Source organism: Loxodonta africana, chromosome 3 (assembly GCF_030014295.1).
Source record: "Loxodonta africana isolate mLoxAfr1 chromosome 3, mLoxAfr1.hap2, whole genome shotgun sequence".
Classification (NCBI taxonomy): Eukaryota; Metazoa; Chordata; class Mammalia; order Proboscidea; family Elephantidae; genus Loxodonta; species Loxodonta africana.
The window spans coordinates 194,695,456-194,800,272 of NC_087344.1; the positions used below are offsets into that span (position 1 = coordinate 194,695,456).

The 104,817-nt window shown below is 44.0% G+C and overlaps 2 protein-coding genes and 1 long non-coding RNA gene across 3 annotated transcripts; 2 read left to right on the top strand and 1 right to left on the bottom strand.

The window, feature by feature from the left end:
• Nucleotides 1-10,169: 10,169 nt before the first annotated feature.
• On the bottom strand, nt 10,170-42,033 carry LOC135230818 (uncharacterized). Its single transcript, XR_010321569.1, has 3 exons — nt 41,949-42,033; nt 17,293-17,370; nt 10,170-14,026 (listed from the first exon to the last, which is right to left on the bottom strand). It is a non-coding gene; the product is annotated as an uncharacterized LOC135230818 (long non-coding RNA).
• On the top strand, nt 41,715-43,566 carry DUSP23 (dual specificity phosphatase 23). The gene is made up of 2 exons (XM_003415176.4): nt 41,715-42,045; nt 43,166-43,566. Exons 1-2 carry the CDS (start codon nt 41,779-41,781, stop codon nt 43,349-43,351), a joined length of 453 nt encoding a protein of 150 aa, XP_003415224.1. The 5' UTR covers nt 41,715-41,778; the 3' UTR covers nt 43,352-43,566.
• Nucleotides 43,567-53,298: 9,732 nt separating this feature from the next.
• Nucleotides 53,299-95,174, top strand: FCRL6 (Fc receptor like 6). The gene is given in 11 exon segments (XM_064280008.1): nt 53,299-53,381; nt 74,195-74,463; nt 85,932-86,081; nt 87,352-87,582; nt 87,585-87,731; nt 87,887-88,035; nt 88,037-88,301; nt 88,500-88,644; nt 89,469-89,527; nt 94,182-94,364; nt 95,034-95,174. Coding segments are annotated over 11 exon segments (1,761 nt in total). The 3' UTR covers nt 95,114-95,174.
• The last annotated feature ends 9,643 nt before the right edge of the window (nt 95,175-104,817 follow it).

Consider the following 104,817-nt stretch of genomic DNA (forward strand, 5'->3'; position numbering starts at 1 on the left):
TCCCAGCCAAAGCCAGAACAATTTGAGCAACAAAATAAAGTAGTATTGGATTATAACCCAGAGTATAAAATCAATATCCATGAGTGCATATTAATATAAATAAATGGCTGAATGAATAAATGGGTAGAAGAGAAAAATGACAACTCTACCATGCAAAAGAATTCCAAATAATTTATGTACATACTCTGCCCTCAGTGTGGGGGAGTATAACTCCCTACTCCTTATGTGTGAGTAACTTTATAGCACAGGAACATGACAAACGTTACCTCAGCCAGACAATCAAGAGCAACATCAACAGTGGTAAGTCGTGTTACTAGTAAGTATCTTTCATATGATGTGAAGAAAATTACACTTTACCTCTGTGGTCCTGCTCCCAAAAACCAACAACCCAGTGTAATTATAAGAAAAACATCAGACAAATTCCAATAGAGAGGCATCCTACAGTACCTGACCAGTACACCTCAAAACTGTCAAAGACATCAAAAACAAGAAAAGTTTGAGACACTGTCACAGCCAAAACGTGTCTAAGGAAACATGACAACTAAATGTAACATGGTATACTGAATGGGATCCTGGAAAAAAAAAAAGGGGGAGGCGGGAAGAACATTAGATAAAAACTAAGGAGATATAAATAAATATAATAAGGAAATATAGAGGAGAGATACGATTGCTGATGTCAGATGGACCTTGGCCCAATGCACAGAAAACAAGAAAGATGTTGACCTGTATTTTATCAACTACACAAAGGCCTTTGACTGTGTGGATCATTGCAAGTTATGGGTAATAGTACAAAGAATGGGAATTCCAGAACACTTAATTGTGCTCATGAACCTGCACATGGATCAAGATGCAGTTTGATCAAGATGCAGGGGATACTGCATGGCTTAAAATCAAAAAAGGTGTGCAGCAGGGTTGTATCCTTTCACTTTATTTATTCCATCTGTAGGCTGAACAAATAATCTGAGAATGTGGACTACATGAAGAAGAACGTGGCATCAGGATTGGAGGTAGGCTCATTAACAAGCTGTAATAGGCAAATGACACAACCTTGCTTGCCGAAAGTGAAGACAACTTGAGGAACTTGCTGATGAAGGTCAAAGACGACAGCCTTCAGTACAGATTATACCCGAACATTAAAAAAACAAAAATTCTCACAATTGGACCAATAAACAACAGGACAATAAACAGCAAAAAAAAATTGAAGTTGTCAAGGATTTCATTCTGCTTGGATCAACAATCAATGCCCATGGAACCAGCAGTCAAGAAATCAAACAATGTATTGCATTGGGAAAATCTGCTGCAAAAGACCTCTTTACAGTGTCAAAAAGCAAAGATGTAACTTTGATGATTAAGATGCCCCTGACTCAAGCCATGGTCTTTTCAATCGCCTCATATGCATGCAAAAGCTGGACAATGAAAAGGGAAGATCAAAGGAGAATTGACACATTCGAATTGTGGTGTTGGTGAACTGCCAGAAGAATGAATAAATACATCTTGGAGGAAGTACAGCTAGAGTGTTTCTTAGAAGCAAAGATGGTGAGACTTCTTCTTGCTTACTTTGGACACATCATCAGGAAAGATCCAAACCCATGCCACCGAGTCAATTGGAACTCACAGCGACCCTATAGGACAGAATAGAACTGCCCCGTATGGTTTCCAAAACTAAATCTTTTTGGAAGTAGGCTGCCACATCTTTCTCCTGCAGAGTAAATGGTGGGTTCGAAACTCTGATCTTGTGGTTAGCAGCTTAATGTTTTAACTACTATGCCACCAGGGCTCCTTCAGGAAAGACCAATTTCTTGAAAAGCATATCATGTTTGGTAAAGTAGAGGGTCAGCAAAAATGAGGGAAACCCTCCATGAGATGGATTGTCACAGTGGCTGCAAAAATGGGCTCAAACATACCAAAAATTGTGAATATGGCACAGGACCAGGCAATGTTTCATTCTGTTATACATAATATCACCATGACCAGAGCCGATTAACAGCAACTAACAACAACAACAACATGGATGTTAGTTAATAATAATATATCAATACTGGTTTATTAATTATAATAAATGTATCACACTAATGTAAGGTATTCATAATAGGGGAAACAATAAGGAAAATCTCCATATTATCATCTCAATTTTTCTGTAAATCTGTTCCTAAAAAAATTAAAGCTATTATAAAATAACTGATAACAACAACAACAAAAAAAGAATCTTAACAATCAGAATCTCTATCACTATTCTCTTATCATTATTAAACTAGGACAATTTCTACCAGGAGTTTGAGCCTTTCCAACACACAGATCAGTCGCCACATTCTTTTTTCTTTTTTCTTTTTTTTTGCCCTTCCCAATTCTGAACCAGAGAAAAAAGGGTAAGACCAATTTTTAAAAACACAGGGGAGAGCAATGTCGCTGAGTGGTGTCTGGTGGGGGTTGGGTCTGCCCATCAGCTGAACGACCCCATGAGAATCAGCAGCAGCAAACACAGAAGCTTGGTGAGTGACAAGGAAGCTGAAACAGGGATCTCTACTTAAGTAAATGGTAATCAAGACCCTAGTAAGTTCAGAAAGAGCTGGAGGACTCTTCCTAGCAACAGACCATGGTGTCCCATACCTTCATAATTTGGAGTACAAATGACTGAAAGAAAAAAAAAAAAAAGAAATGCTTCCTTACATATACCCACTCTATTTTCCTCCTTGAGACTTAAGTAAAAACTCCTTTAAACCCATTGCTGTCGAGTCAATTCTGACTCACAGTGACCACATAGGGCAGAGCAGAACTGCCCCACAGGGTTTCCAAGTTGCAGCTGGTAGATTCAAACTGCCAACCTTTGGGTTAGCAGCCAATCTCTTAACCACTGCGCCACTAGGGCTCCAAAAACTGGTATCCAGAATACCTGATGAGGAAAAAAAAAAGCCACCTTCTAGTTGATTCCAACTCATGGCAACCTCATGTGTTTCAGAGCATAACTGTGCTCCACAGGATTTTCAATGGCTATGAATTTTCAGAAGTAGACTGCTAGAGCTTTCTTCCAAGGACCCTCTGGATGGATTCAAACCTCCAACCTTTCAGTTAGTAGCTGAGAGCTTAGATGTTTTGTGCCATCCAGGGACTCCTACCTGGTGAAAAGTGACCAACTCTTCCTAAAGAGGTACTTTGTGCTCCTGGAGATTGGCACTTCGTGTAATTTCTGCAAAAGGATCGCTTGGGTGGGTAGAGTTGGCAGTTTGGAACAGCACTGAAACTGAGAGGGATGCTTGTAATTAGCAGGTGAGTGCAAGGGATCTGCAGTAAGGTCTGAAGGGGCTGAAGTAATTTGAACCTTATGAACTCTTGAAATGAACCAACTAGACTTCTCTTCCAGGGAAAAGCTCTACAATGAGGCAGTGAGGCTGGAGTAGAATCCAAATTGAGCAAGACAGGGACAGGAGTAAAGGAAAAAGAAGGTCCAAATAAACATAGTGGAGGGATTCAGAGGTGGCGTATCTCAAAAAGTACAAAGCCATACTTTATATAATTTGGTGAAAATAACTGAAAAAAGAACTCTAAAGCTATGAAGCTACAAAAGCTACCCTGACTCACACAATCTCTCCTTAAAGTCTTAAATTTACAAAGAGCAACAGATAAATATTTTGGTTGAATCCCAAAGTTAATAAAAGAAAAATTAATAATAAGGAGCAGAATAATATCCCTATAGACAATGAAATACAATAGAAAGACAAATCTACAAATAGATGACAATTCGAACCTAATATTTAAAAATAAAAGAAATTACAAAATGATAAAATATATAAAAGAACATAAATCAGAATTAGAAAAACTCAGAAACTGAGGTGACTTAATAAGTAATTAAAAAATAAAAAAGAAAATATTGCACAAATGAAGGTTAAAATAGAAGAAACACAGGAATGAATAAACACCAAATAATTCCTTAAGATAAACTGGAGGTGAAAAGTAAGAAGTTTTTAAAAATCAAAAACAAGCAGATAAAAATGATTTGAGAGAAAGTGCTAGACATAGACAATAGATAAGGATGGTCCAATGTATCTATGGTAGAAGTCCCTAGAGAATACAATCAAACTAGTGGACGAGAAAAGATACAAAAACTATAATTCAAAAAAAAAATTACTGAAATAAAAAGTATGGAAACTACATATTAAAATAATACACTGTGAACTTGGGGAAATCAATCCAGGACAACTAACACTGAGACATTTTCTACTAAAGTACTTTATTTTAAAAGTACTTTTAAAATACTTTTTAGTATCTAACCAAAAAGCCCAAGTCACTTATTAGAAAAAGAGTATCAGATTGGCATCAGACTTTTATACAGCAATATTTTAAGAAAGAGAATACCCAGACCAAACCCAGTGCCGCCAAGTCAATTCCGACTCATAGCAACCTTATAACACACGGTAGAACTTCCCATAGAGTTTCCAAGGAGCGCCTGGTGGATTAGAACTGCTGACCCTTTGGTTAGCAGCCTTGGCACTTAACCACTACACCACCAGAGTTTCTGAGAAAGAATAGAGTAGCATATTTACGATATTATAATAGTCAGGGAAAGAACATGTGAACCAAGAATTTTATATCTAGCTAAACCAACTCTCAAGTATAAAGGTCACAGGCATATTGTTATAAATATACAAAAACTCATGGAATGTTGTTTCCATGATCCCTCCGGAGAACCTACTAAAAAATCAGCTTAATACAACCAAAATAACTGGACAGTTACCGACATAAGGACTTACAACGAGCAATATATACATATATATACACACACACATATATACACATATGTATTTTCGATCACATCATATGCATGTGAAAGCTGGACAATGAAGAAGGAAGGCCGAAGAAGAATTGATGCCTTTGAATTGAGGTGTTGGTGAAGAATATTGAATATACCATGGACTGCCAAAAGAATGAACAAATCTGTCATAGGAGAAGTACAACCAGTATGCTCCTTAGAAGCAAGGATGGCGAGACTGCATCTTACATACTTTGGACATGTTGTGAGGAGGGATCAGTCCCTGGAGAAGGACATCATGCTTGGCAGAGTACAGGGTCAGCAGAAAAGAGGAAGACCCTCAATGAGGTGGACTGACACAGTGGCTGCAACAATGAGCTCAAACATAACAACAATTGTAAGGATGGCTCAGGACCAGGCAGTGTTTCGTTCTGTTGTGCATAGGGTAGCTATGAGTCGGAACCGACTCAACAGCACCTAACAACAACAAATATATATATATTTACCTGAGGAACTAAGACTAAATGATGGTTTTGGGGAAGAAGTATAGTATGTAATGGCAATATGCTCTGGCAATAGGGAGAAAATAGTATATTTATCATGGGTTGAATTGTGTCCCCCCAAAGTATGTGTCAACTTGGCTAGGCCATGATTCCCAGTATTGTGTGACTGTCCACCATTTTGTTATGTGATGTGATTTTCCTATGTGTTGTAAATCCTACCTCTATGATGTTAATGAGGTGGAATTAGTGGCAGTTATTAAAAAAAAAAAAGTTTTTTTATGTTAATGAGGCAGGACTCAATCTACAAGATTAGGTTGTGTCTTAAATCAATCTCTTTTGAGATATAAAAAAATGAGCAGAGAGATATGGGGGCCTCATACCACCAAGAAAGTGGTACCAGGAGCAGAGTGCATCCTTTGAACCCAGGATCCCTGCACTAAGAAGCTCCTAGACCAGGTGAAGATTGATGAAAGGACCATCCTCCAGACCTGACAGAGAGAGAAAGCCTTCCCCTCAAGCTGGCACCCTGAATTCGGACTTCTAGCTTACCAGATTGTGAGAGAATAAACTCCTGTTTGTTAAGGCCATCCACTTGTGGCATTTCTGGTATAGTAGGACTAGATGACTAAGACAATATTGAAGAGTAAGAGTCTTGGTGGCACAGTGGTTAAAGCACTGGGCTGCTAACCAAAAAGTTAGCAGTTCAAACCCACCAGCCGCTCTGCAGGAGAAAGATGAGGCAGTCTGCTCCCATAAAAATTACAGCCTTGGATCGTCTGGGGTCTTAAATGCTAGCAAGTGGCTATCTAAGATGCATCAATTGGTCTCAACCCACCCGGGGCAAAGGAGAATGAAGAACACCAAAGACACAAGATAATTTTGAGCCCAAGAGACATAAATCAGAGACTCATCAGCCTGAGGCCAGAAGAACTAGATGGTGCCCAGCTACAACTGATGACTGCCTTGACAGGGAACACAACAGAGAATCCCTGAGGGAGCAGGAGAACAGTGGGACACAGACCTCAAATTCTCGTAAAAAGACCAGACTTAATGGTCTGACTGAGACTAGAAGGACCCCGGAGGTCATGGTCCCCAGACCTTCTGTTAGCCCAAGACAGGAACCATTCCCAGGGCCAACTCTACAGACAGGGATTGGACTGGACTATAAGTTAGAAAATGATACTGGTAAGGAGTGAGCTTCTTGGATCAAGTAGACACATGAGACTATTTGGGTAGCTACTGTCTGGAGGGGAGATGAGAGGGGAGATGAGAAGGCAGAGGGAGACAGAAGATGGCTGAATGGACACGGAAATAGAGGGTGGAGAGAAGGAGTGTGCTGTCTCATTAGGGGCAGAACAACTAGGAGTATATAGCATGGTATTTATAAATTTTTATATGAAAGACTGCCTTGATTTGTAAACTTTCACTTACAGCACAATAAAAATTAAAAAAAAAAAAAAAGATTACAGCCTTGGAAACCCCATGGGGCAGTTCTATTCTGTCCTATAGGGTCACTATGAGTCAGAATCGACTTGACAGCAACAGGTTTTGATCTTTACATATGAAGAGTAGAAAAATCTCACTTATAGTTATCAACTGGGAGTTTTTTAAAAACGATTACTTCAAATCAAATGCTGAGAGAAAGGGAGATGTGGAGAAGAAGTGGTTACTAGCTAATTATAATTTTACTCATAGTAGAAAGCAAAAAACATAGCCAAAAATAGGGGGGCAGAGACTGTTATCTAAGGGTATTTGTATAAAACTGACCATGCTAACAAAAATACAAACTTTTGTAAATACCAAAAGACATATATGTGTGACCACTTATATTACAAATATATATATTTACATAAAAGCAAAGGCAGGATAACCTTTTTAATGGCGAGCACACGGATAAAAGGTGGACATCTTTCAAAATACCTTATTTTGTAGATTTGACTTTGGAGCCAGGAAAATATTTCACATAGTCATATAACAAAATTAAATTTACAAACTAAATTAAAAAATAAAATAGAACAAACCTAAATTGTATCAAGTTGGTGGTATAAGCACAAGGGGAGAGACTATTTCAAGTGACTTTAAACAGAATAGTGTAACTGCATAACTTGACTAGAAGATACCTTAAGGGCAAAAAGAGCTGTAAAAAAACCTAAACTTTTTAAATTCATCACACTGTTGATTAAAAAAAAAACAAACCCATTGCCATCTAGTCGATGCCAACTCACAGCGACCTTATAGGACAGACTAGAACTACCCTATAGGGTTTCCAAGGAGCAGCTGGTGGATTCGATGGTAGTATTATATTCAGTGTGTATTATGGGATAAAGTAAATAAGTCATTATGTGATATCCTAATGCTATTATTCCCAGTGTTATTGAGAACTGGATTATCTGGATGTAAGATCACAGGGTTAGGAAAGTCTAGGTCTAGAAACAAGGACCGACCCAGTAGAAATGAGCACTGCTACAACACTTTCTAATTAAAGGAACAGGGCACTTTTGAGAAATGACTAGTTCCAAGTCTGGGAAATGAAATGTACAAGATGATCCTGGAGCATTTCATCATACTAGTTAGCAAGGAAGCTATCAAATACTACTAGGGGTCATGTCAAAAGGACTCAGAACCCAACTTGAGTGAACACCACTGGCCAAAGGTAGGATACTCTGAGTTTCAATAAGGATAATAACTGTAAGAGATAAAAAACACATTAAAAATATTTAAAGCTATAAGCTAAGAATAATAGTAGAAATAATACCAGTCGCTGTTGAAAAATATAAGGAAACTAGTCATTATTTTTAAAATAGATAAAAATAAGGGAAAGAATCAAGCATACATCGTTGCCTTTTTATACCACCTGTACCCTACAGTAACCTAATATTTGATGAGGGGAAATTGCTCTTCATTGATATTTCAGCTAATAAGCAAAGAAGGAATGATGGTATTAGAATACAGTAACGTTTTGCAAATCTTGATCAATTAATTAATTTAGATAATGAACTTCAATGGCTGCTAACTTCATAATAAGGAGAAATTCAGATATTATGTGCCTCCTGATGGAAGAACACAGCACCACCTTAGAAGTAAGTGTTGAAAAAATAATTGAATCTAATCAAGCCTTTAGCTCCAACAATAATTTACAGAAAATACAGCCTACATAGGAACTCGTTAAATGGTATCATGGGGATCCAATCTACAAAATGACCTGGTTTTTTTTAAAAACAAACAATTTGCAATAAAAAAAAAAAAAGGACAAATGGAGAGATTATAGATTCAAAGAGACTTACCTATGCCATGGAGCCGATTCCAACCCACAGCAACCCTATAGGACAGAATAGAACTGCCCCATAAGGTTCACAAAGCTATTAATCTTTATAAAGCAGACTGCCACATCTTTCTCCCTCGGAGTAGCTGGTGGGTTTGAGCCACCGACCTTTCGGTTAGCCAAGAGTGCTTAAAGACTACACCACCAAGGCTCCTTAAAAGAGACTTAGGACACATATCCCACTGCTGTCAAGTCGATTCCGACTCATAGCGACCCTATAGGACAGAGTAGAACTGTCCGATAGTTTCCAAGGACACAAATAAGCCAATCAAATGCGAGAACCTTATTTGGAGACTTATTTAAACAAGCAAATTTCTCTGTAGATCTAACTCACTATTTTAAATTATTATATTGCTGTTGTTGTTAGGTGCCATCGAGTCAGTTCCGAATCATAGCAACCCTATGTACCACAGAAGGAAACACCACCTGGTCCTGCACCATGCTCACAATCATTATGTTTGAGCCCATTGTGGCAGCCACTGTGTCAATCCATCCCATTGAGGGTCTTCCTCTTTTCTGCTAACCCTGTATTTTACCAAGTGTGATGTCCTTGTCCCGGAACCAATCCCTCCTGACAACATGTCCGAAGTATGTAAGATTCAGTCTCGTCATCCTTGCTTCTAAGGAGCATCCTGGTTGTACTTCTTCCAAGACAGATTTGTTCCTTCTCTTGGCAGTCCATGGTAATATTCAATATTCTTTGCCAACACCACAATTCAAAGGCATCGATTCTTCTTCAGTCTTCCTTATTCATTGTCCAGCCTTCGCAAGCATATGATGCGATTGAAAATACCATGGCTTGAGTCAGGCACACCTTAGTCTCAAGGTGACATCTTTGCTTTTCAACTACTATATAATTATCATATAGTAGGCTATTATATAGCTCTGCTGTAGTTAGTTGCTATCAAGTCAGCCCTGATTCATGGTAATGTATGTATACATAAGTTAGTTAGATCTATTTGTTTTGATATGGAAAAATCTACAGAAACTTTCATATAATGTGATTCTCTTGCTATAAATGAATTAAAAAGAATACACATATACACAGTATGTTGTTAGGTGCCGTCAAGTCAGTTCCAACTCATAGCCACCACATGGGCCAGAGCAGAACTGCCCATAGGATTTCCAAGGAGCAGCTGGTGGATTTGAGCTGTTGACTTTTGGTTAGCAGCTGAGCTCTTTACCACTAGCCTCCAGGCTCCAATATGTGGTATAAAAAACCAAAAACCCAACCCGTTGCTGTGGAGTTGATTCCAACTCATAGCAACCCTATAGGACAGAGGAGAACTGCCTCATAGAGTTTCCAAGAAGCATCTGGTGGATTTGAACTGCTGACCCTTTGGTTACCAGCCATAGCACTTAACTATATGTCACCAGGGTTTCCAATATAGTATATGAATAATCATTTTTCCAGATGTTTAAATAAGAAAATTAACAATGATAAACTTTGGGGAGTAAGTGAAGATAGTGTTGTGTTGGCAAATTAGTTCTCTGAGGGAAAAAAAAAAAAAAAAACCCTGGTTTGTAGCACTTGCTGATTTCCATGGTGTAAATTCTCCTACCAGGTCTAATTTCAGGCTACTGACACTTTAGCAATAAAAAAAAATTTTTTTTTTTTTTTTTTTTTTTTTAGCAATAGGCTAGCAAAATTCCCAAATATCTAGCAATCCATTATTGTGAGCCAGTATGGGCTAGCTCCAACTCACCACTGGGTGAAAACATACACTCTATTTGACAATTTAACACACTAGCTCAATTTATTTAAACTCTATTTTTAATAAATTTTATGTAAAAATAGAAGAAAACAGCTAAACACCATCACTAAATTTTTCATTTCCAGTTCTTGGTTACACATAGCCTTGGAAATAAGCCCAGGCCCACATTCCATGGCCACAAAGGAAATCAGGCAGCAGATACAGAAAACAAAGGAAATGTGCCTTTCCTGTTCTCTTTCTTTCCAGGTTCTTATAAGAACTCATGTTTGTGAACAAAAATAAAAGAAGTATATATGCTACAGAGACTCCAGTGGGCACCTTCTTATTCTCTTTAGTTTATTAAGATGAAAGACACCAGAAGGCAGGACTGTAAACAGGAAGACAAATGAAGAATACTGGGGTATGTGGGCCAGGACATTACGATTTATTTGTCCATTTTTGTGACCCTGATTGTTTTTTAAAACTATCTCAGAGCCATTTTCCCTTAGAGTGGCTACTACTGCCAAACAATAAGTCAGGCAATTCTCAAATCTGCCCTAACCCTCCTACAGTTATTCATCAAAAGACTGACTTCCTCCTGATTACAGAAAGATGCTGTAGAAAAGCACATTTAATTAGAAATCAAAAGATCTGAATTATCATTCTAACACAGATACTGTTTTGCTGTAAAACTTGGATCACTTAACCCCTCTAGGCCTCAGTGTCCTTAATCTATAAAATAAGAACTTCGAGCTTTAAGGTTTCTGAGGCTCTCTTTGGTTTTAAAAATTCTACAATTTTACTATTTCTCATGACCAACCCCTCTTCTTAAATAAGTTCCTTCCTTTCAAGAACTCACACAGATCCTCTGAAGTGTTCTTGGGTCAGAAAGACAGAGTTGGAGAGACAGCCCCTCCATGTGGACAGCAATGTTAGGGCACCAGAGCCTAGGACAAGGGATATGGGAAGAGCAATCCCCAGGAGGCACCGCAAGGATGCTGCTCCCTGAGAGCAACAGGGCCCAGGGCCACAGCTGGGTCTTGGTGAACACTTCACCATGCACCTCATATGTCAGTGCCCACCAGTCCAGGTCATTAGGACCGGAGGCCCCATCACCATGAACAATGTTAACTACTCCTGGTGACAACACAAAATTCCATCACTTTGTATCTCCATTATCTCCCACCGAAGTTTGGTTCAAATTAAAATCCCCACAGAAAGAATCCTACTCCTGTTCTATAATCACCTTTGCCTTTATTTCCAGAAAACGTTCTTTCTACAAGAATATGCACAGAAATCAACAATATCTGAGCCCAGCTCTGAGCCGACATAGATATAAAATAAGAACACAGAATCTTCATGACTCTTGAAGGGATATATGCACACACACACCACATACACCTGTGCAGAAATGGTATACCTAAAGAGGATGATAGCAGAAAAGAACAAAGTCTAGTTTCCAGTGAGATCACAGGAAAAGGCCAATGAAAGCTTTCTCAACTATAGTTTAAAATTTCATAAGCATTAGTTGACTCTTTATGAAGTCTAAAAGCCATTCCCCCTGAGGTTTGAGGAAGTAACAAAACAGTGAAGGAAAGTAATTTTCTCTGAGAGAAAATTCCTAATAATCACAAAGATCTTCATGTCATTTTCAGAGTATAAAATGCCTGTAAGTACATTACCTAATCTGAGTTTCACAACAAGCTATGAGTTATGGGCGTCATGGGAATCAGGAGACCTGTGTGCAGACCTGGACTCCTCCACTCATTACCTTGTGACCATGAGCTACTATTCTCAAGACATGTGTTTACATTTAACAGATGAGTCCCTGAGCGGGGCAAATGGTTAAAGCCCTCAGCTGTGTACTGAAGGATTGGAGGTTCAAGTCCACCCAGAGGTGCCTCTGAAGATGGGCCCTTCTATCTCCTTTTGAAAAATCAGCCACTGAAAACCCTATAGAGCACAGTTCTACTCTGACACACATAGGGTTGAGTCAGTCTATTTCACAGCAATTGGTACTAACAGATGAAGGAACTGAAGCTCAGATGGACTAAATGACTTGTCCTATCAACAGGTGACACACAGCCTGGAACAGACTAGAAAGAACAAAGACCTGAAGCGGTAGCTTCTTTATTACAGCATCAGCATTAACATAAAAATGACGAAAAAATAATATCCAAAGGCTGAGGTGGGCAGGGCAGGCAAAAAAAAGGACTACAGAGACTAAGGAGACAGGAAATCCATCACTGAAAAATTAATGTGGGTTATTTATTAGAGAAATGACTAACTGCATAAATGCCAATCCAAATGGAAGCTATAAAGAGAAAAATGAGGGGGGTGACCATGACTCACATGTGTGACTCCCTCTAAGCCCCAAATCTGCGAGATAACCTCAAGGCTGCCAAAGAGTCAGAGCCAGACATCAAGCATCTCACAAACGGGGTCATTTAGACACATCCCTGGTTCTTTTGAGTACCTCAACTTGTTAAGAAGGGTTAAGGCCTAGAAGCATCCAGGCACCCAAGAGTTCTTTGTTTAAAATAATATCATTTCATTTTTATCCTAAATCTACTGCTTTCAAGTTTTAAGTCATGCCACCTATTCTGAGGGAACAGTAAGGGTGGTTTTTATGCCTAGGTGACCACTTATAGAGATTTCAATCACAGAGCTCTCAACCTTGCTTTTTGCAGCCTGAAGAGTGTTGAGAACCATTTACTTTAACTCTTGGTGTCCCATAGGACCCCTCCCCCTGCTCCATCATGCAAAACACCTTGAGGCATTTCCCAGAAGGATAAGGAGGAACCAGAAGAAGAATTTTACAATGGCATCCCCCAAGGACTTTGGGATGACAGTAGCTGGGATGGAAGATAAAATCGAGGGTGGGAATAAGCCCTGTAGGGGGCACCATTCACATCATATCCTTATATTGGGCAGCACTAGAGTGAGTCCATTTTTCTACTTCCCACTTTCCAGTTGCAATCTCCCTATCTTGAGCTTTGTTTCTCCTAGGGTTTTAGGGGGAAAGAGGCAAGGCAAGGAAAGGATATTAATGTGTAAATTTTTTTCAAATATACCCCTTTAGGAAGTGTGGTGGGTATGACTCAGTTTCACAGTAGAAACTGGTAAAGTTTGCCACTGAGGACTCTACCCCAATCTCTGTGATGCAGAAACAATCACTGTGACATGATTGGGTGCTGACTCTGGGAAGAAAGAATCATTGATTCCAACATCTCTGTGTACCTGCTAACTATAACTTGTGTTGTACCGGTTTAGGCTCTGTCCCTTACATTTATAGAATGTGCTTTATATACCTCAGAGAGTCAAATCCATTCTGCTTTGTACAACTGGATAAGTCGAAGAAAAATGCAGAGACTTACCTTGGCATTAAGAAAAAAAAAATCAAGGACAGCTATTCCGTTTATGTATCATCATGGTCAAATGATAATATGCAGAGTACACTTTGGCTAAGGGGAATAGCAAGCATATACACAGTCAATGTGAGCTCAGCAGAAGGGTGAGGGGTTGCTTCAGTAAGAATTGCCTTCAGCATAGTAACATAGACCCAAATGCAGTGGCTTAAGCAAAACTCAGGGTTCATTTTCACGCATAAAAAAAAAAAGGCCCAGGGGTGGTGGTATGGCTCCACGAAGTCATCGACTCAGATCTCCTCTGATTCATGAACCAACCATTCTTATTAGATGGCTTGTGCCCTCAAAGTCACAAGATGACTGCCAAGATGTGGCAATGACGTCTGTTTTCAAACCTAGGGAGGAAAAAATGGAAAAGCTAAAGGCAAAACATTATGCCCCAGCATTCTATTCCCCTTTCAAAGAACCTTCCCAGAAGCCCCACCCAACAACTTCCGTTTAAATCCCACTGGCCAGAACTTAATCATATAACCAAATGAAAATTGCAAGGGAGGCTGGGAAATGTAGTCTCTTGGCTGCACACAACCTAACCTGAATAAAATCAAGGTTTCTTCTAAGAAAAACAGAAAAATAGATCTTGAGTGGGCAAAGAGCCAGTGCTGTCACAGTGTGATGTAATCTGTGGGAAGCAGGGTGATTTCAGCTGAGCTCTTTGTAAAGTGGACCTGAAATTTTTGAAATGATGAACAGTGTGTGCTGTTGGTGTGTGCTTAGTAGGATAGTGAGAAAAGTACTGAGTCAGGTGTGAGATTCATGATGGGATGAGTGGTGGTCCATGTGGTCTCAGTGGGATGGTGAGGGTTCAGAGAACTAGTTAGTGTCCACGTGGGATCAGTGAGGCCTGCAGAAATGAGCCTTCACTAATACCTTCATACCTACTGCTATGGATTGAATTGTGTCTCCCAAAAATATCTGTCAACTTGGCTGGTCCATGATTCCCACTATGGTGTGACTGTCCACCATTTTGTCATCCGTTGTGATTTTTCCTATGTGTTGTAAATCCTGCCTCTGCAATGTTAATGAGGCAGAATTCAATCTACAAGATTAGATAATGTCTTAAATCAATCTCTTTTGAGATATAAAAGAGAGACGTGAGCAGAGGGACATGGGGACCTCATACCACCAAGAAACAAGAGCCAGGAGAATAGCACATCCTTTGGACCAGGGGTCCCTGTGCTGAGAAGCTCCTCAGCCGGGGCAGATTGATGACAAGGACCTTCCTCCAGAGCTGACAGAGACAGAAAGCCTTCCTCAGGAACTGATATCCTGAATTAGGACTTCTAGCCTACTAAAAAAAAAAAAAAAAATTCCTACTAGACTGTGAGAAAATAAACTTCTGTTTGTTGAAGCCATTCACTTGTGATATTCTGTCATAGCAGGACTAGATAACTAAGATATCTAGTGTCTTGGTTATCTAGTGCTGCTGTAACAGAAATACCACAAGTGGGTGGGTCTAAAAAATGAAAATTATTTTCTCACAGTTTAGGAGGCTAGAAGCCCAAATTCAGCGCACCAGCTCTAGGGGAAGGCTGTCTGTCCCTGTAGGCTCTGGGGAAAGATCTGAGTCTCTTTCAGTTTCTGTTCCTAGGCTCCTTGGTGATCTTCATGTGACATCTATCATCCCATTTGTGAGCCTTATCTCCGGGCCTCAGCTGCTCCTTACATCACTCAGAAGTGATTAGGTTTAGGACACACACTACACTGAAACGGCTTCATTAACATAACAAAAACCCTATTCCCAAAAGGGATTACATCCACAGGTATAGGGGTTAGGAGTATAACACATATTTTGGGAGATACAATGCAATCCCTGACACCTATTTCGCAGCTTTTTTCAAAGCATCAGTCCATAAGAACTACTCAACAGATAAGTGTAAGGTGGGAAATACCGTTGTCCTATATGGAGGCCATGCCTACCCCTCCACCTATACGAAAGGTTTGTGATCAGGTCTGCCTTCACTGGGACAGAAGTTACTTTTATAGGTACAGGTGGCTCCTCTTGTCTATTTGCTATTGTCCTTCCATGGCCACATTTCCTCAGGTTGACAGTCTTCATACATCACAGCCAGCAGGTTTATACACCTCGACCCAAAGCTGGAGCTGCTAACAAATTACCTTGACATGTTGATTGCTTGCCTTATCTCACCCTGGAGGCCTCCACAGTCCTCCTTCACATCGCCACAAGGACTTCCAATTACTGCATTGGTTTATCAGGGACAGCTTTCTTGGTGTTCCCATTCCACTCTCTACGACCTTGGTTATCTGAATGATACATCCTTTGAGTTGTTGCTGCATACCTCTTAGACTTGCCCCTGCTTATCTCTGCCTCTGTCCCTATAGGGTCTGTTTTATTGTCACACAGACTTGGCTTGTGGCCTTTACTGCATCATCTAGCACTAACTGTCACTCAAGCAACTCTAGGAAACCTATAGGTGGCCTCTGTAAGACAGATTTCCAGAAACTGAATGCCAAACCCATTGCTTTATGAGACTTCTTGAGTTGCACAATGGGAGGAAATATTTACTTAGAATTTCAAAGGACAACAGAAATTCTCAATACAAACCGGGAATGTGCTCTGTCCTTTGCCCAGTCAATGCTATGTTGATGACGGGAAATAATAGCTTACGTGTCGTGTGACTGCCCAGCACTGTTCTAAATCCTTCCCGAAATACGCACCCCCAAGCCTACCAGACTCTGGAGTTCATAAAACAACTACAAGTGCAGTGTAAAATGGGATGTTATGGGAATCAACTACTTTAAAAGCCATGCCTAAATTGCTTGATTTGGGCTGGAAGTGTGGTTGACAATATGCTCTTAAGTCAACATGAGCTTCTGAGAGATGACACTGACTCATCGACTTATCTACCATAATCAGCTATAATTCCAGAAATAAACTCAATGTAAAATCCCAAAAATCATGGCCTGAAAGAAGTGATATTTGAGAACCTACCCTATTTTACTTTGCAAATGTATCAATATATTCCCCCCCAAAAATGGCAAGAAATTTATCTTAGCTCGTTTGCCCGAGAAGTTACTCATAGTTGTATACTCAATATAACTGCAAGACAAAGTGCCTCAACTTTTCTGGGATCAGATACTGAGTTTGGTTTTCCCAACCACAGCTCTTGATTTGGGTTAGTTATTTTAGATGTGGAAATTCTCCTTCCTTTTATAATATCCTTTTGAGATAAGTTAGGATTCCACACAGGCAACGTTACTACAAAAATCTAGGCTCTGTGGGGAAAGTGACTTTTGTTTACCTTTGGAATGATGAGGAAGCAGTAGAAAGTGTCACCCATGAACTCTGTATCAAATATCCTACATCACAGGGATATGTCTGGCCTTTTTTGGAAAGGTGGGCTGACCCCAATTTCAAGACACCGCAGAACTCAATATAAATTTGGAACATAACGTTACAATTCTAGAGGCATAGCTAACTTAACAACTGGGAAGAATAACAATTATTGCCCCTTGATTACAAAGTATTTCTTCCATCTTATTACATGTAAAATCAAACTGTAGGACCAGAAGACCATGAGAATTGTGCCATATGCTAAATGAGGATATGAGTGACCCCTCCCTCAACAGCCTTCTTGCTTACCTGGCTGCTCAATAAGATGGAACTCCCTGTGGGGCCAGGACTGGTACTGATGAGGCATCCCAGAGCCAGGGTGGGAAGCTAGACAGCAAAATAAAGCAAGTCTAAGAATTAAAGGTAGGAATTGGGAGTGGGAAAAGCCAATAGGGCTCAGAAGCCAAATGAGCAGTCAGGGATCAGACACATAACAAGAGTCAAAATTAAGCTTGGAGGTTAAAAACTGAGCCAGCATAGGACCATAGTCTCATGGGACAACTCAGTCTGTTGGCATAACATAGTTCATAAAGATAATGTTCTATGTTCTAGTTTGGTGAGTAGTGTGTAGGGTCTTAAAAGCTTGTGAGCAGCTAAGATACAACTATTGGTCTCTACTCATCTGGAGCAAAAAAGAATGAAGGAAAACACAGATTCAAAGAAGAAACTAGTCCACCAGACTAACAGCCCATCCAAACAACAACCTCTTCTAGTACCCAGCTACCACTACCAACAATTCTGACCAGGGACACAATAGAAGGTCTAACAAAATTCAAATTCCTAAAGAAGGACAGACCTACTGGACCAATAAAGACTAGAGGAACCCCCAAGACTACTGCCCTAAGATACCCTTTGAAACTGGCACTGAAGCCACTCCTGGAGGTCACCTTTCAACCAAATAATACATTGGCTTACAAAATAAACAATATCACCTGTGAGGAATGTGCTCCCTCAAGAAATCAACTATATGAAACCAAACAGTCAACATTTATCCGAAAGCAAAGATGAGAAGGCAAGGAGGGGAAGGGAAGCTAGATCAATGGAAATAGAACAAACCCAATGGAAATAATGAGAATGCTGACATACTGTGAAAGTCGTAACCAATGTCACGGAAGAGTTTGTATAAAAATTGTTAAATGGAAACCTAATTTACTGTGTAAACTTTCACCTAAAACACAATAAAATACTAAAAAAAAAAAAAAAGCCAACAGTCAGAAACCAGGTACCCACAGGCAGGCTCCAGATAACAACACAAGTCAAAGATCACAAATTACGTAAAAGTCAAGAGAGTAGATTAAGAGGCACCATCGCAATGGCCTTGACTCTGTAGCACATGCTGTTTCAGGGAAGAAGACTCTTACCTGAGTCCTGTGGGGCCAATCCATGCCTGGTTGTGCAGGCAGAAGAAGGGGATCCATGTCAAATGAGATAGAGACAAATGACAGAGGTATAGATAGAGGTACCGAAGGGCACGTCATAGCATCACTACAGTGTCTGACAAAGGTCAGGGTTTTCAGTCAGTACTTAGTACCTATGCTGCATGAGAATTTCAGGACGCATTGGCCGGGAACACCCATTAGGGGTCAGGGAAAAAATGGAAATTAAGAAATTTTGCTTTGACTCTTTTCCACCTCCTTGTCAGTACCACTTTCTCATCTTCTAGCATCCTTTCCCTGTTGGTTCCTAAGCACCAAGTAATTCCATGCTGCCTGCCTGTGGTCCAAATCCTTCCACTAAGGCATAGTACCCAGATCTATCTCTCCACTCCTCAAAGTCTTCCAAGTTAATATGTATATTAACTTGGAAATTATATATATATAACATAATTATAATATATATGTTTTTACAATTTGGCAGGCATATCACAGATGTTAAGAGAAAGCAAATGTATTAACTGAAGTGTGAATGACTAACACTTTTAGCTCTCCTGAAGGTATTTGAATTTGAAAAGAAAAGCCAATTAATACAAAAGACCCTCTAGAATTCTGCCCCTAGCATTCTAGATGAATAGGAATTAGAAATCCACTGTCCCTCTTCTAAGACTCCCTGGGTGGCACAAACAGTTAACCCAGAGGCACCTCAGAAGGCAGGCCTGGTGACTACTTCCCAAAGCTCACATCCTTGAAAACCTTTTGGAGCACAGTTCCACTCTGAAACACACAGGGTCACCATGAGTGGGAATCAACTCGATGGCAGCTGGTTTGGTTTTTGGTTTGGTGCCTCTTCTGAAAAGATTATTTAAGCATATGACTTGAATTATAGCTTTAAAAAAAAAAAATGCTGGTTTTCTTTTACATTAAAAAAAAAAATTCATTAACCAAAACTTCTAAGGACTCCTTTTAAAGGCAATAATTAACTCAATTTTAATCAGATAGAATTCCAGGAATAAATACAGATTATTTGAATTCTAATGATTTTCAAAAATGGTATTTGACCACATCAAAAATTCAAACATTTCTGTGTTTTCTAAGACAAGAGATAAATTATTCCAGAGACTGCACTGCACAGTGGAAAGAACATGAACTCAGTATCATCCTGGCCACGTTCATCCTTACCCTGGTGTCTTAGGCTCAGTTCTCTAGAGAAGCAAAACCAGTGAAGAGTATATGTATATACCCACCCACCAACCCACTGCCATCGAGTTGATTCCGACTCATAGCTATATACACGTATGTATATATAAACCCAAAAAACCCTGTGCCATCAAGTCGATTCTGACTCATAGCAACCCTATAGGACAGAATAGAACTGCCCCATATGGTTCCCAAGGAATGCCTGGTGGATTCGAACTGCCAACCTTTTGGTTAGCAGCCATAGCTCTTAACCACTATACCACCAGGGTTTCCAATGTGTATGTATATATATATATATATATATATATATATATATATGTATATACACGTGTGTGTGTGTGTGTGTGTGTGTGTGTAGACAGATTTATCTTAAGTAAATGGTTCACTCTGCTGAAGCTGGCAAGTCCCAAAGTCCATGGGCCAGGCATCAGCTGGAGGCTTCTCCTGACTCACATGGCTGCAGCAGCTGACAAACCCAGAATCAGCAGGTCAGATTGCAGGCTGCTGGTCCACAGGGCTGCAGAGTTGGCGAATCCCAATGTCAGCGGGTCAGGCAACAGACTGCTGGTTCAGGTCCCAAGAACTGAAGGTCAGATGATAACAAGCCGGAAATAGGATGCAGGGCAAGCAAGTGAGCTTTGCCAGAACATCCATGTATATCTTGAATGCAGTCCACACCCCCGAGGACGTTTCCCTTTCAAATGATTGGCTGATCACATCAGGGAGGATGACTACATCATTACGTAACCGCCAAATAACAGCATTACATTACCACAAAACTATATCATTACTTAACTGCCAAACCACTGAGAATCTTGGCCCAGCCAAGTTGACACACAAACTTAACCATCACACCTGGTCTCAGTTTTCTCACAGATATAATAATATCTGCCTTGCAAAGTTCTCGTGAAGATTAAAAATAACTTATGCAAAGTATCTAGCACAGTGCCTGGCACACCACAGGTGTTCAATGAATAGCAATTGTTACTATTAGCTAATTTACCTAAGGAAGGCCAATCCTCTTTAATTGTAAACTCACTTCTGTCTAGGCAAAAGGAGAGAGTGTATAGCAGGAAGAATATCCTGGTGTAGTGGTAGAAATCCTGGAATAAGATCCAGAAGACTGGGGAACAATCCAGCTTTATCACCCATCGGCTGTATCATTCCGTGCAAGACACTTCATCTGAAAAATGAGGGAACCAAACTACATAACAACTGTGCTGACTTCCAAATCAGAGGGTATCTGCCACTAGCTGATTGCCTTCCCAGGCAGAGAGAAGGCTGGTCAATGGTTGACACCGTCTGGGGACATCTCCCTAGATGGCCGTATGTTTGCCAAACATACCTCTGCATTCGCCATTCCACCTACAGTTCCCAACCCTGCCTCTCGTCTTTGGACTTTGCACAAGGACACAAATGGCCTTAGACTCATTCATAACTTCAATACACAGTCACCTTGTGATCTAGGATAATCTGCTTGAATTTCCTGCTCCTCAGTTTTCTCCTCTGTAAAAGTAGAAGAGTAATGTTCACCTCGTTGAGTTTTTATGACGATGAGATGAGATACTGTATATGAAAATGATCTATAGACAGTACAGCACCGTGTAAAGTTAGTATAGCAACTATGATTACCAGCGATTTGCACCACTGAAAGCACTCTATGCACCCCAAGAAGTTTATTTCTGAGTCAGGACACTATTCACCTGCGCTCTTGCATCTGTGGGTTTTGTGTGCTCAGAAGAATCAGACAGAATAGCATTGAATTTTGCGGAAATCAGATATTGACTTCGGTTTTCCTAACTGACAAAGGAGGTTTGTTTAAACTTTCACTTATAGGCAAGTGGCAGGAACTTGTCTTAATGGCCCGGAAAAGTTTTTACCCCATTAGCAATTTCCTACCCACGTGATGACGGTTTTCCTATTTCAAGAGGCAACTGCAGAGTTTCAGCAGAGCCACCTATTACGGATGGCGACAAATCAATCCATCGCTGGAAAGAACTGAATGAAGATCTGTCCCTGCAGAACCCCACCCTTAAGCTTTGCTGGACTTACTGTTCCATGGAACACCAGGTTCCTGTGGCCACAGGGAAGCCAGAAAAAATGTAAGGCAGGCTAAGAAGAAGCTGAGCATGCTGTTAGGTTCCTTGAAATCATCCTGGAATGACCCCTGCTTGCAGTGCCATGCAATGTGTGGAATCTCTTCCAGCATGTTCTCCTCCACACCCAAATCTAAAAGTTATTTGTTGATAAAAGGTTTTCAGCACTTACCTTAGAATAGAGTCCCAAGTGCTGGATTTTCGGTGCAGTCAAATATGCAGATGCTCTAATTAGCATTTTTCCCTCTCCCTGAGTCCACCCCATCCACATGTGCAGGTCTCCTGTCCTTGGGCAAGGCTGTTCCCATCAACAGAAGAGTTAGCAATCGCTCACATGATGTAATTGAAGACATATCGCAATTCCCGCCACCCAGAATATCTTCCCCACCAAATGCCACAGCATCTAACATTCCTGGTGTTCAACTCACTGCTAATGGTCTTCTTCCTGAAAATGGCTGGATGAATGGATGGTAAGACACGCTGCACCTGGGCTGAGACTTTGCTACTCACTAGCTCTGCATCCTTCAGTAGGCACTTCACTTCCAAGGCTTTGTTTATTTTCTTCCCATAAAACAAGGTCATTTATAGAGTTATAAAATTCCACAGCTTTCCCAGGCATCACCGCAAATCCTCTAGATGATCTTACAGCTCAGGCGGGTTCAGCAATGCCCGACAATTCTTGCATTCATTCTCTGAAGTGATTTAACAACGCATAAGGTTTTTTTTTTTAAGGTTCCTAGGTGGCATAAATGGTTTGCACCAGCTGCTATCCAAAAGGTTGGTAGATTGAACCCACCCAGCAGTGCCACAAAAGAAACGCCTGGCAATCTGCTTCCCTTAAGATTACAGCCAAGAAAACCCTTTGGAGCACTTCTACTCTGTAACACATGGGGTCGCTATGAGTTGGAATCGACTCAATGGAAATTGACAACAAAAATGCGTACACTGCAATATGTTCTTACAAAGAAATACATAAAAGGAATAATAAGATGAGGCCAGAGGAAAAGTCATTACACCGAAATAAATCTCGAAAGCCCTATTTAATGACAAAGGTGGGGCACAGATTCAGCTTTGAGCTTCCTAGCAACCTATACAAAGAGGCATTAAAATAAAAACATATTGGTTGATCAAGAAAAGTACAGGTCTTCCTGATATTAAGCTCCGAGAGAAATTGATGTAGTAGACTTGGTCCTCAAAACAACCCAACAATAGCTATACTGAGGAGTTTCAAAGAGCTATTTCCTACAGCATCCTTTAATGCAACAGTGCTCCTGTTACCTATTGCTGCATGTTGTTGTTATTGTTGAGTGCCATCCGGTTGGTTCTGACTCATAGCAACCCTACGCACAACAGAATGAAACACTGCCAGGTTGTGATGGTTGAGATTGTGTGTCAGCTTGGCTGGGCCATGATTCTCAGTGTTTATATGTGATCACTCCCATGATGGGATCTGCTGAGCACCCAATCAGTTGAAAGGAAGTTTCCTTGGGAGTGTGGCCTGCATCTGAATATAAGCAGACGTTCTGGCTTTTTGCTTGCTCTGGATCCTGCACTGCTTCCTGTTAGTCTGATCTCCAGTTCTTGGGACTTCAGTTATCAGCTTATCTGCCAATCTTGGGATTCGTGGATATTCACAGCCTGTGAGCAAGAGCCCTGCTTTCCAACCTGCTGATCTTGGGCTCACCAGCCCCAGCGGCTACATGAATCGGGAAAAGCCTCTATCCTTCCTAATCCATGGACTTGGGATATTCTAGCCTCTACAGTCGTGTGAGCCGTTTCTTTGATATATATATGTATATATATGTTTTACTGATTTTGCTTCTCTAGCAAACCCAGCCTGAGACATTGGGCCTGCACCATCCCCACAATTTTTGCTATACTTGAGCCCATTGTTGCAGCCACTATGTCAATCCATCTCGTTGAAGGTCTTCTGTTTTTTTGCTCCTCCAGGGACTGGTCCCTACTGGTAACATGTCCAAAGTATGTAAGAAGCCTCACCATTCTTACCTCTAAGGAGCATTCTGGCTGTACTTCTTCCAAGACAGGCTTGTTCACTCTTCTGGCAGTCCATGATATATTCAATATTCTTTGCCAACACCATAATTCAGAGGCATCAATTATTTTTCACTCATTCATTGTTCAGCTTTCACATGCATATGAGACAACTGAAAATATCATGGTTTTGGTCAGGCACACGTTAGTCCCCGAAGTGACATCTTTGCTTTTCAACACTTAGAAGAGGTCTCTTTTGCAGCAGATTTTCCTAAAGCAAGACATCTATTGATTTCTTGACTGCTGCTTCCACGGGCATTGATTGTGAAGCCAAGTAAAAAAAAAAAAATCCTTGACAACTTCAATATTTTCTATGATGCAGCTTATTGGTCCACTTGTGAGGATTTTTGTTTTATGTTGAGATGTGATCCATATTGAAGGCTGTAGTCTTTGATCTTCATCAATAAGTGCTTCAAGTTCTCTTCATTTTCAGTAAGCAAGCTTATGCCCTCTGCATATCGCTGGTTATTAATGAGTTTTCTCCAGTCCATGCTGCACTACTCTTCATATAGTCCAGCTTCTTGGATTATTTGTTCAACACACAGATTGAGTAAGTATGGTGAAAGGACACAACCCTGACGCGTACCTTTCCTGACTTTAAACCATGCAGTATCCCCTTGTTTTATTCCACTAACGGCCTCTTGGTCTATGTACAGGTCCCATATGAGCACAATTAAGTGTTCCAGAATTCCCATTCTTCTCAATGTTATCCATAATTTGTTATGACCCACATAGTCCAACGCCTTTGCATAGTTAATAAAACACAGGTAAACATCTTTCTGGTATTCTCTGCTTTCAGCCAAAACTCACCTGACATCAACAGTGGTATCCCTTGTTCCACCTCCTCTTCTGAATCCAGCTTGAATTTCTGGCAGTTCCCTGTCAAGGTACTGCTGCAACCATTTTTTACTTATCTTCAGCAAAATTGTGCTTGTGTGTGATATTAATGATATTGTTCGATAATTTCCACATTCTGTTGGATCACCTTTCTTTGGAGTGGGCATTAATATGAATCTGTTCCAGTAGGTTGGCCAGGTAGCTGTCTTCCAAGTTTGTTGGCATAGATGAGCACTGCATCTGTTTGTTGAAACATTTCAATTGGTATTCTGTCAATTCCTGGGGGCTTGTTTTTCATCAATGCCTTCAGTGCAGCTTGGACTTCTTCCTTTAATACCATCAGTTTTCGATCATATGCTACTTCCTGAAATGGTTGGACATCGACCAATTCTTTTTTTATACAGTGGCTCTGCGTGTTCCTATTCCTGTTGCTACAACAAAACAAAACAAAAACCCTGTTGCTGTCTAGTCTACTCTGACTCATAGCGACCCTAGAGGACTGAGTAGAACTGCTCCATAAAGTTTCCAAGGAGTGGCTGATGATTCGAACTGTCAACTTTCTGGTTAGCAGCCAAGCTTTTAACCACTGTGCCACCAGAACTCCACTGCTGCATAGCAACCCCAAAATAGTGGCTTGAAATAATAACAATCATTTATTATTATCTCCCTGGGGGTTGCCTGGCTCCTTTATGGTCTCTTACAGAATTGCAGTCAGATGGTGGCTGTGCCTGGAGTCATCTGAAGCCTAGGCTGGGGGCTAGGACAGCTGGTCCTCTTTAGCTCTCTTATCTCTAGATGGACTCTCCATGTGACTCCAGCATGGTAGCTTTAGGGCAGCTGGAATTCTTATGAGAGGGAGATAATCAGTCAGGCTTTATCACCTTTTATGAGCTAACCTCAGAGGTCACACAGCATCCCTTCTGCCACATTCTATTTGTTAGAAGCAAGTCACTAACACTGGCCTATATTAAAAAGAGAAAAAGAAAAAAACAATCATCGCCATTAAGTTGATTCCAACTCATAACGACTCCATGTGTTACAGATTAGAACTCAGCTCCATTGGGTTTTCTTGGCTGCAACCTTTACAGAAGCAGATCACCAGGCCTTTCTTCCAAGGTGCTGCTGGGTGGATCTGAACTGCCAACCTTTTGGTTAGTAGTTGAGCACAAACTTCTCACACCACCCAGGGACCTAAGAGAAGGGGAATTAGTCTTCATCTTTTGATGGTGGAGTATCTAAAAACATGTGAACATATTTTAAAGCCACCCAAAATGACATGATAGAAATTTGCAATTCAATAAATGCAATTCTTTTGAAAGCCAGAAATGGATAATCTGACTTGATCCAGGAATAAAATCCACACATATGGCCAGTGATAGTTACACTGGGCAGCTCAAATAGAGAACATTTTCATCACTGCAGAAAGTTCTATTGGACAGCACTGCCCTAGAATAATGAAGGAACTGCATATCCCTGGGCTGTCAATCAGGATTGCTAGCCCTTCTAATTAACTTTTGGTAAGTTGTTGGGGAACAGAAAGTTAGCATTTCACAAGAGCATGAACTGCATGAAATTTGTGTTGCTAATAAAAGCATGGTCCATACACCCTAAAAATCAACCAAGTAAAAGCTAGGGGCACTTCCTTTAAAGAAAATGAAAGCTCCTAACCAAGACCCAAATAGCTGGCCATCCTGCCTCCATGTGGCGATTTCAGTGGAGAACCTGCCAGCAAGGCCTTCGTGTTTTCCTCAAGACCAAAAAAACCAGGTGCTATAGAGTCAGTTCTAGCTCATGGTGACCCTCATGTATCAGAGCAGAACTGTGCTCCATAGGATTTTCAACGGCTGACTTTTCAGGAATAGATTGCAAGGCCCTTCCTCTGAGATGCCTCTGGGAGGACTTGAACCTCCAACATTTCGGTTATTAGCCAAGCATGTAAACTGTTAGCACTACCCAGGAACTCCTTTCCTCAGGACGGTTTCCCCAAACCAGTTGGGGGATAAAAGAAAAAAATCTAAGCTACAAAGTTAATTCCTTCACTCTTTCATTCAACCAACATTTTTGGAGCAGGCATGGATGCTATGATTTCTACCTGAAAATTTTTTTCAAAACAGGTTTACCAATCTCCCAGGCCTCAGAACTAAACAAATGTCAATAATGCACCCAAGAAACACCTAGTTTTAAGTAGCATGACTTTCTAATGAAACCACCAGAGAAAACTGGCTGTAAAATGTGCCCTTAAGTGGCGCAGTGGTTAAATGCTCAGCTGCTAAAGGAAAGTTCAGCAGTTCAAAACCACCAGCTCCATGGAAGAAAGATGTGGCAGTCTGCTTCCACGAAGTTCACAGCCTTGAAAACCCAAGGGAGAGTTCTACTCCGTCCTGGAGGGTTGCTGTGAGTTGGGGTCAACTCGACGGCACTGGGTTTGGTTTTCTGCTTTTAAGTAGCTGAAAGAGTTGGCCTGCCACACATAACCATTAGATATAAGCCTATTAAATCGCAAAAGCTAACTGCCAAAAATGGTGCTTTGGGATTTAGAAAAACTGAATCCAAGCTACAGTATTTTCCGGTAATATAGAGAGGTCATTGCTGGTTAGTGACAATAAAATTATATCATCAGCATAGAGAGTACTTATTTTTATACTTTTCATAACAGGCGTACATGAAGCTACAGCATGCACAAATTGCTTCAAATTATTATGAGACAAATTAAAAAGAAGGGTTTGTGGAGGCACGGGCAAAACACAGTCCCATTTTTTAGACTGAAATTATTATCTGACCTCTTTGTAAACCATCCCCGTGAAGTTCCGCTGTGGTTTCAAGCTCAGTTCCACATCAGCGTTAGTTAGCAGATCCTGCATCCCAGCTGTTCTGGTTAGCCCTCCAAGTCCGTCTCCATACTTCCCCGTCCCGCTCTTTGCCCCAGGAGGCTGACCGGCATGCGCTGCACCAACAGGTTCCCTTGCCTTCTGGCTTCTGGGTGAGTTCAGCCAGTGGAAGGAGCCAGCAGGAGATTAGAGAATGGGATGAAAGAAAGGTCAGGGTATCTATCCCCCCAGCTCTCTCCCTGGCAGGCCATCATGGTTTTGCTGCATTCCTTGACCAAAGGCTACGGCTGACATCAGGCAGACTTCTTCATACTGCTACACTCTCAGGTTCCAGTAACCCCTCACTTCTTTTGATCAGTCAGGCCGGTGAGTTGCCACGGCTTCCCGCTACCACTAGCCCAGGGTACTGCACTGTCCTTTGTAGGTTTTCCTCAACCCTGCCTTCACCTTTGTATATATAATTCCTTTATTAATTTTTCTTCAGTTACTCAGTTTGTATGGACTCTTTCCTGATAAGCCCTGGCTGGTACACCAGACCTTTACTACTTTTTATACACAAAGACAAAGGCAAGATCAATAAAATTTGTAAGCCATCTTAATGTTATTCCTGATGAATTTCTCCAACACAAAATAAACAGTGTAACATGGTTAATAATGGAATATTGTACCTAAATCCAACCTGTTCCTCACAGAAATTATTAGTCTACAGAAAAATCCAGAACTATATTATAAAAGACAAAACCAACACACCATTTAAATAAAAAGTCCACCAAAATAGTGGCTCTATGATTTGATAGAGCAAATTTGTCCTTTAAAAGAAGTAGGGGGAGATAAAGTTAATAAGGATAAGCAAATTAGCAAGAATAAGGGCCCCCATTCAGAGAGTAGAACTTAAGCAATTTTGGTGGTAAGAAGTCTTCAGAAGGTGCTTTGTAATGAACGTGAGGAAGTAATACCAGGGCCCCATCAGTGAAGATACTTGTTATCCAAAAGGCTGGTGCAGTTGTTCTTGAGTTAAAGGCCCTGCATCTGCTCTACCCTACACCACAGCTGTGCACTGAATGAATGGGACAGTCAATAGAAACTTCCATTCAAAAAGAAGAGGAACAGGGAGTCACATAGCTGTCACTGGTCCATAGCTATTCTGAAATCCAACGAGGCATATGTACAGGGCCTCATACTCTGGATACAGGGAATGGGTCTTGATTAGGGCTGATTCTACTTCTTGGAAGTGGTTCTCTAAAGCATTAGAGAGTCTAGTAAACACCACTTTAAATTTTTCTTAACCAAGTCTTATTTTGTTGTTGTTGTTAAGTGCTGTCAAGTCAGTTCCAACTCACAGCAACCTTATGTACAACAGAATGAAACACTGCCCAGTCCTGTGCCATCCTCACAATTGTTGCTATGTTTGAGCTCATTGTTGCAGCCACTGTATCAATCCACCTTGTCAAGGGTCTTCCTTTTTTTTCACTGACGCACCACCTTACCAAGCACGATGTCCTTCTCCAGGGACTGGACCCCCCTTGATAACATGTCCAAAGTATATGAGACAAAGTCTTGCCAACCTCACTTCCAAGAGGCACTCTGGCTGTACTTCTTCCAAGACAGACTTGTTGGTTATTCTAGCAGGAAGATCGAAGAAGAATTGATGCCTTTGAATTATGGTGTTGGTGAAGAATATCGAATATACCATGGACTGCTAGAATAACAAAGTTTTATAGCCACACTAATAATTTAATTTTTACTGTAAGGCCATTTCTTGCTTTGAGAATCTTTTGCTAGTTAGAGAGACTGGAAATGTGAAAGAGTTTTATTTCTCAACCCAGCACATCCTGCCTCCTCATATCTGCTTTAAATTGTTTGTAAACTGAGCGGTTCCTTCTTTGGCTTATCTCTCTGCCCCATATCTTATCATATATAACTTGAAAAATGCTAACTGATACCTTCAACATTCCACATGGAAATCTCTTTAAACCAGATCCACAAGTTCTTTAGGTATATTTTCTATCTTCAAAGTTACTGTAGGTGATAGTGTTGCCAGTTGTCCCACTACAATATAATACTGGTTGCCCTTTATCCAGCCTACAGTAGCAGCTTCCACTCAGTTCTTCCAGCTTCCCCTAACATTCTACCTGTTACCCTTACAGCCTCTGCCAGCCACTCAGATTCAAAGCCAATGCCAAAGAGTTTAGGGTTTTGTTATGACAATACACCACTTCCAGGTATCAATTTTTATATCAGTTTTCCATGTTTTTACAACAAACCACCCCAAAACTTACTGGCTTGACAGCAATTTATTATTTCTCAAGATTCTGTGAGTTGGCTGGGTCATTCTTCTGTGGGTCATACCTGGGATCGCTCATGCAGCTGCATTCATCTGGAGGCTATTTGGTGACTGGACTCAACTGGTCTCTCCTACCACATGGTCTTTAATTCTGGACTTCTTCATAGCATGGTGGTCTCAGGGTTCCAGAAGGACAAGCCCCAATGTATTAATCAAACTTCTGCATATTTCACACTTGTTGATGTCCCATTGGCCAAAGCAAGTCACATGACTGAACCCAGTATCAATGTGGTAGAGAAATATATAAGGGCTTATATACTGGGAGATGAGATTCACTGGGGTCATTTCTGTAACAATCTACCACAGCAATAAAATGTAATCTTCATGCTCTTCTCTGTATCCCCACTCAGTTGTGTAGCCCATCTTGCCCATCTAGGTATATCTGGTATATATTTGTTTAATTGAATTGAAGAAGCACAGAGTTATGGAAAAACAAGCACCAGAAAGGCTAAGCATTGACGATCCAAGACTATAAAATAAAGCTAACCATTAAAAATCATTTTTCCTCACTATCTTTCCATGCTCTTGTGAATCAAAAGTATTCCCTGGCTGAGGGTCTTCAGGGTACAATGAATTTCATATAAATGACTCTGACTCATCAACTTTGTTACGGTCATAAGCAATTCTAGAAATAAATTCTATATGAATCTGAAATTTTCCTCATCTTAAATAACTGTTTGAACATCTGAATAATCATACAATGTAGATTACTCAGTATTTGCACAAGAGAAAAAGGACTGAATAGAATTGCTGGCTTTTCAAACCCAGTATTTGGATTTTACTAAGATCAGACATTGGACTTGATTTGTCTTTCCCATCTGAGAATATAGGTATATTTAGTTTTCCACTAAAATAAAGAGAATCAGGAATGTTTTTTAATGTCCCAAAGGCTCTCTCCCCATCAGTCACTTTCTCCAGGAGAGGTTGGAGTTTTTCATCAACGGTGGTAGGGATGAACACACTTTGAAACTGACTTTTGATTAACAATGTCTTGCCTTTAAAGGTTGATAAGCTATAAAACTTTGTGCTAAAAGACACATTCTTTCCTTGCTACCAATAGTGATTCTAAGAATCCAGGCATGTTTGCACTATTTTTCCCCTTGAAGCAGAATATCTCATCAAAGTGTGAAAAGGGGATTCACTAAGAACACAATTTGCATGTGGCAGTTTTCCATGCTGCTGTTTTGTTTGTTTGCTGCTTGTTACATGATTAACCCTCAGCCTGAGTGTCCAGTCCTAGCACTGCAAAAGATGTTCCTCAACATGAGGGAGAACAACTCCCTGTACCAATCTAGGGGACAAATGTGCACCAAGTGGAACAAAGAGGAGTTCTTCAACCCATATTCTGGGACCAGACTCATGCCCCCAGGGGCAGATTTTTTTTTTTTTTATCAGTTTTCCATGTCTGTGCAACAAACCACCCCAAAAATTATTGGCTTAACAATTATTATCTCTCAAGATTCTGTGAGTTGGCTGGGTCATTCTTCTGTGGGTCATATCTGGGACCACTCATGTAGCTGCATTCAGCCGGGGGTCACTTGGTAAGTACAGGCTTACAGTAAACAAGGTACCCACAGGCTTGATTGTGTTTACTTATCTGTAGTGCACAATTTCACATGGGTTTCACCACATCTTTGATGTGAAATTGTGCACTACAGATTAGTAAGTAAGCACACGTAAGCCCATGCGTACCTCGCCTATTGGGTATTCGGTCCCTGCATACGCCCCTAGCTGAGGGCAAGGAGGAATGGATGCCTTTGTTGCTCTGTGTTTGAAACACCTACTACTAGTTGGTCCTGATAAGTATGCAGAGCATTCAATAGTCAAGGAGGGCCCCTGGCATGATGGTAGCAACAATAAAACCATTTGCCCTCAACTCTGACTTATGGCAACCCCATATGTGTCTGAGTACAGCTATGCTCCACAGGATTTTCAATCACTGATTTTTCAGAAGTAAAATCATCAGGCCTTTCTTCTAAGGTGCTTGTGGGTAGACTCAAACCTCCATCCTTTTGGTTAGCAGCTCAACGTGCTAACCATATGCACCGCCCAGGGACTCCTATGATAACAATAAATCCACTGCCGCCGAGTCGATTCCAACTCATATAGACCCAACATGACAGAGTAGAACTGCCCTATAGGGTTTCCAAGGAGTGGCTGGTGGATTTGAACTGCCGACCTTTTGGTTAGCAGCTGAGCTCTTACCACTGTGGCACAATAGCCACCATTTATTTCGCTCTTGCTGTGCGAAGAACTGTTCAAGCACTTTTCTGATGGATTAACTCATTTAATCCTCACAACTCTATGAGGTAGGTGTTATGATTATCTCCACTTTATAGAGGAGGGCACCAGGCTACAGAAAGAGATAAAACAATTTATTCAAGGTCCTACCGCTTAAAAGGCAGAGTCAGGATTTGAACCCAGGGAGTTTGGTTCCAGAGCCCATTGTCTTAACCATCAACTCAACCTCTTCAATGACACAAGTCTCATGCAGAATCTAGAATTCCTTCCTGCATCTATGACTTTGTTACTATACTCTCAAGATTAAGTCAGTGACACTCACACACTTTGATGTTAGTTGACTTATCTAACTGTCTGACGATTTGTAAAAATTGTTAACAGAAAGGCAATTACAGAAGCCTCTGGTCAGTCACCTAAGGCCAGTGACATCTCAATCCTAGTCATCGTCTCCTTGACTGTCTGGGAGCCTATATTTTCCTAAAACTTGGATGGGATTGCTACCCAGGCCATGATCTCTACAGGTGTCTCATGGCTCCCAAATCCCACAGGGTGGGGACTCTTATGTGCCATGCACCTTCCCCAGCCACCACCATTACGTCCTGATCTAACACACCCATTAAACTTGTTGCCCGGCAATTCCGTCTCATAACGACGCTACAGGACAGAATAGACCTGCCCCCATAGAGTTTCCAAGGAGTGCCTGGTGGGTTTGAACTGCTGACCTTTTCGTTAACAGCTGTAGCACTCAACAGCTACACCACCAGGGTGTCCAATCTAACACACAGTCAATCAAAATATGTTTGTTGAGGGCCTACTCTATGCCAGCTCCCGCAGAAAGCATGAAAGATAGACCTGCATACAGGGAGCTTTCAGCCCTGGCAGCCCTGACTCCCAATTTAAGAAACATGATTAATTTGGGGAAATATCAACCTGGAAGTAATTGGAAGGGATGTTTTAGAAACGATTCAGATTAAATCACCTTTATGGTCCCTTCCAACCCCACCCCCATCCTCTTGATTTGTCTCTGAGGCAAGCATTTATTAGTTTGATTTCGACACACACACTCGTACCTGTAATTACTATATAATGTCTGTTTACTTTTTTAAACGAAAATGAATTTAAATTAATCTTGTTTTGCGAATTTCAAGGCACCCCCTGAGATAAATGAAGACACTCCAGGGTGTCATCAAAGCAAGGCTGAGAATCGTTGCTTTAGAAAAGTGGAGAAGTGAGCTCATTAAACCTTCAAGAAGCCAGAGGGGAGGAATGTATATAGACATACAGAAAGAGAAAGCACATTAGAGAGAGCGTTCTATCTGTATGTTACTCACCTACACACACAAGGGTAGTAGCCAAAATGTGGTTATCTCTGGATGAATTGTCTATTATAAACCCAGCATTACTGCCATTTACTTCTAACATTTCTGTACCACCAAGGAGAGGCTCAGAACGACATTTCCCTAAGTTCCCTTCCCCATAGAGTTTGGGTGTCAATGAGAAGCACTTGTGTAAGACTTGGAAGGTAGAAGACAGGAGAGGCCTTTATTCTCCAGAGGTAGGCAAATGCATAGGCAGGTGCGAGTTCCAAAACAACATCCAGATGAACTTCCCAGGACTCATCCACATTCGTGCTGCAAACTGAGAGCATTGGCGGGAATTTTCCAGAAGTTCTAGAAGCTCCAGAGATTTACAGTGGGATGGCTTCCAGGCAAGGTCTTTGAGAGCCACTCACTTAGATATTACAGACTGAGATTTTAGGAGAAGCTTCCCTGACCTTGGCTACCACAGCCTGCCCAACAGGTTTGTTGTTGTTAGGTGCCATCCAGTCAGTTTCGACTCATACTGACCCTGTGTACCACAGAATGAAATGCTGCCCAGTCCTGTGCCATCCTCACAATCATTGTTATGCTTGAGCCCATTGTTGCAACCACTGTATCAATCTGTCTCATTGGGGGTCTTCCTCATATTCCACCCAACAGGCATGTAAGCCTCTAATTCTTTGTATTGCCTCCCTTCATACTTGGAAAACATAGAGCGGCTTCTCTTTTCCTGGTTGAACAGTGACTAATACAATTAGTATTTTTTGTGTATGTATATTTTAATGCTTTTACAATACCAGTTGCTATCAAGTAGATTCAGATTCATGGCAACCCCATGTGTTTGAGAGTAGAGCTGTGCTCCATGGGGTTTTCGCGGCTCTACCTTTCAGAAGCAGATTGCCAGGGCTTTCTTCCAAGGCACCTCTAGACAGGTTCGAACAGCCAACCTTTCAGTTAGTATCTAAGCACTTAACCATTTGTGATACCCAAGGACTCCGTTTTTTCAGTAAACATGTATTATTTGTATAACAAATTAATTAAAGCTTTAAAATGTTTTAAATATATAGTGCAATACATATATCTGGATAGAGATGCTACAGAAGCTCAGAAGAGGAATAGAAAACATGAATTGTAACAGAGGGAGGCATAGCAAAGAAGGCTTCCTAGAGAAAGTGGTTTGTTCCCAAACTGAATCTTGAGGGAGATAAGACATGGTCGCAGGGAAAGGTACCAGTAGGACAAGAGTGTGCAAAGGCACTGAGTGAGCACTGCCTGTCTGAGGACTCGCACTTGGTCAGTGTGATGGCGACACACATCATTGCAGAGAAGTGAGGTGAAGTGAGACGGAAGAGATAAGCAAAAGACTCCATCCAGGACAGCTTTACATACCAGACTAATAAAATTGGAGGTTTTCTCCTGAAGGTGATAAGGAATTATCTGTGTTCTATGGAAGTCAATGTGGCTACACAGCAAGAAAATGTGTCAAGAGTGGAATAGTAGAGACTAGTCCAGAAACCCAGAGAGGTGGTGGGTCATAAGGATGTTCTGGAAGGATGGGATTTGGGTGGGAAGAAGGTCTACTGTGTATAGGGGAGGGGAAAGGAGTCAGGGCGGGGGTCCATGGCTCCTCTCCCTTCCCCCCAAACTGTAGGGAAGCTGGAAGCACTTAAACTGCTGTGGCTAGAGGACCAATAGAATCCCTTCTCAGTATCTCCAAGCTTCGCTTCCTCTTTGTAGACTAAGGCTTAGAGTATGATGACTCAAGCAGTTTCTGCCATGACTGGAAGGTAGTTTAAAGGTGAAAAGAGTGGAGAGATGTTTTAAGAATTCCTCCAGAAAGGATATCTGGGAACTAAGCCCTTCCTTGCAACAAAAACAGGAAAGGCGCAAAGTACATTTAAGTGTATTTTTTTGGACAATCTTCCTGACCTGTAGATAAAGTCAATAAATTGTTCCAAGCAGGGACTGTTAGGTGCTTCTAATCAGCCTTGGGCTTTCATCCAGGCCAGTTAGGCCCCTTTGAGACCCCTCTCTCTGCGGCTTGGCTCCTCTGCCCACAGCCCTGCCCAGCCAAAGCATCTGCAGGTGTCACAGCTCCAGATAGGAGCTCTCCAAGTCACCACCTTGGGGCCAGACCATGTTTGGATGCTACTGATGGCTGTCAAGCAGAACAGAGCTACAGGGCAAGGTGGTCTATGACAGGATTTCCCAGACGTAGGTGTGCATACAAATTATCTGGGGATCCCAAAGGTCTGATGTGAAGCCTGAGATTCTGCATGTCCCACAAGCTCCCAGGTGTAAGGGGAACAGCCAGGAGGGTGGGAAGATGCCTAGAAGGAATCAGATGTTGACTATTCCTCAGCCCGAATGATTCAACATATTTGTTGCATCTACACTGAAAAATAAGGTAAACAATGAAATTTTGTGATCTACAGTTTTGAAGATTGGAAGTCTTAATACAAAGGTAGAAATGGACAAGAAGTAATACATACAGCAGTTTAGAAACCTCAAAGGTATAGTATTAAGGCCAACATACTAAAGATAAGAAAATAAAGTAAGTAAATAAGGGCATCTGTACTAGTTTTCTCCTGCTGTGTAACAAATTACCACAAACTTAGTGGCTTAAAATAATGCCCATTTATGATCTCCCAGTTCTGTAGGTCAAAGGTCAGAAGCCCAGTTATGGGTTACCTGGGTCCTCTGCTCAGGGTCTCACCAAACTGAAATCAAGATACCAGCGGGGCTCCAATTCTCATCTGAAGCTCATTCAGATTGTTGACAGAAGTCACTTCCTTGAGGTTGTAGGACGGACGTCTCCACTTTCTTAGTAGCTCTCGGCTCAGGATGCTCTCAGTTCTTAGAGGTCATTTGCAGTTCCTTGCCACATGGCCCCCCTGTGCAACTCATAACAATACTGTTTACTTTCTCCAGGTCAATAGGAGCACAACTCTGACGTCTTCTGTCTCCAACCTCTAGATCCCCTTTTAAGAGCTCACCTGATTAGATCAGATCCACCCAGAACAATCTCCTTTTTGATTAACTCAGCTGATTAGGGACTTTAATGACAACTGCAAAAATTCTTTTTGCCATGTAACATAACTTAATAATGGGACTGATATCCTCTCATCAAGGTGAAAGGATGATACAGGGCAAAGACCATCTGAAATCATCTTAAATTCTGCTTACCACAGCATCCCTTGACTGCACCTTTGCATTAAAGATATTCCAACACAAAGTATAATTTTTTAATTTACTCTCATCAGGCTCTAAGTCATCCCGTTGTGGCGGTAGCACCAACTACACGTCAATACTTTGCTTGGCTTTTTATATATCCCTAGATTATTTAACTTATCAAATTAACCTGTGGCATAGGTATATTAACCATATTTTGTAGATCAGGAAATTGAATCTTAGAAAACTTTAATAATTTGTTCCAGGTCATATAGCTCAGTGGCCCAAGTCTATCTGCTCTTAACCATTAGACCAGATGTTTGATAGAATGGATGGAGTCCTAGCCTGAACCAACTAAGTGATCTTTAGTTTCTCTACCTAGAAATGCACAGGTAAACCAGAAGCTCTCTGAGGTGCCTCCCAGTTTTGACATGTATGCTGTAAAAATTGCAATACAAGTATTTTTAGTAATTTCTTCCTTTTATATCTACAGTATCTCCAAGCAAAACAAAGGTGACAACAGTGTGAAGGATAAAAGGAAGAGAGTCCACCACAAGAGTTTTCATAGAAAACGTGGCTCTTACCTAATTGAGTGGTCCCTCTTCTCTGATTCTGTTCTCACTGGTGATGGTCACCTGCCTTTGTTGAATAGCTTTTCAAAAGCCAAGACTCACCTCATCTCCAACTTCCATAATCATAGTATCTGGTATAAGGAAGCACCCCCCAACATCCCAACATAAAGTCCCAACGTATTCTTGGAATGTTCTACAGCAAAAACATAATTTTAAGTGTCATAAATGTGAGACAATTGTCAAAAGTACAAGAAACCAACTAGTAAATGGTGAAATTTCAGCCATAGTATGTTCTGGAACAGTACACAAATCACATATTTTTAAACAAGATAAAAAAGAGAAACAAGGAAAAGCTATCAGTGCCACCTGGTGGAAAGACCTATATTAAAATGTCTAAGGTAATCTGGCCGCACCTCAGACCACTTCAGAACATCTATACCCAAGGTTGACATATATCCAATAGATACCACTATAGCTTTACTGTTTGCTTATAGGCAATGGTTCTGGTTGGTAGAGGATCTGTTCTGATTGGTTGCTTCCCATGTCCTGCCCAGTTGTTAAAGAATTTGTATATCATCTCTAAGTATACAAACACCACACAAAACCCCCACATCTACAACATCGTACACATGCAAAATCCACTTCCAGACTACTCTGGTTGTTTCCTCTACACAGCATGGTTCTCCGAATGTAGAAAAATTCATTACTTTATCACAACAACAATTGGGCCGGATACATGGTGCTCAAAAATGTTAAATGAACTAAAAAAATAAGTAGAATGCAGGGTGTACATTTTTGGGGAGCGTCTTGAGTTTCTAGGACTGTGACAATGTGTGTTTGTGTTTCTTTTCAACGTCACGAGTTTGAGGACTGTACTGAGTGTTGTGTGAGCACCTAAAACTGTTCTGTCAAGCTTTACAACGATGGTTACTTCAAGTGTTTTGCAATGGACAGAGAACAAAATGGAAAGGAAGATCCCCATCATCCTAAGACTTTCCTGGTGGCTCCAACCCAAGCTTATCTTTCCCCCACTGATGTCTTTTGCACTTATTATTTTTACTGCACAATTAGCTTTTTCATATATACTATCTGATTGTCTTTGAAAAGCAATTTAGTACTTTATTATATGTTATGAAAACAATTACAGCTGAGTCTAAATTTCTCCAAGTATGCTGTAAATTCCTTGAAGTCAGGGGAATTACTCAGCTTAGTGCTCAGCACACCACTGGCATCAACAGACTGTTCTGCAGAAGTAAACATGCACACACACACACACACACACACACATACACATCCCTACCTTTTGTACCCATGCATACCATAGGAGCAGTGTACTACAAAGAGCAAGGCTTCTTTATCCCCTTTTCACAACTAACTAGACTTAACAACGATCATAATGACACAGTCATTCTTTCCTTAAAGCACCCAACCCTGAAACCCAGTGCCGCTGAGTCGATTTCGACTCATAGCGACCCTATAGGACAGAGCACAGACATGTAAAAAGTATACATCAGAGAGGTGCTCACACAACACTCAATACAGTCCTCAAACTCGTGCCACTGAAAAGAAACACAAACACACATTGTCACAGTCCTAGAAACTCAAGACACTCCCAAAAAATGTACACCCTGTCTTGCCTATTTATGCATTCTACTTACTTTTTTAGTGCATTTAACATTTTTGAGCACCATGTATCCAATCCAATTATTGTTGTTATATGCTGTTGAGTTGATAAAGACTCATAACGACACTACAGGAGAGAGTAGGGCTGCCCCACAGGGTTTCCTAAGCTGTAATCTTCATGGGAGCAGGTCACCAGGTCTTTTCTTCCTTGGAGTCACTGGGTGGGGTTCAAACCACCAACCTTTCGGTTAGCAGCTGAACACTTAACCACTGTACCACCAGGGCTCCTGGCTCCATATTAGATGCATGGAATTCAAAGATAGAAAGATGCAGCCTTGACTCCTAGGCAAACAGGTAAGCCCAACGCAATATACCAACTGCCTTACTGCAAGTATATATTTACACAAGGTGAGATGGGGGTACAGGAAGTGCCTAAAACCTTCCTGAAGGTCAGGTAACCCTTTACAGAGGAGAAGGGAAAAGACGATCAGTATATGGGTGGGGGCGGGGGGTTGACATTGTTAGGATGCAGGAGTCCTAATTCGGAAACCACCTCTCTCACTGGGCCCAAGACAGGAAATTTAAATGGCACCCTTGACAACAAAACACTATCCAGGGCAGGGTCTTGGGCCCTTTCCACCATGAGGCTGTCGGAAGGGAGGAACAGAGCCGAAAAAAGGGAGGAATTCCTTAAAAAGGGAGCCAACTGGCCTTCCCAGAAGGCAGCTGACTGGGGGAACTCAGGCGGTTGATAGCTGTGCTTCCACCCCTGCAGAAACCCACACATGAAGGGGAGCACCACTGGGGCCAGGGGAGGTCATGGAGGAGAGAATCTCTGCCTGCCCTCTGGAGAAGATGGGCTTTAAGCTGGGTCTCGAGAAGGTAGAGAAGGGGCAGGAGGTAGTGGGGAGAGAAGTGAATTTTCCCAGAACAGTGAACTGAGCAAAGAAAAGTAAAGGGAATAAGAAAAGGTAAACTTGAAAGGAGCAAGTGCTGGAAACCACGTGGCCACAACCAGTGCCAGAAACTCTGAGGAGCAATTTGATTGAGAGAAGGAGGTGGAAGGGGATGGTGACTGGTGGCTGGGAGGCCACAGCAGCGAAAGAGGAAAAGGAATGAATTGGGGGCAGGCTAGAAACGGAAAGACTGGTAGGGTGTCATGTGGGAAACGGGCGTGGAAACAGGAAGGGGTTAATCAGGCTGTGATTGTCTGGAAGGGGAGGAGGGTAAATTTGGCTGCTCCAAGGAGCTGAGGAGAGGAGGTAGAGATCATGCTTCAGAGTCCCGGGGCTGGGTAAACAGTAAGTGCATTTCCCACAAGGTCAGCTTTCACTGTGATAATGCCAGAGGTATAAGCAGTGAAATGTGTGTGCTGGGGGCGGGCAGGGAGAAAAGGGAGGGAAGTTCATTTTCCTGGCAAAGTGGCCTGGCCTTGGAATCAGACAGACCTTGGATCTACCAGCCTAGCTCCTTACTAGCTGTGTGTGCCTAGTCCTGTGCCACCCCCATGATCACTGTGATCCACAGGGTTTTCATTGGCTGAATTTCAGAAGTAGATTTCCAGGCCTTTCTTCTTAGTCCCTCTTAGTCTAGACGCTCTGCTAAAATCTGCTCGGCATCATAGCAACATGAAAGCCTCCAGTGACAAGACGGTGGTGGCTGCATATGAGATACATCGGCCAGGAACTGGGGTCTTACACTCGGAAGGTGAGAGTTTGAGCACAGAACTGCCAATGCCCCCAACAAGCTTCAGACTGCTCACCTGCAAAAGGGATACAAAAATATCTTCCCCATGGAGTTCTTCAAGAAAGCACTTAACACAGGGCCTGGTACATAAAGAAATTCCACAAGGGTTAACGATTTCCATCATTATGATTCTGCATCACTCGAAGCACGTTATTCACAGCGAGGATATGGACTCTGACACGCTGTGTTCAGATCCAGGTCCCCTCCTCCTAAGAACAATACTGACAAACTCTAGTCAGTCCAGTGGAGGATGACCCAGAGAGACTAAAAACCAGGAAATATGAAGAAAAATTGTGAAAACTGAAGGTGTTTAGCCCAGATGAAACTTGGGGACTTGAGGACGGTTCAATGAAGATGAAGGAACCTTCTGTTTAACTTTAGGACACAGTTCTGGGCTGTGGAGAAAGGTTCTGGAGGCAGGCTGCTTGGTTTCGAATCCTCACACACCTTAGTCGAGTTTAACTTTTTCCTAGCCTCAGTTTTCTCATCTGTAAAATGGAGTTAATTAGATTACGTATGTCATAAGGCTATCGAGGCATCGAAATGAGTTAGCATATGTAAAATGCTTAGAAGAGTGACATAGAGTAAATGCTCAATAAATGTTAATTCTTATGTTGATATTATAATTACTATTACTGTCGTTTTTCAGGGCGCCAGACGGCAGCCCAGCATTTTTTAATAATCGCAGTAGTGGAAAAATGGGAATGGCTGCCTGTGTGCAGTAGCGATTCCACTTTACTGGAAGAGTTCCAAAAGTCACTGATAGTGACTAGTCAGAGTCGTAGGAGAGCAGATTTCTCCCCCAAGGTGGAGTTAGATTTTTGTCATCTCTTAAGCCCTTGGGCATCACTTTCAAGAAACACGGGCCAAGCCCTCGGGGAGGCAGGGGCAGTTGGCCAAAGATGCACTAACTCTAACCGACCGCCAGAAAGCAGCAGAGTTCAACCCCCGTGGCTTCATCCACAGAAAACCATTCTTATTTGTTCTGAGTTTTCCCTCCTGGCAGTTTGAGTTGCTCCACCAATCTCCGTGCGCACCGCTGCAGTAATCCCGCCCATTACTAATTATTCAGCCAATCATCTCGGTGCTTTTGGGGGGCATCCCGAGCCTTCAGGTCGCTGCTCTAGCCCCGCCCCCAGGCCGCTCGGCCAATCCCCTGCGGCGGAGCAGGACGTAACACGGGGCGGTGTCGTGGTGACCACGTGGCCCAGAGGAGGCAGAGGCCAGGTAGGTAGAGGGTAGCCGGGCCTGGGGCGGGCCAGGGGAGGAGTGGGCGGAGCGGGCCTGGGCTGGCAACACCCCCTGACCCGCTGGCCCCTTCCCTCCCCCAGCCATGGGCGTGCAGCCCCCCAACTTCTCGTGGGTGCTCCCAGGCCGGCTGGCTGGGCTGGCGCTGCCGCGGCTCCCCGCCCACTACCAGTTCCTGTGGGGCCTGGGCGTGCGGCACCTGGTGTCCCTGACGGAGCGCGGGCCCCCCCACAGCGACAGCTGCCCGGACCTCACCGTGCACCGACTGCGCATCCCAGACTTCTGCCCGCCGGCCCCCGACCAGATCGACCGCTTCGTAAAGCTGGTGGACGAGGCCAACGCCCGGGGAGAGGTCAGCAGGCGGGGTCAGCGCAGGGAGGGAGGGACCCAGAAGGGGTCAGTGGAGGACAAGGACGGAGCTAGGGAGGTGTCGGCCAGCAGTGTTAGCTGGGCTTGGGGCGAGAGATTGGGGGAAGGGAGCAGGGGCAGGGGACAGCAGTGCACAGCAAGGACATCAACCGAGGGGGGTGGTGTGTAAATGGGAGGACTCAGAAAGGGTGAGCAGTGTGAATTGGGCTGGAGGAAAGGCAAGTAGCTGAGGAGGAGAAGCAGCCGCGAATCAGCTCGTGTGAGTGGAGAGGCAGAAAGGGATGGGCAGACATGGGAGAAAAGGGGGTTGAAGTCAGGGAGGCTATTTAGCAGACCGCAGAGTGACACTGTCCCATCAAATATAACAGAGCCACATGTGTGATTTTTAATTTTCAAGTCATCGCATGATAAAAATTAAAAAGCAAGAAAAATTAGGTTTGATAATATAGTTTGTTTAATCCAGTAACTCAAGAACATTATTTCAAATTATAATCAATATAAAATAAATTCTTAATTAGAAGTTTTTATTCCTTTTTGTACTGTATTTTCAAAATCAGGTGTGCATTTTATCCCACATCTTAATTTAAACTAGCCACATTTCAAGTACTAAGTAGCCACACATGGCTAAAAAAAACCAAACCCACTGCCGTTGAGTCAATTCCTACTCGTAGTGACCCTATAGGACAGAGTACAGCTGCCCCATAGGGTGTCCAAGGAGCACCTGGTGGATTTGAACTGCTGACCTTTTGATTAACAGCTGTAGCTCTTAACCACTGTGCCACCAGAGGCTAGTAGCTTCTGTATTGGACTACATAGGTAGAGGGTTGTGGGGAGGCAGACCAGGAGCCTAACTCTTGAACCAGCCACTTCTCAGATGATTGGTGGCCTCCAAGCCACCTAGGTGCAGGGGCAGTCCTCCCCGATTTTGCTGTTGCTTTTTGCGCTCCCCGCCCCCCCCCCCTCCCTGGGCTGAGCCTTCTGCCCAGAGTCCTGAGCCTGACCAAGAAGCAGCAGTTGTGGAGAGAAGGAGTCTGACCCAGGTGAGGGACAGGAGAATATTGAGAGGGCCTTGGGCCCCACTCCATCAGGCTCTGTTTTCACAGGCGGTGGCAGTGCACTGTACCCTGGGCTTTGGCCGCACTGGCACCATGCTTGCCTGCTACCTGGTGAAGGAACGCGGCCTGGCTCCAGGAGATGCCATTGCAGAAATCCGGCGCCTTCGACCCGGCTCCATCGAGACCTATGAGCAGGAGAAAGCAGTCTTCCAGTTCTACCAGCGAACTAAATAAGGGGTGTCGGCAACCTTCTGCCTGACGTGTGTGATCAATGGGGTCAGAGACACAGAAGCAGACTAAAAGTGTTCAGCCCTCCAGCTCCCAACTGGCTCCAGAGACCGAAATAGCCATCTCCTGCTGCTGGGTCCTGATTGAAGGGATGGCTGGGGCCCCATTGAAGTGATGGGGTCCCTCTGCTGCTTCCTTAAATAAATAACATATAAGAACCAGCTCAGATTTGCATAGCACTTGGCAGTTTACAAGCACTCTCATGCATCACCTAATTTGATCCTCACCATAGCCCTGTGCTATGGGAAAGACAGACAATCCATCCTTGTCCCGCTAAGGAGGCTAAGGCTCAGAGAGGCCGAATAATCAGCTACTCAGGGTCATACTGGTAGAAGATGGAAGGATGGGCCAGGACTACAACAAACATCTTCAACTTCTTAAAGATGCTGACACCATCTTCCTGTTTCCTGACAATATTTGATTGCAGCTTCTGAGGAACTACTAAATAAAAAACCCAAATCCCCAGCAGCTCAGCCTCCTGGCATCTCAGGGTCTCTAATGCTAGACTGTTGGCACGATGCCTCAGTCTAGGCTCACCTGCCCTGTGTGTTTTATCCCCTTATTCCTCATGGGGCAAAGACGGCCCAGATACTGTGCTCACAATAACCACCATCTTTGTCTCCCAAGGGCTGGGCGCCTCTCACTGGCTTCAGGCTTTCCTCAGCTCAGCTGGGACCCCCAGCCCATTATACTGTTAAACATTGCCCCATACAACGTCAGGCCAAAGAAATGCTGGAATTGAGCCAGCCTGGGTGGTTATCCAGAGCAGCTGTTTGATAATTAAATGGAGAGCTTTGTGGCTATTGAGTCTTGGCCAGATTTCTCAGATGTTACCTTCACTTCTCCCCTGTTGGACCCCATCCTGTCATCACCTCCAGCACTCTTAGGGCTTCTGAGAGATAGACTGGGTGGGCCAAATGGGCTCTATGCTGCAACTTCTGCCTGTGTTCCCGTTCACTCCTCTGCTATGGCAAGCTGGGCTGGTTAAGGTAGAAATTCGTCGTGAAATATGTATGGCGTGCCTCTGTGCCAGGCTCTGTTAGATGGCAGAGGCCACCTAGCTGAATGAGACATGAGTCCTGCTTTCATGGCACAGAGCTTCCTGGAGAAGATGGGTACAGGTGGAGACCAACCACGTAGAATGGGTACTGTGGCAAACTCGCACTCAGGGAACAGTAGAGACATAGACGACAGAGGTGTCAAGGGCTCCTTATAGACCCCATCCCGTATAGGCTAAACCAGAGCCAGATCTAAGCCACCTGCTCCTCGCTCTTCCTTTTGCCCACCACCCATCCATCTCACCCCCAACCAGCTCATACAAAACGTACATCAGCCAGTCTAAGGGAAAGAAGAAGGGGGCTTTAAGGGCCCCTCTTTCCCCTCTGTGTCAACCCTGAATAATCACCTCCTGTGTTCTTTTTCCCTGGCCCCACCTAGTCTACCCAGGTGAGGACATCTCCCAAAGAAAAACCCAAACCAGTTGCCACTGAGTCTCTTCTGACTCAAGGCAACCCTTTGTGTGTCAGAGCAGGACTGTGTTCCCTAGTGTTTTCCGTGGCTGATTTCTCAGAAGTAGATCACACACCCTTCTTCCAAGGCACTTCTGGGTGGGCTCGAACCGCCAACTTTGCAGTCACCAGCCAAGCGCCATTAACTGTTTGCGCCACCTAGGGACTCCTGCCAAAGCCAAAGAGAAGAAACCCACAATTCCAGGCATCCAGGTTGCAACAGAAAAATGAGAAATAGCAGAGAAGAAGCACTGAAACCTCCCACCAAAAGCTCCATTCACCTTCCCACACCTGTCTATTCCCCTCCCAGCAGCATGACCGCGTTCTATTTCTTTTTGTTATTGTAAAAATGTAGATAACACTTGCTGATTCAACATTTTTGCACTGGTACAATTCAATGAAACTGATTACATCAGTCATGTTGTGCAACCGTCATCAACATCCATTGCCATGTTTTCCATCCCCATAAGCAGAAAGTCAATACTCGCTAAACAAAGATTCTCCCCTTTCCCGTTCTCTTCCAGCCCCCTCCCCTCCCCCCAGCCCAAAATTCTTGATGCAAACCGGAGCATCTCCAAAGGGTGGGGGTGTGTGTGTGGGTGTGGGTGTGGGTGTGGGTGTGTGTGGGTGTGTGTGTGTGTTTTCACCTGAAGAAAGTGAAGCAGAAAGGATGTGAATGGCCCACTTCCTGGGCCCCTTTCCCCCATTCTGAGGGCTTATGAGAATCCGGGGAGAGAGGCGTGACATTTGATGTTCAAGTCTCTGCCCTGATCCTGACCTGCGGGGGGGCGGTACAGCCAGTCTTCTCTTCTGTCTCCTACATCTTCCCCATATCCTCCACATCCTTTGCCTTTCCTTCCCCTCAGGTTTCTTCGCAGGAGACAGAAAATTTTTCCAACCCCATTATAGCCCTGTGTGCAGCCTCCATCCCCATAATTTAAGCAGATCTCCTCTGCATCAAGAGTTCCTTAGGGAAATAAGCATATAATTATGTGCTTACGGAAATCAGTTTTTAAATAAGTAAGAATTGACTTGAAGTGAGAACTTTATCCCTCCATCTACCTTGGGAGGTAGCTTGATGCTCCCTTTGAGCTCATGTCCACCCCCAGATGTTTTGCCTGCCCCCTCTTCTGTATTTGGCCACCCATGAGGGGTAACAGACTAGCCGTGACCCCTCCCCATTCTCTCCTACACTGAGGTGGTAGGTTCAATCTACAAAGAACCTTCACGTTACACCAGACGGGGGTTTCTCAACCTCAACTCAATAATATTGATGTTTTGAGTTGAATAGTTCTTTGTCGTAGGGGACTGTCTTGTGCATTGTAGGATGGTTAGCAACCTCTCTGGTTTCTACCTACTAGATGCCAGTATCATACCCCACACACACAATGAAAGAGACAAAAATGTCTCTAGACATTGCCACATGTCCCCTGGGGGGCAAAATCACCCTGGTTGAGAACCACTGCAGAACACCAACAAGCACCAGACACAATCATAGGTCTTCATTTCCAATAAGAGTGGAACTGTCCCGTAGGGTTTCCAAGGACAGCTGGTGGATTCAAACTGCCAACCTTTTGGTTAGCAGAAGAGCTCTTAACCACTGTGCCACCAGGGCTCTCCAGTAGGAGTAGAGGTGGGGAAATACTTGAGAATTTCTCCTGTGGATGCACACATCTTAAGGGCGTATGGGCCAGTTCAAACACCTTTCCTTTTTCAAGCAATGTCCAGCTGCCCTTCTCAGTCCCTCACCTTTTCCCAAGCTGGGCTTCCAAGATGAAGTTAGACACCATTAACTTTCTGTATTCGAGATACTATTCTCAGTGAGTTGCTGGTGGGCCTAACTGCAGTAGCATCTACTCCTGCCCCGCCCCCTCCCCCACCCCCATGTTTTTAAAGTTTCCACTCATATTTATTCTTTGATGCTGAATAGAGGCTTTACTATGTGGAAAAGTCCCTCTGTATCATATGGACTCCACACCCATCGCCTCTTTGGTTCCTGTCCTAGAAAATTGTTCTGATACTAGGAGGAGCCCCAGCCAACTCCGAGAAGCTTCCTCTCTGGCCTGGGTCTCCCACCTCCGCTTCACCTGCAGGATGCCCTGTCTATGTTTCTTTTGCTTTCTGAATTCTAGGTTCTATGACTGCCTCACAGGCCCATGTCCCAGCACAGAACTTCCTGCTACAGAGAGAAATGCAGTAGGGACATAGGCCCACACCCTGCATACTCACTGCTGGCTGCCCTACCCCCTGCATCAGTATTTTGTCATCAGTCCCTGACCTTGACCCTTACAGCTATCCATAACATGTAGGGCTCCTGTCCCTCAGGGCTGCTCACCACTGACTCCCATGCCTAAGGAGCCTGCTCCTCAGGCACTGCTCCAGGTCGTACACACCTCTGCATGGCCCAACAGATCAGATGGCCCCAGTGCAATGATGAGCATGTGCCCCAGGGAGAGATTTGATCCAAACTATAAACCATTTCCCAGAATGAACTGGACCCATTTGCCAAGCTCACATCGAACCTTCTGCTGTCTTCATTTTGCCATTCTTGCTGAGAAGGAAACTAATTTGGTCTCACAGGATTGTTTTGTCACGAAGCTATATCACTTACCACTGATACATTTCATATTTTTCTTGACTATACTTTGCTTACTTAGGTGGTTTGGTTTGGTTTGGTTTTACATACAATAGCTCATTTAGTCCTTATGACAACCCTCTGAACAAGGTACTATTATAATGACCAGTGCACAGATGAGTAAACTGAGGGCCAGAGAGGTTAAGTAGCATACACATAGCTACAACCAGGATTCAAACTTGGAGCTAACTATAAACCACCTTCCCTCTCGGGAGCAAAGAGAAAAGACTTCGTTGTCATTTAAAAACATATAATAGCATTTTGTGTTCCCCAGAATCGAGGTGTTTAGACTCACAGGACCCTCAGTGGACCTCAGTAATCCCCCTGCTTCCCTGATGCTGCGGCCTGAGCTTCAGCACCATTGCTCTGAATTGAGTGTATGGCTGCCCACTCAGCCATCATTGTAACAGGCTTCTGCCTCAAGCTTCCAGCTCCATCAAAACTGTAGTCCCCTGTTGATTTAAAAATATGGTACATAAGCACTTCTTCCATTACTTTTAAATTTTTCTCCGGCTATTATGGATTCAAGGCATACTCCTGAGAAGGCAGCATACTTGTCCAAGCAAGCAGAAATCTGAGAAAACACTTTGGTGCACATCCATGCCTAAAGTTGATGACTTATTTGTAACCTCGATAACTAAGTCCTTTGTGCCAATAAATTGCTTAAATTGCTTCAACCACTCTCTCTCTCACCCTATTTTTTCCTTGACTTATTCTTTCACCATGGATGTGTGGTTGTGAAACAAATTAATGAATGTCACCTCTGAGTTTTCAATATGCGGGATTCAGAATGGCAAACAGTTCTGGGACTTTATTCCCTAGCTTTTGTAATAAACACACCAATATCTCTTCTTTGTCAATGTGTATTGGGTAGTGACTCTGCTCCAAACCCAAGGTGGGCCATATGGGAAATAATTGATGCATCCATCCCCATAAAGTGATACTTCTCACCTTCTTCAAGAGGTTTTATGTGCCCTTGGGCTCCACCACCTCTACCCCAAGTAAATTCACTGATTTGCAAGGTTTCTGTAGGTGCCCTTTGTGAAATCTAGTCTGGACTGGGTACCTAGGGCCATGTAGTAAAATTAAAGTAGCCCACACTGGGCAGAACCATGCCATTCTTGACCGTGCCCTATAAGGCCCTGAGGAATCCGATCCCGTCCTCCATCTCCTCCTTCATACGCTCACCTCCCCCACAGCCCTTGGTCTACCTATGTTGTGGGTCCCCAAGACACCCCTCAGGTTTAATGAGTGACTAAAAGGACTCTCAGAACAGAGAAAAGCTGTTATACTCACAATTTTGGTTTATTACGGCAAATGGATACAGATTAAAATCAGCAAAGGAAAAAGGTGCAAAGAGCAGAGTCCAGGAAAAACCAAGCACAAGCTTCCAGTTGTCCTCTCAATGGAACCACATGGACAATGCTTAATTCACTCACCAACAGTGTGACAACACATACAAAATATTGCCAACCAGGGAAGCTCACCAGAGCCTTGGTGTCCAGGATTCTTATTGGTGGTCAGTAATGTAGACATGGAGCACCCATGGAAGGACTTTTGCTACTCAGTTCCAGCCCTCCAGAGGTCAAACTCTGGCCCAGGGTTCGCGGTATACGAAAACACTTTTATCAGGCATGTTATTCCAAAGGCTTGGAAGTTATCTCCCAGGAGCTGGTCAAAGGCCAGTCCTAAAGGCACTTGGCATGTGTAGGGTTTGGGCAACACCAGGCCTGCTGAGTTAGTTAACCCTTTACTGCATAGTACCAGATACTTTGTGCTCTTTCCACATCACAGTCTAGGCGCATGCTATCCCTCTGCCTGGGATGCTTTGCTCCCCGACTCTACCTGGCCAACCCCTACTCCTTCTGCTGGTCTCAGTTTAACATCATTTCCTGAGGGAAAGAATTTCCAGCTGCCACAAATACTCCCACATACCCCCCAAAACATCTGTCTTTCTACTTTGCAGCCCTTCACTCAGCTACCTATAATGATTCCCTTAGTTACTTCATGTCTCTGTTTCCTGCTAGACCTTAAGGACCATGCGTCCAGCACAGTGCCACATGGATGTCCAATAAACATGTGGTAAGTGACTGACTTTCTGCCACCTACTTGGCTGTCTGCACACAGATGAACAGGATGAAAAGGGTACCTCTAAGGATTGTATGGTAAGGTATGCATGATATGTGTACACCCCTAAGCGTACATGCAAAAATGGACAAGCACAATTAGAAAAGGTGCTATGCATAAATGCTTAACCAATGCTGGAGTGATTAAAGAGGTAAGAGAAGTGAGTCTTGTAGAATTTCATCAAAAAGTCCAATCTTCAAAAAGATGTGGAGGGTGTGGTTGGATAGCCTAAACCCAAAAAAAAAAAAAAAACCCCGTTGCCATCTGGTGGATTCCAACTCATAGCGACCCCATAGGACAGAGTAGAACTGCCCCATAGAGTTTCCAATGAGCACCTGGTGGATTTGAACTGCCGACCTTTGGGTTAGCAGCCGTAGCTCCTAACCACTATACCACCAGGGTTTCTAGATAGCGTAAGGGGATATACAAATGCTGGATGTTGTTAAAAATACTGTTATCTGTCAGGTGCATAGTCCACATAGGAAGGCTTAGAGAGAGAGGTGGACAAGATGAATGGGTGGGAGCAAGGGAAGAGAAAGATAAAGGGAGCCAGTTGGCATAGGTGAAATAAAAATTTCATCCAGTGGGTAGCAGAAAATACATGGTTAGGTTAAGGTGGTGAAAGGGCAGCAGAAATTCATGCCAAAGGCTTAGGATTCTATCTGATCAACAGGGTAGCGTCACCACAGGTTTCTGAGCAGAGGACATGTCACCAGGTTCCAATTTTTTCTTAAGTTACATTTTGACAGAATGGCCCCATTACTTAGTAGCAGTGTGGTGCTTTATGATTTAACACTGCCAGAGAGACAAGGTCTCAGCGCTGCTGATTTTTAAGACTTCTCGGAAGATAAGAGTTAAGTAAGGATCTGCTTTCCCTGCTTGCTGGAAGTTAATGACTTCCATGCTTTGCAAAAGAAAGTAAAAAGGGTTGTTAAGTCAAAGCGCTCACCCTCTGGGCTTGCCGGGTATGATTTTTTAATGCTTTTCAAATGGGAAAAGATCTCAAGTGAGTGTCGTCTCTATGTGCTAGAAATTTATGTCTTTTAGATGGCAGCTGGCACTGGCTCCTGCACACCCACCACTCTGCCGAATGCACTGGTGCTCCTGGTCAGTGTTGGGCTGTGACCGTATCCCCGTCGACCCAGGTCAGAGGTCCACGGGGGGAACAACAGCTCCAGGTGCTGCACTCAGTCCAGCACCCTGGTATTTCTCCCCGTTGTCCCAAGGCCAAGTGGTTTCCTTTGAGCTCAAACTTTCTACCTCAACTGTACCCTCACTCCCCACACCCCTCTCCCGTTATGTCTGTCCCTTTCTCTTCAAACCTGTCTTCTCCTCTCCAAATAGTGGTGAATTTGTCTAAATGAAAGGAGCCAAACCGACCGGCTGACATGTTTTCCTGAAAGTGGAGGGCATGGTTGCGTGCCACTTCGTGTGTGGAAGGGAGAGCTGGGACTGTGAAGACAACTCCCCCTACAGGAGCTGAAAAAGGCAGCTGCAAATGTGAGAGCTCCCTGAGCCCAGGGTTCTTCTTGTGGGCACTCTCCAGCTGGAGTCCCAGTGAATAACAGGCCAGCACTGGGAACCCAGGGAGCCTTCCACTGCCCCTCAAAGGATTCCCCATAGCTCAAGGTGGGACTGGGCACAAAGGGGGACTTTGGGTCTCCACACTTTGTCTGCTCTCCAGGCCCAGGGATTGCAAATCCAGCCCGCCACTTCTGCTCAAATCCCTTCACGGAGCGAGGGAGCCAGGGAATGCATGGAGGACTCCAGGCTCATGCAGAGTCAGGCTGCACAGTTGAGAGTGACCATCAACCCACCCCAAGCCCCTTCTGCTCATCTGATAATCCAGGAGCCACAAAGGAAGTCAATGACATTCCCAGGCGGGACAAATCAAAAAGGAGTTAGGAAAATGAAAATTAAAACGACAGTAAGATATGATTGTATATACATCAAGTTGCACACACACAGCTCCAAATCTCAGAACACTAAAGTTGGCAAGGCTAAGGGGAAATGAGACCTGTCAAACTGCTGCGGGGTATGTCAGTTGGTACGATAACCTTAAAGAGTGATGTGGCTGTGAGCTCACCCCCATCCAGCATGTGCTCTCTCTCTCTCTCCATATACATACATATATATTACAAATTCTGCATGGGAGCATCCTAGAGACACATATGAGGCTGCTCATTTATTATTAAACATAAAAAAAAATTTTTTTTAAACATGGTACATATTTATTAAGCACTTCCAAATGAACCCACTGCCATCGAGTCGATTCCAACTCCTAGTGACCTCACAGGGTTTCCATGGCTGTAAATCTCTATCGAAGCAGACTGTCACATCTTTCTCCTCCGGAGCGGCTGGTGGTTTCGAACCGCTGAACTTTTGGTTAGCAGTCAATCACTTTAACCACTGCACTACCAGGGCTCCTTTTAAGCACCTAAAACCCCACCCACCACCATCAAGTCGATTCCGACTCATAGGGACCCTATAGGACAGAGTAGAGCTGCCCCATAGAGTTTCCAAGGAGCGCCTGGCGGATTCGAACTGCCCACCTTTTGGTTAGCATCCATAGCACTTAACCACTCCGCCACCAGGGTTTCCTTTTTAAGCACCTACTATGTGTAAATATTCCAGGCAAGAAAATCCTACAGAGTGGTCCTGCTCTGTAATATGAGCCAGAACTGACTCAATGGCAGCGAGTTTGGTTTTTTTTTTTCTTTGTTTATGTGCCAGGCACAGTTCTAGGGGCTGAAAATTAAGCATGAACAAAACACAGAAACTTCTGCTCTCATGGAGTATACATACGACGTTGTTTGAGTAGCCAAAAAACTGAAAGCCATCTAAAAACATTGTTGGATAAACACCGAACTAGAGCTATTGCACCAACTTAGATGGATTTTGGAAACAGTGTTGGATGGGCAGGAAAGAAATTTGCAATATTAGGTACAGAATATCATTTGTTTGAATAAAAACAAACAATACTAGAAAATGTTTATGGGTACATATGTTATAAAAAAATAAATGCTTGGATACTCATCAAACTCAGGATCTTAGCTGCCTAGGGAAAGGCCGAGAGGTAAAGGAACTGGGAGAAGAGATTCAAGCTTAACTGGAATGTCTTATTTCTTAAAAACAGAACACCTGATATAAAAACAAAACAGTATATATGAAAATATTAGCATTGTGTATTTTGTATTTTAACCATACTGGTGTTTGTTTTAGCAACCTGGGTCCTTTTTAGTTCAAGATATGGACATTTTTATTTTATATTGCTTTCAATTTTTCAAAAAGAGAGGAGAGGAGGATTCAGACTACATCTGTCAGTGACACAGGGGTTGGTTGGAGTCTGCCCTAAATGTGTCTCTGGGATCCTGCCCTTCCACAATGACCACCTACCTGGCCATAAAAAAAAAAAAACCAAACCCATTGCCATCAAGTCAGGACTCAGCTCATAGCAACTCCATAGGGCAGAGTAGAACTGCCCTATAGGGTTTCCAAGGAGCAGCTGGTGAATTGGAACTGCTGACCTTTACAGTTAGCAGCCGAGCTCTTAACCACTGCACCACCAGGACTCCCATCAAGCCACAGACCCTGCGAACTAGGGACAAAGAGTCCACCAGCTCATGCCGCTGCCGCCCTGGATCACGGGGAGCTGCTTGGCGCCCCCTCGGGGCCAGATCGAGCTTGGCAGCGGCGTCTTCAGGAGGTAAGACTGTGGAGCTCTGGAAACTCGTCCACGCCGCCGTGGGAGGTGAAATCAGTTCAGCCGCGTCGTAGAGCAACCTGGCGCTATCTTGTAAAGTTGAGGAGGCATCAAGCCCTATTGTTCAGGGCTTCTGTTTTAAAGATTTTGTTCTAGGGGAAAGTCTCAAACATGTGAACAAGGAAACATTTACAAATGTTCTTTGCAGCGTTGTTTGCAATGGCCAGTAATTGAAAATGGTATCATTATGCATCATTAGGAGACTAGATAAATAACGTTAGACATCTGTATCCAATGGAATACTATACCACAGTGCTCATGACAACTAGAGCCACGTGTGTCAGCCTGGATGCTGAGGAAAGGGTGAGTTGCAGAATCCTCCCACAGTAAGATACCATTTACGTACAGTTTTGAACATGCCGAGCAATACTACATGTGGTTTGTAGGCACACATATATGTAATTATAGGATAACAGGAGACATGGGAATGATAAAACCAAATTCAGGGGTTAGTTCTATGAAGGGAGGGAGGAGAACAAAATTGGGGAGGAAAACCCATGGGGCTTCAGCTAATTTCACGCTATTTTATTTCTTAAAAAAAAAAAAAACCTGAAGTAAATGTGACAGAATTTTAGAATTAAATGGAGCTGGGCGGTGGGTACCTGGCTGTTTCTTATGTTACCTGTTATACAGTTCTGAATGTTTAATAATGTGTGTGTGTGTGTATATATATATATACTGTACATATATATAGTGTCATGGATTGAATCTTGTCCCCCAAAAAATATCTGTCAGCTTGGCTGGGTCATGATTCCCTTGTGATTATATGATTGTCTACCATTTTATCTTCTGATGTGATTTCCCTATACATTATAAATCCTATCACTGTGATGTAATAAAATCGATTAGCAGCAATTATACTGATGAGGTCTACAAGATTAGGTGGTGTCCTAAGCCAATCTCTTTTGAGCTATAAAAGAGTGAGGCGAGCAGAGAGACGTGGGAACCTCATGCTGCCAGGAGGGCAGTGCCAGGAGCAGAGCGTGTCCTTTGAACCTGGGCTTCCTGCGCTGAGATGCTCCAGGACCTGGAGAAGACTGATGACAAGGACCTTCCTCCAGAGCTGACAGAGAGAGGGAGCCTTCTCCTGGAGCTGACATCCTGAATTTGGACTTGTAGCCTGCTGGACAGTGAGAGAATGTGTTTCTCTTTGTTGGGGCCATCCACTTGTGGTGTTTCTGTTGCAGCAGCACTAGGTGACGAAGATGTATATAGAGAGAGAGTTACTTTTTTAAGGACGGAGGGAAAAGTGGTGGAAAGGGGAAGGGCCTCTGAGGCTAAGGGAAGAGCAAATGAAGGCCCCGAGGAAGCAAGAAGCTTGTGTGTTAGCAGATCTGAAAGATCAGCCCGAGCCCAGTAAGAGAGGGAGACCTAAGACAAGGCAAGAGAGGTGGACAGGGCCGGGCATGCAGGGTGTTACAGAGAGGGAGCGTGTTTTATTCTCAGCGTAACGAAAAGACGTTGAAAGTTTTAAGCAGAGGAGTATTTACAATGAGCCTATTTACATTTCGAGTAGACCACTCTTTTCCTCTGTGTGTAACATTGATAGAGGAGGTCAAGAGCAGAGGCTGGGAAAAGAATTGAGAAGTTTTCACAGCAATGTAAGCAAGAAATATTGAGTAGCTCCAGTGTAATAGTGGCAAGTACAGATGGCAAGAATAAGGCAGAGTTGAGATATATTTTGGAGAGAAATCGATAGAACCTGGTGATAAATCTGATGTGAGGGGTGACTCTGAGGTTTCTATTTGAGTAACTGGTGGTGCTGTTAACAGAGATGAGAAAGACTGATGAGGAGAGGGAGGCACAACAAGGAGAGGGACAAGAGCTGATTTGGGATACGTTAAGTCTGAGATGTTTGTGGAGATAAAAAGAGGCAGTTGTATATTCGGGTCCCAAGTCTACAGAAATGGTCAGGTCAGTCAAGAAATACAAATATGGGTGTCATCGGAGTATTACTCAAAGCCATGGCACTAGGGAGTCAGCATAAATAGAGAAAAGAGGGACCAGGACTGAACTCTGAGGATCCCTGCATTTACTGTCAGGAAGAAGAGGATGGTCCAGCAAACAGGTGAAGAAGTGGTGGCCAGATATAAAAAAAAAAATTTTTTTTTTTTTTATCGGTAGGAGGAATATCAGGGGTGACATGATGGATGCCAAGAAAGAAAAGTGTTTCGAGAGGGAAGGAGTGGCCAAATCAGTGGAGGGCAGAGACTCGTCCATTGGGGTTGGCAACACAGAAGTCATTGTGGCTTCGACAAAAGCAGTTCAGTGGAGTGGTGTGGGCTGAGGTCAGATCATACATGATTGGTGAGTGGGTAGGGATGGTAGAAGTGTGGGCAATTCTTCTGAGAAGCTTGGCTATAAAGGAAGGAGAGAAATAGAGTGGAAGCTGGAAGGGATGAATAAGGCACAAAGGAGAGATTTGTTTTATTGTGGATGGTATTTGTGCCTGTTCGTATGCAGATGAAAAGAATCCAGTAGACAGAGAGAAACTAATGGGGGAGGGGGAAGAGGGGATGAATGCAGGGTGGAGTACTTTGAGAAGAGGAACAGAAAGGGAATCTGAAGCCACACAACTACATGTGGCTGAGCCAGGGTTCTAACTCAGGTCTGTCTGACTCCAAATCACATGCTGTTTCCCAGATACCTCATTGTCTCTCTTTATTTTTTACTTGCTCCCGGATGTCCTATTCTCAGGGTCCAGGGCACTAAACTCTTTATCACCACCTCCTCTAAATACACAAGTCTTACGGTGTTCCCATTTCCATTTGGGTTCTGCCTTTACCCAGGGAACTGGAGGAGAAAATAAGCAGGCTGAAGAAAATTAAATCTGACCTATTTTATGCTTTCTGTATAAAAGCATGAAATAGATTATGTTTGACAGTGGTAAACAGAGGATCCAAAACATTCAATTTATCGCTTTAATTATATATGCTTTTCTTCCCCAATCTCCAGGGGGAGAATGAGCTACAGGACTAAAGGTACGGAATTATTTTTATACTAGACTAACTCAGAGCCAACCACCTTTAGATATACAGAAACTCTTAAATACACTTATTTATGGGTAAGAGAGTGAGTTGTCAGCCCCATCCAGGGAGGCATTCCTTAATTTCTAAGGCTGTTTTTGGTAACCACAGGCTTCTAGCTGAGGCTGTCCTATTTAAGCACAATTAAAAATTTTTTAACATGCTGCCTAAAAAGATGCATGCAAGGAAGAATGCAGTGGGTATGTGTCATGGATTAAATTGTGTCCCCAAAAAATATGTGTCAACTTGGTTAGGCTATGATTCCCAGTATTGTGTGGTTGTCCTCCATTTTGTGATTGTAATTCTACGTTGAGAGGATTAGGGTGGGAATGTAGCACCACCCTTACTCGGGTCACTTCCTTGATCCAAGGTAAAGGGAGTTTCCCAGGGGTGTGGCCTGCACCACCTTTTATTTCTCAAGAGATAAAAGAAAAGGGAAGCAAGCAGAGAGTTGGGGACCTCATACCACCAAGAAAGCAGCACCAGGAGCAGAGTGTGCCTTTTGGGCCTGGGGTCCCTGTGCCTGAGAAGCTCCTCAACTATGGGAAGATTGAGGACAAGGACTTTCCTCCAGAGCGGACAGAGAGAGAAAGCCTTCACCTGGAGCTGACACCCTGAATTTGGACTTATAACCTACTAGACTGTGAGAGAATAAATTTCTCTTTGTTAAAGCCATCCACTTGTGGTATCTCTGTTATGGCAGCACTAGATGATTAAGACAGTATGTATAAAATGAAAAGTGAGGAAATAGAGGTGGGATGTGAAATTGTCAATCAAAGGAACAGCATAGATGACATGGAAGGCCCTCCAAAGAAATTGTTGCTCTCCCCCTGCCATGGAGGAAGGACTAACATTACGGAATTCTTTCTATACTAGACTAACTCACAATCAACCATCTTTAGAAAAAAAAAAAAAACTCACACTTAAATACACTTATTTATGAATAGGAGAATGAGAAGATGAGAGGATCTGAAGGGGGTGGATAAGATTACAACTGCTACTGTACACAAGCCAGACCAGTAGGAGGGAGTCCCTGCTTTATCTCAATCTCCATCCAACACGTATTTCTGGTACACACACTCTTTGCCAGGCACTGAAGGTACACAAAGAACAAAACAAACACGGCCCTTGCCCTCAAGAGGCTTGCAGTCCTGTAGGGGGACACACACAAGAGGCAATTCCAATGGAGGAAGAAAGGGCTAAATGCTAAGACAGAGGGTGTTTGTGCACCAGCCTGGGTGGGGGACAGTGATCAGGAGTTTCTGCGGGAAGTGATACACAGGTTGAAATATAAGAAACGACTAGGACTTAGCCAAGATGAGGAAAATATACAGCCCATGTGTGTACACACACACGCACACAAAATACTTATAGTACAAAAGGGTCACGTTCCTACTCAGCTAATTTTGCAGTGGGAGGTGGCACTTTGGAGTTGTGACACTCAGGTTTCTGACTTGCACAGCAGGGTGGGGAGTGGGCCTGTTGACTAAAGCAGGAAACACCAGAAGAGGAGCAGGATGGGAGGCAGAGGCTGGGTTCAGTCTTGACATGTTGAGTTGAAGGAGCCTCTGAGCCCTCCTACATAAGCTCTCAGGTACACGGTTGCATATTCAGATCCAAAAACACATAGTTATGCCCTGGCTAGAAAGACATATTTGAGATCCGTTGGATTAGAGGTGATCGTTTAAACCGTGACCACAGAGGAAAACGTATAGAGTAAAAGGAGAAAAGAGCCTGAGACTGGAGTCAGGAGAACTCCTTCAGGGCCACCAGAGGTGGCTGAACCTACAGAGGAGAGTGGGAAGGAGCAGCTGGGGAGAAGAGCCTGGAGAGGGCAGTGTCACAGAGCGGATGGAGACGTTTAAGATGGAGGGAGTGGTCAGCAGTAACAACCTTAACATGTAATCAAATAAAATGAAGTAAAAAGTGCATCCACAGGATATGCTGGTGATGTTTCAGAGACTTGAAGAGGCTGAAGCCAAATGCAAGTGAGCTGAGGGATGAATGAGAGGTGAGCAAATGGAGACAGGGAGAATAGATGCCCTGTTTCTAAACCTTGTCATGGCACATATAGAAAATTATATTCAAATTGAGCATTGGATAATTAAACAAGGCTGCTCCCAACTGGAAGTGTAGCCCCACCCAGCCGCCCCGAAGGCTGAAATCAATATCTCACAGCACCTGAAACCATTTGAGGCACGCCAATGTGTCTCAGGGGCAATGGTGGTTCCGTGACAGAATTCTTGCCTTCCATAAAGGAAACCTAGATTCAATTCCAAGCCAATGCACTTCACGAGCAGCGACCACCTATCATTTGAGGCTTGTGTGTTGCTATAATGCTGAATACGTTTCAGCAGAGCTTCCAGACTCAGATGGACTAGGAGGAAAAGCCTGGCGATGTACTCCAGAAAATCACCCTGTGGATTACAACAGTATGATCTGCAACTGATCATGGGGATGGGGCAGGAAAGGACAGCGTTCCATTCGTTGTACATGGGGTCACCATGAGCCAGAGTTCGACTCGGTAACAGCTAGCAACAACAAGACTGTCTCAGAACAACAACGGGTATAGCGTGGCATAGACCACTCTTTCAAGGAGATTGGCTGTGAAGGGGCACTGGCAGTGGGTGTGGAGCCAAGGGAAGGGTAGCTGATTTGTATTTGGTTGGGTTTGCCGATGAAAGAGAATTATCTTTCAGGAACATCCATGGGAATGATCTAGTTGAGATGAAGTGACTGAACTCACAGGAGAGTAAAGGGTAGAAGGGAAGGTGCCTTGGGAGTATAAGGTCCTAAGGAAATGTAAGGATAGAATCCAATTTTAGGTGGAAGGGGGAACATGTAAGACATTGTGTGTGCAAAAGTGTAGTCCTCTCCACAACACTATAAAATGGTGTCATTCTTACCATGTTACAGATGTAAAACCTGAGGTTCAGTGAGGTTAAGTCGCTGTCCCAGGCTCCCCACCCGTTAAACAGAAGAACTAGGATTAGAACCCAGATCTTTCTGACTTCAGAATTCCTAACAATTATACTTTGGTGAATCTTGAACCTCATATTGTGCTGGGTCTAGAGATGCGAAGATGAATTAGGCTTGGCCCTTGCCTTTGAGGAGATCACAAACTGGAAGTAAGGAAAGACAATAAAACAAATATAAAACTGTGATAAACAGGATAATAGGGGCATGAAAAAGGTGTTTTAAGAGTCATAAAGACTAATACCAAGTATAAGCAATATGTTAGGCTGGGTTCTCTAGAAAAGCAAAACCAGTAAAGAGTATGAATATCTATATAGAGAGATTTATATAAGGAAAGGGCTCACGTGGTTGTAAAGCCTGGAATGTCCCAAATCCGTGGGTCAGGCTGGAGGTTTCTCCTGATTCACATAGCCGCAGGGGCTGGCGAACCCAAGATCAGCAGGTCAGACAGCAGGGCTCTTGCTCACAGGCTGCGAAGACTGATGAATCCCAAGATAGTCAGGCAAGGCAGCAGTTCAAGTCCCAAGAACCAGAGGAGCCAGCTGCAGGATCCAGAGCGAGCAAAAGCAAGCCTTGCCAGAGAATCCACCTATATTGGATGTAGGCCATACTCCCAAGGAAACTCCCTTTCAATTGATTGGCTACTCACAGCAGATCCCATCATGGAGGTAATCACGTTGTATCAAATCTCATCACAGAAGTGATTCCATCATTGTACAGTTGCCAAGCCACTGAGAATCACGGCGCAGCCAAGTTGACGCAAAACCTTCACCATCACGTGCCTGCCATTTCCCTGTTCCTGGAGGCAGGTATGAACTGGGCATAGATGAACACTTGGACGGACGGACGGTCAGACGGACAGACGGATGGATGGATGGAGAATGAGGTTTCAGTGCTAACGAAGAATACCTCCTTAGGGCAACTGTTGTCCATATGGCCACGAGGGGTCATTGCAGACCTGACACAATCAAAGTTTTTGCTTTGGAGCCTCCACACTCGCTGGAAGGAAGAAGTAAGAAGGAGGGCAAGATGATGCCCAGATGCCTCATGGCATTTTCCACCACCTGCAGGCCAGTCCCAGAGCTTCATTCCCAGTCGGGTCCCATCTCCACCTTACTGGTCTTCTCAGCTCGTGTTTTAAATTTTAGGCTTTTGGCATGTTTGTCCAATATGTTTCTCTCACAGACCTTACTCAGAGAAATGGCCCCAGGTCTTCCACTGGGCCTCCAGTTCCAGCTAAAGGTGTGGCGCTAAACCCAGCAGGCTTTATAGCTGAGGAACTTTGCACAAATGACTTTACCTTTCTGGGCCTAATAGGTAAAAGCTACGATTGGGGAGAGACTTTGGTGGTTTAAAGCTTCCTCACTCATTTTTTCTTGTAACAACAGCTAAACTTTACCACCACCCTCTGTCTGTCAGTTGGCCATACTGTGATGGCTTGTGTTTTGCTATGATACTGGAAGCTATGCCACTGGTATTTCAAATACCAGCAGGTGGGCAGGTTTCAATGGAGCTTCCCAACTAAGGCAGACTGGGAAGAAAGGCCTGGTGATCTTCTTCTGAAAACAAGCCAGTGAAAACCTTTTGGACCACAACAGAACTTTGTCCAATATAGTGCTGAAAGATGAGTCCGCCCTATGCTGGAAGGCGCTCAAAATGCCCAGTGGCCACAATGATAGACTCAAGCATACCAATAATCACGAAGATGGCATAGGACCAGGCAACATTCTGCTTTGTTATACATAAGGTTGCCATGAATCAGAGCTGACTGGAGAGCAACTAGCAACAACAACAATCTTTATCAAGCACTTACTACTTGCCGGGCATTGTTCTAAGCCTGCCATGCCCAATACGGTAGCCACTGTCCACATGTGGCTTTCTAAATTTAAATTAATTAAAATTAAAAACAGTTAAAAATTCAGTTCCTCAGTCTCACTAGCCAGTTTCAAGTACTCAGTAGCACATGGCTAGAACGGGATAGCCTAGAGAACATTTTCATTATTGCAGACAGTTCTACCAGACAGCACTAAGTGCTTCACATGTGTTTATTTTATTTAACCTTCATAGCAGCCCTGTGATGCAGGTATAATTATTTATTGACTTTAGAGATAAGGACCCTAAGGCACAGAGCGGTTAAGTAGCTTGGCCCAAGTCTCTCAGCAGATTAGTATCCAGAGCAGGATTCAAGCTGCACCATGCTGCCTCTGCCCAGAGCTACCCCCTCACCCCAGCTCCCTTCATCCTACTACCTAGGAGTGGGCAGACTTTTCCCATCCCTGTATCAGCCATTGTCCCTAGCTTCTCCCCTGCCGGCTGACCCTTAGGGAACCTGGCCTTCAAGCTCTTTCTGGATGAGAATCCCAACCCTATTATCCTCCCCACATACCTCCTTTTAGCCCCTCATTTCCCTTAGACTATTAAGGTAGTTTTTATCCTTCCCCTAACCCATTCCAGTCTTGGTTCAAGGTCAGCCTGGGTCCTGGGACATTCCCAACCTCAGCAGCAGCTCTCCTGCACCTGAGGTCACCTTCATCCTCAAGGGGACAGGATGCTGCCAGGGCAGCTCAGAAAGCCAACTTTCACTAACACCTCTGAAGGGGCGCAACATCTCGCTCTGCAGGGGTAGAGCAAGAAGACAGGCTGCAGATCACTCACTCACGCTGCTGGAATCTAGTGAAAGTGGAAGCAGCCAGGGGCAAGGTGTCAACTGTTCCGCACGCAAAGCGCCAGGGGTGCTGGAGAGCTAGACCATTTGCGGTGGCCCCTTCTGTCTCCTACCCCAGCTGCTGCTGCTCCCCCAAAGGGCCTCTGGACCTGCAGACACCTCAGACAGGGAGACCTGTTGAAAAGAGAGTGATAGAAGAAAATGCATGAATGTTAACATCATTAGGTGAGTGTGCAAGATATCCAACTCCTACTAGATTTACTCATTACTTTTACCTCTCTGCTGATCATCAAGTCACAAAGGAATTGCCTGAGTGGTGTGAGATTGGTTTCTCACTTCCACTGAATGAGGGAATCTAGGGCCAGAAGACTTAGAAAATTCACCCTCCCCATTCCTGCCTTTAGCATTGTTGTTGTTGGCTGCCGTTGAGTTGGCCCTCGACACATGGTGATCCCATGCGCAACAGAGCAAAATGGTGCCTGGTCCTGCACCATCCCCAGGATCAGTTGCAGATTGGATCATTGTGATCCACAGGGTTTTCATTGGCTGGTTTATGAATGTAGATTGCCAGGCCTTTCTTCCTAGTCTGCCTTAGTCTGAGAGCTCCACTGAAACCTGTTCAGCATTGTAGCAACACGCAAGCCTTCACTGACAGACCAGTGGTAGCACATGAGGTCCACTGGCCAGGAATCAAACCCAGGTCTTCCACATGGCAGGCAAGAATTCTACCACTGAACCACTTGGTTGTTTTTGTTAGGTGCCGTGGAGTCAGCTCTGACTCATAGCCACCATATATACCACAGAATAAAACACTGCCCAGTCCTGCGCCATGCTCACAATCATTATTATGCTTCAGCCCATTGTTGCCGCCACTGTGTCAATCCTTCTCATCAAGGATCTTCTGCTTTTCCGCTAACTTATACTTTACCAAGCATGATGTCCTTCTCCAGGGACTGATCCCTCCAGATAACATGTCCAAAGTATGTAAGACGCAGTCTCACCATCCTTGCTTCTAAGGAACATTCTGGCTGTACTTCTTCCAAGACAGATTTACTTGTTCTTTTGGCAGTCCATGGTATATTCAATATTCTTCGCCAACACCACAATTCAAAGGTATCAATTCTTCTTCAGTCTTCCTTATTCATCGTCCAGCTTTCACATGCATATGAGGTGACTGAAAACACCATGGCTTGGATCAGGCATACCTTAGTCTTCAAGGTGACATCTTTGCCTCTCAACACTTTAAAGAGGTCTTTTGCAGCAGATTTGCCCAATACAATGCATCTTTTGATTCTTGACTGCTGCTTCCATGGGTGTTGATTGTGGATCCAAGTAAAATGAAATCCTTGACAATTTCAACCTTTTCTCCGTTTATCATTATGTTGCTTATTGGCCCACTTGTGAGGATTTTTGTTTTATGTTAAAGTGTAATCCATACTGAAGGTTGCAATCTTTGATCTTCATCAATAACTGCTTCAAGTCCTCTTCACTTTCAGCAAGCAAGGTTGTGTGATCTGCATACGCAGGTTGTTAATTAGTTTTCCTCCAATCCTGATGCCCTATTTTTGGTTTTTTTTTTTTTAATACAGTCCAGCTTCTCGGATTATTTGCTAAGCATACAGATTGAATAGCTAAGGTGAAAGGATACAATCCTGATGCACACCTTTCCTGATTTTAAACCACATAGTATCCCCTTGTTCTGTCCGAACAACTTCCTCTTGATCTATGTACAGATTCCTCGTGAACACAATTATGCGTCCTGGAATTCCCATTCTTTGCAATGTTATCCATAATTTGTTATGATCCACACAGTTGAATGCCTTTGCATAGTCAATAAAACACAGGTAAACATCCATCTGGTATTCTCTGCTTTTGGCCAGGATCCATCTGACATCAGCAACGATATTGCTGGTCCCCTGTCCTCTTCTGAATCCGGCCTGAATTTCTGGCAGTTCCCTGTTGATATGCTGCTGCAGCAGCTTTTGAATGATCTTCAGCAAAATTTTGCTTGCATGTGATATTAATAATATTGTTCGATAATTTCCACATTGAGTAGGATCACTTTTCTTGGGAGTAGGCATAAATATGGATCTCTTCCACTCAGTTGGCCAGGTAGCTGCCTTCCAAATTTCTTGGTATAGACGAGTGAGCACTTCCAGCGCTGCATCCCTTTGTTGAAACATCACAGTTGATCTTCCGTCAATTCCTGGAGCCTTGTTTTTTGCCAGTGCCTTCAGTGCAGCTTGGACTTCTTCCTTCAGTACCATCGGTTGCTGATCATATGCTACCTCTTGAAATGGTTGGACATCGACCAGTTCTTTTTGGTGCCATGACTCTGTGTATTCCTTCCATCTTCTTTTGATGCCTCCTGCATCGTTTTATATTTTCCCATAGAATCCTTCACTATTGCAACTTGAGGTTTGAATTTCTCTTCAGTTCTTTCAGCTTGAGAAGTGCCAAGCATGTTTTTTCATTTTGGTTTTCTATTTCCAGCTCTTTGCACACGTCATTATAATACTTTACTTTGTCTTCTCGAGCTGCCCTTTGAAATCACCTCTTTTACTTCATCATTTCTTCCTTTTGCTTTAGCTGCTCGACATTCAAGAGCAAGTTTCAGAGTCTATTCTAACATCCGTTTTGGTCTTTTCTTTCTTTCCTATCTTTTTAATGACCCTTGCCTTCTTCATGTATGATGTCCTTGATGTCATTCCACAACTTGTGTGGTCTTCAGTCATTAGTGTTCAATGCATCAGATCTATCCTTGAGATGGTCTCTAAATTCCGATGGTATATACTCAAGGACATACTTTGGCTCTCGTGGACTTGTTCCAATTTTCTTCAGTTTCAACTTGAACTTGCGTATGAGCAATCGATGGTCTATTCCATAGTCGTCCTCTGGCCTTGTTCTGACTGATGATATTGAGCTTTTCCATTGTCTCTTTCCACAGATGTAGTTGATTTAATTCGTGTGTATTCCTTCTGGCAAGGTCCATGTATATAGTAGCCATTTATGTTGGCGAAAAAAGGTATTTGCAATGAAGAAGTCATTGGTCTTGCAAAATTCTATCATGCGATCTCTGGCATCGTTTCTATCATCAAGGCCATATTTTCCAACTACCAACCCTTCTTCTTTGTTTCCAACTTTCACATTCTAATCACCAGTAATTATCAATGCACCCTGATTGCACCAATCCTGAACCACTAATGCACCAATCCTGAACCACTAATGCACCAATCCTGAACCACTAATGCACCAACCCTGAACCACTAATGCCTAATAACATGAGAAATAGTTACTAAAAGTAGGCTTAACAGCAAGAATAAAAAAAAAATCTGATGGTCAGTTAAGGTACTGATGGTCAGTTAAGGTACTGGTACCACTCTTTAGTTCATAGTTCAACTGCTAACAGGCTATCACAGCAAGTTCATGAGTACTATAGGAAAAGCTGTATACGAACACAATTACAAGGGCACAACTTGATGTCAGAACTCAATAATTACAACTTAAAAATAAGTATACAAGCAATACTTCTTATTTACAAAACATAAGACACTGTTTCTTAAGTCCATAAAATACAGTAAATCATATCTTATGAGGAGATTAAGTTCTAAAGACAGTGTGTAAGATGAAAATTGCTTAAACAAAATTGTTGTTAGGTGCCATTGGGTCAGTTCCAACTCATAACGACCCTATATACAACAGAACGAAACACTGCACAGCCCTGTGCCATCCCTACAATCTTTGCTATGCTTGAGCCCATTGTTACAGCCACTGTGTCAATCCATCTCATTGAGGGTCTCCCTCTTTTTTGCTGACCCTCTACTTTACCAAGTATGATGTCCTTCTCCAGGGACTGATCCCTCCTGATAACATGTCCAAAGTACGTGAGATGAAGTCTCACCATTCTTGCTTCCAAGGAGCATTCTGGCTGTACTTCTTCCACGGCAGATTTTTTTCTTTCTTCTGGCAGTCCACGGTATATTCAGTATTCTTTGCCAACACCGTAATTCAAAGGCATCAATTCTTCAGTCTTCCTCATTCATTGCCCAGCTTTCCACACACATAAAAAACAAAATTACTCTCAAAAATTTCTTAAACTGCACATAATGTAAAAGAGACATTAAGTAACAGGCAATAAGCACACCAAATTCTTTCCAAACTCTACGGAGCTTCTCATTTAAAGACTCTCAGGAACGGCTTTGCTGTCAGAAAGTGCTTCCTAGTGTTTTTCCCAACTGCTTCAGTGTTTCGCCTTAAATTCTATGTTGTCTTTGGAGGAAATCAAAATGTGCGATATTCTTCTCTGCTGAGGCACAATTGAGCAATTTCTAGTTTTTTCTATTACAGACAATGCTGCTATTATCATTCTTGTACATATCTTTCGATGCCCACACTGCCAGCGTTTCTGCTCAGTATTTAAGCTCAGAATATACCTGGGAGTGAACATGCTGAGTTACCCGGTATCCATAGGTTTAGTTTTAGTAGATTCTGCCACACAGGTTTCCAAAGTGACAGTACCAATTTACACTCCCACTTCTGGTGTATGAGAGCACCAGTTGCTTCTCATCCTCACCAACACTTGTTTATCTGTCTTGATAGTTTATTCTTATGGCGGTGTAATGGTATCTCAGCGTGGTTTTCATTTGCATTTCTGCAGTGGCTTATGAAGTCAAGCTCCTTGCCTATGTTTATTTGACACTTGCATATCTGTTTTTGTAAAGTCCTTATCCAATCATTTAGCTCGCTTTTCTAGTGGGTTGTCTCTTTTTTTCTTATTGACTTGTTGCCTTGTAGAGTTTCTTGTATTCTAGATGTAAGCCCTTTGTCAGTTATACGCATTGAAACTGTTTTATGTCACTTTTTGGCTTGCCTTTTTATTCTTTTAATGTTTTCTAATAAACAGTTCTTCTCACAATAATATCCTGTTTTAAAGCCTTCATTTCAGAACCTCCAGGCCCACTCTACTCCAACTTCGTCAATCCCTGATCCCCTCCTGAACTGGCCCATTCTCAGGATCCACTCCTCTGCCTCATTGCTGTGCACAAACACATTCATCTTTGTGGTGGGAAGGGCATCTCAGAGAACTGGGAGTCACTAGGGGGTGGGGAGGGGTAGATGAGATGAGTATTTCCCAGCACTGTGCTATCTGCCAGGCCAAGTGATTCTGAGACCAAGCAAATTCTGGCAATCTCTGAATCTTTTTGCTGGGGATGTCTCATAGCCATGTCCCATCCTGATTTCCTGGGATAAGGTTTCCCAAGTCACAGAAAGAGAGTTAGGAAGTACCTCGTAATGATTTACTCTGCTCCCTCATGCTTCACTTCAAGTCAGTTCATACATGCAATACTCCTTCAGCCAAAGAGGAAATACCAATCTGAGCTTTCAAAGTTTCCTGCCCACTTCCTCTATTTAGACTATCAAGCAGTAACACCATCTAGATCAGAGGAGCCATGACCCACCCCTGGGCTGGTGGCCAACATATTCTCCCCCCACCCCCAAATTTACCTCTGATGTGTTCCATCCAGTGCACCAGGACAGGCACCTCACTACTCTGGACAGTTGTGCTGCTCACTGAATATGAGTATCCTGGGCACCAATGACTGTAAGTTGTTCCTGGGACACAAAGTTCAGGATCACATCTTTCCCAATGCAAGTGGATTTGTGGATGAGCATGAGTCAAGCATGCTTTCAAGAGATGGGGACAGGGTATTTCTTATCCCATCATCCTGGGTCCTTGGCAGAGCAGCCCTTTGATGTGTGAGTGCTAAAAAAGAGGGGAAAAAAATCACATTCTAAAGCCTCCTTGCTTCACAACAGTATTTTTGCCCTGCAAAAACAGATTAAAATACTCATTAGGGCTGTCTCTATAGGAAAACAACATTATAGAATGGAAGGAGGCTGCTTTGGGAAAGGGGAGAGATCAGGGGAATAGGGAAAAGCAATTCCACATATTTTGTTCAGCGATGGGAGGAGGAGTTTTATGGGGTGGCATGTGTTTATAAAACCTCAAGCCTTTTTTTTAGAACCAGTCAACAATGACCAGACTTTTCATCTGGTCAAGAGGCTTATGCTCTGAACATCTAAAGCTTTTATGAAAGTGACCTTTCCTCATCTGCCTGCATCTGCTCTCTTTTGGGGGAGGGGGGCCAGATCTGACTGGTCCTTGGGGCTGTTTTGGGTCATCAAACCCATTCTCTCTGATTCATGTCCGTCTAGTCTCTGATCCACTTTTCTCCATGCCAGGGATTCATGCAAATGACTGAAGGACTGGTCTAGGGATGGAGGACTGAAGCGAGGAGGGTCTCTGGACTCACCCAGATTCAGCTCCATTTCAGCCAGTATCGCTCTGCTACGTTAAAAGAAATAAGTTCGTGCATATATTTCACTTCCCTTTATAGTTTCTGAGTTGATCTACTTTTGTTCCCAGTTGGTTGGGTGGGTGGGTGGGTGGGTGGGTGTGTGGGTTGGTTGGTTGGTTTGGTTGGCTGGTTTTCAGCAAACCAGAAAAGCAAAACTCTTCCTAAGCATAATCTCTTCCTGGACAGAGTTTGTGGGAATTTGACTCCCAGGAGGAAAAGTCTTGTTCCACTCAGGACTCTTCCAACTCCAGCATCACCACGCGATGCTGTATGCTCTATGAATGGCCACTGGGGCAAGTAAAAAATGTCTAAAGCTTACACTCAGGGCAGAAACAAGATGACATAGTGCCTGGATACACTATCCTGTAGTGTATCCTGTATCCTGGATGGCCCTATCCTGTAGAAGTAACAATTCTTGGACTTGACCAGCTAAAGTCCAAGAGATTCCCATCTTAGAATTCAGGAGCTTGATGGGAAATAGCCAAGAAAGAGAGGAGAGAGAGAGAGAGAAAGTAACGGACAGCATAATGCAGAGCCCAGGCAAATCAGGTCAAACTTGAAGCTCAGGGCTCCAGAAAATCAGCCTAAGAACATACAGTCCCCAGGGCTGGGTGTGTGAGAACATAGTTACCACAAGTGCAGAGCTACCATACCTTCTTGGGTGTAGACAGAAAGAAGGAAAAAAAAACATTGAATGCCTACTTTATAATTATCTCCTCTAAACTTCAGAGCCTTATGAGATAGGCATTTTTATCCCCTTTAAACAACTGAGGAAACTGAAGTTCAAAAAGGTTAAGAAACTTGCCTAGAATTACCCCTTCTAACAAGAGCAAAACAAAAATGTCAACCCGGTACATCTAATGTCAAACCCCATGCTTTCTCATTCCACCATACTGCCTGTAGTCTAGATGTAGTTGGACTCTAATAAATAAAACTGGAAAATAGTAATTCATTTAAAATGCCTAGCAGATCATGCTTGCACAATAAATAGTAGAGCCCTCATAGCAAAGTGGTTAAGAGTTCAGCTGCTAACCAAAAGGTCAGCAGTTTGAATTCACCAGCGGCTCCTTGGAGCCCTGATGGGGCAGCTCTGCTCTGCCCTATAGGTTGCTACAGGTTTGCTATGATTTGGAAATGACTCGATGGCTATGGATTTTTGTACAGGGCCTTGGTGGCTCAGGGGTTAAGAGCTCAGCTACTAACCAAAAGGCCAGCAGTTTGAATCTACCAGTCGCTCTTCAGAAACCCTGTTGGGCAGTTCTGCTCTCTCCTGTAGGGTCATTATAAGTCAGAATCAACTCAACGGCAATGGGGTTGATTTTTCATTCTTTCTTTTTGTTTGTTTGTTTACCATTATTGGCTATCAGGGATCCCGGAGGCTAGGGGCACTGACGTTGAACAACTGGTCCATGGCTGAACACAAAAGATGCAGTTAAAGTTTAGGAGATAAGTCTTAATTCTTCTGAGCCAAACATAGGCTGACTTCACTTCAATATCGGACCCATGCCCCACATGCACACACAGCATCTATGACAGGTGTCATGGGTTCTCTGCACAGCCCTCCCAGCAGCATGTCCCACCATGGCTGAACAGTTGTGAGATAGTTCTTCATATTGAGTTGAAATCTGCCTCCGTGAACACTACAGCTTCCATACATTAAACTCATTTCTGGGGAAAGCAGTGGTTCAGTGGTAGAACTCTCACCTTCCCAGTGGAAGACCCAGGTTCGATTCTCAGCCAATGCACCTCATCACAGCCACCACTTGTCCATCATTGGAGGCTTGCATATTTCTATGATGCTGAACAGGTTTCAGGAGAGCTTCCAAACTAAGATGGACTAGGAAGAAAGGTTTGGTGATATACTTCTAAAAATATGCCAGTGAAAACATTATAGATCACAATGGTCTGATCCACAAACCATCATGGGGTTGGCACAGGGCTGGGCAGTGTTTCATCCCATTGTACATGGATCATCATGAGTTAGGGGCTGACTCAAAGACAGTTAACAACAGCAAGTTCCATTTCTGCCCTGTGAAGTAACTCAGAATAAGTATTTCCTTTCTTTTAAATTTAGCCCACCAAGCATTTGAAGACCACTATCAGCCCTGGTGGCAAAATGGTTAAGTGTTTGGCTGCTAACCAAAAGGTCAGCAGTTTGAATCCACCAGTCGCTCCTTGGAAACTCTATGGGGCAGTTCTACTCTGTCCTGTTGGGTCACTCACTATGAGTCAGAATAGGCTCAGTGGCAATGGATTTGGTATTTGATATCATGTCCTTACTCTATTGTATATTCCCCAGATAAAAATCTCCCCAATCTCTTAACAACTGTAATATGAAATGGTTCCTAGACCGTGTTCATAGTCCTGGTCTGCATTGTCTTGATGAACTTTGTCAGTGGACCAGGAGCTCCTTCCTATAGTGCCTGACTCTGCAGAGCTCAGCAGGCTGCTGCCTCCATTGTTTGGGGGCCCCATTATGCAACTGGGGCTGACAATAGCTCTTGGTCAGCTCACCACACAGTTGCATCATCTTTGGTCTATAGCTAACCGAAGTCCCTGGGCTCTTTGTATAGGAACAGCTGTGAGCCAGGTGTCACCCAACTCTGTATGTTCCCAGTTGACTACTGTTTTGATTACAGATCATAGTTCTGCAATCATAGCTCCAAGGTCTTGCAGCACCATGGTCAGTGAGTCATCAGGATTTGGGGACGTGGGCTCATCTGGAGTGCCTCTATGCTTTATGGATGACTTCTCTTGTTATAGGCTTCAGTACCCTCATCCCTGTTTGTTCAGCACTTTGAAGTTGCAAGATCATTTTCTGGGAGGGAGGGAAGGCAGAACTACAGAGTAAGGCCTCAGTCACTCTGAGGTCAGGCTTCCTTTCTGCTTTCAGTTAATATAGTAACCACTTTCCCAGGCAGTGGGTCAGTATAGTCTTCACGATTACCCTGTAAAGAAAAAATGACTATTATCACCATTCTCATTTTACAGACAGAATGAGGACTCTGAGGTTCTTTGAAATTAAACTTGTACAAGGTCACACAGAAGAGGTAGATTCAGGAATCCATCCTGGGCCATATGGTTCCAAAGCCTACATGTGCTTCATTCCACCAAGCTCATAAAAGGAAGGGATATATTTAGATGTGTGTGGAGGGGTTGGGGGGAGAAAGATGATAGAGGAATGGTAAGAAACAAACTTACAGTTCTGCGCACACCTGAGAATCTGTGACAAAGCTGACCCCGAGATGAGCAGACAATTAAGCTAAAAAGGTTCCATCTATGTCCAAAGTAGTGTAGATAACAAGGATGTCAACACGTAATTGAACATGACTAAGCACCTGCTCTGAGAGGGTTTTCACCTGCCCCTCCTGTCTTAGTCGGCTAGTGCTGCCCTAACAAAAAAAAGAAAAAAAACACCACAAAGTGGTTGGCTTTAAAGAACAGAAATTTATTTTCTAACAGTTCAGGAGGCTAAAAGTCCAAATCAAGGTCTTGGCCATGTCGATTGCTTCTGTGGGCCTCTTTCCTAGCTTCTGGTGTCTGCTGGTGATCTTTGATAATCCTTTACTTGTAGACAGGTATCTGTCTTCCCTCTGTGTGTCTCTGTATCTATTCTACTCTTTTTATATAAGTTATTAGCTTTAGAACCCCCATGCTTCTGTCAGTTTGTTGTACTGTGGGGGATTTCATGTTGCTGAGATGCTGGAAGCTATACCACCAGTATTCAAACACCAGCAGGGTCATCCATGGCAGACAGGTTTCACCTGAGCTTCCAGACTAAGACAGAGTAGGAAGACAGGCCTGGCAGTCTACTTTTGAAAAGAATTAGCCAGTGAAAACCTTATGAATAGCTGCAGAACATTGTCAGATACAGTGCCAGAAGATGAGCCCATCAGGTTGGAAGGAACTCAAAATACCACTGAGGAAGAGTTACCTCCAGAAAGTAGAATTGACCTTAATAACATGGTTGGATTCAAGCTTTCCAGACTTTCATTTGCTGATGTGGGATGACTCAAAATGAGAAAAAACAGCTGTAAACATCCATTAATAATCCAAACCTGGAATGTACAAAGTATGAATCTATGTAAACTGGAAACATCAAAAATGAAATGGAAGACATAAACATTGATATCCGAGGCATTAGTGGACTGGTATTGGCCATTTTGAATCAGACAATCATATGATCTACTATGCTGGAAATGACAAATTGAAGATGAATGGCATTGCATTCATCGTCAAAAAGAACATTTCCAGATCTATCCTGAAGTACAGTGCTGTCAGTGGTAGGATAACATCCATACACCTACAAGGAAGACCAGTTAATACAAATATTATTCAAATTTACACAGCAACCACTAAGGTCAAAGATGAAGAAACTGAAGATTTTCATCAACTTCTGCAGTTTGAAATTGATCAAACATGCAATCAGGAGGCATTGATATTACTGGTGATTGGAATGTGAAAGTCGAAGACAAAGAAGAAGGATCAGTGGTTGGAAAATATGGCCTTGGTGATAGAAACATTGCTGGAGATCCCATGATAGAATTTTGAAAGACCAAAAAAGTCTTCATTCCAAATACTTTTTTCACCAGCATAAACTGCAACTATATACATGGATCTCGCCAAATGGAATGCACAGGAATCAAATCAACTACATCTGTGGAAAGAGACAATGGAAAAGCTTAATATCATCAGTCAGAACAGGGCCAGGGGCTGACTGTGGAACAGATCATCAATTGTTCATATATAATTTCAAGTTGCAGCTGAAGAAAATTAGAAGTCCACAAAATCCAAAGTATGACCATGAGCATATCTCACCTGAATTTAGAGACCATCTCAAGAACAGATTTGAATCATTGAACACTAATGACTGAAGACCAGACGAGTTATGGAAAGACTTCAAGGACATCATACATGAAGAAAGCAAGAGGTCATTTAAAAGACAGGAAAGAAAGGAAAGACCAAAGAGACTCTGAAACATGCTTTTGAACACTGAGTAGCTAAAGCTAAAGGAAGAAATGATGAAGTAAAAGAGCTGAACAGAAGATTTCAAAGGGGGACTAGAGAAGACAAGTATTGTAATGACATGTGCAAAGACCTGGAAATAGAAAACCAACATGGAAGAACAGGCCTGGCATTTCTCAAGCTGAAAAAATTCAAGCTTTGAGTTGCAATAGGGAAGGATTCTACAGGAAATGTATTAAAAGATGCAGGAAGCATTAAAAGAAAATGGAAGAGAGGGGGCGGGGCCAAGATGGCGGACTAGGTGGACGCTACCGCGGATCCCTCTTGCAACAAAGACTCGGAAAAACAAGTGAATCGATCACATACATAACAATCTACGAACTCTGAACAACAAACACAGATTTAGAGACGGAGAACGAACAAATATGGGGAGACAGCAATTGTTTTCAGAGCCAGAAGCCAGCGTACCAGTCAGGTGACCTTCGGAGCCTGATTTGGGGCAGAGCCCAGGGGGGCAGACGGCACAGACAAGGGGCCCAGCCCTAGCCCCCGAACCCATCCCAGAAGGGAGCCCAGCCGGTTGGCGCGGGCAGCGTGGCGGCGCAGTCGGTGGGAGAAGTCCCCGGGAGGCAGTGACTGGTCTTGGAGCGGGGAGAGCAGCGTCCCAGCCGGGGAACCGTCCCGCTGGGATTTTGGCAGGCGCCGGCGGGGCGTGAGCGCGGGGTGCAGCTCTGTCCCCCTGAATTGACCCTGGGGCGGTCCCAGCCAGTTCGCGCGGGCCCAGCCAGTTTGCGCAGGCAGCGTGGCGGCGCAGCCAGTGGAGGAAGTCCCCGGGAGGCAGTGGCTGGTCTTGCAGCGGGGAGAGTGGCGTCCCAGCCGGGACGCGCAGTCGCGGCTCAGGCACGGAGAGCTGCTCCGCTCTCCTGAGCTGACCCCGGGGCGGGGGGAGCCCACCCAGTTCACGGGAGCAGCGCACGATGCGGCTGGAGGGACAGGGAGTCCCCGGGAGGCAGCGACTGATTTTGGAGTCAGGAGTGCTCCGCCCCAGTAGAGGAGCCTTAACCTTGGGGGTGGGGCTGACAGCAGAGGATCTGACCATGACGCAGCGGGCCAGACCCCCCGGGGGGCAATCTCCACACAGCCAGTACGTATAGGCGATGCGCCCCGCAGAAATCTCAGATATAAGAGTCATTCCAAGTAAGACAAACAACACTGGCTATATTCTGAGGTGCTACACTCCTAGCTCTCTGATCCCTCCCCCATCCTCCCCAGGCGGCTCCATTAACATCCAAATAGCCTGAGCCGGAGGGAGAACTCTGATAGGGATCTGACTGCATTTTTTTTTTAGCAGATTTTCTGGAAAAACTAGTTTCCCAGTGATGGCTTGGAGACAGCAGTCCATATCAAACCACATAAAGAAGCAGACCATGACAGCTTCTACAACCCTCCAAACAAAAGAATCAAAATCTTTCCCAAATGAAGATACAATCCTGGAATTATCAGATACAGAATATAAAAAACTAATTTACAGAATGCTTAAAGACATCACAAATGAAATTAGGCTAACTGCAGAAAAAGCCAAGGAACAAACTGATAAAACTGTTGAAGAACTCAAAAAGATTATTCAAGAACATAGTGGAAAAATTAATAAGTTGCAAGAATCCATAGAGAGACAGCATGTAGAAATCCAAAAGATTAACAATAAAATTACAGAATTAGATAACGCAATAGGAAGTCAGAGGAGCAGACTCGAGCAATTAGAATGCAGACTGGGACATCTGGAGGACCAGGGAATCAACACCAACATAGCTGAAAAAATAACAGATAAAAGAATTTAAAAAAATGAAGAAACCCTAAGAATCATGTGGGACTCTATCAAGAAGGATAACCTGCAGGTGATTGGAGTCCCAGAACAGGGAGGGAGGACAGAAAACACAGAGAAAATAGTTGAAGAACTCCTGACAGAAAACTTCCCTGACTTCATGAAAGACGAAAGCATATCTAGCCAAGATGCTCATCGAACCCCATTTAAGATTGATCCAAAAAGAAAAACACCAAGACATATTATCATCAAACTTACCAAAACCAAAGATAAACAGAAAATTTTAAAAGCAGCCAGGGAGAAAAGAAAGGTTTCCTTCAAGGGAGAATCAATAAGTTCAGACTACTCAGCAGAAACCATGCAGGCAAGAAGGGAATGGGACGACGTATACAGAGCACTGAAGGAGAAAAACTGCCAACCAAGGACCATATATCCAGCAAAACTCTCTCTGAAATATGAAGGCGAAATTAAGATATTTACAGATAAACACAAGTTTAGAGAATTCGCAAAAACCAAACCAAGGCTACAAGAAATGCTAAAAGAGATTGTTTGGTCAGATGACCAATAATATCAGGTACCAGCACAATACAAGGTCACAAAACAGAACGTCCTGATATCAACTCAAATAGGGAAAGCACAAAAACAAACAAATTAAGATTAATTCTAAAAAATAAATAAATAAAATAATACACATAACAGGGAATCATGGAAGTCAATAGGTAAAAGATCACAATAATCAAAAAGAGGGACTAAATACAGGAGGCATTGAACTGCCAGATGGAGAGTGATACAAGGCGATATAGAACGATACAAGCTAGGTTTTTACTTAGAAAAATCAGGGTAAATAATAAGGTAACCACAAAAAGGAATATCAACTCCATAACTCAAGAAAAAAGCTAAGAAAAACGTAACGACTCAACTAACATAAAGTTAAACATTATGAAAATGAGGATCTCACAATTTTACTAAGAAAAACGTCTCAGCACAAAAAAGTATGTGGAAAAATGAAATGGCCAACAACACACATGAAAAGGCATCAAAATGACAGCACTAAAAACTTATTTATCTATAATTATGCTGAATGTAAATGGACTAAATGCACCAATAAAGAGACAGAGAGTCACGGACTGGATAAAGAAACACGATCCATCTATATGCTGCCTAAAAGAGACACACCTTAGACTTAGAGAAACAAACAAACTAATACTCAAAGGATGGAAAAAAATATATCAAGCAAACAATAAGCAAAAAAGAAGAGGAGTAGCAATATTAATTTCTGACAAAATAGACATTAGACTTAAATCCACCACAAAGGAAAGAGAAGGACACTATATAATGATAAAAGGGACAATTGATCAGGAAGACATAACCATATTAAATATTTATGCACCCAATGACAGGGCTGCAAGATACATAAATCAAATTTTAACAGAATTGAAAAGTGAGATAGACACCTCCACATTTATAGTAGGAGACTTCAACACACCACTTTCAGAGAAGGACAGGACATCCAGTAAGAAGCTCAAAAGAGACACGGAAGACCTACTTACAACAATCAACCAACTTGACCTCATTGACTTATACAGAACTCTCCACCCAACTGCTGCAAAATATACTTTTTTTTCTAGTGCACATGGAACATTCTCTAGAATAGACCACATATTAGGTCATAAAACAAATCTTTGCAGAGTCCAAAACATCGAAATATTACAAAGCATCTTCTCAGACCACAAGGCAATGAAACTAGAAATCAATATCAGAAAAACTAGGGAAAAGAAATCAAATACTTGGAAAATGAACAATACCCTCCTGAAAAAAGACTGGGTTATAGAAGACATCAAGGAGGGAATAAGGAAATTCATAGAATGCAAAGAGAATGAAAAGACTTCCTATCAAAACCTCTGGGACACAGCAAAAGCAGTGCTCAGAGGCCAATTTATATCGATAAATGCACACATACAAAAAGAAGAAAGAGCCAAAATCAGAGAACTGTCCCGACAACTTGAACAAATAGAAAGTGAGCAACAAAAGAATCCATCAGACACCAGAAGAAAACATATAATAAAAATTAGAGCTGAACTAAATGAATTAGAGAACAGAAAAACAATTGAAAGAATTAACAAGGCCAAAAGCCGGTTCTCTGAAAAAATTAACAAAATTGATAAACCATTGGCTAGACTGACTAAAGAAAAACAGGAAAGGAAACAAATAACCCGAATAAGAAACGAGAAGGACCACATCACAACAGAACCAAATGAAATTAAAAGAATCATTTCAGATTACTACGAAAAATTGTACTCTAACAAATTTGAAAACCTAGAAGAAATGGATAAATTCTTGGAAAAACACTACCTACCTAAACTAACACATTCAGAAGTAGAACAACTAAATAGACCCATAACAAAAAAAGAGATTGAAACGGTAATCAAAAAACTTCCAACCAAAAAAAAGTCCTGGCCCGGACGGCTTCACTGCAGAGTTCTACCAAACCTTCAGAGAAGACTTAACACCACTACTACTGAAGGTATTTCAAAGCATAGAAAAAGACGGAATACTACCCAACTCATTCTATGAAGCTACCATCTCCCTGTTACCAAAACCAGGTAAAGACATTACAAAAAAAGAAAATTATAGACCTATATCCCTCAGGAACACAGATGCAAAAATCCTCAACAAAATTCTAGCCAATAGAATCCAACAACACATCAAAAAAATAATTCACCCTGATCAAGTGGGATTTATACCAGGTATGCAAGGCTTGTTTAATATCAGAAAAACCATTAATGTAATCCATCACATAAATAAAACAAAAGATAAAAACCACATGATCTTATCAATCGATGCAGAAAAGGCATTTGACAAAGTTCAACACCCATTTATGATAAAAACTCTTACCAAAACAGGAATTGAAGGAAAATTCCTCAACATAATAAACGGCATCTATGCAAAGCCAACAGCCAATATCACTCTAAATGGAGAGAACCTGAAAGCATTTCCCTTGAGAACGGGAACCAGACAAGGATGCCCTTTATCACCGCTCTTATTCAACATCATGCTGGAAGTCCTAGCCAGGGCAATTAGGCTAGACAAAGAAATAAAGGGTATCCGGATTGGCAAGGAGGAAGTAAAGTTATCACTATTTGCAGATGACATGATCTTATACACAGAAAACCCTAAGGAATCCTCCAGAAAACTACTGAAACTAATAGAAGAGTTTGGCAGAGTCTCAGGTTATAAAATAAACATAGAAAAATCACTTGGATTCCTCTACATCAACAAAAAGAACACCGAAGAGGAAATAACCAAATCAATACCATTCACAGTAGCCCCCAAGAAGATAAAATACTTAGGAATAAATCTTACCAAGGATGTAAAAGACCTATACAAAGACAACTACAAAGCTCTACAACAAGAAATTCAAAAGGACATACTTAAGTGGAAAAACATACCCTGCTCATGGATAGGAAGACTTAACATAGTAAAAATGTCTATTCTACCAAAAGCCATCTATACATATAACGCACTTCTGATCCAAATTCCAATGTCATATTTTAAGGGGTTAGAGAAACAAATCACCAATTTCATATGGAAGGGAAAGAAGCCCCAGATAAGCAAAGCATTACTGAAAAAGAAGAAGAAAGTGGGAGGCCTCACTCTGCCTGATTTCAGAACCTATTATACAGCCACAGTAGTCAAAACAGCCTGGTACTGGTACAACAACAGACACATAGACCAATGGAACAGAATTGAGAATCCAGATATAAATCCATCTACATATGAGCAGCTGATATTTGACAAAGGACCAGTGTCAGTTAACTGGGGAAAAGACAGTCTTTTCAACAAATGGTGCTGGCATAACTGGATATCCATTTGCAAAAAAATGAAACAGGACCCATACCTCACACCATGCACAAAAACTAACTCCAAGTGGATCAAAGACCTAAACATAAAGACTAAAACGATAAAGATCATGGAAGAAAAAATAGGAACAACCCTAGGAGCCCTAATACAGGGCATAAACAGAATACAAAACATTACCAAAAATGATGAAGAGAAACCAGATAACTGGGAGCTCCTAAAAATCAAACACCTATGCTCATCTAAAGACTTCACCAAAAGAGTAAAAAGACCACCTACGGACTGGGAAAAAATTTTCAGCTATGACATCTCTGACCAGCACCTGATCTCTAAAATCTACGTGATTCTGTCAAAACTCAACCACAAAAAGACAAACAACCCAATCAAGAAGTGGGCAAAGGATATGAACACACATTTCACTAAAGAAGATATTCAGGCAGCCAACAGATACATGAGAAAATGCTCCCAATCATTAGCCATTAGAGAAATGCAAATTAAAACTACGATGAGATTCCATCTCACACCAACTAGGCTGGCATTAATCCAAAAAACACAATAAATGTTGGAGAGGCTGCGGAGAGATTGGAACTCTCATACACTGCTGGTGGGAATGTAAAATGGTACAACCACTTTGGAAATCCATCTGGCGTTATCTTAAACAGTTAGAAATAGAACTACCATACAACCCAGAAATCCCACTCCTCGGAATATACCCTAGAGATACAAGAGCCTTCACACAAACAGATATATGCACACCCATGTTTATTGCAGCTCTGTTTACAATAGCAAAAAGCTGGAAGCAACCAAGGTGTCCATCAACGGATGAATGGGTAAATAAATTGTGGTATATTCACACTATGGAATACTACGCATCGATAAAGAACAGTGATGAATCTCTGAAACATTTCATAACATGGAGGAACCTGGAAGGCATTACGCTGAGCGAAATGAGTCAGAGGCAAAAGGACAAATATTGTATAAGGCCACTATTATAAGATCTTGAGAAATAGAAAAAACGGAGAAGAACACATACTTTTGTGGTTACGAAGGGGGGAGGGAGGGAGGGAGGGAGAGAGTTCTTTATTGATCAATCAGTAGATAAGAACTGCTTTAGGTGAAGGGGAAGACAATACTCAATACAAGGAAGGTCAGCCCAATTGGACTGGACTAAAAGCAAAGAGGTTTCCGGGATAAAATGAATGCTTCAAAGGTCAGCGGAGCAGGGGCGGGGGTCTGGGGAACATGGTTTGAGGGGACTTCTAAGTCAATTGGCAAAATAATTCTATTATGAAAATATTCTGCATCCCACTTTGAAATGTGGCGTCTGGGGTCCTAAATGCTAACAAGCGGCCATCTAAGATGCATCAGTTGGTCTCAACCCACCTGGAGCAAAGGAAAATGAAGAACACCAAGGTCACACGACAACTAAGAACCCAAGAGACAGAAAGGGCCACATGAACCAGAGACCTACATCATCCTGAGACCAGAAGAACTAGTTGGTGCCCGGCCGCAATCGATGACTGCACTGTCAGGGAGCACAACAGAGAACTCCTGAGGGAGCAGGAGATCAGTGGGATGCAGACCCCAAATTCTCATAAAAAGACCAAACTTAATGGTCTGACTGAGACTAGAGGAATCCCAGGGGCCATGCTCCCCAGACCTTCTGTTGGCCCAGGACAGGAACCATCCCCGAAGACAACTCATCAGACATGAAAGGGACTGGTCAGCGGGGGGGAAAGAGATGCTGATGAAGAGTGAGCTAATTAAATCAGGTGGACACTGGAGAGTGTGTTGGCAACTCTTGACTGGAGGGGGCATGGGAAGATAGAGAGAGAGGGAAGATGGCAAAATTGGCACAAAACGAGAGACTGAAAGGGCTGACTCAATAGGGGGAGAGCAAGTGGGAGAAGGGAGTAAGATGTATGTAAACTTACATGTGACAGACTGATTGGATTTGTAAATGTTCACTTGAAGCTTAATAAAAGTTAATTAAAAAAAAAAAGAAAAGAAAATGGAAGGAATACACAGAGTCACTATACCATAAAGAACTGGTGGAGGTTCAACCATTTTAGGAGTTAGTATATGATCAGGAACCAATGGTACTGAGGAAAGAAGTCCAAGCTGCACTGAAGGCATTGGCAAAATGCAAGGCTCCAGGAATTGATGGAATACCAGTTGAGGTGTTTCAACAAATGGATGCAGCACTGGAAGTGCTCACTCATCTATGCCAAGAAATGTGGAAGAGAGATACTTGGCCAACTGAGTGGAAGAGATCCATATTTATGCCTATCCCCAGGAAAGGTAATCAACCTAATGTGGAAATTATCAAATAATATCACTAATATCACACAAAAGTAAAATTTTGCTGAAGATCATTCAAAAGCAGCTGCAGCAGTATATCAACAGGGAACTACCAGAAATTCAATCTGGATTTGGAAGAGAACATGGAAGCAGGGATATCATTGCTGATGTCAGATGGATTCTGGCTGAAAGCAGAGAATACCAGAAGGATGTTTAGCTGTGTTTTAGTGACTATGCAAAGGCATTCGACTGTGTGGATCATAACAAATTATGGATAACATTGCAAAGAATGGGAATTCCAGAACACTTAATTGTGCCCATGAGGAAAACCTGTACATAGATCCAGAGGCAGTCATTCGAGCAGAACAAAGGGATACCGTGTGGTTTAAAGTCAGGAAAGGTGTGCATCAGGGTTGTATCCTTTCACCATATTTATTAGATCCGCATGCTGAACAGATAATCCAAGAAGCTGGACTATAAGAAAAAGATAAGGGCATTAGAATTGGAGGAAAACTAATTAACAACCTGCATTATGCAGCTGACACAACCTTGCTTGCTGAAAGTGAAGAGGACTTGAAGCACTTACTAATGAAGATCAAAGAACACAGCCTTCAGTATGGATTACGCCTCAACATAAAGAAAACAAAAATCCTCACAACGGGACCAATGGGTAACATCATGATAAATGGGAAGAGATTGAAGTTGTCAAGGGTTTCATTTTACTCAGATCCACAATCAACAGCCATGGAAACAGCAGTTAAGAATCAAAAGATGCCTTATATTGGGCAAATCTGCTGCAAAAGACCTCTTTAAAGTGTTGAAAAGCAAAGACGTCACCTTGAAGACTAAGGTGCGCCTGACCCAAGCCACAGTGTTTTCAGTCACCTCATATGCATATGAAAGCTGGATGATGAATAAGAAAGGCCAAAGAAGAATTGATGCTTTTGAATTATGATGTTGGGGAAGAATATTCAATATACCACTGACTGCCAAAAGAGTGATCAAGTGTGTCTCAGAAGAAGTACAGCCAGAATGCTCCTTAGAAGCAAGGGTGGTGAGACTATATCTCACATTCTTCGGACATGTTATCGGGAGGGATCAGTCCCTGGAGAAGGACATCATGCTGGGTAAAGTAGAGGGTCAGCAAAACAGGGGAAGACCTTCAACAAGATGGATTGACACAGTGGCTGTAATGATGCACTCAAGCATAATAAAGATTATGAGTATGGCACAGGACCAGGCAGTTTTTTGTTCAGTTGCACATACAGGGTCGCTGTAAGTCAGAACCAACTTGACGGCACCTAACAACAAGATAGTAGTTAAATGGTAACTTTGGTGAACGTAAGACAGTACACAATATTGGGGAAGTCGGCACAACTTGTCCAGGACAGTCATAGAAGCTTTACAGACACATCCAAATGCCCTGAGGGACCAAGCTACTGGGCTGAGAGCTGGGGACCATGGTCCCAGGGGACATCTAGCTCAATTGGCATAATGTAGCCTGTAAAGAAAAAGTTCTACATCTGACTGTATTAAGTAGCATCTGGGGTCTTAAAAGCCTGCAAGTGGCCATCTAAGATACATCTACTGGTCCTATCCCAGCTGGAGCAAAGGAGAATGAAGAAAACCAGACACAAGGGAAAGGTTAGTCCAAAGGACTAATGGACCACAACCTCCACCAGACTGAGCCCAGAACATCTAGGTGGTGCCTGGTTACCACCACCAACTGCTCTGGCAGGGATCACAATAGAGGGTCCCAGACAGAGCAGGAGAAAAATGTAGAACAAAATTCAAATTCAAAAAAAAGATCAGGCTTGCTGTTCTGACAGAGACTGGAGAAACTCTGAGAATGTGGCCCCCAGACGCCCTTTTAACTCAGTACTGAACTCACTCCTGAGATTCGCTTTTCAGCCAAAGATAAGACAGGTCTATAGGGCCAACAGTAACACATGTTAGGAACACGCTTCATAGTTCAATGAAGTATGCAAGACAAATGGGCACAATAGCCCAAAAGATGAGAAGGCAGGAAGGGACAGAAAAACTGGACAAATGGAAACAGGGCAACGGGGGTGGAGAAGGGGAGAGTGTTCTCACATTATGGGGTCGGCAACCAATGTCACAAAACAATTTGCATATTAACTGTTTAATGAGAAACTAATTTGCTCTGTAAACTTTCACCTAAAGCACAATTAAAAAAAAAAAAGAATTTTAATCCAAAATTGTACAAGGTATAAGTACAGTGTGAGATGCATTTGTCTTGTTTGTAGTTCTCTCCACAGGGATGGGCACAAAGAAAGCATTTATGCATTCATTTCAACAGACACTTATTGAATACTATGTTCCAAACACAGGTCCTAGGCTTAGGAAATATGGCAAGACAGGCAGGGCCCTGCTCTCATGGAGCTTACAGACTGAGGAAGACAGGTGATAAGTAGGTGATTTAACAAATAAGATAATTTCAAAGAGTGATACGTGCTATGAACATAGCATAATGAGGAGTTGTGATAGTGATTGGGGGGAATTCTTTTGGTTGGGACCACAGAGAAGGCCTGTCTGAGGAGGTGACATTTGAACTGTGATGGGGCAGAGGATTCCAGGCAGTGAGTCCACCATAAATGTTGATTGCTTGGGTGGTTAGATGGTTGCATGTTTGGGTGGTTGGTTGGTTGGCTGGTTGGATGGTTGGCTGGTTGGTTGATTGAAGGATATAAGCACCCATTGTTGAGGTGACAGGCCTCCCTGTCAGAAAGTTCTTTCTGCTACCTAACCTAATTCTATTGCTTTGTTTTCTTTCAGTTCCCTGTGGTGGGAAATCTGGTGAGCCTTGTTCATGACCCTTCCATCTCCAAGTGTGTCTCTGGGCCAAAACCTAATGGTTGGAAACAGGACAGAACCACTGGGTCTCCCAACAGCATCTACAGAGCAGCACCAAACTGGGCCTTTCCTCATAGTCTTGGTCAATGCTCAGGAAGGGGAGACACCTGGGATTTTACTGGTCCAAGTCGGAGGGTGGCTCAAGTCCCCCTAGGGTGGTTCTTGGCCTCCATTCTATTCCCTTAAAAGCAGCTTTGACCTCTGTCTTTTCTTCTTAGTATAGCTCTGTATCCTCTGTATTCTCCCCTCAAGAAGGCCCTGGACTTCGTTCCTTCCCTTCTATGTTCACAAAAACAAGCACCTATAGACTGTGTTCTATAGACCAATCTTCTTTTCTTCCTCAGCTATCCCTGGCCTCCAGCCAATCCTTTCCCACTGATCTCCATGGAGCTTCTGTCCAATAGGAAATAACTCTGATCTATGAACATTTTGACCTATAAGGGCACGCTCTGCTATGCCCAGGGGAGGAGGCTCAAACCAACACTTAACGCTGCTGAAAAGAGCAGATTTGGGAGGCTCAATGCTCAGTAACTCTGTAAGCATCAGTACTTCTAGGGTTAGGGATTTGAGTCCTGGATCCAGGGACATCCAGGCAGAGGATAGTTTTTTGTGCCCAAGGCAGGGATGTGCTGGGACTCAATTCAGGGCTTTATCTGCTCGTCATTGATCTCAGGCCTTCAGTCCTGGCTTCTGAGGCTGTCTGGGACTGCTGGCATCTGGTTTGTCAAAGAAGCATGGCCTGAGGACAGGCCCAGCCTGAGACTTCCCTGCAGATGATACTGGGTCCCCAGGAGCTTTTGTCTTGTCTGCCTTGGAGCAGAGACTGCATTTTAGGAGTGAGGACAGAGAGGAAACAACTGTTGTAGAAGGGGAAACTCCCTGCTACCAGTAAAGGAGGAGGCTGGGCCTGGAGAATCCCTGACAAGGAAAGGCAGAGGCAACAAGCCCAGGCTGTGGTACCAGCAACCCCTGCCCTCATCTGGCAGGTGAGGGTTCAGCTATACTCAGAGGTAGATACTGCATAGAGAATCACACTGAGGCAGCCAGGGGATAGAAAGCCCTTCCAGGGGAGCGGGAATTACGTCAGAAGGAATGAACCAAGACAATGAATGGAATGAACCCAACTTGAGCCAAGCCTGGTAAGAATGATAGAGGAAAATCCAATATGAAAGGAAACAAGGAAGAAGGGAGGGAAAAGGACCAGAGAGAAGTACAAGGAGGGGAGAGGAGGGGACAGAGGGAGAGAGGAGTAAAGACAAGAAGAAGAGAAGAGCAAGGAGAAACGAGGAAAAAGGAGAGGAAGCAAAGGAAGGTAAAGCCCCGCTTGGTCCTAAATGGCATGAACGAAGGGAGCCACCAACCAGTAACAGCTGGGAAGGTGTCGTCTAGGAACCCTCTGTCCCCAGTGGGAGGACTTGGGCTGGGAGACAGAGGGAGAAGAGTGGACTGGTGGGACCTGAAGAACCAACATTGACCCTGTCCCTTTGTCTCAGTCTGGTGGCTGCTCCAAGCCAGGTCAGACCCTGTGCTTGAAGGAGACGCCCTAATTCTGTGGTCAGGGCAGGAACAATGCAGCACTGTCCCAGGCGAAGTTCTACAAAGACAGAGAATTCCTCTAAGAACAACCAGCCCCTGTCCATGGGACAGCAACAATGAAGAGCAATGGCCAGTACAGCCGCACTGGGCAGGTGATATATATCCCACAACTGGGTGGAGAAACCATGGGGACTGCCATGGTTCACGTCCAAGGTAAGCCATTAGCTGGGGGTAGAGGTGTAGAGTGCTGCTCAGGGATGGGTCTCTGAAGGTCAGCAGCACTCTAGGAAGGACCTCTCTCTGGCCACTCCTGGAACTGGGCCAATCCAGGGGCCCAGAGGTGTCCCATGATGCTGTTCAGATGGGCCACCCCTCACCCCTCTACCCTGGGCACATCCAAACCTAGGGACAGGAGAGGGGATCTCCTGGTGGGGAGAACCCTGACCCAGCCCTGCCACTGACCCCCATTAATAACATGGGCCGGCTCCTTCCCCTCTCTGGACAAGATGGCCTTTAAGGCCTCTGCTGGCTCTGACACTCCAGGATTCCAGAGGGGCTCAGGTTGAGGCTGTGGTGGAGTCATTTCGGAGCTGCTTGATCAGGAAAAGAAGATAGGTCCTAGGCAACACTCAATACACGGAAGGTCAGCTCAACTGGACTGGACCAAAAGCAAAGAAGTTTCCGGGATAAACTGAATGCTTCCAAGGTCAGTGGAGCAAGGGCAGGGGTTTGGGGACTATGGCTTAAGGGTACTTCTAAGTCAATTGGCAAAATAATTCTATTATGAAAACATTCTGCATCCCACTTTGAAATGTGGTGTCTGGGGTCTTAAATGCTAACAAGCGGCCATCTAAGATGCATCAATTGGTCTCAACCCACCTGGATCAAAGGAGAATGAAGAACACCAAGGTCACACGATAACTATGAGCCCAAGAGACAGAAAGGGTCACATGAACCAGAGACTTACATCATCCTGAGACCAGAAGAACTAGATGGTGCCCGGCCACAACCGATAACTGCCCTGACAGGGAGCACAACAGAGAACCCCTGAGGGAGCAGGAGAACAGTGGGATGCAGACCCCAAATTCTCATAAAAAGACCAGACTTAATGGTCTGACTGAGACTAGAGGAATCCTGGCGGTCATGGTCCCCAAACCTTCTGTTGGCCCAGGACAGGAACCGTTCCCAAAGACAACTCATCAGACATGGAAGGGACTGGACAATGGGTGGGAGAGAGATGCTGACGAAGAGTGAGCTACTTGTATCAGGTGGACACTTGAGACTGTGTTGGCATCTCCTGTCTGGAGGGGAGATAGGAGGGTAGAGAGGGTTAGAAACTGGCAAAATCATCATGAAAGGAGAGACTGGAAGGAGGGAGCGGGCTGACTCATTAGGGGGAGAGTAAGAGGGAGTATGGAGTAAGGTGTATATAAGCTTATATGTGACAGACTGACTTGATTTGTAAACTTTCACTTAAAGCACAATAAAAATTATTTAAAAAAAAAAAAAAGAAGAAGAAGATAGGTCCTAGGGGTGAAATGTCTCCTGTTGGGGTGGGGGGCTGTGGGCTGGGAGTGCCGTCCTCGACATCCAGAGACTTTGTTGTCCCAGGTCGCCTCTTCTGAGCCTGGGCCTGCTTCTCCTGTGCTGAGCATTGTCCCCTCTCTTGCACCCCATGAGGGAAGCCCAGTGACCCTAAGATGTCAGACAAAGCTGCACCCTCAGAGGTTGGCCTCCTGGCTCCTCTTCTCCTTCCACAAGGATGTCGGACCTTGCAGGGCAGGGGCCTCCACCCAGAACTATGGATCCCAGGAACCAAGCAGGGAGACTCTGGGTTGTACTGGTGCAACGCAGACACTGAGGGTGGCCAGGTCCAGAAACAGAGCCCCCAGAAGGAGATCAGGGTGCATGGTAAATGGGGGAGGGTGGAGCATCCCCAGGGGTCTGAGCATCAGGCAATGGGACCCCTGAGAGTGGGAGAGGGTCCCATACTGGAGGAGAGAGCAGCACCTCCCAGCCGAGACTGGGCATCCAGCTGACCCTCCCCACCTGTGTTTGTCCCCTAGCACCTATGTCTCATCCCCTGCTCATCCTATGACCTGGGGACTGGCTTTTCTGGGGAGATGTGGTGAAGCTCCTCTGTGAGCCTGAGAGGGGCTCCCCTCCCATTCTATACTGGTTCCACCTCAATGGGGAGATTCTGGAAAACCACTCGGGCCCCCCGGAGCGGAGCCTTCTCCCTCTTCCTCCTGGTGACGTCAGGGCAGGACTCCAGGAACTCCTGCGAGGCTGTGAACAGTGTTTCCAGACCAATAAGTGAGTCCAGAAAGCTCTTCCTAGGTGGTATGCCTTGTCCCCTTAGAACCTCTGAGGCCCAGCTAGCTGGCAGGGTCAGGCCTCACTCCTCTTTGAACCTCCAATCATGCCTGCCACAGTGCTGGAACCATAGTAGCCACCGTACTGACGGAGCCCTTCCTTGGAGCATCTGCCCACTGAAATCTGGGGAGAAACACTGAAGTCCACGGAGAATGGGAGGACTGTGATCAGCTATGGTATTGCCCATCCATGCTGGCATCCTGAGCCATCCTCATCCTCATCTACATGGCCAGACAGGTCCCCCTACTGCAGTTGTTCTGCACCTTCTATGCTAGTCTGGCATGCATTTCTGAATCTTGTCCTCAATGCTCATTGTCACCCCTCCCACCCCAGATCCTCAGGTCTTGTCCACCCCTACAAGTAGCACCTGGCTGCCTCTAAGCCTTGGTGTGATGGTCATCGCCTCTGCACCTCTGGGTTATTTCAGACCCTGGAGAAAAGCAGATCAGTAACCTTCATGGTTTTCTTGGTTGCTGAATCCCTACCCAGTCACTACTCAGCCTTTGGGAGGCCAGGGCATAAGAAGACCAGCCACTCCCTTCTCCTGAGTGTTGGGTGGAAAGAGGGACTTCTCTTCATACCTCACACAAAAAGGCATATGGAAGGATGCTTACAGCTTCCAAAACATATAGACACCAACACACACACAGACACTGTCACACTTGCTCACAGCCACCCGCAGATGCACACAAACTGCTACACAAACAGGCATGAAGACAAATGCAAACTGGGAAATTCTTCCAGCCAAACACAATGTATATCGGTGTCCCTCACGTTTGAAAGATGACTTGTGCCTGTGAATATGACTGTGAAAAAAACCAAAGACCTCCAACAGTCTCTCCCATTAAACTCAGCAGGACTCTGGTCTGCTTCTTAGAGAAGGAAAGAATGAGGACTACAGTGTGTACGTGCGCGTACATGCATGCACACTCATCTTGTTCAAAACTGTGCCGTAGGTGAGTGCTCAGTAGATGTTAACTGCCAGAAAGGAAACAGGGTAGAAAGGACCAAGCAGTGGTCTGGGCGTCAGATAATTTCACTTTGAAGTTCAAACTCTGCTATTTACTGCTATTTCATTTCAAGACTCACTAAATTATCTCCCTCTGCGGTCATTGCGGGAGTTTAAGTTAATGAGATAGCAAGTACCTAGGACAGTAACATATTGCCTTGGCACATAGTGGGTGCTCAGTGTATTCTCATTCTAGTCTAAGCAGATCACCCCTGTGGGGCCTCCACGCAGCCTGTTGTCCGTTCTCCAACTCCTCTCATCAGAGCCATGGAAGATGAAAAGTCTGGTGAAGATCCAGATGTAGAGGACTCTACAGTGACAAGCAGGTGAAAATTGTCAGATGACATTTCTAGATTATCTATTGATTTTGATTTACAGACTCTCTTCTTCCTGTCTTATTAATGATAATTAAGCCTAAATGTGTGAATATGTGACCAAAAACTTGATCCTAGACTTAAGTCTAATATCACTAGTATACCCATAGTAGGACTGCAATGTAATGAGCCTAAATCAAACAAAAACCAAATCCATCGTTGTGCAGTCGATTCCCTATAGGACAGAGTAGAACTGCCCCACAGGGTTTCCAAGGAATGGCTGGTGGGTTCAAACTGCAGAACATTTTGGTTAGCAGCCAAGCTCTTAATCACTGTACCACCAGGGCTCCTGGTTTGTTTGTTTTTAACAAACCAGTATTTGTATTTCCAAAAGAATGTTGGCTTTCAAAGCAATCACTTTAGGTGGTTACATGTTTATTCCAACTCTAACCCTTGCTTGCCTCAGGCCACATTCAAGGGATTGAGAATCAGTGCCAAAGCTACTTAGTGCCAGTTTTGTTCCTAGGGCTTCAAATCAACCAGCCTCCGCCCTACTTCCTCCCCAGGAGCAACATTCTTATTTCCTATTTGTCTAGGAAAAAAGCGATTGCTCTCTTAGGCCTCTGAAGTTAGATTTACTTATGCAAGTTTGCAGCTCCTTCTGTTGAAGAATTTGTGGATGAGTTTCTCAGGAGCTGAGCCAGCCTACCTTTTGAGGAAGACCACCCAGGCATGCATTCAAAGCATCCATCTCTGATCATCAGCCAAGATGCCTGGAAGGGTTTCTTCCAGCCCTAGATCAAGTCCCCAGCTTCACCAGGCACCCCAGTCAGGACTCGGGCTAGCCTCCCCCTTCCTCTCTCCTTTTTAATTGACCAGTCTTAGTCTATCCAACTCCCATCCCCCTTCCCTATAGCCTTCAGTCTGGGTTCCTTACAGGTAAAAAAAAAACAAACCAAACCCAATGCTGTCGAGTCAATTCCGACTCATAGCGACCCTATAGGACAGAATAGAACTGCCCCAAAGACTTTCCAAGGAGTGCCTGGCGGATTCGAATTGCTGACCCTTTGGTTAGCAGCATAGCACTTAACCACTATGCCACCAGGGTTTCAGTCTCCTACCATACAAAAAAAAAAAAAAAACATACAGGTATATGTTAAAACAGGTCTTACCTGTTCCAAATTGGAAACCCTGGTGGCATAGTGGTTAAGTGCTTTGCTGCTAACCAAAGGGTCGGGAGTTCGAATCCGCCAGGCGCTCCTTGGAAACTTTTGGGGCAGTTCTATTCTGTCCTATAGGGTCGCTATGAGTCAGAATCGACTCGACGGCACCGAGTTTGGTTTTTGTTTTTGTATGGTAGGAGAAGGATGGAGGCAGGCCCACAGGTAGATGGAGAGACAGCTGGAGCAGGGAACTGCCTTAGTTCCTTAGTGCTGCTGTAACAGAAATACCACAAGTGAGTGACTTAAACAAACATAAATTTATTTTCTCACAGTTTAGGAGTTCAGAAGTCCAAATGAGAGCACAGGCTCTAGAGGAAGGCTCTCTCTCTGTGCACTCTGGGGGAAAATCCTTGTCTCAGCTTCTGTAGTGTTCTTCTCAGCCAGGGCTTCAAATCGGTTCATTCTGATTTGAACCCGTGCTGAGAATTTGCGTTTCTAAAGAGTTCCCAGGCAATGCTAATGATGCTGGTTAGGGACCAATTCTGAGAACAACTGAACAGCGGGTCTCAAAATTTATCATACATTAGAATCACCTGGGGATCTTGTTAAACTGTAGATTCTGATTCAGTATATCTGGGGGTGTAAATGAAAATTCTCAGCAGGGGTTTGGACCAAAATGAACCAGTTCGAAGCCCTGATCTCAGTGTTCCTTGATTCCTTGGCAATCTCCATGTGGCACCTATCTTTCTCCCATTTGTGCTTGTTTCTCTGTGCCTAATCTGCTCGTTTTATATCTCAGAAATGATTAGGTTTAAGACACACCCACACTGACATGGCCTCATTAACATAACAAAGAAAAGCCTATTCCAAAATGGGGTTACATCCATAGGTACAGGGCTTAAGATTCCAATCCATATTTTGCAGGGACACAATTCCATCCACGGACAGGAACCATGAGCTTGATCTGTGAGTTCTCCCATCCTGCAAAGCCTCATTTGAATGGCCCAGTCTAGCCCATTAACACAAGTGTTTCTGTCCACTCTCATCTGGGTCAGAGCATTGAAGGCAGAGCACAGCTCCCTCCCTCCCCAGCCCCAGACAAGCAAGGTGAGCAGCAGTCCCTGGTGAGAGACTTTGAAGAGGAAGTCGCCCCTCACAGGGAACAAAAGAGCTTCCCTCTCCATGTAAAGATTCTACTCCCTTCACTGCCAACATTGGAGTAGCAGGGCTGGTTTTTATTAAGGGACCTGTCTTTCATGCAAATAGGACTCCTGGTGGCGAGTGTAATATGTCAGAATTTCAGGGGCACAAAACTTTCTTTAGAATGTCTCCTGGAAAACCACCTTCAGGCCCAATCCTTTAGGTACGCAAGAAAAACAGCTCGACAGCTTCGTTCTCCATACCCAGCTCTGAAGGGACCTTAACCATTTCCAGATAGCATAGCCATTCCTCAGCAAACAAAAAACAGGCCACCACCGAAGATACTCAGTAGACTGTAGTTCTAAAAGGAGCCCCTGGTGGTGCAGTGGTTAAAGCACTTGGCTCCCACTCCATGGCAGAAAGACGTGACAGTCTGCTTCATAAAGATTACAGCCTTAGAAACCTTGTGAAGCAGTTCTACTCTGTCCTGTAGCGTCGCTGTGAGTCAGAATTGACTCGACAGCAATGCATTTTAGTACTTCTGAAAGTGTTTTTCAAAACGCTTTGACCAATGATGGTGTCACTGGAAAATGGATTGGTCATGTAAGGAGTCTACTTCAAACATGACAGCACTCACCTAGACGTACAAGCTCTGGTTTGTTTGTTTAAAAGTGTTCATTGCACTACCTTGTTGTCTCACCTATAAAACAGGGTTCCGTTGAATTCAGGGAGCTCTTCATTGAATGAAGACACAGAACACACAGCCCTTACATGTGAGTTAGGGAGTATTTAATAACCAGGGGCCTGTCTGAGTCTCCATAAATGCCCACAGGTTTTACAGGAGGAGTCATTTCCACAGATCCTACCTGTGATCCTGGTGCATCCTTGCTGTTAGAGCTAATGACTATTTCTTGGGCCTCAGACATGAGCCAGCTGTTCTAAAATCCACTCATGACTTAATTCCCATCCCAGGAGCAAATTTTTCAAGTTCTGAAAGCACCTGGTATCACAAAGGCAGTGTGCTATCGGAGAAAAAGCATACAAACTTGGATTAAACTATATGACATTGGAGAAGTCACCTTTCTGAGCCTCAGATACCCCATCTATAAAATGGAGATAATAGTATCAACCTTTACAAGACTGTTGTGAAGAATATCGTTGTTGTTGTGTGCCACTGAGTCGATTCCAACTCATAGCAACCCTACAGGACAGAGGAGAACTGCCCCATAGAGCTTCCTAGGCTGCAATCTTTACAGGAGCAGATTGTCAGGTCTTTTCTTCCATGGAGTCGTTGGTTGGTTCAAACCTCTAACTTTTCAGTTAGTGGCAAAGTGCCTAAGCATTGTGCCACCTCCAAAGAATTAGGGAGGGAGGTTCTTCCGAGATCCAACTATATGCCAGTCACTAGGTTAGGTGCTAAGACATGAAGTAGATATTACATTTCAATTTCCTGACCCAGTCTGTGGCACATGGTGTATGGTCAAAGATTATTAGCTTTTCCTCCTTCTGTAAAGCAGTCTGCCTGGTGGCCTGGACCCTTTCCATTCCAAGGTGTAACCTATCTTTTCTGAAACTGCTTCCTCCCTGCTTTTGATTTCCTACGAAGCCGTCTCACCGTCTAGTGTATTTTTCAAAGGAAACATCTCATAAAAATTAACCATTGTCCAAATCTGTGAATTAACCCTCATAAATGAAGCAGGGCCCAGACCTCCAGCAGCCTCCATTGGCATTCTTTCTCACAGCCTTTCTGTCCCCACTGTCAAGCCTGCTCTCTGAGGGATGCTCAGTGACTTGTGCCTTTGTATTTCCTAGGGCCTTGTCTTAGTCGTCTAGTGCTGCTGTAACAGAAATACCACAAGTAGATGGCTTTAACAAAGAGAAGTTTATTCTCTCACACTCTAGTAGGCTATAAGTTCAAATACAGGGCACCAGTTCCAGGGGAAGGCTTTGTCTCCCTGTCAGCTCTGGAGAAAGGTCCTCGTCACCAGTCTTCCCTTGGTCTAGGAGCATCTCAGCCCAGGAACCTCAGGTCCAAAGGATGCACTCTGCTCCCAGCACAGCTTTCTCGGTGGTATGAAGTCCCCAATCTCTGCTTACTTCCTTTTCCTTTTTTCTCTTCAGAGATAAAGGGTTGTGCAGGCCACACACCAGGGAAACTCCCTTTGCATTGGACTGGGGATGCAACCTGGCAAGGGTGTTACAATCCCACCCTAATCCTCTTTAACATAAAATTACAATCACACTGAAAGGGCTGACTCAAGAGGGGGAGAGCAAGTGGGAGTAGGGAGTGAGATGTATGTAAACTTATATGTGACAGACTGATTGGATTTGTAAACGTTCACTTGAAGCTTAATAAAAGTTATAAAAAAAAAAAAATTACAATCACAGAATGGAGGACAACCACAGAATACTGGGAATCATGGCCTTACCAAGTCAATATACACGTTTTTGGGGGGACATAATCCAATCCATGACAGGCCCCTTCCACCTCAGAATCCACCCCCGGCTCCAGCTGGAAAGCAGTGCCCACTGTACACCAATGGTAAGGACTTTCCCACAGGACCATGGTCTGTCCATGAAGATAGTCAGAGGCCTTGAAAGAGGAGGAAGAGGAAGGAAGACTTCCTGAGTCTTGAGTCTTAGGAGTCAGAGACATCTGGAGAAGGGAAATTAATGGCTTGTGGGAAGGGTTTGAAGAACAATTGCTGTGGAGTTGGAGGTGGGAGAAGGAAGCAGGAAGAAAGCCAAGAGATAGGGCAGGCAGGTTTTAGGCCAAACTATGGCCCATGAGCCAAACCTGGCCCCCTGCCTTATTTTGTAAATAAGGTTTTATTGGAACATAGCCACACTCATTTGTGTACATATTGACTATGGCTGCTTTTGTGCTACAACTACAGAGTTGAGTAGTTGCATCAGAGACTATATGGCCCATAAGCCTAAAATATTTACTATGTGGTCCTTTACAAAAAAAGTTTGTCAACCTCTGGTTTAAACAGTGTAGGGGTCGGGAAGCTGCTAGAATCTGCTAAGGGGGCCAGGTACCTCCAGACAAAGTGGACATCCCTATATTGATGACTAACTCCCACCTCCAGTTATACCATAACAGGGGAGCCCCTGATTGATTGGCTTCCTTCCTTAAGTGTCTTCAGAAGGTCAGAAATCTTGAGGTGGGAGAGTCAGGTGGGTCCTATTTCAGCCCCATTCCTTCTAGTGCATCACCAGAGTGAGAAAGATAAAGGTGCTATCTACTCTGTAGTGCATACAATCCCAAAAAGGAGTAAAGATGAGTGATCTCCAGCCAAAGTGACATCTTTGCTAATGTCAAGGGGAATTTCTGGGCCTACCACCACCATCATTACCACAACCACAGCCACCACTACCATCAATACCACTATGACAACCACCACCACTGCCACCACCGCGGCCATCGTTACCATTACCACTATCTCTTCCTTCACTATCATTGTCACCACCATGATCTCTTCCTTCACTACCATCATCACCACCATCACAATGACTACATAATCGCCATCCTCAGCATCATCTCCACAACCACCATTACTATTGTTGTGGTACCCTCAAGTTGGTTCTGACTCATTGCAACCCTGTGTACAGCAAAACAAAACACTGCCCGATCCTTTGCCATCTTCACAATCCTTGTTGTGCTGGAACCTGTTGTTGCAGCCACTGTGTCACTCCATCTTGTTAAAGGTCTTCCTGTTTTTTTTCTGACCTTCTCCTTTACCAAGCACAATGTCCTTCTCCGGGGAATGGTCCCTCCTGATAACAAACCAAAAATATGTGAGACAAAGTCTTGCCATCCTTGCTTCTACGGAGGATTCTGGCTGTACTTCTTCCAAGACAGATTTGCTCGTTTTTCTGACAGACCTGGACTGTCAGAAAATATTCTATGTCAACACCATAATTCAAAGGCGTCATTTCTTCTTCAGTCTTCCTTGTTCATTGCCCAGATTTTGCATGTATATGAGGTGACTGAAAATACCATGGCTCGGGTCAGGCACACCTTAGTCCTCAAAGTCACATCTTTCCTTTTTAACACTTTAAAGAGGTCTTTTGCAGCAGATTTGCCCAACATACTGTGTCACTTGATTTCTTGACTGCTGCTTCCACAGGCATTGATTGTGGATCCAAGTAAGATGAAACCCTTTGACAACTTCAATCTTTTCTCTGTTTATCGTGATGTTGCTTATTGGTCCAGTTGTAAGGATTTTTATTTTCTTTATGTTAAGGTGTAATCCATGTTGAAGGCTATTGTCTTCAATCTTCATCAGTAATTGCTTCGCATCCTCTTCGCTTTCAGCAAGTTCTGTCATCTGCATAACGCAGGATATCCAATCCTGATATCCTATTCTTCTTCATATAGTCCAGCTTCTCAGATTATTTGCTCAGTATACAGATTGAGTAAGTATGGTGAAATGACACAACCCTGATGCACACCTTTCCTGACTTTAAACCATGCAGTAGCCCCTTGTTCTGTTCAAACGACTGCCTCTTGATCTATGTATAGATTCCTCATGAGCACAATTAACCAAAAAAAAAAAAAAAAAACCATACCCATTGCCATTGAGTTGATTCCAACTCATAACAACCCTATAGGACAGAATAGAACTGCCCCATAGCATTTCCAAGGAGTGGCTGGTGTATTCAAACTGCCAACCTTTTGGTTAGCAGCCGAGCTCTTAACCACTGTGCCACCAGGGCTCCATGCCTGGCGTATAGTAGATGTCTAATACAGCAGTGGAAGCTCTGACAGCGCAGTGGTTAAGAATTCAGCTGCAAAAGTCAGCAGTTTGAATTCACCAGGGGTTCCTTGAAAACTACGGGGCAGTTCTATTCTGTCCTATAGGGTCGCTATGAGTCAGAATCAACTCGAAGACAACATAGCAGTAGTTATTTTTAAGTATCTTTTACCCCTTCATCTCCCTTGATTCCCACTATAATCCTTGTTGTTGTTGTTGGGTGCCATCGAGTCAGTTCCAACTCATAGCGACCCTGTGTACAACAGAACAAAACACTACCCGGCCTGTGCCATCCTCACAATGATTGTTATGCTTAAGCCCATTGTTGCAGCCACTGCGTCAAATCATCTTTTTGAGGGTCTTCCTTTTTCACTGATCCTCTACTTTACCAAGCATGATGGGCCTCTCCAGGGACTGATCACTCCTGACAACATGTCCAATGTACGTGAGACATAGTCTCACCATCCTTGCTTCTAAGAAGCATTCTGGTTGTACTTCATCCAAGACAGATTTGTTCTTTCTTTTGGCAGTCCATAGTATATTCAATATTCTTCACCAACACCACAATTCAAAGGCGTCAATTCTTCTTGAGTCTTCCTTATTCCTCGTCCTGCTTTCACGTGTATATGAGGTGATTGAAAACACCATGGCTTGGGTCAGGCACACCTTAGTCTTCAAGGTGGTTTTTGCTTTTCAACACTTTAAAGAGGTCTTTTGCAGCAGATCTGCCCAAAGCAATGCTTCTTTTGATTTCTTGACTGCTGCTTCCATGGGCATTGATTGTGGATCCAAGTAAAATGAAATCCTTGACAACTTCAATATTTTCCCCATTTATCATGATCTTGTTTATTGGTCCAGTAATGAGGATTTTTGTTTTCTTTATGTTGAGGTGTAATCCATACTGAAGGCTGTGGTCTTTGATCTTCATTAGTAAGTGCTTCAAGCTCTCTTCACCCTCATCAAGCAAGGTTGTGTGTGTTATCTGTGTAACGTGGGTTGTTAATGAGTCTTCCTCCAATCCTGATTCCTTGTTCTTCATGTAGTCCGGCTTCTCGGATTATTTCCTCAGCATACAGATTGAATAGATATGGTGAAACGATACAACCCTGACACACACCTTTCCTGACTTTAAACCAGGCAGCATTCCCTTGTTCTGTTCAAACGACTGCCTCTTCATCTATGCACAGTTTCCTCATGAGCACAATGTAATCCTTGGAAGGTAGTTACTTTTACCCCCTTTTTTTTTGGTTGAGGCAGCTGAGTTTCAGAGGCTAAGTGACTGGTTTAGGTCACACAGCTGGTGTGTGGTTGAACTGGGACCAGAACCCAGGTCTCCTGATTTCCAGGTTCATCTGTTCCCAGATTGAGGGTGAGGGATCCTAGAAAATAAAAGAAGGAACAGCACTGCTTAGCTGCATCCATGCTTTCTAGGGAAGACAGGAAACAAGAAGGAGGTGGGAAGGAATGAGCACAAACACTCTTAGTGCTTCTCTCTCCCCGACAGCCAGGCCTGCTGACTGAACCTCGGGGGAGAGGTGAGATGGGCTCCTGCGGTTTTCTCACCCTCCATTTTATATCCGCTCCCTCCTCCTAATCTGACTCCCCCACATGACATTTCTGTCATCAACGCTGAGGTGGGATACCTGCAGTTGGGTGAGGTTTCAGCCAAGAGGATGAATAGAAGAAGCAGAGCCCACAAGATCCCCTTGGTGACAATGAGGAGTTCTCTACTAGTGTGGCACTGCCTTAACACACACACCCACCCCCGGACTCCAGTGCTCCCAGTGGAGTCCCTGCCCCTCTTGGGGGTCCTCCAGTCCTTTGAGCTGATCAGGGGCTTGAGAAGACTCGAGGAACACAGAACTCTGGGTTCCCCCTTTGCAGAAGATCAGGCAATGATGTGGAAAGAGGGGTGCCCACACATACTTAGGCTCCAGCAGAGAGACTGGACACAGAAGCCACAGGTGTTTGCTTTCCACACCAGTGGAAGGGTCAACATCCCTCTCTATATATATGAGTGCCTTTATTATGACCCCTCTGTCCCTTTGAATGTGCTCGGCTTGACCCTGAAAAAAGAGAGCATTGAATCTGAGGATCCTGGAGGTTGGACTCCGGGAAGCTCCCATAATGCATTTCCAACTTTCAAGCTGCTGCTGTGGCCCTTGAGTGAGTGCAGGGCTGGAGGTTTCTCAGAGGTTCAGTGAGACCAAGGATCAGCAGGGAAAGGGCCTGGCCCAGGTTGTATCATAGAGTCCTTTTACCAGTCTATGACAAGATACGCAGAAAAATTGGAAGCAAGGATTGAGAAACTTTCATAGCAATCTGACAGAGTAATTTTATGTTTGCTTAGTCATAACAAATTAGAGCCTTTATTTTATATGTCTTTTTGAGTTTCATTTTTCGAGTGATTTGCTTTTATTGTATTCTACAAAAGTAGGAGTCCAGGATGGATCTACAATGGATTGGAAAGAAAAATGGGTCCTTCGCCACAGATAGGTGAGAAGCCTTGTCCTACACACACTCTCTCACCCGCTCGCATACTTACACACACGCTCACACACATTGACACACACCCCACTGGCCTCTCAGGCACTTTACTCTCTTCCCACAACCCCTCCGCACATCCTAGTTCTATTTGAAGAGCTGAAAACACTCTTTTTTATTTAGTTTAGCAAAGAATGGGCTGGGATTTTTCAAAATGAATTATTACTAAGAAAACAGGAGAAAAAGAAAATTCAAAACAAGAGCATGGAGAAAGAAGAGCTTTCAGCAGAGACCCATGCTCTTCTGCCCAGACTCTCGCTGGTGGGCCTGACATCAGCACACCCAGCCCACAAACCTTGCTTCCAGGCTTGGGTCACTGGAGCAGGTACCTGCTTCTGTTCCTGGGGAAGAGGGGTCCCCCACGTACACACTTAAGCCCAAGGAGTGATGCTAGACACAGAAGCCACAGGTATTTTCTTTCCACACCAGTGGAAGGGTTGGCGTCCCTTCTCTGTATATATGAGTGCCTCTAGTATGACCCCTCTGTATCTTTGACTGCCCTTGGCTTGACCCTGAAAAGAGAGAGCGTTGACTCTTCAGATCCTGGAGGCCATTGGTAGGCAGGGGCAAATGGGTCACTTCGAAAAGAACTTTCACAGTTCTCCAGGGACAGACCCTGTAGACACTGAGGAAGAATTACCTGAGAGTACCTGAGGGTTGCCTACGACCCTCCCTATCTGCAGACATCTTCAGCCACAGCTGGCCTGCCGCAGCTCCGCTCATCCCTGGCCTGCCACAGCTCTGCTCACCCTGGTTTACCACAGCTCCGCTCAGCCCCTGCCTGCTGCAGCTCTGCTCGGCCTAGACTGCCACAGCTCTGCTCACCCCAGACTACCGCAGCTTCGCTCACCCCTGGCCTACCACAGTTCTGCTCACCCTGGTTTACCACAGCTCCGCTCAGCCCCGGCCGGCCACAGCTCTGCTCAGCCCCTGCCTGCTGCAGCTCTGCTCAGCCTAGACTGCCACGGCTCCACTCACCCCTGGCCTGCCACAGCTCCGCTCACCCTGGTTTACCACAGCTCCGCTCACCCTGGTTTACCACAGCTCCGCTCAGCCCCGGCCTGCCACAGCTCCGCTCAGCCCCTGCCTGCTGCAGCTCTGCTCAGCCTAGACTGCCACAGCTCAGCTCACCTCCAGCTTACCACAGCTGTTGTCACCCTGGCTTGCCACAGCTCCGCTCAGCCCCTGCCTGCCACAGTTCCGCTTACCCCATGCTGCCCATCAGCAGCCTCCACACTCATTTTCAAGGCCTCTGACTGTGAAGTTATTTTTCTCTGCAAGGCAGAGCTAAATGCAAACATTTATCCAGCAGGGGTGAGTTGGCTGTGCCTCCTCTAAGGGCCCAGTCTTTATGGAATCACATTGCCTACAGTGCAGAAGAAAAAGCAAAGAACTCTGTAGCTGGGCTGTGGCCAGTGAGGCACCCTGGAGCTGCACCTTAAGGGAGAGAAAGAAAACAACAGCTGGGCCATGTGGCTGCCCTCTAGTGGCCCTTTTGGGACTTGCACACTGGCCTACACTGTGGTCTGACCTATCATTGTACAACTTCATTGTAAAATGTGATTAGAGACCCAGTCCTTGTCTTGTATGTGACTGTACAATTTAGATATAAACAATAAAAATGAAGTATGGCCCTTTCCTGAGTCAGGCAGGCCACATGCATTAGGATTTCTTTCAATTTCTGGTTTGTTGTCTTAGATTTGACTAGAAAATGGGTCTTCCATATTTTCATTTGAAGATTCCTGGGTGGCACAAATGGTTTGAGCATGGTGCAGTGGTTAAGAGCTCAGCTGCTAACCAAAAGGTCGGCAGTTTGAACCCACCAGCCACTCTTCGGAAACCCTATGGGGCAGTTCTACTCTGTCCCATAGAGTCGCTGTGAGTCGGAATTGACTCCACGGCAACGGTTTTGGTCTGGTGGCACAGTGATTAAGAACTCAGCTGCTAACCAAAAAGTCGGCAGTTCAACCCTACTAGCTGCTCCTTGGAAACCCTATGGGGCAGTTCTGCTCTGTCCTATAGGGTCGCTATGAGTCAGGATCAACTCAACAGCAACGGGTTTGGGTTTTTTTGGTTGGTTCGTTTTTGGTTTTCACCCATAGGTTAGTGGTTTGAACCCACACAGCAGCTCCACGGAAGAAAGGCCTGGTGATCTGCTTCCATAGAGTCCAGCCAAGAAAACACCATGGAGCAGTTCTACTCTGTAACACATGGGGTTGCCATGAGTTGGAACTGACTCCAAAGCAACGGGTTTGGTTTGTTATATTTTCATTAAATGAGCATCCAGCTCTGAGTTAACTCTGTACCGACTGTGACGACAGTAATTACAGACAGGGTGTCTAGGATACAGAAGACCCCAGGCTTTTTCATCCAATACTGGCATACTTCGTGTCCTGCACTCACATTCAAATCACCCTTGGCACCACTGGAAGAAGCTGCAGTTGGCAGAACCTGGAGCAGTTGGCAAGTCTGCTTCTTCAGCCCCTGTTGCTCTCTGTGCCTTTGCTCAAAGACACCCTTCTCTCTCGCTCTCTGAAAGAAGAGCACTTGTTTCTGGAATTCTCTCCCAGGCCAACAGTGATTGTTCCTTTTATCATCAATAGCATGATCACCATCGTCGTCGGCATAAGTTCTGAGCTCGCGGTGGACACTGTATAAATGTGTGCCTAATGCAGGAGGGTCGCACCGTTTGATGAACGTTCTACACACACTCTAGACATTGAATGAGTGCAAGAATGAATGAATGAGTTTTCCGGTTCCCCCTTTTCTACCTCAATACGACACAATCTTAACTTTGTTTCTTTTAATGCAGTCTTCCCTTCAGTCCCTGGGAAGGTGTGTCTTTGCCTCAAAAGCAAACCCTACCAAAGCTGCAGGTCCCTCCCCCCCAACCTCCTGTGAGCTATCTTATCCCACTCTCCTCTTCCTCCTCCTCTCCATCCTCTCTCCGCAGCTTCTTCCTCTCCAGTTCTGTGCACCACACCCCTAGGTTATCAAAGATTCCTGGCAGAGCCAGGACTAGGATGAGGCAGGAGAGGCGCTCTGGGGTGTGAATTTAAGGGGTGCTCACTCCCAGGGGCATGCAAGTGTGGCACACTTACATCCATTTCACACCTGCAGAAAGCCAGGCATCAGGTGAGCTCTGCTAGACTCACTCATTCAGCTACATGGCAGAGGCAGGGTTCCTTCCAGGATTTTCTGCCTCAAAACCCAGTCTTCCTGCCTCATCAAGTCACTGCTGCCTAAGCTGGCTGACCAGGGAGGGGCATGCATGGGCTCCCCCAGCCCAGAGCAGCCTTTGGGGCTACCCAGTGCCTGGTAGCATTGTATGGGCCGACAGACCATGCAGTAAAGCAGTTCATCCCGCGGGGACCCTATAAGTGGAGGCAGGCACAGACAGGGGCTAAATCGGACACTACCTGCCCCCTCAGCCCTCAGGGATCCCTGTGCCCCCCTTCACCCTCAACTCAAAGTTTCCCTCACCTTGGCTCCCAAGGTGCATGCTTAATGCCCCTCCTTTCTGTCTGGCTGCTCCTCCTCTGCCCCCTTCCCCACCTGGCTCCCCTTCCTTCCAGATTCAAGCACCCCACCTCTTCCCCTTTCTCCACCACTTCCCTTGGATGAAGTATGCCCCATTCTGCCCCAATGCGAGTCCACATAGTAAGGAACAGGGTGAGTGGCCAGGGACAGGGCATGGCACTGCTAGCATTTCACATCAGCCCTGAATCTCTCCACTCAGAGGCTCAGGATTAATAGTCAAGTTCAAGCCCTTCTTTGGCCACAGTTAACACCTGCCTTTCCCCAGCCCCGCAGTGAAGGTGGGCTAATGGTGGTGGGCACAGGCTGTTCTACTTGCCAGATGGAGCTATTACGCCTGCCTTGGCAGATTCCTGGCTTCCCAGAAAGGCCCTGAAGCAGGGAGTGGAGTATCAGCCTGGGCTACCAGCTGCTCTCCTAATTAAGGAATGTGCAGGGAGTGGCGCCTTTGAACTCAGCAGCTAATTTACTCCAGTGCACTCCCCCCTGTGGCTGGGTAATTAATGTGGTGTGAACCAGTGATTAGGAGGGTAGGGAAAACCTGCTGCAGACTTAACCCTTCCCTGCATCTGTGCTTCAAGCACAGCCTGCTTCAGTGGATCTTTCTTTCTTCAGTGTCACAGGGCCGGAAGGTTTTCCCTTTGGACCAGGTGCTGTGGCATCAGCTCCAACTCATGGTGGCCCCACATGTGTCAGAGTAGGACTGGGTTCCATAAGGGTTTCAATGGCTGACTTTCTGGAAGTAGATCATCAGGCCTTTCTTTTGAGGTGTCCTGAGGTGGACTTGAACCTCCATCTTTTCAGTTAGCAGCCAAGAACTTAACCATTTGCACCACCCAGGGATTCCCTGGGGAGGAGGAATAGTATCTTGCAGGTCCTCACCCAACCTCCTTCTATCCCTTTCCTCAGCTCCTCCAAGGACAGTGTTCCCCGCGAAAGAGACCAACTCATTTCCTGCTTGGGTGGATCTATAAAACCAAATCCCTCTGCCATCGAGTTAATTCTGACTGATAGCAACTCTATTGGACAGAGTAGAACTGTCCCATTGAGTTTCCAAGGAGTGCCTGGTAGATTTGAACAGCCGACCTCTTGATTAGCAGCCGTAGCATTTACGCTATTGGCAACCAATTCTGCTGACAGAGATTGGGACTGCCCATCGTCTCCTACAAAGGAATTCAGGATCCGTCCTTACGCCAGCCCCCACTACTGCATCCACAGCCCTCCCAGTCCTGACCCTGACACTTCAGAATCATTCAGCCCAATTCAACAGATGCTTAGAGGACATCACCTCATGGAAAGCCTGTCCTTGGGGATGTACTAGTGACCAGTAGCTGTCAAATCAGTTCTGACTTATGGAGACCCCATGTGTGTCAGAGTAGAACTGTATTCCATAGGGTTTCCAATGGCTGGTTTTTTTGGAAGTAGGTCACCAGGCCTTCTTTTTTTTGAGGTGCTGTGGGTGGACTTGAACCTCCAACCTTTTGGTTAGCAGCCTAGCGTGTTAATCATTTGCACCCCCCAGGGCCTCCTTCGGGACATACAGAATACAGAAATAAAGAGGATCTAATCTCTGCCCGGAAACGCTGGTGGCATAGTGTTTAAGTGCCATGGTTGCTAACCAAAAGATTGGTGGTTTGAATCTACCAGGCCCTCCTTGGAACCCCTGTGGAGCAGTTCTACTCTGTCGTATAGGGTTGCTATGAGTCAGAATCAACTCAACGGCAATGGGTTTGGTTTGGTTTGGTTTGGTTTGGTTTGGTTTGGTTTGGTTTGGTTTGGTTTGGTTTGGTTTGGTTTGGTTTGGTTTGGTTTGGTTTGGTTTGGTTTGAATCTCTGTCCTCGTGGAGTTCCCAGTCTTGTGGGAGAAAAGAGTTGGAGTGGGGCACTACCTCATGCCTTAAACACACCTTCCCCTGCATTTGCCAGGGTTTCTCCTCTTCCCTATCTCTGGCCATATAGTAGCAATGGATAATCTTTGACTGCTTACTTTGTGCCAGACGCCACTGTAAACCTTTACAAGTGTTCATTCATCTGACCCTCACAACAACCCCAGGAGGCAAACACAGCTACAATGCCCATTTCACAGATGAGGACACTGACACACAGAGGAGTCCTGCTTTGCTCAAGGTTTCACACCAAGATGTAAACCTAAGA

Coding starts and splice junctions, on each gene's coding strand:
- DUSP23 (XM_003415176.4), top strand. CDS start 41,779: ATGGGCGTGCAGCCCCCCAACTTCTCGTGGGTGCTCCCAGGCCGGCTG. Junction 42,046..43,165: donor AGGCCAACGCCCGGGGAGAG/GTCAGCAGGCGG, acceptor CTGTTTTCACAG/GCGGTGGCAGTGCACTGTAC.